General features: G+C 41.2%; 4 protein-coding genes across 8 annotated transcripts in view; 3 read left to right on the forward strand and 1 right to left on the reverse strand.

Moving 5' to 3' along the window:
• Nucleotides 1-4,896: 4,896 nt before the first annotated feature.
• Nucleotides 4,897-19,791, reverse strand: LOC127568595 (P-selectin-like). Of its 3 annotated transcripts, XM_052012545.1 has the most exons (15): nt 19,698-19,791; nt 17,797-17,888; nt 16,581-16,973; nt 16,074-16,181; nt 15,140-15,325; nt 14,801-14,986; nt 14,453-14,638; nt 14,111-14,296; nt 13,772-13,957; nt 12,190-12,375; nt 10,511-10,696; nt 9,749-9,865; nt 7,699-7,726; nt 7,088-7,154; nt 4,897-6,917 (listed from the first exon to the last, which is right to left on the reverse strand). In XM_052012545.1, exons 2-14 carry the CDS (start codon nt 17,867-17,869, stop codon nt 7,103-7,105), a joined length of 2,073 nt encoding a protein of 690 aa, XP_051868505.1. In that variant the 5' UTR covers nt 17,870-17,888; nt 19,698-19,791; the 3' UTR covers nt 4,897-6,917; nt 7,088-7,102. The 3 variants fall into 3 exon arrangements, with proteins under 3 accessions (XP_051868505.1, XP_051868506.1, XP_051868507.1); XM_052012546.1 differs by lacking the exon at nt 15,140-15,325; XM_052012547.1 differs by lacking the exons at nt 14,111-14,296; nt 14,453-14,638.
• A 25,007-nt stretch (nt 19,792-44,798) lies between these two features.
• Nucleotides 44,799-79,980, forward strand: LOC127568496 (L-selectin-like). Of its 3 annotated transcripts, none has more exons than XM_052012320.1 (11): nt 44,799-44,918; nt 45,024-45,242; nt 52,396-52,474; nt 54,154-54,537; nt 57,036-57,143; nt 62,815-63,000; nt 66,957-67,142; nt 72,332-72,517; nt 73,585-73,698; nt 78,318-78,382; nt 79,132-79,980. In XM_052012320.1, the coding sequence occupies exons 2-10, from the start codon at nt 45,240-45,242 to the stop codon at nt 78,341-78,343; spliced, it is 1,272 nt and encodes a 423-aa protein (XP_051868280.1). In that variant the 5' UTR covers nt 44,799-44,918; nt 45,024-45,239; the 3' UTR covers nt 78,344-78,382; nt 79,132-79,980. The 3 variants fall into 3 exon arrangements, with proteins under 3 accessions (XP_051868280.1, XP_051868279.1, XP_051868281.1); XM_052012319.1 differs by having other exon boundaries at nt 78,318-78,344; XM_052012321.1 differs by lacking the exon at nt 66,957-67,142 and having other exon boundaries at nt 78,318-78,344.
• Nucleotides 79,981-92,367: 12,387 nt separating this feature from the next.
• On the forward strand, nt 92,368-108,527 carry si:dkey-51e6.1 (uncharacterized protein LOC558617 homolog). The gene is made up of 3 exons (XM_052012067.1): nt 92,368-92,688; nt 106,015-106,139; nt 108,229-108,527. Exons 1-3 carry the CDS (start codon nt 92,457-92,459, stop codon nt 108,319-108,321), a joined length of 450 nt encoding a protein of 149 aa, XP_051868027.1. The 5' UTR covers nt 92,368-92,456; the 3' UTR covers nt 108,322-108,527.
• Nucleotides 108,528-135,433: 26,906 nt separating this feature from the next.
• LOC127568611 (KN motif and ankyrin repeat domain-containing protein 4-like) overlaps nt 135,434-144,179 on the forward strand; it is a 115,317-nt gene continuing 106,571 nt past the window's right edge. Inside the window, exon 1 of the mRNA XM_052012570.1 lies at nt 135,434-135,654. The gene's annotated coding sequence lies outside the window, so the exon portion shown is untranslated. The remainder of the gene's footprint in view (nt 135,655-144,179) is intronic.

Consider the following 144,179-nt stretch of genomic DNA (forward strand, 5'->3'; position numbering starts at 1 on the left):
ACAGCCTCGAGGTGCACCTGTGTTGATTGTCAGTGAGGAGATGCTGTTACCGATCTGTACTGATTGAGGTCTGTCAATGAGAAAGTCAAGGATTTAGTTGCAACGGGATGTACAGAGGCCCACCCAGGTCTTGGAAGTTGGTGTTTGGAGGGGATGATAGTGTTCAACACTGAGCTGAAGATGATGAACAGCAGTCTTGATGGATGCATTACTGTTGTCCAGATGGTCCAGAACTGAGTGGAGAGCCAGTGAAATAGCATCTCCTATTGACCTGTTGCGGCGAGAAGCAAGTTGAAAGGGATCCAAGTCATTTCTGAGGCTGGAAATACTGGGTCTGGTGAGCATGAGTTATAAGGAGAGACTGGATAGGCTGGGGCTTTTTTTTTCCTGGAGCCTAGGAGGCTGAATGTTGACCTTATAGAGGTATATAAAATCATAAGGGGCACAGATAAGGTGCATGGTCACAGTCTTTTTCCTAGGGTAGGTGAGTCTAAAACTAGAGGACATAGATTTAAGGTGAGGGGAGACATTTAAAGGAGACCTGAGGGGCAACTTTTTCACACAGAGGGTGGTGGGTATGTGAAATGAACTGCTAGCGGAAGTGGTAGAAGTGAGTACAATTGCAATGTTTAAAAGACATTTGGACAGGTACATGGAAAGGAAGAACTTAGGAAAAAAAAGGAAAAAGGAAAAAATATGAACCAAATGCAGGCAAATGGGACTAGCTCAGGAAAGCAACTTGAGATTCATAGAGTTGTAGAGCACAGAAAAGGGCTTTATGCCCATCTACACATGATCCCATTTGCTTGCCTTGCTTTTCAAGTGCCTGTCTAAATATCCCTTAACCATAGTGATTGTATCTGATTCTGCCACTTCCTCTGGCAGCAGGATCCAGATATCAACTACTCTATGTGTATATAAAAAAAATCTTTCCTGATAAATCTCCCTTAAAACTCCTTCCTCTAAACTTAAACCCATAAACTCTTGTTTTTGATGCCCTACCATGGGGAAAAGTTTCTGTCTATCCTATTTCTGCCTCTTTTTATTTCCCTCTATCAGGTCACCTCTTTGCTTTTTTTGCTCCAGGGGAAACAAGCCCATTCTATTCAATCTTTCCTCATAACTAAATTCCTCCATTCCAGGCACCATCCAAGTGAATCTCCTCTGCACTCTACCAGTTCAGGCGACTGCATCCTTCCCATTGTATGCTGACCAGAACTGCACACAATGCTCTAAATGCAGCCTAACCAGTGTTTTGTAAAGCTGCAACATAACATCCCAATTCTTATATTCCAGATGAAGGGTCTTGACCCAAAACATTGACTGTCCATTTCTCTCCACAGATGTTGTCTGACCTGCTGAGTTCCTCCAGCATCTTGTTTATTGCTCCAGATTTCAGCATCAGCAGTCTCTTGTGGCTCTTATATTCTGTGCCCTGACCTATGAAGGCAAGATGCCATACCCTTCTTCACCACCCTTTCAGTCTGTGTTGCCACTTTCAACATTCCTTAGCACCATGCCATTTACTGAACATGCCTTATCCTTCCCAAAATGCATCACTTCTTAATTGTCAGGATTTTAAATTCCACCTGCCAACTGGTTAATCATGCCTCCTATGCACACATACACACACATATATATATCACAAACAACAAGAGTCCTAGCATCAATCCCTGTGGTATACCAGTTACAATCAGAAAATATCCTTCCACAACTTCCCCCTGCCTCCTATCACCAAGCCAGTTTTGGATCCAATTAGACAGCTCACCTTGGATCTCATGAGCCTTAACCTTTTGAACCAGCCTACCATCTGAGACCTTGTCAAATGCTGAACTTAAGTCCATATAGACAACATCTACCACCCTGCCTTCATCAATCTTCTTCATTACCTCCGCAAAAAAAAATCCAATTAGTGAGATAGGATTTCCCCAACACAAAGCCATGCTTACCATCCCTGATCAGCCCCTGACTTTCCAAATGTACATAAATCCTATCCTTTAGTATTTTCTCCAATAATTTTCCTACCATTGACACTGGGCTCAACAGCTTGCAGTTACTTGGCTTATCCATGCACTTCATTTCTGGAGTTAAGTTCTTTTTCAAATATTTATAACAAGAGTGCAATGAGGCCTGGCATCAAACTATAGTGTAAGAACTAATGCTAAACTATTCTGTTATTAAACAGCACTATTCAGTGACCCCTTCCATCACTTGATTGTTGATTGATCACATTGATAATTGAAAGTAAATTGAAAAATATTTCAAAGTGAAATATTTTTGCTGTTTATAAAACAATGACTATTTAATGGTAAGTCTAATAAGACTCTTTAACGAAGGCTCCAGTGCATGTGCAGCCTCAGGTATATTGTATTTGTGATGACAGCAAAACTGACAGTGTTGCCCCTACTGCACCATGGAGTTGACAGCAATTTTTAAAGTGCACACATAGGCAATTTAATGCAGAAATCCAGAAGCTGCTGTAACTGAATCCCTGGACAACAAAGGGGCTGCTATTTTGCAATCTTTTCCTGCTTAATTTTCAAATTAAGGATCAGAAAAGAACTTCAGAAGCTTGCGGAGAATTTTCACTGTAAAAATATCTTGAAGGTATATTTGTTGCACGTTTTCAATGAGGCACAAAGCCATGATTACTGCTTAAAATATTCTATGGCCATGAAAGAATATGTGGATTAGAATATTTTAAAAATTAATAGATGTTAAAATAATAGATTTTTTATAAGCATCAGTTTGTAACTTTGTCTTGTGTAAATCTCATTCCTTACTCTGTGCTGTGAATGAGAATAAGGCAATATAAGCTAGAAGGCACAACTCAAAAGAGGAAACGAGAACAGAGGTACGTGGATATATGTGCAGAGTGGTAGGACAGTTTGAGAAAGTGATTAAAAAAAAAGCATAGAAGATTCTGGGCTTTATAAAAAGAGGCGTGAAGTCACCATAATAAAAACTTCATTTAGAGGCAAAGTATTGCATCCAGTTGTGTGTGCCACACTTTAGGAATTTATCTAAAAAAAAATTAGGGAAGATGCAGAAGCAATTTACTAAAATAATTACAAGGATGAAGAATTTTAGTTATTTGGACAGACTGGAGAGGTTTGTTTTGTCCTCCTTGGAACAGAGACATTTGGGAAGGGATCTAATCAAGATCTTTAAAATCATGAAGGGTATAGATAGCATAGAGCAGTGGTGCTAGAACGGGAACATAGGACAAGGGCGGTTGGCAAAGGAATCAAAAGTTGAGGAAAACCTCTTTTGTACAGCAACTGGTTGGAGTCTGGAATGGACTTCTAGGGGTGGTGTGGAGATAGATCCAATTGCAATATTCATAAGTGAGCAAGATAAGTATCTGAAAGGAAAGAATTTTCAGGATTGTGGGGAGAGACCGAGGAGGTGGCACTCTCTGCATTGTTTTTACATGCAGCTGGTACAGATTTGAAATATTTATTGGCTACTTATCCTCTATCTTTCAGGTACATATCCTGCTCCCTTATGAATATTACAGTTACATCTATCTCCACATCACCTCTAGCAGTCCATTCCAGACCCCAACCATTTGCTGTAAAAAAATGATTTTTGTCCAACCAAATGGTCTCCTCCAAGCTGTAATCATTCTGTCATTCCCATTTTAGCATAGTTATGATCTTTTCCCTCTTAAATACAAATGACATAAAATGAAATAAAATGTTTAAAACAGTAACACAGCTAATTACAGAAGGTGATTACTTAAACTGGTGTCAAGCTTGAGAATCAACAATGGATTGACATTCACATAAAGACTACAATGGTGTGGATGAGTTTACCCTGTTCATGGCTTTCAGACAGTGGAACCTTGTATGTTTGGGCCACAGATGAACTTGACAGTGCCATAGAACCCAAACATGTCATGGCAGTCAGTATGTTTCTGAGCCTCCTGTGCTTTCTCTAGCCACCATCTGTTCATCAGGTAAAGTTCTTTTTGCTGGAACAATCTCTTTCATATTTTCCATGTTTGCTTACAACACAGGCCAGTCGAGTTTTGGCTCACAGGACTATCCCATTTTCTCACCAATTTTCCCTGTTGCCTATACTCCCTCCAATCCCACCAATTCTCCCAATTTTACCACTCACCAACACATTAAGGACACTAAGAGTGGCCAGTTAACCTAACAGCCCGCGCTTCTTTGGGATGTAGGAGGAAACAAGCACCCGGAGGAAACCCATGTGGTCACAGGGAGAATGTGCAAACTCCACACAGACAGCACCGACAGTCAGGATTGAACCTGTATTGTTGGAACTATGAGATTGAAGCATTCCTGCCCGAGCTGAATCTTTTCCCTTAAAGTATGGTGGAGCTTCCGACTGACTACAGAAGCATCTCCCTGCTGTCTGTCACAGGAAAATCATCATTGGAATTCTTCTCAGTTCCTCCTGCCGGTTGCCTAAGAGCTGCCTCCCAGATCACAGTGTGGATTTTGTCAAGTGAACATAATCTTCACTGTATGACAACTCCAAGGAAAATGAAGGGAGCAGCACCAGTACAATCTTTGGTCAATTGAGGGAAAGGTTATCTGAAAATCAAGATCTAAGACCTGCAGAAAACTCTTGATCAACCAGAGATCCCTGGCCTTGCATATGCTTTGAGATCTGGACTAACTACAGCAGGCATCTCAAGCACTGTAAAGATACCACCAATTCTGTTTCCACAAAATCGTCCAAACTCACAGGAAGGAAAAGCAAACCAATGTCAGTGCCTTCCCCCAGGCCAACTCCCCCAGCACTGAGGCCCTAGTTACACTCATCTGGATGGCGCCAGCTCACAAGACACTCTGTTCTGAGCTCTGTTACGGGAACTGGGATCTAAGAAGACAATTGACAACACAACTAGTTTATGCCCAGCATACATATTTTATTGATATTATATTTACAAATTATGTGTCAGAAAACATATGAACTGGTCACTGATAGATATACAAATAACTTACTTAATATTTTTGTACAGTCATATAAATTTGTATATAACACTTAAAAAATACTTTAAATGGCAGTAGCTTTTCATTCTTGCATAAGAAAATTCATGAACAATATTTAAATTTACACACCAAAAATATCTAATTTTGTTTTTCCTTATTACAGTGAGGGATATCACTGCTGCGAGTGGAGTCCATTCCAGGATCCTTAAAGCATAAATAATATATTAACTTAGTAACATTTTTTTGTTCTGTATCAGACTCCCAAACTGGCTTGTTTATTAATTCAGTTGTCAAGTTATCAAACTGCATGGGAAATGAAGTGTCAAAAGATAAAATAAATTTTGTTTTCATTCAAGTAATTCAATAAGAATAATGTTGAAGCAAAAGGTGATCATGTACTGTGTTTCTTCACGTCAAATTATTTGTGCCTAATTTTTACACTTACTTCATGATTTCATATTAGATTAAAGGGAAGGATCGGGAACGTGTGAGACAAATCCTACCACTTCATAAAAAGTGTGTCTGAGCCCATAAGTTTGGAGATGAGAAATGGCTGCAAGTTAACAAAACAACATCATATCATAACACAGGTATGGAGTCATATGGACAACAAAAGGTGACAATGTGATTCACACCGTTGGTGCAGTAAGCCTGATTAGACAATTAGATAAACCTAACAATCATATTTCAGGTAATAGTTAAACACATCCCATAGGGAAGAATTAAATAAATCAGTAATAAATATTAATTGTGCATACATTCATAGATTCAATTTGTACAGAGATAGCAAGCAAATAAAAACCACCGAATATTGCAATACATTCAGCTGTCATGTGCAGTTTTAGAGTTTCCTGAGAGGACTCAACAGAAGTATTTCTGTTAATTCTGTTGACATTAAGGAATTTTAAATAACTTGCCATTTAGCTTGCTGATCTGTACTTTGCCATCTTCATTACTCATAAATCTTTACATCAACTGGGGTTGTACACAATTAATGGGAACATAATTGATGATATTTAGACTCTGTTGAAGGCAAGATATCATGAACTTACCATCTGATGCCGTGGCTTTATATATTGATGATTGTGCCATTGGAATTCTCAGCATTAATTCACTCACAGCTTTAAAATGTTGAGAGTACGAAGAGAGAAAAAAAGTGGATAAGAGTTTGGAGTGAGGGAAAAGTAAGTGAAGACCTTATCCTAGGTTGGATATCAAGGCTTAGGAAGAGGCCTAGATACAGGCTGCCGCCTTACAGCAGCAGAAAATGGTGCATGACATAGGGGAAACTAAACAAGAAGGCAAAAGAAATTCTAACTTTACGGGGGTTTTGATTTTTAATATTAAACAATTTTGCCCAAATCCATTATCACAAGTAATACTTCGGTGGCTTTGTATTTAACATGCCATCCATTGAGACCAAAAAAAAAGTAAACATTATATATCATAAACACTGTAGCTATATGTATCTACACAGCGCATAATGCAAGGCTGGACCAAATCAAATTTGGCAGCATATTCAGTGATCTGACGAATAGTTTGGGATCAATCACAGAGTTACTTGTGCCTTCTTTTTGTGGAGGTGTTGCATTTTCAGAATGCCCAATGCTCATCTCACTTCTGGCTAATTTTTCTTTGTTAAAGCAACAGCAGTAAAAATTGCCCTAGGACTTAATTCCATGAAGCCAAACATGTAACACAAGTCTATGTATGATGGGTTGTATGGTAAGCTTTGGTATTTTGCCAGTGTCATTTGTCATTCAGAAAGATGGAAGGTTAATTTGAATGAAGTTAAAGGTGGTGTCTTGAGCTCTCTGGTAAAGGAGATCTGCCCATTCCTAGTATTGTACCAACTTGATAGAATGGTTGAATATGCAAATCCAGTGATATTGGCATATATTTTCTCATCCTTTCATTTCTGGTCATTCTTTGAATGAAAATTTGAAAAGCCTGTAATAAGATATTAATAAGAGATGTTAGAGGTGCCCTATACTCCTCTAACCTTAGAGTCAATATTAAGCTTTATCAGAAACTGTACAATGGTGGCAATGTGAATATCTTGCTGTTCACGAAAAGACTAATAATGTGTAACTGTGGTGAATTAAATACAGGTCTCTTACCTGAGTGTGCTGTCACTATACTTCTTCATTCACTTTGTAAGTACCTGATGCTTTATGTGCTTCATTGCTGTAAACAAAAAGGAAATAAAGACCTCATTAGTATTAAAATAGAATTCTTAAATTTACTGAGGTATAATTGATTTAAGCTAACGATATATTTCCCTTTTTCTAATAGTGCTGGCCTATAGCTGAGCACCACTGAATAGTTATCCCCAGCAAGTTTTACATTCTGAGCCATACAGAACTTCTCAGCCACCCTGCAGATCCCATGAGCGGGCATGGACCAACAGTACTGGAATTCTATCTCCTTTCCCCAGCTTTGCCCAGCTACTGCTAATAATTCCAGATGAAACAGCCCAGGTAAAGTGACTAAGGCCAGAAGCTCATTAGTCTAGAAGCCTCAGTTCCGTACTGAATGCTGCTTTTAGCAACTGGTATATCAGGAAATGATTTTTACTTTCATGTGAAAACCTTGCATAGTCTGCTTCAGTAACTACAATCTTAACACCATGTGTTCTGAGGTTATAAAAAGCTGCAAATGATACTGACGAAAATAATATATGAAAATAGTCTTATGACAAGCCAATTTCTAAAAATATTTGCATCCTTACCTCAAAAGTGAGAACTTTTTTCCCAGTGCTAAAAGAGAAAAAGAGAAAGAAAATTACTATTTTGCTCTCATTGACAGTGAAGCAAACCCCAAGCAACACATTAGGTCAAATGAGTTTTATTAGATTAAATGGTTTGCTACAAAGCATGATTGCTCAAGTGTTGCTCAGAACCAACACTTTCTCTGCTTCCAGGTCTTCTTTGAAAAGGATGGTACATAGATATCAAATTGTATATTCAGTAAGTGTAAGAATTTGTAGGACTTGCCACTCAGTGCCAGATCACTTGCACCAGTTAACAAAAACAGCAGTACAGAGATAATCCAAAATTTTGTTCTCCCCTTGGTGAAGATAATAATAACTAACTGTCAACTAATAATATATTGATTTGTCAGATGCACCAGATTACATTGCAACCAGGGTTCATGCCTGATAATACTAGAATCTTTTCTTGATATGATTGTCCCCTAGGGAGATTTTTCTGTGCAGTTGATATTCTTACGATGAATGGGGTAAGTTCAAATTGGATTCTGCAAAGAAAGGCAGTTTTCACAATAGTGTTGGATTCGGACTCCAATCCTAGTGAGGAAGATGTGCTTTTCTCTACCCATTCCTCCCTCCACCTCTGTAGTGTTTTTTTTCTTTCAATTTTATTTATGATCAACAGGGCGTTTTATTCTTCATAGATTTTTATCTGAGTGCAGCACTCCACCCTTACAGCAGGAAATACTCATTATTTATCAGCTCAACAACCTGAGCAAGAGATGTTTGCGTGCACGTACGATGTTTCACTATTTAACCTCATTGCTAGTTGGTATCATAGTAAATGGACATAAGTAACATCATCAAATTTGTAGGAAATTTCTCCTAATGGTATGAGAGTAACAGGTAAGTTTAATAGCTTGTTCATAAAACAAGCAAAAGAATTTGGAAGAAATGGAATAGATTGGCCATCAGTGTTACAGAGTACGATTTCAATCTCTACAGTTCTTACTGCATTACACTTATTTAATTTATTGTATTTTATCAAGATTTTCCCATTTGATTCCCATATCCATTCGTCATTATTATATTTACTTTTATCAGTCCAAATGTCAGGGCTGTTTCAGAAGCAATAAGGCTGTATTAATGTGGTGCTTTTCGTGTAGTGAAATGACTCAAGGTGCTCAGAGGAACAACAATAATGTGATACAAGGACAACTGATTAAAAATCCTTGTTATTAAATGGGTTTTAAGGTGTCTGAAAGTTCTGTTTTCTTCACAGACGGAGTCTGAACTACTGCATATTTCCAGCATTTTCTGTTTAAATTTTGATTTTAAGGAATACCATTAGAATGAAATAGACTTTACAGAAAAATTCTAGAGCTTCAGGGTTATGGCAGTTGAAGGAATGGCTGCTAGTGATGACATGTTTAAATTCAGAGATGATCAAGAGGGCAGAAATTTTCAATATCTTGGGGAATTGTAAGATGGGAGATGGGGTGGGGACAGAATCATGGAGGAATCTGAAAACAAGGCTGAGTCTTCAGTTATAACCTGGAGACAATTTAGTTTAGTGTCTATAATGTAAGAGTAATGAATAAATAGGAGTTAGTGCTAGTTAGGACAAACAAATGAGTTTTGGATGACCTCAGCTTTATGTGGAGTAGAATGAGGCTGGCAAGGAGTGAGTGGGGATACCAAGTCTAGTATGGTGGTTAGGAAACAGAATTTATGCCAATGACAATCATTTGGGTCTCACCAATACTTGAGAAAATTTCTCTTCGTTAAAAATGCTAGTTGTTGGACATGCAATTGACATTTTAGAAATGGTGGAGATGAAAGGCTGACTTGGAATTGATTTTAGTGATCTAATAGCAATGATAAACCATTAAGTATGTGTCTGAGAAGGAACTGTAGCACCCTAATCATCTTGAAGGAGCATGTCATTGAAGTTACAGGAAAAAAAGCTGTTAAAAGCTTTTCATTCAAGTAGAAATAGCTTTGAATGATAATCAAAAAAGAATACAGAAAGCCATAAAAATATAATTTTAATATGTGAAACATTATTTACCTTTCTTTCTGAGTTGACTCACTATCCAGATCATCACTGTCAGCGCAGAGATGCCAGATGCCACACCAGCTGCTGTTAATATCGGTGTGTAATTTTCAGGGAATTGTTTTGGTGTATCTGAGAACGTCAGAAACCCAACAGTAAAATTGTTATAGGGCATTTCAACAAACATTATTATTTAATTTTAAAAATTGCATCCAACATACTCCACATAATTCTTCCTAGTTTTAAGTTATGTCATTAAGCTGTTTTTAAAATGAAACGTGATGTTTCAACATACTTTCACAAGTTGGTATTGGCAATGACCATTGTCCAGAGCTATTGCACTGCAGACTCACTGATCCATTGCATGAGAAGCCCTCCATATAACCAAAGTCACAAACTGAGAGGTAACTGAAGTTTTCCATTGGATGGGAACAACTAATGTTCCCATTTTCAGAAATCTTCAGTACATCACATTTCACAGCTGGAATGAAAGGGCAATAACTGAGTACAAATGATGAACAAATCACTGACTGTAAAATTACATCTATGAGTTAGGTTTTTTTTAACCCTATTCTCATAAATGCATCTGATGGAAGAGGAGCTTATGTCAAACCATGCTAAGTATGAAATATATTTTTTAATTGTGTACATACTTTCAAATAATGTGATATTAATAAAACATTTTGCCCAAGGATTGTGAATAATACATTATCTAACGAGGGCTAGTAATTGAAAGCTGATTGCACTTGTGAAAGCAGACACGAATAGCTTGTTTACCTTTGCAAGTTGGAGGGTGTGCTGTCCATTGCCCAGTAGCCTCACACTCCAGCTTCTCTGATCCTTCTAATATGAATCCTTCAGTACAGTTAAAGAAGCAGGTCGAATTGTAGGTGAATTCATCAATAGGGTGGGTACACCACATGTTGGCTTGTTCTGGAGCCTTCAGAATGTCACATGATACAGCTGCAATAAAACAATGCAAATTTATTTGCTTATTCAATCTATTTCAGTATCTGGGTGTCACTGGCAAGCTCAGCATTTACTGGAATAGTCTGGTTAGAAGCACAGCTATTTCTGGGATATAGTTGTGAGTAATACAGCTGGAATGTTGTCTGGTCCCACAGCCTCTGCCATAGCCAGTGCTCTTAGCCATTTCTTGATAACACTTTGTTGGCGGAATTTGTGTGTCAAACCTGTACCCTGAATCTGGCTTTCACGTGGATCCCAGTTGCCCTCTTAATTACGGATCAGATTGGGACAGCACACAAAGAAAATCTCTCATACAGCATGGTGAGTTTCTCAAGCAAGTTGGTTGTTGTGATACTCCAATGATCCAAAACGCTTCCAGCAAGTTACAGTATTCGCATTACAATAGTTACATACGGATTTCACAATTTCATCAATAACCAACTTTTCTTTGTAGTATTTGATCTTTGTTTTATTTCCGCAGGGGTTGCCTCTTACTGTCTGACAGATGGGACTTTGTCTTCCTTTACCAGACAGTAGTTTCCCCCATTCTCTCTGCAATTGGGTGCTCTAATTTATGGTTTTATCCTCCTGTCATGACTCAGCTTATCTCATGATCAGTTGTCCTGCATTTAAGCTATATTCCACCTCCATTAGTTTATCTCTGCTCCAGCTAGCTATGCCTTGTAATCTCAACACTCCCCTGCTCTTAGTAGTAGCCTGTTTCTTCTAGGTGCCCTTTAAGCCTCCTCCACTATTGGCCTATTTTCCCATGGTCCCTTTCTAATTTGTGTGACAATTTACTACTACAAACTTTCCTTGTTTTCTTATAATTCCTGGAGATTCCTTCATCATAAATGAAGTGAATTAAATTGGAAGAATAGTATACGGGATTGAGGAGGATCTCAGGAGGAAGTTAAATGGATAAATGGCTGAACATGGTTGTGACTGCTTTAGCCTTTAGCACTCACATTGAAAAAGACAAGTTAGGTGCTTTAATTAGGTCCATATGACTCCTTGTGAACTATCTTAAAGAAGATAACTGTACAATTCAGAAGGCCTTTGATATGTGGATAGTTAAACAAACACAGTGCTACACCATGCAGTGCTATAGCCGTTGTCTTTACTACCACACCCAAAATACTGGGCACGCTTAGAATATTACACAGTCTAAAGCGGAAATAAACAAGGTGGTCCCAAAAAGGAATCATGTTAACAATAACAATTCTGCAATAATAATAACGGAGATTATTTTTATAATCAGTCGGTCTCTGGGATAGGACTGTAAATATTTCATGATTATATCGAAGTCTAATGACAGAAGTTAGAAGACAGAAGACAATGACAGAGTCATCAATGGGTTAGTGTATCCTGGGTACATTCCTTTTGATTAGCAAATTGATTATATTCATATTTCTAAATAGATCATCAATGTAAGAAATCGCAGGAGCTTTATTTTTAATACTAGTGACACTAGAATCAGGAATCACCTCGGCAGGTTGGCATTGGTGCTGTCCACTGTCCAGTAACTGCACACTCGATTCTGCTTGATCCACTCAGTGCAAATCCATCTGGGCAGCTGAAGTCACACGTTGAGTTATAACTGAATGGTCCAATTGGTTCTGAGCAGGTCATAACCACCTGGTCTTGCTTCTCCAGATTTTCACATTGTATAGCTGTAAGAAACAAGGGAGACTTAGTTGAGTTGTAATCCACAAAGCTAGGTATCTCAGACTGTGTACACAATGTTGATTCAGAATGTTTTAATCTAAATTATACTTATTTCCGTTCTTTAAGAACATAAAAAATAAGAGCAGGTGTAGGCCATTCAGCTCCTGGAGCCTGCTCCACCATTCAATGAGAGCATAGCTGATCTTTCACCTCAGATCATTACTTTTCTGCTCTATCCCTATATCTATTGATTCTTCATTTACCCAAGAATCTATCAAGCTCAGTTCTTGGAATGAGGTCAATGACTAAGCCTTCTCTGCGGTAGAGAATTCCAAAGATTGACTCTCCTCAACTCCTTGCCTCAGTCCTAAAAGATCTACTCCTTACTTGGAGTGTGATCTCTAATTCTAAAAGATCTACTCCTTAATTCTAGGCTCCCTAGTCAGGGCAAATATGCTCTCCACATCTATCCTGTTGATCACTCTAAGGATGTTGTACACTTCAATAAGGTCATCACTCATTCTATTTTTTTTAAATAATAGAAACCTAGCCTACTCAATGGAAGACTTGCAATCCTGGTGACTTTTGATGAACTCCCTCTGCAGCAAATATAAACTTTTTGAGCAAAGGAGACCAAAATAGTACATAAAACTAGGTCTGGTCTCATGAACACAATATAATTGTGGTAAGGTGTCTTTACACTTGTACTCAAACCTTCTGTAGATAGAGATAGACATATCACTTCACTTCCTAATGCCTGCTGCACCTGTTAGCTTTCCATGGCTTGTGTGCAATGACACCCTGGTCCCTTTGAACAGTAGTTTGCAATATCTCACCAATTTAAAAAAATCTCAGTATTCCTATTCTTTCTGTTGAAGTGTGTAACCTCACAGTTTCTACATCTGCCTTGTGGTTGCCCATAACCCCTTGACATTTCTTTGTATCCTCATCACTACTCCCATTCCCACTGTGTCATCAGCAAACTTGGTAATGTAACATGTGGTCCCCTGGCTGGTGTAAATTGTGAATAGTTGGGTCCCAAGCACTGATCCCTAGAGTGTCCTACTTGTCACAACCTGCCAACCCAAGAATGACACATTTATTCCTGGTCTTTGTTTTATCTGTTAAGCAATTCACAATCTACACTATCACTGTGCTCCAACTTTGTACAGCAATCTCCTGTGTGGGATCTTATGGAAAGCTTTATGATAATACACCATATCCACTGGTTCTCCCTCATCTACTCTGCTGGATACAACCTCCCATAGATTAAAGATTATAGATTTGTAAAATATGAAATTAATGGCAAGTCTGTGACTCTGCAATTAATTTTGGGGATCTACGATTTGGGCATTTTTCCCCATTAGAGTTCATTAATCATGTAGTAAAATTTGTCTGTACCTTCACAGTGTGGGATTGGCGCTGACCACTCTCCAGATGCTCCACAATCCAGCCTTTCTGAACCTCTGAGTTCAAATCCCTCAGCACAGCTGAAGGTGCACATTGAGATGTAACTGAATGGTGCAAATGGTTCTGAGCAGGTCATAATCAACTGTTCTTGCTCCTCCAGGTTTGCACATTGTACAGCTGCAAGAAGCAAGGGAGAATTCATTAAGTTTTAAAACCAATTCAAGATATGTCAAACATATCTACTTCATAATTTCAAGGCAAGATTTTGAATGAACACAGTGATGTAAATGTTCAGAGATTTTTTTCACTAGTTCATTAATCTTCAGGTACCTTCACAGTGTGGGATTGGAGCTGACCACTCTCCAGATGCTCCACAATCCAGCCTTTCTGACCCTCTGAGTTCAAACCCCTCAGCACAGCTGAAGGTACACGTTGAGTTGTAACTGAATGGTCCAAATAGTTCCAAGCAGGTCATAATCACCTGTTCTTGCTCCTCCACGTTTGCACATAGTACAGCTGCAAGAAGCAAGGGAGAATTCGTTAAGTTTTAAAACCAATTCAAAATACGTCAAACTTGTCTATTTCATACTTTCAAGGCAAGATGCTGAGTAAACATTATGACGTAAGTGTTCGATGGTTTTCTTTCACAAGAGATTTTAAATGTTCAGGTACCTTCACAGTGAGGGATTGGCGCTGACCACTCTCCAGATACTCCACAATCCAGCCTTTCGGAACCTTGGAGTTCAAACCCCTCAGCACAGCTGAAGGTACACGTTGAGTTGTAACTGAATGGTGCAAATGGTTGCAAGCAGGTCATAATCAGCTGTTCTTTCTCCTCCAGATTAGCACATTGTACAGCTGCAAGAAGCAAGGGAGAAGTGATTAAGTTTTAAAACCAATTCAAAATACGTCGAACTTGTCTATTTCACACTTTCAAGGCAAGATGCTGAGTAAACATTATGATGTAAATGTTCTGAGATGTTTTTTTTCTCTTGCAAGAGATCATATATGTACAGGTACCTTCACAGTGAGGGGTTAGCGCTGACCACTCTCCAGATGCTCCACAATTCAGCCTTTCTGAACCTCTGAGTTCAAACCCCTCAGCACAGCTGAAGGTGCACGTTGAGTTGTAACTGAATGGTGCAAATGGTTCTGAGCAAGTCATAATCAACTGTTCTTGCTCCTCCAGATTTGCACATTGTACAGCTGCAAGAAGCAAGGGAGAATTCATTAAGTTTTAAAACCAATTCAAGATATGTCAAACGTATCTACTTCATAATTTCAAGGCAAGATTTTGAATGAACACATTGATGTAAATGTTCAGAGATTTTTTTCACTAGTTTATTGATCTTCAGGTACCTTCACAGTGAGGCGTTAGCGCTGACCACTCTCCAGATGCTCCACAATCCAGTCTTTCTGACCCTCTAAGTTCAAACCCCTCAGCACAGCTGAAGGTACACGTTGAGTTGTAACTGAATGGTCCAAATGGTTCTGAGCAGGTCATAATCACCTGTTCTTTCTCCTCCAGATTTGCACATTGTACAGCTGCAAGAAGCAAGGGAGAATTGGTTAAATTTTAAAACCAATTCAAAATACATCAGACTTATCTAATTCACAATTTCAAGGCAATATTTTGAATGAACATTCAGTGATTTCTTTTCACCAAAGCCCAATAATCTTCTGATTAATGCAAGGTCTCAATCCAAAATGTTGACAATTCTTCCCCTCCCCACCCCTCACAGATGCTGCTCAACCCACTGAATCCCTCTAGCAGATTGATTTTGCATGTAATCTTTACAGTTTGATGAATTATTAAATACTGAATAATTTCCATATACTCTTGCATTTTTTTCATTCATTTTTCATATAAAGGAAGGGCTTCCTTCAGGTGTGAAGTGTCAATTGACTGAAACTAAGGCAGCAGTAGATACCCAAACATTGGGCCCTGGTGTACGTAATGGGGCTGAGGGGGAATGAGTTGAACCAGATTGTCTTTGTTCCTGCTCCCTGCTAGAAAATGACATGGACCAAAGCATGAACTCACCCTCAGGGCTTTGGGACAACAAATGAAGAACGACCAGTTGTAGGAAGTGAAAGAGGTATGGCAACAGCCACGTGATCATAGCCAGTAATAGTGTCACCACTAACACAAGCAAGGGGTAAAATGCAAAACCAAAATAAGCCTAACAACTCTTGCGATTGAAAATAATGATTTTGGACAGACCACATACCTCACATAATAAATCATGTTATTTTATACAAGTCAAATCATACTGTCTGTAAAGACACTTACCATGTTCACACGCTAGTCCATAGAATCCATCATTGCAGACACAACTGTAATTTCCAATGTTCTCTATACATTCTCCATTACCACTGCATGACATGGGACTGCATGAAGCTTAAACAAATAACATAAATCAATGTCTATTAACAACCCAGAAGGACATGTTTAAATTCCTATCAAAAGAGATAGTGAACTATAGTGATACCGTAACAAGGAAAATTGTATATTTACATGGTTCCATTTTATCATATTTACAGTGTAAGTAACAAGTATTTTTCCATGTCCAAATTGCAAATTGGGTTATTTTAATTGCTACTTTTCTGTTTTGTTGTTCATAAGTTCATGCTTTTTTTCTTTAAAAAGGACACAATTGATGAAGTAATGTTGGATTAAGAAAGGGTGCAAAGAATTATTTTTGCAAAGGTTTAGGATTTATATAAAACCTTTAGTTTTGATGTAACTCTGAATTTAAAGGTGATTTTGATGATAATATAGACTACTTGTTATTCTTACCTGTGTAACACAAAGGTGCTTTCTTTTTGCCACAATCAATATCATTCCACATCCCTGTATCAATGTTCCTCTTTATGTACATTTCTACACAATCTTCCTTCCCAGTTTTTCCATCATTATTTGGTTCACCTTTAGCCCAGTTTTCTGCTTCTTTGCTGAGTGGCTTCTCAGTGCCAACCCAGGTCCAAACGTCATCAATTTTCCTGAGTCCAATCCAGTAGTAAGATTGTAAAGCAGGTAAGAAATCATTCAAAAACTCAATTTCTTGTGCATTCTGTATTGCAACCATATCAGTATATCTTTGTCGACAAAAGTCTCTTGCTTTTTCCCAAGGCATTTTTTCGGTAATATGATGGTAGGTCCAGCCATGGATTTCTCCCAGAAGCAATAGTTCTGTGAAGAAAAGTAGAATTTTAATGAATCACACCCACTGTTTAGCTCAAGTTGTTTCCTTATTTCATGTTTCATTTTGTATCAGGTGAGTTTATTGTCAAAATCAAAAAAAAAATTTCAGATGCTGGAAACAGAAAATGAGGGAAATACTCAGCAAGTCAGGTTGCATCTATGGGAAGAGAAACAGAGCTAACATTTCAAGTTGAAAACTCTTCTTTGATCTGCAACATTAGCTGTTTCTCTTGTTACAGATGTGACCTGACTTGCTGAGTATTTACAGCATGTTCTGTTCTTATTTTAGGCTATTGCCATCTTTTAGAAAATGGAACTCTTCTATTTCTGGCACCCAATGGCTGCACCAAGCTATCCAGGATCTGTTTACAAGGTAGGGTAAGCTCTTTCTACTCTGTCCCAGTTGCAGCAATTAATTGCCTTCCATTACTGTGTGACATTTTTCCATTTTTTACACAAGGCTTTCTATGGCATTTTGGAGTGAGACTCCAAACTGAAGTGCAGAATTAATATTGGATTGGATGCATAAAGAATCAGATTGAGACTGGATAAGCTCAATTCAGTAGGGCCTTAACAGCCATCTGTTTGATTTGGGAGGATTTTGAACCCTCACCATAGATGTGGCCCTGCATCTGACTTGCTGATATACCCACCCTAAATCCTTTCCTTCTTTGCCATTTGTGACCATATCTTGTTAGTATCACATCAGTAATGGCTTGACTTGCATATAAGAGAATGGGACACAACAGATGCCACCCTCATGTTAAAAAGCAGTACAGTGTCCTTATATTTTACATCACTAACATCTTACCAAGAATAACAATAGTGACGAACTGCATTCGACTTCCACCTTTAAGAATTCGTGGGGTTTGTTGGTTTACCATCTTTGTTATTCTGTTGTATCTATAGATAATAAGATGGGATTATTAATTATTATCAAATAGAGTAAACAAAACCATCTTAAATATTTACCACTCAAGTTTTACTCAACAGCAGTTCATTCTAAGAAAACTATAACATGCTGTTTATGGGGCTCATTCTTCATCTATGTTAAAAAATAAAATAGTGGCATGTGATGTTCACATTTCAAAGTCTAACAGCTCTTTTAATTCTATACAAACATGTTAATATTGTGATTTCAAAATCATGATTTTCAACATGACATAGCTATGACTCATTTCCTTCAACTCATGGTGAAATCATGCTTTGGGATGGAACAGCCATATCATTGAAGGGCCTTTATTGCTATTTCCCCAAGAAAGACTATTATTGAACAGAAGCATGCTTGCTCTGCCCTTAGAAAGGTACAACCAATACAAAGCAAATTTTAAACTTCATAACTTTTTTTTAAATTATAGAAGCAAACTAATTTCCCCCTAAATGCTAATGCTAAAATTCAGTTCTTACCTAACTACTGGGTACGTGAACCTTGCAAAGTCTTCAGTTTCCCTGGTTCTAACAAGATATATATCTGGCAGCATTACCTGAGACTGCTAGGTCTGTATTGCTCCAAGGAGGTACCAATCTGCTCTAAAGCTGGTACTTCTGTCCTAAGAGACTGAGGTCCATCCTAGATTTATATTCATATATCTTTATAGTTGGTTCTGGATTGCCAAACTATTAATTTTATTGTTCACCAATGTAAATAAGTCACAACTCATAAAAATCAATCCCAAGCATAAGTATTAAGTTGGGAGCTACTCATTATTTTAGAAGAAAATAACAATGGTGAAAAGATTTATCAAAGCTATTTTCAGAGTAGAAACTTTATATTGAAAAGTAGCTAAAAAGAAATTGAATTTACTATCAGAATTTATGACTTTGCTGTTGGTTTCACAGGGTCCAGTTTTCCTAGTGTAATGCCTGCAGCTCAAGTAGTATCATTCTTATCTCTGAGTGAATAGGTTTCATGTTCAAGTCCCACTCTGGAGTCTTAAACACACAAATGTTGGCTGACACTTTGAGGCAATGTAATAGCACTATGCTATTAAATGTCCTGTTTTTTGGGTGAACTATTGGTCTGAATCCATTCCTGCTACCTGAAGTGTATATATAATATCCAATGTTTCTACTTCAAAGAAGAGTTAGGGAATTATCCCAAGTATCCTGCCCAATGAATACCCTTCAATCGCCATCCCAAAGACTAATCATCTTATTTTTATTGAATTGGGGAACTTGCTGTGTGCAATTTGACAAGTGCGCTTCATACAGTACACCAATAACCACACTTTAATCTGCACCTCATTGGCTGTAAAGCACCCTGGGATCTTGCCAAAGATGCTAGATAAAGATATTTCTTTAAGTCCTGATTGTTACAGATTGGGAGTCAGCTGATTTACACCAGCATGTACATGACAATGTAGTACCAGCACCCTCTCCCATCACCTCCATAAAGGTAGCAATATCTAACATGTCATCACTTTTACAGACAAATTTGATTTACTTGGTCTTTTTATGTGCTTTCCTTCTGAAGAAATAATTTTATTTTGAATAAATTTAAATAGTTTCTTTCTCTGGCTCTTGAATGTCCAATGAAGGCAGACTATGAAACTGTTGCTGCAATCTGAATGAAAGATAATTCTAAAGAACTATCAAATTTTCAGAAATTAGAATGATGCAGTGTCAGTATCACCATTCTTTTCCAAATAAATTGTGATTACATCAATAATTTTTCATGCAGAAAACACAGTAGCTTTTAAGATAGTATCTTACCTTATCCCGATCCAGATGACTGCAGTTGACTCTGGTGTTCTATAAGTGCTCACTTGAAGGTTGTATTAACAGAACCCAGTTCTGTCCGTTTAACTGCACTGGAAAGGAACACTGCAGTTGTATTGTAGCAGACAGCTTTATATCATTCACAGCTTCCTGGCTGTTTCCGGAAAATTTCCCTGTGACATTAACTGATTAGAATAAAATAGACGGAACTGCGTTTTCAATGGCCAAGTGCTTATGAACAGACATCAAAGATTTTATCTGTCGTCTACCTTGAAATAAGTATTCCAGTCAGTTCTTGCACCTTTGATCCAAGATTTGCCCAACTTTGCAATTTTTCAACTATTTAAATTGACAATGGAATTGTTTTCCAAAAATGTTAGCTGTGGTATTGAGACAGGGTGCCACAATTGCCCAAGTCCTTGTACTCCACGTTCAGCCTCACTAAAATTACAAAGTGGCCATTGCGCACTAACCTTCCTTTTTCTCATGCTGTCTGCAGCCTGTAACATTGTTGGTTGTGCCATTCTCCTTCAACACCTTTTCCATGTTATCCAGCTGAGCTTAGAAGTCTCAGTTGTTTCCACTGCATATACATTTGGTCATAACAAGAAAATGGCCTGAAATGGTTTGCCTCTCCACTGCTTCACCAGGGAGCAATCCTCAACTCCTTCCTATTTCTCATGTTCATTCCGTTCCTTGATCTGAAGATGTGTCAGGTGCCATGTGTGATTCCTGTTTCTACTATACCTCACCATATTCACTGCCTCAATGATGTTAAGCTATTTGAATGACATCCAGCATTAGTTGAGCTGAAACTTCTGCCAGTTAGATATTGGGAAGTCATTGTCTTTGGCTCCTGTGTTCTCTGGCCACCAATTCCATTCCCCTTTCATGCCAGTGTCTCAGTCTGAACCAGGTAGTTCTAAACATTAATGCCCAATTTTAAACTGAAACAAGCTTCCAATCCAATAATATTGCCCTCTCAGATCTGCCTCAATCCATCTACTACAATTACGTGAGCTTGCTGGGGTTCCCCAAAGCTGGATCTTGGGCATCCTCACATCCTACATCTCACCACTGATGGCCATTTAAGCATTTAACTACAAAATTCCTTAAGGAACCTCCCTTTCTCTCAATTTCTCTTCAATGAATTCCATAAATTCAGCTCTTTGGCTAACCTATTGATCGGCTATCTTAAATCTTGAGATAAGGATACATTTTTATTTATGATAACACACCTGTGAAGAATCTTGGAATATCTTATCATGTTCAAAACTCCATATAAGGGTAGAATGTGGCTGTTGTTGTTGGCAATGCTTTATGGAAAGCTTTATGAATCGAACAATCACAGGCAATTACCACCAATTTATTGTACAGCACCATTGCCATAATATATTATAAAGTTACTGACAGTTACTGCCTGACCTGCTGAGTGTTTCCAGCATTTTATGATTTTATCACTAAAATACATTATCATTATTTTACTTCTGTTTGTGGGAGCTCCCTGTGCATAAATTGGCTGCCGTGTTTCCTCATTCCAACAGTGTCGACACCTTTTTGGGTGTAAAGAGTTTTGGGAGATCCTGAAAGGGGTATGGATAGTGCTTTATAATGTAAGTGGCAGTGTTCACAATGCAAGGCCAAATACTGTCAGCAAGTAGTCATCACATGGGTCGCATCACCATATCCTGACTCAACAAGCAGGAGACAGTGCAATGGCAAAATTTGAACACTTGCCGGATTTCTTCTCCCTGAGGTGTGAAGTTTCTGTCGCCATCCTGGCTAAGATGCTTAGTCAAGACTGTAATACACCCAGATCTCAAACTGGATGATGCATTTTCCATTGTGACATTGAAGGAGCTGCCTTTTAACTGCTTTCACACTTAAACATGTTTAAAAAAAACACGTTTTAACAGAAGACATTTCCTCTGTTTATAATAATTTCCAGACGCAGCCAAAAGGGCAGCTCATGACGATAACTGAAGCTTTTCCGATAAGGAAGGGAAATATTGTGTATTCTGTCCAAATAAATGCTTCTATACCCACTTCCTGTCAGACATCCTAACATTGGATGCAACTAGACATGAGTGTGGGACCGAGCTGGCAACTGATCACTTAATCCCTTTTGGTTAGCGCAAGGTTCACATAAATATTTTTGTTGGTATTGTATGCAGCAGGTGAGAACTAAAAATGCATCTGTATGTATGATACTCTGCATGTGTGTCTCTATCAACTTCACTGTTTTTAGTTCTCCAAAGTAAGCTGAATTTATCTGATGCTGTGCATTTTATAGAGAGCTCTCTGCCAGCTCTGTGAATATAGTACTCACAGGTGGTGTCAACTTATCTGATGCTGTTATCTAATCTACCAGAAGATGTACATGTCCTGTATAAAGCAGTTTTGATGCATTTAAAGGGAAGCTAAATCGGTTCATGAGGAAAAAGAACAGAAGGATGTGCTGACGGAAGTCTGTGTGGCATCCAGATCCCCATGTGGACAGGTTAGGTGGATGACCTGTTTCTGTGCTGTGCATTCATCTGGGATTACATTAGCTTCAGAGAGGCTGGTCACCTGCCACATGGAATAACCAGCTGGGTATCAAACACAACATGTTCGGTTCACAAACCTTTCTGCTTTATCCACATTCTTGGCCTCATTGTGGGTGCATAATTCCAGAAGTGTAGATTTCTGAATTTACCCTTACATCTCACCCATGTCCTTGCACCTTCAATGCATGCAACGTAAGAATATCTTACCCACCCCTGATACATCATGTGAGTCTTTTTCATCCCACTGTCATCTCCAGTAGCTATAAAGGTGAATTTTGAAATTGGATACTCAAAGAGAAATGGACATTAGATACATATATGAAAAGGAAAAGTGTGTAGGCTGATGTGGAAAGGTCAAGAGTGTGGGACTAGGTGGATAGTCCTTTCAAAGGGCCCACACTGAATTGCTGGACTAGAAGGTTTTTTTTCTGTTTGGTGCTTCTAACACAATGGTGAAAATTCTATAACACACTCTCCTCTTAAGCACAGTTCTCCTCCCATGTGGAATTGGTAATTTTAACCTATACAGTATACTTTGGGCTCCCAGAGGTTCATTGGAAACAGGAAGGCCCCAGAATACATGAACAACAGTAGGAGACAATGAGTGGGACCCCTCAAGGTTGGAAATTTTGTGCCTTAAAAAGAAACTGATCTTTAAAAAATTATTCAAATCAATACAGGACCAAAAAACAAAGAGGTGTGATCTGAGACAGGTCCCCAACACAGGACTCACACTGGGCCAGACAGAGGAAACTACAAGCTATGAAGCAGAGAGGCAGTAACAGAGAGCAGGTGAAGGCAATGCCTTAAGATGCCGTGCTCTATACGCAATGAGACACTGCTGAATCCGTGCCCTCACAGGTCCTGATGCAGGGTCTTGACCCAAAACATCAACAATTAATTTCCCCCACAGATGCTGCTCAACCTGCTGAGTTACAAAAGCAGTTTGTTTTTGGCTCTCACAAGCTGCCTTGTCTATTTTAGATACCAATGTACTCCCAGTTTTAACCATCTTATTTCACATTGCTAGCATCTCTGAGTTTATTTCTCCTTATCTGTGCCCAACAAAGTAGAAATGACGCAGAAGAACCATACAGGATATAAATTGCTATCGGAAGACATATTTTGATCAAAGATTATGAGAAATTCCCTTATTTAGATGACTTTTTTTAATCATTTGAAACCTTTTTCAAAATGTTCTAAGTAGAACATGGTATGGTATGTGACATCATGAGATAAATAATTGCATGTCTAATGCTTTACCATATTAGTAACTGTATCTCTCACGAGTTTCCCAGTCCATCACACGCATGAAACTATTCATCGGATGTTGAGGATGTAATGCATCCGCCACAGAACAGCGGCTCTGGAACCATACCTCACAATGAGTCATCACCCTCATAGCAGGGAAAGGAGAACAGTTCCCAAATAAACAAATTCACATTCAGAAGAATATTTGTGCATAATTTAAAATTTTTCTTTTTCATTTATTATTGCATATGATTCCTTTACTGGATGTTCACTTAGGGATTCAAGGAGGCACTTTTTTTTCCTCATTTTCTCCGTCTTCTGAAAGTAGGATTGAATTTCACAAACATAAGTGTACAAAAGTGTACAATCTGGCTACCCAGAATGTAGGTGAATAAATTCACAAGTGAAACTCTCCAGAAAACTGATCAGTGATAAGAGATGACCTCCTGAGTGAATTATTTATCATGACTAATGATGTTTTCTATCTACTGTATGTACTTCCATCAAAATGGCAGGCTCCTGCACCATACTTCTGGAAGTTGCTTTAAAACTCCTCTGTCTCTACCTCCTTCTTTGAAACCTTCATTAAAACAAGCTACTTTCGTCAAGCTTTTAATAGTTTCTTTGCTGTTTTCTTCTAAGGTGTTTGACTATACTTTTCTGAAAAGGAGGTGTTTCCATCTTCAACAAGAAATGGTTAAAAATACAGATTTATTTCTTTAGGAGCTTTGGTCGTAATTTCAGCTTGGGCCATTATTATGTCAGATCCTCTGATGGCCAGAGACACAGGTATACACACTCCATTTTTTGAACTGGCAATCTTTGGGATCAATAGAGATCTTGCCCTCAACATAGCCCACTGGATCTTCCAGGCATAATTGGACCTGGCATTTCCCTATTCCGCCCTAAATTTCACCCCTTCCAACACACATTTTCATGGATTTGTATCTCAATTTCTCACCCCAATAAATAGAAGATCCCTTTGTTCCTTAAATCCAATTAAAATTCAAGGACCAAGAGCAAACCAATCTCTCCACCACTTAAATGAATTAATTTGTTGAGGAAGCTTTTTCTTTCTTCTGCTTCTTCTTTCCTCAGGATTGAGAATGACTTCCATTCCAGTTTTGTGGGGTCTGAGGTGACTGATGATGCCCAGATGAAAAATATAGACTCTTCCATTTCACCATTTATACAGGACTTCTGTATGCTCCCAAGGCAGGGATATAATGTTGTAAATACTATTCTAAATGTTCCTTCTGTACTTTTGAGCTGTCAATGGCAAGGGCTTCCCTAGAGTCAGTAAGTATGTTGAATCTTCAAGAAGCCTTTTTGAGCACATCTGGAAATCCTTTTCTCTATCTTCCTGGTAATCCCTTCCTGTTTAGTAAGACAACAACTGCATCAGTGTGCTCTCCCAGAACCAGAATGTAATCAGTATGTACAGGAACTTGAGTGCGAATAGGCTTTCACAAGTGGGCTGGGATGTTGCAAGGTAAGCTTGACATACATGACTTAGTTTCAACTGCATTCTAACTTTGAATCTTTGCCTCATCTGACTAGCTCATAGATTTCTGTTTCATAACCCCATCCATCCCTATCTTTTCCTTCATTTTGTTTCACTTTCTTTTCAGCTAGGAAGAGAGCAAAGACTTTCCAACACAATGGGCTTGAAATATTTATTGAAGAACAAAGTCAAGCTAATTTACTCCCCACAATCTTAGGGGAAATAACATCCAAGCTTGTTTATTAGAATTTAATTATTCATTGTCTAAGATTTTTTTCATTCTATCTATATGAATTAACCATGTACAAACATTCATTTAAAAAGGTATTTTTCCCTGCGAAAAGTCCCAGAACTATATATAAAGCTAGAACTGAGTAATTCTGATGTGGGTCTCACATGCAGAATTAACTCAGTCACAGTGTCATACAGCACAGAAACAGGTCCTTTGGGCCACTGACTCCTTGACAGCTCATCAAACATTCCTCATTCCCATTTTATTCTCCCACATTCGCATCAGTTCCCCCAGATTCTACCAGTCAGCTATGGAGCTATGAGGCAGCAGCTTTACCACCTACTGTTTTGCCCTAACTTGTACACTACTAATCCCAAATATCGCTTATTTTGTTTATACAAAGCAGTTTTTGTCATATATTCTTGCACACCAAATCAGAAAATCACTTCGTGGACCTTGCTAAACCCAAGCAAGAAAAAAATTTGTAGATAATATGAGTGATACACTTTAGGCAATAAAGTGCCTTTCTGAAGCATTTTTACTGTCAAGAAGCTGCAAAGAAAAGAAGAGATATTGCCCAGGATTCAGGGCACTGAGATTGTGATCTGACTTTTCATTGTAGTGCTTTAGTGGTTTTCCTCTGTTTCGTCTTGTGTACCCACCAAAACGAAAGTGCACCAAAAAAGTAAAGCTACATTCAAGTTGGAGGACAGTTTCTAGAAAAGCAATGAGTTTCAGTAGTTGCAATCTAACTGAGATTGGCATACCTCATTAACCCACAAATGCCACTTCCTTAGATTGGTAATGCCCAGTTACACTAACAGAAAGATACATACAACCTGAGCTCAACTGTGTATCTTATCAGGTTCCAGTCTACAGATATGATGAAGCGCTATTCAACTCCAAACATCTCTTCGCTCTCCTTCATTTCCATGTTGATTTGTTGCCATCACCTTCTCCAAATTCTGATTAGTTTTAAAGGAGCAGAAAATCAAACACAGCTCCATGTGTGAAAATTTGATTCTAAACCTATGGAACTTATACTTAATGATACAATAAAGAAGAAGCAGGGTATATGAGGGAATTAATGGGGTAAAACCTTTCGAACTATTCTCAGATTCGGTCACCACCATAAGCCCAAAACTTGGTGTCTTCAGTAACTCTGGTACATCATTCCAGCCTCACTGAAGAGAAAATCAATCTAAGAGAAAGCTCTGTCTTGACAAAAGGTTCCAGCAAGGAAAAAGACTGATGTGAGCTGTGTTGAGATAATAAGGCCTGAAACATTAACTCTTGTGTCACTTCCATAAATACTGCTTGACCTGCTGAGTGTTCCCAGTATTTTGTGTCTTTATTAAAGGAAAATCAAATTGTTTTTTCTGACTTCTTTTAATGCAGCAATATACTCAGTACATTCTATAGTAATGAGGGAGGAAAGCTGGAAATGATGGAATTTTTGAGGAAAGTGCTAGTGAGTCTAGGAATAGAAAGATAGGCCAGATGAATGCATGGCTGAAGAGCTGGTGCGGGCGGCAGAGATTCAGGTTCTTGTATCATTGGGATCTCTTCTGGGGTAGAGGCAACCTGTACTAGAGGGACGGGTTGCACTTGAACTAGAGGGGGACCAATAGCCAAGCAGGGAAATTTGCTTATGCCACCAGGGAGGATTTACACTAGATTGGCAAGGAAGTGGGACTTGAGAGAGCGAAATCAGTGGGAAGACAGGGGTGGGTACATGCAGCAATCAGGATAGCTATGTTTCCAGTAAAAGGGCAGATAGGACCATTGCTTTAAATTGCATCTATTTCAATGCATGTAGCTTAATGGGTAAGGCGGACAAACTGAGGGGATGGATTGCCTCTAGGGACTGGGATATTATGGCCATAACAGAAACGTGGCTGAGAGAAGGGCAGGACTGGCAACTCAATGTCCTGAGATACCAGTGCTTCAGGTGTGACAGAGGAACAGGTAAGAGTGGAGGGGGTGTTGCCTTTTTGATAAGGGAGGACATAACAGCAGTGCTTAGGATATTCTTGAGGGATCATCTAACGAGGCCATTCAGGTAGAACTTAGAAATAAGAAGGGGATGGTCACCTTGGTAGGGCAATATTATAGGACCCCTCCCCCCAAAATAGTCAGCGGGAACTTGAGGAGCAGATGTGTCAAGAAATTGCACGTAGTTGTGAGATGGTAGGGTATCGCTAGTGGGAAATTTCAATTTTCCTGGTATCAGCTGAGCCACCCAGAGTGCAAAGGGCCTGGATGGGGTGGAATTTGTGCAGTGCATCCAAAATAGTTTCCTCATGCAATATATGGAGGAACCTACTCGAGAAGAAGCAATACTGGACCTTATCTTAGGGAATGAGGTGAGCCAAGTGACTAAAATGGCAGTTTAGGAGCATTTTCGGTCCAGTGACCACAATTCTATTATTTTTTAAATAGTTATGGAAAAAGGTAGAACAGGTCCATGGGTTAAAGTCCTGAACTGGAGCCGGGCCAACTTTGAGGGCATTAGGTAGGATCTAGCTGGGGTCGACTGGGTGACTCTATTTAAAGGCAAAGGAACAGTTGGCAAGTGGGAGACTTTTAGAAGGGTCATGTCAGGAGTCCAGGGGCAGCATGTTCCTGTTAGGCTGAAGGATAGATATACCAAGTTCAGGGAACCCTGGCTGATAAGAGATATTGAGGCTTGGTCAGGAAAAAGAAGGAAGTGTACATCGCATTTAAGCAGCTAGGTACAAATGAATCCCTCAATGAATATAAGAAGTTTAAGACCAGGCTTAAGAGGGAAATCACGAGGGCAAAAAGAGGGTATGAGATGGATTTGGCAGGCAGGGTTAAAGATAATCCTCAGAGGTTCTTCAGTTATATGAACAGTAAAAGGGTGATAAGCAAGAGACTAGGTCCTCATAAAGACCATCAGGGCTGCCTATGTGTGGAGCTGCAGGAGATGGCCAAGGTTTTTGTCCATTTGTCCTTGGTGTTTAGCAAAGAGAATATTATGGATCCCAGAGAAATGAGGGTAATAAGTAGTGAGGTCTTGGATCACACGCATATTACGAGGAAGGAGGTATTTGCAGTCTTGAAGTGCATTAAGGTGGGCAAATCCCCAGGGCCTGACCAAGTGCACCCCCGGACCTTATGGGAGGCCAGGGAAGAAATCGTGGAGGTCCTTGTAGAGATGTTTGTTTCATTGTTAGCCACTGGCGAAGTTCCAGAAGACGGTAGGGTGGCTAATGTTGTTCTATTGTTCAAGAAGGGTAGCAAGGACAGGCCAGGGAACTACAGGCCAGTGAGCCTGACTTCAGTTGAGGGGAAGTTACTGGAGAGAATTCTGAGGGACAAGATCTACCATCACTTGAATAGTCAAGACCTGATCAGGAATATTCAGCATGGTTTTGTGTGTGGGAGGTCATGTCTGACGAATCTTTTGGAGTTTTTTGAAGAGGTAAAGAGGATAGATGAAGGTAGGGCAGTGGATGTTGTCGATATGGACTTCAGTAAAGCCTTTGACAGTCTCAAATGACAGGCTGATCTGGAAGGTTAGGTCGCATGGGATTCAGGGGGAGCTAGCGAGGTGGATTCAGAATTGGCTCGATTATAGGAAACAGAGGGTGATTGTTGAAGGTTAGTTCTCTGACTGGAAGCCTGTGACTAGTGGGTTGCACCAGGGGTCAGTGTTGGGACCTCTGTTATTCATTATTTATGTAAATGATTTGCATATGAATGTCCATAGCATGGTTAGCAAGTTTGCTTCTGATAGTAAATTAGGGGGTCTTGTTGATAGTGAAGCAGGTTACAATAAAGTGCAAAGACATCTTGATCAATTAGGGAGATGGGCTGAGGAATGACAAATGGTTTTCAACTTGGATGAGTGTGAGGTGATGCATTTTGGACATTCAAACCAGGATAGGACTTATACAGTGAATGGCAGGGCACTGATGAGTGTTGTGGAACAGAGGGACCTGGGAGTACAAGTGTACAGTTCGCTGAAAGTGGCTGTGCAAGTAGACAGGGTAGTGAAAAAGGAGTTTAGCATACTGGCCTTCATCAGTCAGGGCATCGAGTTTAGGAGTAGGGACCTTATGTTGCAGTTATATAAGCCGTTGGTGAGGCCACACTTGGAGTATTGTCTACTGTTTTGGTCACCCTGTTATAGGAAAGACATTGTCAAGCTGGAGAAGGTGCAGAAGAAATTTATGAGGATGCTGCCTGGACTGGAGGGCCTGAGTTATAAGAAGAAGTTGGCCACGCTGGATCTTTATTCCTTGGAGCATAGGAGAATGAGGGGTGACCTCATAGAAGTTCATAAAATCATGAGGGATTTGGATAAGGTGAATGGTCATAGTCGTTTACCCAAGGCAGATACAATTGCAACATTTAAGAGGCATTTGGATAGGTACATGGAGGGGAGGGGCTTGGAGGGTTACGGGCCAAATGCAGGTAACTGGGACTAGCAGGGAGGATGCTGTGGTCGGCATGGACCAGTTGGGCCGAAGGGCCTGTTTCTGTGCTATATTACTTTATGACTCTATGATTCTATCCATTCAGGACTAACCTTGGTTTGTGGTTACCTTTAAACCCCACGGTATCTTCCTGTTATTTTGAATAATGATGAGTTCTGGCAGCATATCACATCCTATTTACCTGTGGTTTCACTGTTTTGCTGATATACTGTACCACAAGAAATACACACAAAAACACAAGAAAATAGGAGTAGAAGACTACAAGACCCCTCAAGTCTCCCCTGCCATTCAATATGATCATGACTTGTCTATGTTGCCCTCGATTTTTCCATGCCAATTCCCCACAGAACTTAATTCCTCAATTTTTCAATTATTTATTGATCTCCATCTTAAATATATCTGATGATCTGGCCTCCACCATCCCCATGGACAGAGAATTCCAGAGGTTCACTATCCTCTGAGAGAAGAAATTTCTGCATGTCTGTTTTAACTGACTGGCCCCTTACATTGTTACATGTCCCCTTGTATGTGACTCTCCCACTAATGAAAGCATCTCAGCGTTTGCACTGTCAAAGCCCTTTAGGATCTTATATGTTTGAATAAGGTCACCCCTCATTCTTCTAAACTCCAAGGATTAGTGTTGAGCCTCTCTTAACAGGACAACCCTCTCACCCCAGGGATTAGCCTGAAGAATCTCATTTGGACTGCCTCCAATGCTACTATATCCTTTTTCATGTAAGGGGACTAAAACTGCACAGTATTCCAGGTGTGGCCTTACCAACACTTTTTGCAACTGTAACAAAATTTTCCTATTCTTAAACTCCATTCCCTTTGCAATAAAGGCCAGCATCCCATTTGCCTTCTTAACTCTTAAAGGACCTGCCTGACAACTTTTTTGTGATTCATGCACCAGAGTACCTAGATCCCTCTGAACTTCACTCATTTGCAGTCTCTCCATTTAGATGATAACCTGCTTTTTGATTCCTCTGACAGAATTGTATGACTTCACACTTCACCATGTTAAACTCCATTTGCCAGGTTTTTGCCCAGTCACTCATTCTATCTGTTACAGAATCACTACGTCCTTCCATCTATTTTCCTGTTATTGGCATACTTGGAAACCTTATATTTCATTTCCTCCACTGGTCATTAGTAAGTGGTAAACGTGCTCCAAAAGTTGTCTTTCCAGCCTGAAACTTGATAGACATTTTAAAATGATGATTTCGTAAGAATCACAGTCATAAATGTAGGTGAATAGTTCACTGGTCTTAACACATTGGTTTGTTTCAACTCAGCAGTTCAAATTACTCAAATAGTACATGAGCAGGTTAGATTGGAAACTTCAAAATTAGTCAACCTTTGTCTGTTTGCTCTGGTTTGTGGTTAAACAAAGTAATTGGATTAACAACTGAAATAAACAAGTGGGACATAAAGATCTTACACAATTGTTAGAATGATGTTGTTAATATGATATCCTTCTCCCCATAGCAGAAACTACTTATGATTACATTGTCATATTTTCTCACACCATGAAAGGAAGTTATTCAGCCCATTGAGTCTGTGGCAACTCTTAGGTCAATCCTTCATTCCCGTTTCCCCCGTTATTCTCTGTAATCTGTTTTCTCATACATGCCATCATTTACCCCTTAACCATCCAAATACCCATCTACATTAGGGGATAAAGGATGTGCTGGTGGGTTGAAGTGGCCAATTAATCTACCAGCACATGTTTGAAATGGGGGAGAAAACTGGAGCACCCAGAAGGAACCCACAGACTTTCATGGAGAATGTACAAACTCCACACAAACAGCACCCAAGATCAGGATTAGACCTGGGTCACTGAAGCTGTCCTTTATACTTTCCGCTTTTGTTTTTCCTAAGTAAATTGTTCATCATGAATTTTCTATTTTCTGCTTGGCATCGCCTAACCAACATTTCATTATTTAGCTCAGTTTTCTCTCCCATCATGAGACAGAGTATAGGACATGGTGCAGTTATTTGCATACCTAATGTGCCAAAATGTTGACCTGACCTGAAAATCTCATACATAGAGTGGATAATTGCCTTCAAAATCTGCAATTTTGAATTCATTTGTAGACTTTCACATTTCTCCCGCCACTTGTGTTTTATACCACTTTTGGTTTTGATTACCATTGGAACCACCTTTGCAGTTCTGACCTGAGGAAGCTCAACTTGCTTCTCTTGTCTTCCCAGCCACAATCTTAAAGCATCAGGTGGATCTCGTGCCCCCGGGAAAATCTCCCCCAGATATGAAATCTGTTTGTCAACTCTCCCTATCTGCCATGGCTGAGATTAGGAACTATTGATGTAAAGCACCTCAGGGACATAAAATATAGAAGACCAAACTTCCTTTGGCATTTTGAACAAATGCTGTCTGAGTTGGCTGATGCTTTTCTCACAAGTTGTTTCAGTGGGGAGAGAGAAAACCATCCAGGGAACACCAGAAGAAGAAAATAAGAAAGGGAAAGGCTTGACGGATCTACTAACATGTCTGTGTGTTTGGAAATAGAGGAAATTTTTCACTGGATGCCTGCTGATTTACCACACATGCACTGAAAGGCATTATTTCACTTTCCTTTCCCGAAGCCTCTAATAGTGACAGGTGCTCATTATCAATCTGCGCAACTGGTAGAATCAGACAGTGGAGGAGACCTTGGGCTTAAATTGTTGCTCACTCTTTTCTAATCATGGGCATGGAGGCTACTGGGTGTGCACATGGAAGCTGCTGGTTGTACACAGTAATGTCAAACAGTGTGCCACATTCATTAATGTCACTTGGCAAAGTTCTATCAGGCCTGTACGTGGCACAATCCTTGAATAGTGAAGCAGGCTTAAATAGAGGACTGAGGCCCCTCTGGTATTAGCTGAAGGGCCTGACTTTATTGAACCCCTGCCAGAGAATCTGGAGAGCATAATTCTGTGGCTCAATGTCTTCTTTTAAATTTTGCCTCTCAGACACTCCTTTCCACCCACCACCTCACTTCTGGTAAACACTTCCTCAATATTAGACTGGGAATTTCCACAAAAGGGAGAAAGCTAATTTTACACTTCTGATCCAAGGTTACGGTAAAGTTAGAGTTTTGGCTACATATTGCAGAATGAGACACTAAACCTGCACATGACTTCTGATAATAAACTGGCAGCTAAGCAGTAACATTTCCTGTAGGGATTTTTCAGGAGGAAGCTTAGCTTTTATTGCTTTTAATGTGAGAGCCCAAATAATTGACCGCTTGGTTCTTGTCATGAAATGAATGATGCACACAAACATTCCTGAACTGTTATCGGAAATTTTGCACTATTTATTTATTTGTGTAACTTATTGTAATTTTTATGTCTTTATATCTTGCACTGTACTGCTGCCACAAAACAACATATGTCAGTGATAATAAACCTGATTCTGAGTCTGAATATTGGGGATGGCTTTTGTTGAGGTATGGTACAAAAGTAAAAGAGCAGATTTTAGTTTTGGAGCAATGCAGACTTCATGCCAGACTCATAGCAAAATAAACTTTTTAAATGCACTTGTGTCCTTGGTGTTTGTGGAGTACACTATACAAATTCTGATCAGGGAAAGAAACTTCATTCAATATTTGACTTAAATAACACTGCTAATGAAACTCCTTCTTAATTGTTGATGATGCATAATGGACCACTAAAACAAGGCCAACAGCCTTCTGTCAGTGAGACTCACATGACTGCACTTCTTAAACTGATTCAATTGCCTTTTGTATTTTTAGTTCATGCAGAATCTTAAAACTAAATCAAAGCAGCTTTAAAGCAGAAGCTGAACTTTCCATTTCTGACAAAGGATCTTCAACCTGAAACATTAACTCCGTTTTGCTTTCCACAGGTGCTGCCTGCCTGCTGAGTGTTTACAGTAATTTCTGTTTTTATTTCTAACCTCCAGCATCTGCAGTTTTTTGAATTCACTTAAAGCAGAAGCCAAATGGTGTTTTCACATTAATTCAGTCAATATTCTGTAAGAGCAGCTTTGGATGGGTTGAGAGTGTTTTAAGAGATAGTGCTAAGTTTCCTCTGGTAGGAGCACTTCTGTGGTCTTGTAGAAGTGCCTGCAGCCTTTCCTTTGCTGGAGAGTATCACAGATCACGGATGTCTCATTCCTGCATTCCTGTTTTCACTCCTGCAAGATTTATGCTGAAACAAAAGCCAGTGCCAATGAAATCTCGTGGGAGGTGAACAATACATAAAGTTATTTTTATTCACGTGCAGGCTCCTTTTGCAAATGTTCGACCTTAGGTTCCATTCACATGACTTGCAGGTATGATTAGCAACTTTGGGGATGACACAGAAGTTCATAGTGTTGTGGATAGTGAGGAAGGGGCACAGCAGGATATGGATCAGATGAAACGCTGGGCAAAGCATTGGCCGATGGAACTTAATCCCAACAAGCGTAAAGTGACGCATTCTAGGGGTCAAAGAGGGGTAGGACATATACAGTAAATGGCAGGGCACCAAGGAAAACAGAGAGACCTCGGGGGTTCAATCCATAGTTCCCTGAAACTGGCAACACAGGTAGATAGGGTGCTGATGAAGGTATGTGACAGGTTTGCTGTCATAGGTCGGGGCAGAGAATATAAGAGTTGAGATGTTATAGATTCAAAAAGTTATGTTGCAAATTTATAAAACGCCAGTCAGGCTTTATTTGGAAGGATGTGATTGGGTTGCAGAAAGTGCCGATGAGATTCACCAGGATGTTTCCTGAATTGGAGGACTTCTGTTATGAGAAGAGATTTGTTTGTTTTTCCTGGGAGCAAAGGAGGCTGAGGGGTAACCTGATCAAGGTAGATTAAATTATGAGGGACATAGATAGGGTAGATAGTCAGGATCTTTCTCCCCATGGCAGGGGTATTAAAAACAAGAGGCCAGGGGTTAAAGGTGAGAGGAAGGGATTTTAAAGGGGATACGAGGGGAAAAGCTTTTTTCTTACAGGGAGTGGTTGACATCTGGAACTTGCTGCCAGAGGAGGTGGTAGAATCAGGGGCATTCACAATGTTTAAGTGACATTTTGACAGGCACTTGAATAGGCAAGGCGTAGAGGGGTACAGGCCTAATGCAGGCAAATTGGATTAGTGCAGATGGGCAGAGGGCTCAGCATGGATGTAGTGGGCCAAAAGGCCTGTTTTTATGTTCTCTTACTCTATGATTCTATGACTTTTGTATTTAACTGTAACAATCCAATCAGTTAATTGAAACTGAATTGTAAGGGATTTGAGGTTAGTTCCAGGACTATTTCTGACGCACTTAATAAAACTAGAATTCAACTATGCCTGGCCCCTCATTTCCCTATGACCCCCTATGAATGTGCAGTGTAAACTGGGGCGAGATATATTGGTGACCCACATGTTCAAAACTGTGAGGTGACAACAACAACGGGCCAATGAGACTTTGTACCATACTGACTTTTGTTCAGATTGGTTTATTATTTTCACAGCTAAATCTCCATTATTGAAGTGAATGCTTTAGAATTGAGTATCAAAGGAATGTTGCCTCGGCATTCCATCCAGTGCATTCCATCCTGTCATTCGTCATTCTCTTATGCATACTTCCATGTAGACCTCAGGAGTACCCAGCTGTTTTCCTTAATATCCAGATGTGTTAAAACAGAATATGGCCCAGCCACAATGGACCTAATTAAGATGGTCTAACTTAGCACAAGATAGGGATGGAAATTTGACTTGGCCTGGTTTACATTTCAGTTACTTGTAGGATAAGCTCATTGAACCATGGAAGGATGGAGGGAATTGGCAAATGTATGTGCAACAGACAGCCATGTATCCTACTCACTCACATGCGCACACACACACACACCCACCACTCTACCTACCTTCATATCTACCCCTATATTAACTCCTGAATGTAAGAAGAGATGATAGCAGTGAACAGCATTCCAGTTGGATTATTTTGTAATTTTGATATAATTAGATAGAATCCTTTAAAGCAAAACACTGCTTTATTTACAGTCATCAGTAAATTGTCATAATGTTATGTCATCTGTGATACTGCTTCTCAGGAAAATGGGAATTCCAATATTACACAACAGTTTTGAAAGCTGTTTGTTTAATTACTTGTACTTTCCCGCACACAGCGACAAGTGCGATAAGATCTAGCTCACATTATTCCTACTTAGACTGTGAACTACACATGAGTAATACAGGAAATTTAGGCTCGTTATTTTAGTTAATGTTGCACTGAGGAAAAGGTTTGGAAATTCCAAGGCGAGTTAGGTAAAAACATTGATAAACAAAGGGGAAGCCAGTAAATAATCTATAAATTAATCTATTCTCTTCCTAAAATAAGACTTAAATGCAAATAGAGTAAAATTAGAGCCATGGTTGGTATTCAGAAATATTTGACCAGCCACTTCTCATTGGCTTGCTAAAAACACAATGGAAAAGACTTAATTACTTTCAAAGGAATCATCACGATGGAAAATAGATCATCGTCTCATTTTTGCAGCACACGTCCTACACCTAGAGACTAAGACACTTTCATTTTTAATCCTTTACTTTGGGAGAATTGGGACAGAGAATTTCCTTCAGTTTGTGAGGGTCACCTGGCCATGCAGAATCTAATACTGCTTTTGTACAATGCAACTGTGACTTAGAGTCATAAAGAGATACAGTGCAGAACAGAACCTTCTCCTACTGAGTCCGTGTTAACCATCAACACCCATTTTTATACTAATCCTACCCTAACCCATTTTGTTTTCCTATCAGCTTCTCCAGATTCTACCACTTACCTTTGAACGTGTTTCATTGGCTGTGAAGTACCTTAGGAAAAGTTCCAGCAGCCAACTTTCCACATTTTGTTAGGCTCCCAATGGTGTTTCTGCTTAAAGAAGGAATATCTTCATAATGACAGGGGAATGGGAGAAGAATCGGAAAGCTACACCTGCTGCATCATCCTGACATTTGAAGACATTACCTGTGCAGGTGGATTTAAATAGGTATTATTTCCCAGATTTTTAAGTCAGAATTACTTTAAGTTTTAGCTTGTGGCTTCTGAGCCAGAAGATTCTGCATTAAGCCTTAATCTTAAATATCTGGACTGTTCTCTACAGTACTGAGGGATTCCCACATTCTCAGAGGTACATCTTTTCAGGTGAGACACTAAACCAAAGCCCCATCTGCACTTGCAGCAGACATAATAGGTTCCATGCCAATGCAGTGAAGAAGTGCAGTGGACAGACCAACATTATTAGTATATTGCCATTTCTGCTGCATTCCCATTTTACAACAGTGACAAGATTGCAAACGTATTTCCCAGATTTCAAAGCACTCAGTACTTACTGACAACTTGAAAGGTACTGCAGAAATGAATGTCTTTTTTACTTTTGTTTTTTTAATATCTGGACATAATATGATTAAACAATGTACACTAAAGATTAATATTTGACTTGAAAACCTTGGTCTCTACCTTGAAAATGAAGTAGCAATGTATTACATGAGCTTGAGATGCAGTTAACACTTTATGTATCATGGTGGAGTTAGTTTTTCCACTGTCTCTTTAAATGAGGTGCATCATCATCAACACTGAATCGGATCCTGATGCACACACATGAACATCTAGTACAGATTGCTGAAGAAGAATCAGGAGCTGGAACTCTGGATGATCTAAAGTCATTTAACCTAGCACTTGTGTACTACCTATGCAGTGTTATGGATGAAGCATTAAACCATGGTCCTGTCTACGCTGTGAGATGAACACAAAAGATCGCATGGCACTATTCAGGGAGGGGTTTCCTAATGCCTTGACCAATATATTTCTTTTTCATGACTCTTAAATAGATGATTCCATTCATTATTTCATTGCTGTTTGTGGAACCTTGCTCTGTGCAAAAGAACCACCATGTATTCCACAGTACAGGAGTAATTATGTTCCCAGCTTCATTGCTCTACATTTCTGTTAGTGAAGGATGAAAAATCAAATATTCCATATTTCAGATTAGCAAAAGAATGATAAAGGGGTGTGTTGGCTTTGTTAGTGACAGATGAAAACCAAGCAATAGAGAGAAAGGATATTGCCTCAGAAAATCAAGATGTCGAATTAGTCTGGGTGGAGCTAAGCTGCACTGCAGGGTGGAAAATATTGATGGGAAGTGCCTATAGGCCTCCCAACAGCAGCAGTAATGTAGGGGTGGCATCAAATAGAAAACAAAAGATGCATATAATAAGGGCATACTATAACTTGAGTGACTTTTATATACAAATAGGCTGGTCAAAACATATTAGCAATTAAATTGTGAGGAATGAATTCCTGGAGTGTGTATGGGATTATTTTAGACCAATACATTGAGGAGCCAACAGGCTGTCCTTGGTTGGGTAATAAGCAATGAACAGGAGTTAGTTAACAATCTTTTTGTGCATGATCCTTTAGGGAAGAGTGACCATAACACAATAGAATTCTTCATTAAGGTGGAAAGTGAAGTCCATATCAAAGGCCTCCAATCTAAACAAAGGAAACAGTGAACATCAAAAAAACTGCAGATGCTGAACATCTAAAATAAAAACAGAAAATGCTGGAAATGTTCAGCACGTCAGGCTGCATTTGTGGGAAAAGAAACATTTCAGGTTGAAGATGCTTTGTCAAAGTTGGCTATGCTGGCCTGGGGAGTTTCAGTGAAAAACATGACAGTGGATAGGAAATGGCCAATATTAAAGGAATAATTGCAAGAACTGTAACGATTAAACATTCCTTTTCTGATGCAAAAACACAAAACACAAAGCAACCTAACCTTGCCTGATGAAAGAAGTCATGTATTGTTTTAGATGCAAAGAGGAGGCATGCAAAGTTGCAAGAAAAAGTAATAGACCTGAGGATTGGGAGTAGTTTAGAATTCAGCAAAAAAAATAACCAAAATTAACAGAGAAAAAAATGAAGTTTTGAGAGTAAGTTTCCAAGGAAAATAAGAGTGGTCTGTAAAATCTTCCACAAGTGTGTAAAAAGCAAAAAAAAGTAGTGAAGCCAAATGTAAGTCCCCAACAGTCAAAAACGGGAGAATTTAGAATGGGAAACAAAAAAATGACAGAACAATAAACAAACACTTTGGTTCTGTCTTCACAGAACAGGTTATAAATAACTTCCCTGAAATGACAGGGAACCAAGTAGCTAATGGAAATGACATATTAAAGGAAATTGATATTAGTAGATATTAATGGACTGAAGGGTGATAAATCACCAGCGTCTGATGATCTGGATCCCGCAGTATTAAAAGTGGTAGCCATTGGAAATAATAGATTCTATTGCATTGATTCTATTGATTATGGAATGGTTTCTGCAGATTTAGTTCAAAGAGAGTAACAAATGCAGTTCCATTAGTTAAAAAATGAGGGACAGAGAAAACAGGGAACAATGGAGTGATAAGCCTAGTGCCAGTAGTTGGGAAAATACCAGACTATGTGATATCAAAACACTTAGAAAATATCAGTGGGATTAGACAAAGTCAATGTGGATTTTAAAAAGAAAATCATATTGACAAATTTACTGGAGTTTTTTGAGAATGTAACTGAATAAGTAAATGAGAGAGAACCAGTGGATATGGTGTATTTGGATTTGCAGAAGATATTTAATAAAATCCCATGTAAAAGGTTGATGTGTAATATTAAAGCACGTGGAAATGGGGCAATATACTGGCATGGATTAAAAATTGATTATCAGCCAGAAATAAATGGGTCTCTTTTTGGGTGGCACGTGGCGACTTGCGGGGTACCAAAGGGATCAGTGTTTGGTCTGCAACTATTCACAACATATGTCATTGATTTAGATGAAGGAACGAAATGCAATTTTTCTGAGTTTGGTGTTGATATAAAATTGGGTGGAATTGTGAGTTATGAGGAGGACGCAAAGAAGCTTCTAGGCAATCTAGACCAGTTGAGTGAGTGGGCAAATACATTATGGATGAGGTATAATATGGAAATAACCATGGTAGGAATATCAGGCAGAAAGAGTATATTACTAAAATTGGGTTAGATTGGTAAGCATTGACATGCAAGGGACTTGGGTATACTTGTACACTAGTCACTGAAAGCAAACATGCAGATACAGCAAACATTTAAGAAAGCAAGTAGGATGTTTGTCTTCATTGTAAAAGATTTTGAGTACAGGAGGAAGTATGGGTTGTCTCATTTATACAGGTCCTGGGTGAGACCATACCTGAAGTACTGTGTGCAGTTTTGATCTCCTTACCCAAGAAAGGATATACTTGTTACAGAGTGAGGGCAACAAAACTTCACTGCTCCAATTCATGGGATGGAATGATTGTTGTATGAAGAGAGATTGGGCCAACTAAGCCAGTATTCACCAAAGTTAAGAAGAATGAGAAGGAATCTACTCGAAACATACAAATTTCTGACAGGTCTTTTCAGGCTGAATACAAGGAGGACGTTTCCCTGATTGGTGCGGAAAACTAGGAGCCACAGTCTCAGGGTACAGGGTAAATCATTTAGGACTGAGATGAGGAGAAAGTTCTTCACTCAGAGAGTGGTGAACCTGTGGAATTCTCTATTCAGAAGCTGGTGGAAAACAAGTCGCTCAATATTTTTAAGAAGTGGATAGATAGATTTCTAGATACAAAAGGCATTAAGGGTATAGGGAGAGAGTGGGAATATGGTAATGAGATACAGGATCTACCATGATCAAACTGAATACAGGAGCGGACTCAAAGGAATGAATGGCCTATCCCTGCTCCTATTTTCTATGTTCCTGTATTTCCACCAACACCGAAGACATGGAGATTGAGCCTTGGACCTTCCTGGTTCAACTACTCGTTCTGAAAATTGTCAGATTGCCTTTCAGTTGGATATATGTTAACCCTCAGAGAATGATTACTGAGAATAACAGGATTGCCTGCTGAGAGGACTGAACCTGAAAGTGCCATCCTCCTGTTTCATTCTGTCAGTCTGACATTGAAGAATTCTAAGGGCAGTCTGCCACACTTTCTAATAATTGTTTTTAATAAAGTGAAAACCAGTTTAATTCTTACTTGGTGGGTAATAGCAGCTTTAATTCTCAAAAGGTATTTTCAATCTTTAAAATTCCTTCTAGCATTTTGGCAGCCAGTATTTATGGCTCATCCTTAGCCACTCTTTCCACAGAAGTTGACTGACCTGTTTATTTTATATTACCACCATCTACAGTTCTATTAATTTTAATTTTTAATTTTAATTTATTAAGTTCAGATTCTCCAGATTTGAACTCACAACCCCAGATCATTATTCAGGCTTCTAGATAACCTGACCAGTAATATAACATACAGGGGATCAATTAGCAAGTTCTGTACTCAGATAATTCCTATGGAAACCAACTAGTTAAATACTGTTACCTAAGACTGTAGCATGAGTTTGTGTACAATGTAATGGCCTTTATTTTCACTGTCAAACTTCAAGTATTCTTGTCTTGCTTACTTTATTAGTTTAGAAAGAATGAAGTTTTCTTCACATAACTGCTTCTTAAGTAGAGTTGATAAGTAAATTCAGGTCCATCTTTCAATTAATGATTCACTGAAAATATAGCTATTATATGTTTCCCATTCTCTAAGCTCCTTCAGTTAATATGCAGAGATAAATAACAGATGAACAATTAAACTCTAGTACCAGGAAGCTATTTGGCGTCTTGGAGACAGATCCAGTGACTTTATGATCTTTCCTCAGATTTGTCATATACGGTAAGCAGATGTTATTTCTTGCTGCCTCTTGTATTTTGTTTAGTAATCAAGTCATTGTTCAGCAGTGCTGCCCTGTTTCCTTCATTCTTGGATTTGTCAGATTCTTTTCACAACTCTGTCTCTTATGAATCTCAGGGGCAAAATAAAGGAAACAACACATGCACAAAGCTGAAGTCTTGAACTGACTACTGCCGCTTAAAATACAAGACACAGTTATCTATCAGCAGAAGGGGAAGTCGCTTAAAGACTTCTCTCTTCCTCTTAGCATTTTCAGAGAAAACATACATAAGTTAAAAGAAACTTTCCCTGATTTCCAGTACAGCTTTCAGCTGTAATTCTCCATTGTATTCTCAAAAACGAATTAAATCCTGTTACTTTAAGTCATCTATTTAAATTTAATTCAATTCTCCCAGCACCTCAAGAACAAAATAGCCCAGATATTCTGAAATGCATAGATTAATAAATTCAACCAAAATCCATTCTCTTCCACGCAGTGTCTGAAACAATAACAGGACAGATGATGTTCTAGTTTTGCGAGTAGTGCTGGTTTCAGATTGTAGACACAGAATTAATTATGTATGATAGTACATAGGTTAGTACTCTAATTGAATACATTGCTTTCTGGAACAATCAGTATACATTGTCATGATATTCTGTTTTAAATGTTTATTGCCCAGAATTAGAAAATGTTCTTCTTTGGAAAACCATAAAAGAATCAGATCTGTTCCATTCATTCCGCATCTAAAGCAATACGCAGAATAATGTTTGACCAAGTCTGAATTTTGACTCTGAACAGAGATTGAGTAAATTGTGGGTAAAAGAGGAGAGAACTGGAGTGGATCAGTTGGACCCTTGGAGCCTGATCTACCATGAGATGATGGTTGATCTATGACTTAACTCCAGACCTTTGGTTAACACAGATCAATAAATCTCAGATTGAGAATTAACATCAATGAGTATTTGCAGCAGAGAGTTCCTGATATCTACCAGCCTTTGTGTGTGGAAGTAATTCCTAATTTCATTCCTGAAAGCCTTGAATGTAATTTATAGTCCATGCCCTTCAGTTGTAGACTTTTAACCAGCAGAACTTGTTTCTTTTATCCATGATATTACTATCCCCATACCTTAACTGACTCTTTAAACCTTCTAAATTCCAGAGAATAGAATCCTAGTATGTGTAATTTTTCATCGTCATTTAACTGTTGGAGCTGAGGTATCATTGTGTTAAATCAATACCACAGTTCCTAGACCAGAAGTGCTTATAGCCTCCAGCTATGGTGTAATTAGGGCTTTCTTTAGCTGTACCATTTCTTATTTTCAGTCCTCTAGGTATGAAGGCTAATATTCCATTTGGCTATTTTATATGTTTTGTACCTGTCCATGAATCTTTCATCATCTATTCTGTCAAAAGATCCATAAGTCTTTTCAGACCTCCACTGCATGCAGCTTTTCATCATTGAAAAAGTATTCTGTTCTATCCTGTATAGGTCCAAAGGGAATGCCCTCCCAATGAAATCCATTTAGCATATCTTCATCCATTTACTTAATCTATTAATCCTCCTCAGTAATTTGATGTTAATGTCTCAATTGTTTACAAGACCTTCCACCTTTCTCTTATTGGCAAATATGGATCTGTTAATCTCCATCTAATTTTTTTTGGTAATATGGCAAGTAGTAGTTGCTGTTATAGATCCTTGTGGAATATTACTAGCAACATACTGCCTATTTGAATATTTGCCCTTCAGCAGGACTTTTTGTGTCCTGTTATTTGGTCATGTCTACAAATTGTCTTCAATTCTATGAGTTTTCACTTTAGCTCACAGTTTTTTATGAAGTACTTTATCAAATGACTCTGAGAAGTTAGGTAACTAACATCCATAGGCATTCTTTACCACTACATTAAACACTTCTTCAGAATATTCAAAATTACTCACCAGGAATGATCCACCCTTTACAAATCCATCCTGCTGTCACTTTCAAAGTGTTCAAAAATCAACAAAACCTTTAAATCATTCACCAGTCTTGCAAGTAATCCAACTACAACTTGGCCTTTAAGCACAACCTTCAGACTTAAATGAAAATAATTAGTTGATAGTTCTGCTATTTCAGTCTGTTAAAGCACCAGCAGTGGGATAGTTTTACAGCTCAATGTGCGGGAGGACTCCACATTGTTGGTGGTTGCTTTGAAAGGTTATGTAGGCAGAGGTAAAACATTGTGCAGGTCAATTGAAATCGGCAAGATTTGGAGCACTTACTGTGAATGAAGGAAGTTACGGGGAGAGAAAACAATGTGGAAAGATTTGAACTATATCATTCTTTTGGCACCTGTTTACAACTGTTCTAAAATAGAGAATGCAGAAAATATTAAAATCTTCCTCCTGTTTATGGTTTGGCTAAAATTAACAATAGCCAAATAAAATCTTCTTTCTGGAAGCCAATTCAATGTTCAGCATTTCTGCATATGTCTATGATTTGATGGATTGATTACTCAAGGCTTTAAATGACTGTGTGTCATGAGCAAAGCAATCAAAAGCACTCAAGTCATGTCCCTGCCCCACTTTGGGAAAAATTAACAACTGGAGATATCACCCCAAAATCTCTCAGGATCTTCCCCACAGATTATGATGGAAGATCAGTGGGACATTCACAGAAGTAATTGATGTGGTAAGTCTAATTAATGGAAGTCTGGGCTAGGAGTAGCCAATCAGGAGGTGTGGGGGTGAGGGGAAATTGTCAAGAATGTGATGACCTTGAGGGTAATCTGATGTGCGTTGTGTTTAATGTGGATGGGCACACCTCACTTCCCGCCTCCCTTTTTGGGTAAGTTTCTTTGTTTTACTTTTTGATATTAGCCTGCAGTTGTCTTTTCTGCAGAGTCTATTTCCCTGAAATAATGACAGATGAAGAGCAGAGCAGGCAATACCTGTGGTGAGGGAAAGGGAATTGAAGGTTCAGATTGGTGACCTTGGATTCGAACGTGGAAAAGATCAATGGGTTTTAAGATGTGGAGAAAGTAGAGGGAGAGGACAACAGCAAAGGTCTGTTAATGGCAAAATGTAGACAAAATGAAAAAAATACATGATGGTGCTAAACAAGAGGGTGCAAATTAAATAGGTAAGGAAACAAAGGTCTGATGAGGTGCTATTGGAGAATCAGAATCATTGTCTGAAATTGTCAGATACAAATCCTTAACCCAGCTTTCATGCCACTATCAACATAACAAGTGTATAATGATGTTGCTCTGCCCCAGTGTTTGAACAGAAATAATTCTGTCAGTATCTTCAGAATTTAGGGACAAATAAATGTTCTAAAATATTACTCCTCCCCTCAAGGTCCTGACCTCAGCCGTCAGAAATTAGTTCAGGATATTATTACAAGTAATCTTCCTTCTGAGTTCTACTTTCTTCTTTTAAATTCTTTCTTAAAGAAAATAATTCAGAGTGTGGGCTCCAGTCTCCCTTTACGTAGCTGCAGTTAAAAGTATCACAGCATATTTCTATGAATTCATTGTGGGTGTTGTCAACAAACTTTGCTTGGTTTAAAGTTCGTTTTTAGATATAAAAGATTTGTTAATTGATTGAAATTGGTGTTCAGCAGCCACTTTTGTATTGCAGAAAAATCTTCTTTCATCAAGCTTGCAGGAAGTTTGCTCATCAAAGAATCTGATGTCAGGGAGGTTTCATTCGTGGCCAGAGACATTGGGCTTATAAACAGACACGGTGCTGCACTGAACTTCTGTGCAGGCAAAAGAACATGAAGCTCTTATAACTATCAAAACATCAGCAAAGAGAAAAACTAAGAAGAAAGCAAAGGCACAGCATTTTCCTAAAATGGTAGGTTCCATTATGTTTTTTCTACTCATTTTCTGTCTTAGAAGGTTTTTATTTAAATAGATGATTGTCATTTATATGATTGCTGCTGAGACTGAATCAGTTTCCATGTGTGGGGTTTAGGAAAGACCTCAGGGCAAGCTGCTGCCCACTTTCTGTCTGACTGTTGGCAAGGTAGTGCAATGATTTCTATTGCTCATTCTGTTTCTTATGTAGTGGAGTGCCAAGCTCATGCATCATGGGCCATTTCTCATAGGTCATCAAGTGCAGACAGGCTTGATGCAGTGCTTGTGGTGGGTTTGGGACAGCCAACATTCCTACCACCTTTTCCAAATTTACCACACACCGACTGCCAACTGTTGTTCCTTTGTAACTTGCAGCCGACCCAGGTCGATTGCCTCCTTGGACACTTTAAGCTCCTTCCTTTTGGCCGTAGTGTTTTTGTAGATGACCAAAGGCTGACTTTAAACAAATTGGAGGTTCTTTGGAAAGACTGGTAACGCCAGTTACAGTGCTGTTGTAGCTGCCATCCACTAGGAGATGGAGGTAGGGGCCCCTATCAGGAGGTGATTGGTACAGAACTTTGGTTTTCTTTACGTTATTACATCAAGGGATCCAATGTGGGCAAAGGAGTTCAGTAAATGCTGCAGATCATTCTCAGAAAGGGTAACAGGCACTGATTAATGGGTGCCCAGTAGATCCTTTACATCACTTTGGGATTTGCTTTAAGCGTTTGAATGATCTTGTAAGGGTGACATCTGTAGCAGTAGCATTGACAGCAATTAACATGGGATGACAAAGGCACACAAATAGGCCATTCAACCACACACAGGTGTTCAGGCTCCACTCATGCCTCTTCCCATCTTTCTTCATTTAAATCCACTGTAATCAGCCTCTCCTCCCTTCTCCAATGTGAGTGTTCATCCTCCTTTAAATGCATCTATATTATTCAGTTCAACTATGTCATGTGCTAGTGAGTTTCACACTTTCACCACCCTTTGGATAAAGCCATTCCTCCTGAATTTCCTATTGGATTGTTTGGTGACCAATCTAAAGTTGAACGCCTTTAGTTATGCTTTTCCCCACATTATCTCAGCCTCCCTCTCTAAAAATGTTTCATCATTTTAAAGACTTATTAGATTTTCCTCAGTCTTCTTCTCTCTACACTCATGACTGTGTGGCTAGGCACAGCTTAGTCCTTGTAAACATTTCCTTTTAAATCTCTCTCACATTCCCTCATATCTTTTACAAAGTATAGTGACCAGAACTGCACACAGTGCTCTAACCAAGGTTTGACACAACTTTTGCAAAACTTTCCAACTTTTCAGTTCTATCTACCTGCAAATAGAACATAGTGCTTAGTTTGTTTTTTCATTGCCATGCTAATCTGTGACACAACTTTCAGTGTACTTAGGGTACACTTATATTCAAAGATCTCTTTGCCCTCAATCCCATCTGGACCCACACCTCCCAAGTAATAAGTGATCTTCCTGTTCTTCTTATCAAAATGTATTACCTCATATTTATCTGTGTTGAACCATATTTGTCAATTATTTGCCCATTCTGCAAGTTTGTTGATATCCTCCTGTAATTTGCTGCAGTCATTCCTCCCATCCTAGTTTGGTTTAAACTACATATTTAGAAATTATGTTTTTGATTCCAAACCATTAAATGTTGAACAAAAGTAGTCCCAGCACTGATTCTAGTAGAACGCCAGCACCCGCCTTCTTCCACTCCAGATAGCTACTTTTAATTTCTGTGCATTGCCTTCTGTCTTGAAGCCAGATGTTTTGTGTCCTCTAACCCCACATTGTCTGATTTTAGGATCAGAATCAGGTTTATGATCATTGACATATGTCATGAAATTTGTTGATTTGCAGCAGCAGTGCAGTGCAAGACATAAAGACATAAAAATGACTATAAGTTACACAAATAAATAAATAGTGCAAAAGAGGAATAACAAGGTAGTGTTTATGGACCGTTCAGAAATCTGATGGCAGAGGGGAAGAAGCTGTTCCTGAAACATTGAGTGTGGGTCCTCAGGCTCCTGTACCTCTTCCCCAATGCTAGTAACATGAAGAGGGCATGTCCCTGGTGGTTCGGGTCCTTAATGATGGATGCCACCTTCTTGAGGCACCTTTTCTTGAAGATGTCCTCAATGGCAGTGAGTGTTGTGCCTGTGATGGAGCTGGCTGAGTCTATAACCTTCTGCAGCCTCTTTCGATCCTCCACATTGGAGCCTCCATACCAGGCAGTGATGCAACCAGTCAGAATGCTCTCCACTGTACATCTGTAGAAATTTGCAAGAGTCTTTGGTGATATACCAAACATCCTCAAACTCCTAATGAAGTAGAGCCACTGGCATGCCTCCTTCGTGATTGCATCAATGTGTTTGGCCGAAGGCAGATCCTCAAAGATATTGATACCCAGGAACTTGAAGCTGCTCACCCTTTCCACCACTGACCACTCAGTGAGGACTGGTGTGTGTTCTCCCGCTTCCCCTTCCTGAAGTCCACAATTAATTCCTTAGTCTTGCTGACATTGAGTGCGAGGTTATTGTTGTGACACCAGTCAACCAGCCAATCTATCTCACTCATGTGTGCCTCCTCATCGCCATCTGAGATTCTGCTAACAACAGTGGTGTCATAGGCGAATTTATGGATGGTGTTTGAGCTGTGCCTAGCCACACAGTCATGAGTGTAGAGAGAGTAGAGTAGTGGGCTAAGCACGCATCCTTGAGGTGCACCTGTGTTGATTGTCAGTGATGAGGAGATATTATTACTGATCCACACTGACTGTGGTCTCCTGATAAGGAAGTCGAGGATCCAGTTGCAGGGGGATGTACGGAGGCCCAGGTTTTGAAGCTTGTTGCTTAGTATTGAGGGGATGATGGTGTTGAATGCGGAGCTGTAATCGATAAACAGCAGCCTGACATGTGATTTGCTGTTGTCGAAGTGCTCCAAAGCCGAGTGGAGAGTCAGTAAGATTGCATCTGCAGTAGACCTGTTGTGGTGGTAGGCAAATTACAGCAGGTCCAGGTCCTTGCTCAGGGAAGAGTTAATTCAAGCCATGACAATCTCTCAAAGCACTTCATCATTGTAGATATGAGTGCTATCAGGTGATCGTCATTGAGGCAGCTCAACCTGGTTTTTTTGGGCACCGGTATGATTGATGCCCTTTTGAAGCAGGTGGGAGCCTCTGACTGCAGCAGTGTGAGGTTGAAGACTCCAGCCAGTTGGTTGGCACAGATTTTCAGTACCCTGTCAGGTACACCGTTGGGGTCTGACGCCTTGCAAGGGTTCACCCTCTTGAAGGATGTTCTGATATCGGCCTCCAAGACAGAGATCACAGGGTCACCAGATGCTGTGGGGATTCACACTGGTGTAGTATTGTTCTCCATTTCAAAGCTTGCATAAAAGGCGTTGAGCTCATCAGGGAGTGAAGCATCACTGCCATTTCAGCTGTTAGGTTTTGCCTTATAGGAAGTAATTGTTTCCAACACTGCCACAGCTGTCGTGCGTCCGATTGTGTCTCTAACTTCACACAGAATTGCCTTTTCACTCTCACAATGGCCTTCCGTAGGTCATACCTGGACTTCTTGTAGGGTTCTGGATCGCCGGTATCGAATGCCACAGATCTAGCGCTCAGCAGACTGCGAATCTCCTGGTTCATCCATAGCTTCTGGTTTGGTAAAACTCGGTATATTCTCAAAGGCACACACTCATCCATGCAGGTCCTGTTGAAGTCAGTGACAGCCGTGGCGTATTCATTCAGACCCGAAGATGAATCCCTGAATATGTTCCAGTCCACCAATTCAAAGCAATCCTGTAAATGCTCCTCTGCCTCCCTTGACCATACCTTTGCAGTCCTCACCACTGGTGCAGTGGTCTTCAGTCTCTGCCCATACTTCGGGAGTAGAAGCACTGCAAAGGTATGATCAAGGGAGGTGGAGGAGCGTTTCCAAGACTGCTTTGAATCGGTGGACTGGAATGTATTCAAGGATTCATCTTCAGATCTGAATGAATATGCCACGGATGTCACCGACTTCAACAAGACCTGCATGGATGAGTGTGTGCCTTTGAGAACATAAGGGCAGGTCGTGTCTCACAAGCCTGATAGTGTTTTTTGAAGAGGTGACCAGACAGATTGATGAGGGTGGTGCTGTAGATGTGGTCTACATGGATTTTAGTAAGGCATTTGACAAAGTTCCACATTGTAGGCTTCTTTAGAAGGTCAGGGGGCATGGGATCCAGGGAAGCTTGGCCAGGTGGATTCAGAATTGGCTTGCCTGTAGAAAGCAGAGGGTTGTGGTGGAGGGAGTGCATTCAGATTGGAGGGCTGTGACTAGTGTTGTCCCACAAGGATCGGTTCTGAGACCTCTGCTTTTCATGATTTTTATTAACGACTTGGATGAGGGGGTAGAAGGGTGGGTTGGCAAGTTTGCAGATGACACAAAGGTTGGTGGTGTTGTGGATAGTGTAGAGGATTGTCGAAGATTGCAGAGGGACATTGATGGGATGCCGAGCTGGGCTGAGAAGTGGCAGATGGAGTTCAATCCGGAGAAGTGTGAGGTGGTACACTTTGGAAGGACAAACTCCAAGGCGGAGTACAAAGTTAATGGCAGGATTCTGGGTAGTGTGGAGGAGCAGAAGGATCTGGGGGTCCATATCCACAGATCCCTGAAAGTTGCCTCACAGGTGGATAAGGTAGTTAAGAAAGCTTATGGGATGTTAGCTTTCATAAGTCGAGGGATCGAGTTTAAGAGCCATGAGGTAATGATGCAGCTCTATAAAACTCTGGTTGGACCACACTTAGAGTACCAGTTCTGGTCGCCTCACTATAGGAAGGATATGGAGGTGTTGGAAAGGGTGCAGAGGAGATTTACCAGGATGCTGCCTGGTTTAGAGAGTATGCATTATGAGGAGAGACTAAGGGAGCTAGGACTTTACTCTTTGGAGAGAAGGAGGATGAGAGGAGACATGATAGAGGTGTACAAAATATTAAGAGGAATAGATAGAGTGGACAGACAGCGCCTCTTTCCCAGGGCACCAATGCTCAATACAAGAGGGCATGGCTTTAAAGTAATGGGTGGGTAGTTCAAGGGAGATATCAGAGGAAGGTTTTTTTTTACCCAGAGAGTGATTGGGGCATGGAATGCGCTGCCTGGGGCAGTGGTGGAGGCAGGTACATTGGTCAAATTCAAGAGATTACTAGATAAGCATATGGAGGAATTTAAATAGAGGGATATGTGGGAGGAAGGGGTTAGATAGTCTTAGGCGAGGTTTAAAGGTCGGCACAACATTTCCCAAACCAGATGATCGGGCTTGCCAAATTCAGTATTCAGTAGACAGTTTTGTAGCACCTTCTTGAAAGCTGGTATGTTGGAGTGATTATATTGTCTGTGCAGCCAAATTTTGCAAGGCAGCAGGTCTGCTTCCCAATTGCCACAGCTCCCTGATGGCCTGAGGCATCGCTCTGTTCCCGTGGAACAGCATCCTGCTGACACTACAGATTGACTAGCTGCTGGATCACGAGAACTCTACAAGTATGGTCTGAGACTCAATGGTGGCATGAAGACTTTGAATGAGCTCACCTGTCCCTTCGTGAAAGCAGAAATCTAATCCATCAGGCACTGTATAACCTTAACTGTATAAATAATACTCTTCGAGCTCCAGGTGATCTCCTGTGAGACGTGAGAGATTGACTCCTCCATGCTCTGATCAATCACCTCATGCATTTGGGTGTAATAGCTGCCTCCCACTGTCCAACACTACCAATGGAATGTGTCCTCTCCTTTTTCCACTGAGGTAGGGCTAGTGTGTGGAGTCACCCTTCAGTGAACCAACCCAATAGATTTCCTTCAGCTCCCGACTACAGCCTTCTAGCACCCAGGTGACTCACCCCTTGAAATGTTCTTCTCTAACCTGCATTCATCTCTTATACAGTCTGTATCTGAGCTGGTGCCTAGAGGGGATAGATGCAAAAGCACAAAATACCCTTCAGCAGCCATCTCATCCTTATCCTTCCTCCCTGCCTCCTCTGGGGTGGCCAGGTTTTTTTCTGCCTGTTGAGCCTGGATTGATATAGCAATGGTAGCATGGTCATACAGTGTGCACAGAAACCTGGTGAAAAGTGTCCTGGACAGGCTTAGACTGAGCGGTCATTTCAATATGGGAGGAAGTTGTGTGGAAGGATCATAAGATATGTGCCTACCACAGAGATACCAAAATGCTCTGCTGACCCTAGGACACGGGGACAGTCCGCTAGGAAGGCTCTGTCCCAGGATCAGTCATTCTCTGACCCAGAGGGAACCCTGCTTCTGCCCAGAGTGATAGGAGGCAAATTTGAAGTGAGACAAAGAGGCAACAGAGGGGTGAGCTGATGGGACAGTTAATTTACAATGACTACATGCAACACTGTGGCTCCAAGCAAGTGTTTGGAGGGGCATCACTGTCCGTCAGTGAGTGCGGGGAGAGGTTGACACTCTCGGTGAGTGCAGGGAGGGGTGTGGTGACACTCCCAGTAAGTGCAGGGAGGGTGTGGTGACACTCTCAGTGAGTGTGGGGAGGGGTGTGTTGACACTCGCGGTGAGTGCAGGGAGGGTTGTGATGACACTCAGTGAGTGCGGAGAGGATATTGGTATTGGTATTGGTTTATTATTGTCACTTGTATCGAGGTTCGGTGAAAAACTTGTCTTGCATACCGATCGTACAGGTCAATTCATTACACAGTGCAGTTAAGTTGGGTTTGTACAGAAGGAGGGGTGTAGTGTCACTCTCAGTGAGTGCAGCAAGAGGTGTGGCGACACTCCTGGTGAGTGCGGGAGGGTGTCTCTTTCAGTGAGTGCATGGAGGAGATGTCACAGAAACTCTGAAATCCTATCCCAAGTGTGCAGGACACAGAGATATAATCAGCAGGAAGACATTAGTGGACCGGAAATTATGATGAAAAGTATAATTGGAACAGTACAATAAAAGGTTGAATATGTCAGTGCAAAATTTGTTTAATATATTGAGATGAAAATGTATATGTATATACTGATAGGCTAAAAGGCCTAATTCTGCTCCTATGTCTTATGGTCTTATGTGTACATTTTGTTCATTTATTATTTACATGGAGAAATCTAATGTAATTTTTTTTTGTTTTCTTGCAAAAGGCCTTTCGTGTCAAAATCTGTGAAAAGCATTGGGTTCAGAAGGGTGTTTCTCACGCTTGGCTTTTAGTTGTGATATACGGTATGTGATGACTCTTCTATTTTTCTGTAAATATTGTAACTTTGGCATAGATTCTATTTTTTGGAACAGGGATAGGAAGCTAACATCAGCGCATTTTTCCTTCTTCACATGTGTTTAGCTTCAAGTCCCATTTAGAAATTTGAGCATAAGATCTGGGCTGAATCTCCAGCATAGTACCAAGGGTATACAACATATTTGCATGTGCCTTCTGTCAGATGTCATGTTAAATCAAGACTGTGTCTTCTCTCTCAGATGAATATAAAGACTTCAAAGCACAACTTTAAAGAAGAAAATGGGAATTATCCCCGTATCCTGATCAATTTTTAACTCCCATAACAGCAAAGAAATATGAGCAGTAGTAGGTCATTTGGCCCCTCAAACCTGCTCCATCGTTCAATAAGATCATGGCAGATCTGATCCTGGCCTCAACTCAGTTTTCTTGTCCAATCCCCATAACCCTTAATTCCCCTAAAGTCCAATAATCTATTTAAGATAAGATAAGATCTTTATTAGTCACACGTACATCGAAACACACAGTGAAATACATCTTTTGCGTAGTGATTTTTGGGGGGCAGCCCACAAGTGTCGCCACACTTCCGGCGCCAACATAGCATGCCCATAATTTCCTAACATGTACGTCTTTGGAATGTGGGAGGAAACCGGAGCACCCGGAGGAAACCCACACGGACACGGGGAGAACGTACAAACTCCTTACAGACAGTGGCCAGCTATGAGTGTAGATTCTTGGAGTCATATATGTGGAAACAGGCTCTTTGGCCCACCAAGTCCATGCTGGCCATCAATTATCTATCTATTTATTTGAAAACTCATCATTCAAAGACTAACAACCCTCCTCTCAATCTGGCATGATTGACTGCTTATCCTGAGACCATAACCACTCGTTCAAGAGACCCTGACCAGGGGAAATATCCTCACAGCATTTATACTGTCAAACCTCCTCCAAATGTTCAATGTTTCAATTAACATAATAGGTTATCTGGCCTTTATCATATCAATGGTTTGTGGAAGCTTACTATTTGTGAGTTGGCTGCTGTGTGGTCTATACTTCAACAATGACCTCAATCCATTAAGTCCATTGGCTGCAGATTGCTTTGATATGTTCTGAGGTAGTGGAAGGTGCTTTAGAAATACAATTATTTCATTATTCCCTTTTTGATAGATTAGCTCGATCATACCAACTTTGTCACCTCAACAGATTCTGCAACCACCTCTCTTGTTGCATGCATCTAATTGTTTTTGTTGTCATTTGTCCTCCTTACTGATTTAGGCTTGTTCCCATGTTTAAGTCCCTTGCTCTTATAATACTTTGCCAAGTGAATAATCAGCTTTCCCTTCAAGTCAGGCAATTCTTCCTCATTGTTCAAAACGTCAGTTGGAAATGTTGTTAGACACCAGAAAGTTTACTCTTTAGACTGATTGGCTGTTTGGATAGCTTGATGTCATCTCAATTGTGAGGAATCCCTTCAAATTAATTCTCAACAGCAGATGATGTTGAAAAAGGGAAGGCCACAGGTCACTGGGACTGCTTCAAGGGCAGCACTGCTATTGATGCAAAATGTAAGACAGAACTTAACTTTTCACTTTACAGGTGCTGGTGAATCTCTTAGGGTCTATTACCAGAATTTTCAATTTTTATTGCAAATTTATTGTTTTCACAGAACTTGTAAGTTGGGAAGGAGTCCAGACGTGGAATTATGAATACTCACCAACAAATATGACATGGCCAGATGCCAGAGAGTACTGCCAAAAGTCCTTCACTGACCTGGTTGCAATTCAAAACCAAGAGGAAAATGATCATTTGAATAGGATATTACCAAAAAATCCAACTTACTACTGGATTGGAATAAGGAAGATTGATGGTGTTTGGACCTGGGTTGGAACAAATAAATCATTGGATAAAGAAGCAGAAAACTGGGCGGTAGGCGAACCAACTCCTGGGGCAGAAGATTGTGTAGAAATTTATATAAAGAGAGAAATAGACGCAGGAAAATGGAACAATGATCCCTGTACAGAAAGAGAGAAACGAGCTTTATGCTACTTAGGTAAGGTTCTGTTGGCCTATTCCTTTTAAATGTATTTGGAGTTAGAAGTTAGTTACCAAAAAAATTGGGCATGCAGTGCTGATTTGATGCCAGGACTGCCAATTGGATTTTAATGCTCCAGCTTTCTTAACCTTGGTCAGCTAAATATACAATAAGCAGCAGCAAGTAAATCACCATGCCATTAATGAAGGTTAGTTACTGATTAGTTTTCATTTAACGCTGTGAAGAATCTACAAATATAGATGTTTTCCAGAGATGTGTAATGTTGCTAAAATCCACAGAAGGTGGTGTGGTAAGTGATGAAGGACCTTAGCTCAGAAGTTGTTTCTGATTTACATATTAGATCATGATTACTTTGTACATATCTCCCAAGGGCAACTTGCTGCATAAAGTCTGTTTCTACCTCACAGCAAGGCCCTGTGCTGTGGCAGCAGGATCTTATGCAAGCCAGGATATTCAGGAACCTTAGTTGTGTGTACTTTAGTAAGAACATCCGAGATGAAGCTTGCCACTTGATCCAGCCACTACTGTAACTACTGAGGCTCACCACAAACTTTTATGCATTGAAGTAATTCTAAGCTGGAGTTGGAGATATTTGCAACATTTTGCAATTTGTTATCTATTGTTGCTTCAGTAGTTTTTCACAAGGTCTGTTTTCAATTAATTTCATCAAGAAAATACTGCATATTTTAAATAACTATATTCATTGGAATTGGTTTATTATTGTCACTTGTACTGAGGTGCAGTGAAGAACTTGTCTTACATACCATTCATACAGATCAATTCATTACACAGTGCACTGAGGTAGTGCAAAGTAAAACAATACAGAATGAAGAATGAAGTGCAATGCAGGCAGACAATAAGGTGCAAGGTCATAACGAGGTAGATTGTGAGGTCAAGAGTCCCTCTTATCGAACGAGGGAACTGTTCAATAATATTATAACAGCAGGATAGAAGCTGTCCTTGAGCCTGGTGGCATGTGCTTTCAGGCTTTTGTATCTTCGTATCTTCATATTTTACTGATACCCATTTTCAATTTATCTTTGGAGTATAGCTTACCTGCGTATGTTTTTCAAAGCCCAATAAAGATTAAAAAAATGTACTTATATGAAAAAGTGTATGACTGGGTTCTGTGCTAAACTAGAGTACAAAATGGGATGAGAAGAGGGCAACAGAAAAAAATCAACCAATCACATTACTGATGAAATATATTATTAGATTGTATTATTCTTTTTTTCTCTTTTACTCTGTTTTCAATACAGTTTTAATGTTTGGAAAATAAACTATGAAAAAATATTTATTAATCACCCAATGCTAACTGACCCTTCAAATACAGGTCATCCCCTGGTTACCAACACCCCCTACATACATTTGAGCTGCCATAATATTATTAAATTCAGAAGTATGATATAGGAACATACATTTGTTCCTACGATCTGCAGAACTAGTTTCCTTTCTCTCTCCACTTTTAGTAATTGTTCTTTCTCATCAGTCCGATGTGCTTTTGATGCCATTCATTACAATACACTGGAGGTATGGTTACCATATCAAGTGATTTTTGTGTGTTTTCTGACTTCTGCACAAAATCAACTTATGACGTTTGTAAAAAAGGAACCCACTTGTTACACAGGTCAGTCTGTAATGTCCACAGATACATTTCCTGAAGGCTTCACTGAGTAAATGACAAGGAGTAGAAATGCAACACCTTGAGGTTTTGATATCATTTGTAATTTTACTACCATTTTCATGATGGACATTCAAGTTCAAGTTTATTGTTCTACATGGTATAAATGCCATAAAAATTAGCTTTTTGCAGCAGCAGCAGCACAGTACATTCATTACAAGATGAGGAAAAAAGTGTGTTAACATAAAATTAAATTAACATAAATTATAAATAACATACATGTATTAAAAATAAAAACAAAATAAACATAATGACACTTAGCTATTAAAGAAAGACTGGGAATTGAAGTTGCGACCTACAGGGTCTAATTCTATCCTAATCCAATCACACAATGAATTCTTAAAAAATATTGTGCTCATCTTGTTTATTCCCCAGTAGGATGCTTACAAATGTACTTCTTTACTTCAAGGATGTTAAATGGTAGGATTAATCTTTTAGGATAAGTAAATGAAATTGACCAACTGTTATTGAGTGCATACAGAGAGATAAGGAGGTAGGCTTTAGGATTAGGAAATGCAAGTCAGGATCAGTACCCCAATCAACAGAAAATAAACATTGGCCAGATCTGGATGTCAATTTGTACTAGCACATTCTTTACTCATAAAGGGGTTCTTCCACTCTGGGAGTACACATCAGAAATCTGGGTCTGCACTGCCAATGACTTCTCAAGGTGTAGGTTTGGAAACTTGGGCAGCAGATACCTGAATTTGGCAAAATTTTTTCTCATTATGGTTAAGAGCAGGGATGTGTAAAGTGTCCCCCTTTAGGATCACAGTTTCTGCATATATGTATTTATCTTGTTTTCTTTTGACAGCTTCATGCAAACCTACTTCGTGCAGTGGTAACGGAGAATGTGTGGAAACTATAGGAAGTTATACGTGCCGGTGCAGTGAAGGGTTCTATGGGTCAGGGTGTGAAAATGGTAAGCACGGTAACTCTGTTAGGACATTTCAGAGACCAGTTAAACAGAGAACCATATTAGTGGGTTCAGCCTGGGCAATGACAGCAGATTCAAGAATGGTTCTCATCATATCTGATATTTCAGTCACAATTCAGTGGCAGATATAATTTTACATTTATGGTTTGCAATTAATTTTATAATTTGGAATAAACCTGATTTGCGTGGTAACAATGAAAGTAAAAGTGTTGCTGTTTGCCCTTATCACTCCAATAGTAACATTTTGAGCATGTAAAGCTGAACACAAAAATTCACCGCTGTCAATAATCTGAAGCTCCTTCACAGGCTGTGTTGCTTTCAAATTTCCCCACTGCAATCAAACAGAAACCACTTGTGCTGAGTCATAGAGTCATACAGCATGGAAACAGGCCCTTCAGCCTAACTCATCCATTCTGACTGTGTTGCCCAGTGAGCTGGTCCCATCTGCCCGCATTTGGCCCTTAGCCCTCTAAACCTCTCCTATCCATGTACTTATCTAGATGGCTTTTAAAGGTTGCTAATGTGCCCACCTCAACCACTATTCCTGGCAGATTCGCACCACCCTTTGCATGAAGAAGCTGCCCCTGATGCCCCTTTTAAATCTCTCGTCTCTGATCTTAAACCTATGCCGTCTTGCTTTTAGCACCCCCTCCCAGGGAAAGACTATATCCCTCATGATCTTATATACCTCTAACAGGTCACCCCTCAATCTCCTACATTCCAGAGAATAAAGTCCAAGTCTACGCAACCTCTCCTTGTAACTCAGACCCCCAAGTCCAGGCAACATCCTGGTAAATCTTTTCTGCACTTTTTCCAGTTTAATGATATCTTTCCTACTGATGTGAGTGTAGGCTCTTCACAAGCCATTTCCAGTGTAAAGAGCCTTGCATATCTAATGCTTGGTTACAAGAGGTCTGAGTGAGTTTTTATATGGTGTGCTAATCCATAATTATTGCTTAGCCAAGATCCTGGCCAAAAATATAATTTTATGTGTATTGTAAATCACTTATATGAATATTTTAGAAATTGTGTTGAGAAAAAAATTGAGCTTTAAATGCTCTGCAATCAATTTTATTGTTTTTGAGAGTAATTAGTGAAAATGTAGCCATTCTACAAATATTGTGCAGTTCAGGAGATTCCACTTGACATTTGAGGTTATGATAAGTTATTGAGAAGCTCAGACATTTTGTATGTGGGCTGCACAGCATGCAATTTCCCTATTGTGCAATGCTTGCATAGAGAATTAGGAACTGATTTCCTAATATAGAAAAATACTTGACAGCTCACAGAAAATAACCTTCATACTGCTCCAGTCATTGGAACTGTGCAATGTAAAGGACTATTCACCCACCAGACATTTACCCGCAGTCTGCTGCAGACATCCCTGGAGGCAGGTTGGGATGTCAAGAGACAGCTGTCTATTTCTGCAGTGATACTGGCAGTGATGTGCAGGCATGGTAGTATAGTGGTTAGCATAACACTATTACAGCGCCAATGACCTGGGTTCAATTCCAGCCACTGTCTGTAAGGAGTTTGTATGTTCTCCCCGTGTCTGAGTGGGTTTCCTCCGGGTGCTCCGGTTTCCTCCCACATTCCAAAGATGTACGGGTTAGGAAGTTGTGGGCATGCTATGTTGGTGCAGGAAATGTGACACTTGCAGGCTGCCCCCAGAACACTCTATGCAAAAGATGTATTTTACTGTGTTTTGCAATGAACATGTGACTAATAAAGATAACGTATCAAAAAAAATATTGGATGAAGTGCATTTCCGCTTCTGCACTACTGACCTCTGCTGTGTTTCTGGAGTGCTCGCATAGGGCTCAAGTCTGCAAACCCTATCACCCCAAGAGGTTTCAGAGAGCCATGCTCCAGTTCTCCAAGTAACCCATCCCAACTAAGTTTTCCTATATCTATGGTAACAGAGATCTGGTACCTTCTGCAGACAGAGCTACATTCATGTATGTGTGTCTGACAGCCCCAACAATTAGACATCAAGATGGCAGTCACTCTAAGTTTACTAGACTCCAAATCATTCCAGTGGTGGAGGCTGATCCATGATGCCCATCTTTTTGTTCCCTTTTTCCTGAGCAGAGGTTTTCAGGCTGAGTGGCACACAAATTTCCAAAAGTAACATCAAGCAAAAAACAACAATTCCTTGGAGCTTTGGGTTTCCCTTCAGAACCCAGACCTCCAGGTGAATAATAAAGACTATCACTCCCTGAACACAAGCTCTCGGTTGACCATGACAAACTACTGCTCATGGTCAGTGCCATATAGGCAGGGTCTTCACACAATTCTTTAACCATCATGTTAATCATCATTCCTCAGACTGTATCTTGGCTTCTGATTCCTGTCTATGCTCCAACAGATACAGCTGAATGCCATTATAATAGTCACTGGGCTACCTCCCCCCCACAAACCCACACCACCTCCCCCCCACAACCTGAGGGTCTCAAGGAGAATGCTATAGGACTCCACAAAATGAGACTCTGGTCCACCCCTGTAGGGGTGCCTGAAGTACTCTCTAGAGAGAGTTGGGACGTTCATTGCTCACTGCTCTACAACTTCATCATCCAAATCACAGATTTGTTGCAGTATGGTCAGAGGCTGTTTAGTGCATTGAGATTGTGCCATCTCTGTGCAAGAGCAATTCATCCAGTGCTACTTCCCCGCCCTTTCCCCACAGCCCTGCAAATACGTTCCTTTCAAGTAGGTGGATTAAACCTTCATCAGTACAAGGAGTGGACACATTGAAGATTGTGAACCAATGCAATCCACTTTCTAAATGCATTGTAGGGAGAAGAAAATGATGGTGCCTGCATAACTATATATTAAAGTCTGAAGATGGGACCAATAAAGAAGGCTGCCTTTTCCGTTGAAGCATTTCACTCCCTATTCAGGGAATCACTTGCAGTGATTTCATTTGTGTTTCCAAGATGGAGAAAAGTGTACTCAGTATAATGCAAGAGAAGATACTACCCGATCCATCCAAAAGCTTTGACTCACTATATCGTTATGGCTGCTTACTTAGTCATCAGAATGCCTTCATCTATTGAACTCCATTTTATTTTCATCTCCATGAAAGTTTACAAAACAATCCCACCAATAGGTCAGGTCCAAGGAAAGACCTCACAGCGTGTGCTTCCTTTGATTCTGCACAGGACTATGCCCTTGAAAGAATAAAGTACAAGAAGAAATCAGCATGTATCACAACATGACACTGTATGAGTAAATGGCAGAGAGCTTGGAACAGTTCCTGCCTGTGCTGAAAGGAAGGCTAAGGGTATCTCCTGAAACTGTTTATTTCTAACCAATTGATGGCTACTTCAAACACAACGAATAAATCAATGAATAAAAACTCACTGCAGCACCCACTGCCTCATCTTTCCAAAGCATCTCTGGATATTCTACCTGCACATATAATTTGTTTGGCTAAGTTGATACAAACAAAACATTTGAATGAACATAGATCTTAGAGCATTAACAATAAAGGATATTTACAATTTGTTTTCATTTAAGATAGCCTTTTAACTGAGCTTTTGGCCTACTGCTTCTATGTAACAGAGCAATAATCTTGGCATATTTTGTAAGATCGCAGCATTTCGTTCTGCATTGTTTCTAAGCACATGGTGAATCACTCCAGGAACTTATTCTGCAACCACTTCCTGGCATCTTATTGCCCTTCTGTGTCTCACCAGGATGTTAAGATCAAAATCAGGAAAAAAATGAACGTGCTTCCTCCCCTGCACAGCCTCTTTTGCAGCCATTTCAAAAGAAATCAACAGCACTTACACTTACATCAATGTTGTGGTTTAGTAGACAATACCATTGAGAGCTGGAGCCCTGACAGCAATAAGCGCTGCACTGGGGTGGGATGCCAGGTGTGTAGTATTAACTTGCCAATAATTACAATCTGTACATTGACAAGAAAACAGCAGCAGGATCACAATGGAATAATATCTCTTTTGCTGTGGCATGAATAAATATAGGCCTACAGTTCCCTTTTAGAAGTTTCCTTATTCCCTTAGGATGTCGAAGGAAGCCACTCGGTCTATTCCACAACTCATTTTCCCTGTACCGTATTCTCCCCAAATTCCCATCAACCCACCAACACAGGGATAGTTTTACATTTTACAATTTTACAATCTATCAATCAGCACATCATTGGGATGTGGGAGGAAACCAGAGGAAACCCATACCGTTACAGGGAGTGCATGCCCATGTGGTGCAAACTTAGCACAGACAGCACTAGAGGTCAGAATTGAACCTGGGTCACCGGAGCTGTGAGGCAGCAATTCTCACAGCCACTGTGTTGCTCAAATATGACCTAATTTCTGTAGCTTTCTTAACACTAAATGGTTAATAATGCCATTTCACTTTCAGATGCAATTCATTTTTTCTCCAATATTTTGTAAAATATTTTAAAAGTTTAATTAAAAATGTTCCTGTCTGTGAAATGAAACTTTTTTCCAAGCCAGGGGTGAGCCATTACATTTTCACTGGCCATAAATTCTTGGCCTCATATATTCTGAGGTAGAACTGTTTATTATTCATCATATTTTTTCTAAAAGAGACCTAATAATGAATCAAGACTTGGATTTGAGTGAATGGGGCACATTTACAAACTTTGCAGATGGCACATATTTGGAAATATAGCAAGAGGTGAGTACAGTTACAGACTTCAAGAGGCCAGAGAATGGTTGGTGAAAGAGACAGAAACATATCAAATGAAATTTTACATGGAAGAATGAAGAAAAGCAAAGGTTACAATTCTAAGGTGGGTGCAGGAACAGAAAGCTCTGGGGATACACATGCACAAGTCTTTGAAAGTGCCAGAACGTCTTGAGAAAGAGATTAAAAATCATGTAGCATCCTATGCTTCATAAATAAAGACATGGAATGAAAGTAATTATATTTAATAATTTTGCAGGATTTGAGTGCTGCTAGTAAGGCTCCACATACCCAATTGTCCTTGATAAGGTGACGTTGAACCGCCATCTTGAACCACTGCTGTCCTTCCCACAGAGTTATTGGGTAGGGAATTCCATGTGGCATGCCACTTACAGGGAACTATGTACTTGTACCCCTTGGTCTCTCTGGACTGCAACCCTCCCCATTTTATGGAGACGCAAGAGACTCCAGATGCTGGATTCTTGAGCAAAAAACAAACTGTTGCAGGAAATCAGATGGTCAGGCAGCATCTGTGGAGGGAAATGGATAGTCAGCGTTTTGGGTCAAGACCCTTAATCTGGACCAAAAGAAAGAGGGGTGATAGCCAGTATACAGAGCTGAGGGGAAGGGGTGGAGCAAGAGCTGACAAGTGATAGGTGAATCCAGGTGAGGAGAGATGATAGGCAGATGAGAAAGAAAGGATGGAAATAACTACAGAGGCTGGGAGGTGATAGCTGGAGGCAACAAAGGGATGCAGATGATGGGCTGATCATCCAGGTAGGAGCAGATGCTAAAATACCCGAGGCAATGAAGTGTAGAGTGTCCTCCAGTTACCCTCTTGGTTGTGAGATGTGCAAATACAATATGCTGCAGGTTTGCCCACATAATGCATGTCACTGCACCAGGTGAGGTTCTTTGAGAATTTCTAATTTAACATATTTTGCATAAGTGCAATTATTACTCAATTCTTCACTTTCTGTTTCAGCTGTGAAGTGTGATGTTCCAAAGCTTCCTGCGAATGGCTATCAGAACTGTTCCCATTCAGGTGGAAACTTCACTTTCCGCTCAGTTTGTGATTACAGCTGTGCAGAAGGCTTCTCATTGAATGGGTCGGAGAGTCTGCAGTGTAACAGCTCTGGAACGTGGTCGTCACCCATACCAACTTGTGAAGGTAGCCTTTGTTTAATATGTGTTTCCATAATTTTGTCCCTTTCCATGAGGAGTGTTGTGTCATGAGGAATGCAGAAAAGTACTGATTTTAAGCATGTATTTTCAGAAATAGTGTAAAAAACACAGAAGGCAAATTTATATTTGAGGTACAAAAGACTGCAGATGCTGGAATCTGGAGTAACAGACAATCTGCTGGAAGAACACAGTGGGTTGAGCAGCATCTGTGTGGAGAAAGGAATTGTCTGTCCTGATACAGGGTCTCGACCCTAAACGTTGGCAAATCCTTTCCCTCCACAGATGTTACTTGACCTAAGTTCCTCCAGCAGATTGTTTGTTGCTTTAAATCTATCTTCACTGTTTCTTGATGTTACTAATCAAGTGTTTCAAATAATTGCATGATATGATGTTGATGAGTGAGAAACTCTGATGTTGGTCCCTTTAAATAATATCATCATTGTCTATTATCAGTACTTGGCTGATAAGATATCCTCTTCTCTCTGCTTTAGGACTGCACTGCAATTACCTTTCTTTTTTCTGAGAGCAATCAGGCTCTTATGTCTAATAATTTATGCTGCAGGAACAACTATTTACTTTTACTTGAATTTTTCTTGACTCAGCGAACTCCAATCAGAAGTGGGACTTTTTTGCTCTGTCGACACAGCCCCACATCAGTTTTAAGTGGATTTTCAAATGATCAGGAACAATCTAGAGAGACTTTACCACTCCACGGTTTAGAAAGTAGTCAGATTACCAAAATAATCCTTAAATAAACATAGACAAGAATGAAAGAGAACAGGTTGCCTCCTCTGACAACAGGACAAGTGTAAATTCCTCCCATTGTTTGCCCTCGATCTGGACTGGTGTGGTGCTAATCAATCACCTGATCACCTAACAACCTGGGTCTTGCTCTCTTTACTGACTGGTTGTCCACACCATGTTTCTTTATTGTTACCCCATCACATGGGATAGTCTGTTAGGCTGTGATGTGAACAGTGTTAATCAGCTATCGTAAGGTTTACTAATGCAGTGCTGCCTTGTGAATTGTAAGCTGCCTTTCAATTGTCAGGGGTCACCACTTCACCTGTGTGTTTTTCATCTTAGGCGCCCTCTTGGGGTCAAGAATAACTGATTTTCACTCTATTTTTCTGGGTTCTGAAGTGGTTGATAAGCCCAGTATAGGATCTGCAGACTCTGCCACAAGTGAGGCAGGAGATACTTGATGGAATGGATGGGGTGGATAGTTTGCGAGGTGGTCCACTCATTTAGCCATTTATATTGGGCCTCTGTGTTCTGCCAGCAAATAGACTTGAAATCCTTAGCGCTTCCCCAGCAGCCCCTTTCTCATTTTGGTCATGTGCCAGGGATTCACATCGGCCGATGGAAATGTTACACTTTTCCAAGCGAGCCTTGAAAACATCTTTGAAATTATTCCTCAGTACATCCAGTAACCTCTTACTGTTACAGTGCTTTGTGTAGAATGACCATTTTGGGAGTCTGCTTTTAGGCGATCATTGGTATCTCTTCAGTGCTTTGTGGTGCCTGTGTATGTTGTCTTGTTCTCGGATGCATACAAGAGGAGAAGGATCACTGCTGGACAGTAAACCATGAACTTTGTGCCAAGTTTGAGGCATTGATCTCCAAACACTTTTTTACTCAGAAAGCTGCCTCTGCTGAGAGATGTCTCCTGAGATACGGCAAGTAGTCCATCTTTTCCAGAATCTCGTCATGAAAACTTAATTACAGGGGACAATGTTGTCTGTAGGGGTGAGTAGCAGAGGACCTTTGCTTTGTAGATGCTAAGTACAAGGCCCATTCTCTCATATGCCACAGGGAACAAGGCAACAATGACTTGGAGCTTGGCCTTGGACCATGTGCATACACAAGTGTTATCTTCATACTGCAACACAATGCCTGAGGTTGGGGTAACCTTGGTTCTGGAGTGGAGGTGACATAGGTTGAACAGTTTTCCATTGTTCTGTAGATTAGTTCAACTTGAATTGGAAGCTTGTTAGAGGTGAATCACAGTATTGCAGTGAGAAAAGTTGAGGAAAGTCATGATGGACATGGTGGGCTAAAGGGCCTGTTTCTGTGCTATATCAGCTATGACTTTAAAGTATCGGGCTGATGACACAGCCCTGCATGACATCAATCTGCATGGACATTGAGTCTGTTGTGAATCTTTGATTAAGATCACAGCCTGGATGCTATCATGTGGCAGACATTGGATGGAAATTAATTTCTGCAGGTGGCCAAACTTTTGACAGCTGCACCATCATCACTCTCAGTTGATCGAGTGAGATAAAGGAAGGCATGCATAAGAATTGATGTTATCTCTGTATTTATCTTGTGGTGAAGGTTGTGTCCATTGTGCCAGTAGATGGAGGTAATCCACACTGTGCAGCTATTAAGCCACTGAGAAGTGGTGGTTGAGGAGGACCCTGGCAATAACATTCTCTGTGGCAGACAGCAGGGAGACCTTTCTGTAATCACCACAGCTGGATTTCTCTCCTTCCTTCAAGCTGATCATGATTAAACTGCCTCTAAGGTCCCCTGGCATGTTGTCACCTTCACAGATGCAGGAGATGAGAATTTGTGTTGATATATTCAGGGCAAGCAATCTAACGGTCCTGACAAGGAATGGTCAAGCTATTTTTGTTTATTTTGAAAGTTTTTCTGTTTGGTTATTTGGGGATCAGGAGAAATACCTTAACTGTTTTTCTATTTATTAAACATGTCTCTAAGTACATTAAGTTCGGCTTGTCACCGAACACTCTAACAAACTTCTACAGATGTACTGTTTAAAGTATCCTGACTGGTTGCATCATGGTCCGGTATGGCAATTTGAATGCACAGAAACATAAGAAGCTGCAAAGAGTAGTGGCCTCTCCTCAACATATTACAGGCACATCCCTCCCCACCATTGGTAGTATCTACACGAGGCACTGCCTCAAGAAGGCAACATCTATCATCAAAGATCCCCACCATGCCATCTTTTTGCAGCAACCATTGGCAGGTGATACAGAAGCCTGAAGTCCCACACCACCAGGATCAAGAACAGATACTTCCCTTCAACCATTCAGTTCTTGAACCAACCGGCAAAACTGTAATCACGACAGTTTAGCAACACTATTACCATTTTCATCACTTTTCACTAAAATGGACTTTATTATTTTTTGTTCAAAGTGTGTTCTTTCTTGTAAAAATTGTGTATAATTTATGTTTAATTTATGTTCTCCTTGTGAATGCTGCTTAAATGATGCAATGTGCCTGTGATGTTGCTGCAAGTAAGTTTTTCATTGCATCTGCGCATACATGGACTTGGGCATGTGACAATAAACTCAACTTTGACTTTGACATTAATACATTTCTACTTTTTTAATTATTTAAGTCTAGCTTGACTGTTTTTAAATGTCCCTAAGTATCAGACAAAAATTACAAAGCATTAAAATGCCTTTTACAGTAGTGAGATATCAAAGTTAAAATGTTCCTCTTATTTACATGGTTTAAGAAAACCCCATCTTCAATAAAATATTGTGTGGGAGACCTAATTTTATGCAAAGTACTGTTTATGTTGTGATGAGTGACACCACTTTTCATTTAGAACTTCTGGACGATCGTAACTTACTGACATTACAACATGTCTGCATGTATGGACAGAATGATTCTCCAATGCAGTCGTGAAGGTCGGGTACAATGTCAAGAGCATTGTGAATGAGGTGTTAAGTTATGGTGTGCCTTGCATCTGCCCACGTTGGAGCAGATGCTAAAATACCCGAGGCAATGAAGTGCAGAGTGTCCTCCAGTTACCCTTTGGTTGTGAGATGTGCAAATACAATATGCTGCAAGTTCGCCCACATAATGAATGTCACTGCACCGTGTGAGGTGCTTTGAGAATTTCTAATTTAACACATTTTGCATTAGTGCAATTATTACTCAATTCTTCACTTTCTGTTTCAGCTGTGAAGTGTGATGTTCCAAAGCTTCCTGCAAATGGCTATCAGAACTGTTCGCATACAGGTGGAAACTTCACTTTCCGCTCAGTTTGTGATTACAGCTGTGCAGAAGGCTTCTCATTGAATGGGTCAGAGAGTCTGCAGTGTAACAGCTCTGGAAGGTGGTCGTCACCCATACCAATTTGTGAAGGTAGCCTTTGTTTAATATGTGTTTCCACAATTCTGCCTCGTTCCACTAGTCATACTGGAATGCAAAAAAGTACTAATTTTGTGTATGTTTTCAGGAATAGTGAGAAAAACACAAAAAAGGCTTCAATTTGTCTTTGAGACATAAAAGACTGCAGATGCTGAAATCTGGAGCAACAATCTACTGGAGGAACTCAGCGGGTTGAGCAGCATCTGTTGGGAGAAAGGAATTGTTGACATTTCAGGTCAAGACCCTGCATCAGGAATTATCTGTCCTGATGCAGGGTCCTGACTGAAACATTGGCAATTCCTTTCCCCCGACAGCTGTTGCTTGACCCGCTGAGTTCCTCCAGCAGGTTGTTTGTTGCTTTCAATTTATCTTCCCTATATTTTGATGTTATTAAGTAAGTGTTTCAAATAACTGCATGATATGATGTTGATGAGTGAGAATCTGTGATGCCAGTCCCTCTGAATAGAGACCAATTAAACAGAGGAACAACATTAGTGGGTTCAGCCTGGGCAACAACAGTAGATTCAAGAATGGTTCTCATCATGTCTGATATTTCAGTTACAATTTATTGGCAGATATACTTTTACATTTATGCTTTGTAATTAATTTTATAATTTGGAGTAGACCAGATTTGTGTGGTAACAATGGAAGTAAAAGTGTTGTTGTTTGCCCTCAACACTCCAATAGTAACATTTTGAGCATGTAAAGCTGAACACAAAAATTCACCGCTGTCAATAATCCAAAGCTCCTTCACAGGCTGTGTTGCTTTCAAATTTCCCCACTGCAATCAAACAGAGACCACTTGTATTGATGTGAATGTAGGCTTTTCACAAGCCATTTCCAATGTAAAGAGCCTTGCAAGTCTAATGCTTAGATACAAAGACTCTGAGTGAGTTTTTAAATGGTGTGCTCATCCATAATGATTGCTTAACCAAGTTTCTGGCCAAAAAAAGGTAATTTTATGTGTATTGTAAATCACTTATATGAATATTTTAGAAAATAATTTATTGAGTTTTAAGTGCTTTGCATTGATTTTACTGTGCTGCAGAGTAAATAGTGAAAATGCAGCCATTCTCTAAATATTGTGCAGTTCAGGAAATTCCATCTGGTACTTGAGGTTATGATAGGTAATTAAGAAGCTAAGACATTTTGTATGTAGACTGCTCAGCGTGCAATTTTCCCCATTGTGCAATGCTTGCATGGAGCATGAGGAACAGATTTCCTAATTTAGAAAATTGCTTGACAACTCAGAAAATCTCATTTTCATACCGCTCCAGTCATTGGAACTGTGACATGTAAAGGACTATTCGCCCACCAGACATTTGCCTGCAGTCTGCTGCAGACATCCCTGGAGGCAGGCTGGGGTGTCAAGAGGCAGCTGCCTATTTCTGCAGTGATACTGGATGAAATGCATTGGCATTTCTCTGCTACTGATTTCTTTGTTGTGAGTGTTTCTGAATTGTTGGTGTTTTTTGTCAAGACCCTGCAAATCGTTTCCCCCCCCCCCCCCCCCCACAGATGTTTCTTGACTAGCTAAGTTCCTCTAGCAGATTGTTGCTTTAAATGCACCTTCAATGTTGCATGATGTTATTATTCAAGTGTTTAAAGTAACTGCAAGATATGACATTGATGAGTGAGAATCTCTGACGTCAGTCCCTTTAAATAATTTAATATAGAATATAAATTCTATATATAAAAGCAATTCTAGAATATAAAAGCAAGGATGTAATGCTGACACTTTATAAGGCATTGGTCAGACCACATGTGGAGTAATGTGAACAGTTTTGGGCCCCCTGTCTAAGGAAGGATGTGCTGGTGTTGTAGAGGGTCCAGAGCAGATTTATGAGAATGATCCCGGAGATGAAAGGATTAACGTATGAGGAGCGTTTGATAGTTCTGGGCCTGTACTCGCTGGAGTTTAGAAGGATGACAGGGGGATCTCATTGAAACCTACCGAATATTGAAAGGCCTGGATAGAGTGGACATGGAGAGGATGTTTCCAATAGTGGGAGAGTCTAGGACCAGAGGACACAGCCTCTGAATAGAAGGATATCCATTTAGAACAGAGATGAGGTGGTAGCCAGAAGGTGGTGAATCTCTGGAATTCATTGCCACAGACGATTGTGGAGGCCAAGTCATTGGGTATATTTAAAGCAGAGGTTGATAGGTTCTTAATTAGTAAGGATGTCAAAGGTTACAGGGAGAAGGCAGGAGAATGGGGTTGAGAGGGAAAAATAAATCAGCCATGAACGAATGGCGGAGCGGACTCAATGAGCTGAATGGCCTAATTCTGCTCCTATGTCTTATGGTTTTATGGTCTTAAATATTGTCATTATTGTCTATCATTAGTAATTGGCAGATAAAATATCCTCTTCTCTCTGCTTTGAAATGGCACTACAATTACCTTATTTTTTTTCTGAGAGCAATCAGGCCCTTATTTCTAATAATTTATGCTGCAGGAACAACCATTTACTTTTACTTGAATTTTTCTTGACTCAGCTAACTCCACTCAGAAGTGGGACTTTTCTGTTCTCAGTGCACAGCCCCACATCACAGCTTTCAGTGGATTTTCAAAAGATCGGGAACAGTATGGTGACGGCTTGCCAATTCATGGCATAGAAAGTATTCAGGTTACCAAAATAATCCTAAAATAAACATAGACAAGGACACAAACTTTTCCAAGTGAAAGAGAATAGGTTGCCTCCTCTGACAACAGGACCAGTGTACATTCCTCCCATTGTTTAGGTGGAGGACTCCTTTTGCATTTATATTGGGCCTCTGTGTTCTGCCAACAAATGGACTTGAAATTCTTAGCGCCTCCCCAACAGTCCCTTTTTCATTTTGGTCATGTGTCAGGGATTCACATGGGCCGATGGGAATGTTACATTTTTCCAAGTGAGCCTTGGAAACATCTTTGAAATACTTCCCTTGTACATCCAGTAATCTCTTACTGTTACAGTGCTCGGTGTAGAGTGCCCATTTTGGGGATCGGCTGTTAGGCAATCAAAAATATGACCCACCCACTAGAGGTAACTGAGTGCAACTAGAGCTTTGAGGGTGAACTTCTTGCCCTGGGAGAGGTCAAAAATGTTTGTTCCCTTCTCCTGCCAGTGCATTTAGTGGATTTTGCAGAGGGAGGGTTAGTAGTATTTCTCCGGGGCTTTGTGCTGCCTGTGTATGTCATCTCATTCTCAGATGTATACAAGAGCACAAGGATCACTGCTGCCTGGTAAACCATGAGCTTTGTACCAGGTTTGGGGACTTGATCTTCAAGCGTTCTTTTCCTCAGACAGCTACCTTTCCTGAAAGATGACTCTTGAGATATGGCAGGTGGCCCATCTTTTCCAGAATCTCATCGTGAAAACTTAATTACTGGGGTTGTCTCCAGGGGTGAGTAGTAGAGGACATGGCAAAAATGATTTGGAGCTTGGCTTCAGACCATGTGCATACACAGGTTTTGTCTTCATACTGCAACACGGTGCCTGAGGTTGGGGTAACCTTGGTTCTGGAGTGGAGGTGACATAGGTTGAACAGTTTTCCATTGTTCTGTAGATTAGTTCAACTTGAATTGGAAGCTTGTTAGAGGTGAATCACAGTATTGCAGTGAGAAAAGTTGAGGAAAGTCATGATGGACGTGGTGGGCTAAAGGGCCTGTTTCTGTGCTATATCAGCTATGACTTTAAAGTATCGGGCTGATGACACAGCCCTGCATGACATCAATCTGCATTGACATTGAGTTCTGTTGTGAATCTTTGATTATGACCACAGCCTGGATGCTATCATGTGGCAGACATTGGATGGAAATTAATTTCTGCAGGTGGCCAAACTTTTGACAGCTGCACCATCATCACTCTCAGTTGATCGAGTGAGATAAAGAAAGACATGCCTAAGAATTGATGTTATCTCTGTATTTGTCTTGTGGTGAAGGTTGTGTCCATTGTGCCACTGGATGGAGGTAATCCACACTGTGTAGCTCTTAAGCCACTGAGAAGTGGTGGTTGAGGAGGACCCTGGCAATGACATTCTCTGTGGCAGACAGCAGGGAGACCTTTCTGTAATCACCACAGCTGGATTTGAACTTTTTTTATTAATTTTATTTACAGAGTGGTAACAAGCCCTTCCGGCCCAACGAGTCCCTGCCGCCCATTTTAAACCCATATTAACCTACCCGTACGTCTTTGGAATGTGGGAGGAAACCGGAGCACCCGGAGCAAACCCGCGCAGACATGGGAGAACGTACAAACTCCTTACAGACAGCGATGGGAGTCGAACCCTGATCGCTGGTGCTGTAATAGCGTCGCACTAACCGCTATGCTACCGTGCCGCCCTTCAAGTTGATCATGATTACACTGCCTCTAGGGTCCCCTGGCATGTTGTCACCTTCACAGATGTGGGAGATGAAAATATGTGTTGATATAACTCAGGGAGAAACAATCTGAGGTTCCTGACCAGGAGTGTCCCAGCTATTTTTGTTTATTTTGATAGATTTTCTCTTTGGCTATTTGGGGATCAGGAGAATCATCAGTCTTACTGGGTTTTTTTATTCATTAAACATGTCATTAAGTGCGTTCATACATTTCTACTTTTTTAATTATTTAAGTCTCGTTTGACTGTTTTTAAATGTCCCTGAGTGTCATTACAAAGTGTGAAAAACGGTAATTACAAGGCATTAAAACAGCCTATGACAGCAGTGAGTTGTCAAACTTAAGATGTTCCTCATTAACATAGTTTAAGAAAACCCCATCTTCTACAAAATATTGTGTTAATATATGGGAAACCTAATTTTATGCAAACTAGTGTTTAAGTTATGATGAGTGATACCACTTTTCATTGCAGAGCTTGGGGATGATGGTATCTCACTGACACCACAGCATGAATGCATGCATGGACCAGAATGATTCTCCAATGCAGTCATGAAGATCGGGTACATGTCAAGAATGAGATGTTAGGTTATGGTTTGCCTTGCATCTGCCCATGTTGGAGCAGATGCTAAAATATCCGAGGCAATGATGTGCAGAGTGTCCTCCAGTTACCCTTTGGTTGTGAGATGTGCAAATACAATATGCTGCAGGTTCGCCCACATAATGAGTGTCACTGCACCGTGTGCGGTGCTTTGAGAATTTCTAATTTAACACATTTTTCATTAGTGCAATCATTATTCAATTCTTCACTTTCTGTTTCAGCTGTGAAGTGTGATGTTCCAAAGCTTCCTGCAAATGGCTATCAGAACTGTTCGCATACAGGTGGAAACTTCACTTTCCGCTCAGTTTGTGATTACAGCTGTGCAGAAGGCTTCTCATTGAATGGGTCAGAGAGTCTGCAGTGTAACAGCTCTGGAAGGTGGTCGTCACCCATACCAACTTGTGAAGGTAGCCTTTGTTTAATATGTGTTTCCACAATTCTGCCTCGTTCCACTAGGAGTGTTGAGTCATACTGGAATGCAGAAAAGTACTGATTTTGAGCACATATTTTCAGGAATAGTGTGAAAAACAAGAGACTGCAGATGCTGAAAGCTGAAGCGACAGACAGTCTATTGCAGTAACTCAGAGGGTTGAGCAACACCTGTTTGGAGAAAGACATTGTCGACGTTTTTGTACAAGACCCTGCATCAGGAATTATCTGTCCTGACGCAGGGTCCCGAACCGGAACATCGGCAAATGCTTTCCCTCAGCAGCTGTTGCTTGACCCGCTGAGTTCCTCCAGCAGATTGTTTGTTACCTTCAATTTGCCTTCACTGTTTCTTGATGTTATTAAGCAAGTGTTTCAAATAACTGCACAATATGACATTGATGAGTGAGAATCTGTGATGCCAGTCCCTTTAAATATTATCATTATTGTGTATTATTAGTAATTGACAGAAAATATGTCCTCCTCCTTCTGCTTTGGAACTGCACTGTAGAACATAGAACAGTATAGGACAGGAACAGGCCCTTCAGCCCACAATGTCTGCTCCAAACAAGGTGCTGAATTAAACTAATTCTCTACTATCTGTACATGATCCATGTTGCTCCGTTCCCTGCGTATTCATGTGATATCTGATAGCTTCTTAAACGCCTCTATCATATCTGCCTCCACCCACCACCCCTGGCAGTGCAATCCAGGTACCCATCACTCTCTGTGCAAAAAAAAAACTTGCTCCACACATCTCCTTTAAACTATCCCCCTCTCAACTTAAATGCATGTCCTCTTGTACTTGCCACTTCTACCCTGGGAGAAAGGTTCTGACTGTCTACCCAAATTATCTATTACCTTTTTTGTCTGACTGTAATCAGGCCTTTATTTCGAATAATTTATGCTGCAGGAGCAACCATTTAACTTAACTTGAATTTTTCTTGACTCAGCTGACTCCAGTCATAAGTGAGACTTTCTGCTCTGTCTGCACAGCTCCACTTCACAGCTTTCAGCATCACATTTATATCTCTTTATCTTGTTTTAGGTCCCCAGCAAACTCAATATGAAACCAAGGTGGCCATCGGCACTGGTAGTGCTTCAGCATTTTTATTTTTGCTGCCTTTTGTTGGGTATTTGATCAGACAGTATCGAAAGAAAGGTAAGGCTCCTAAATTGTCACTTTTCTGCTCTTTATTGAGCTAACAACATATGGCATCTTCAGTTTGTTCTGAGGATATTAATCTAACTAGGAGAGTACAAATAACTATCTATTTTCAGGAGCAAACTGGGCCATGTTTCAGTGCTTTATAACTGGTGTAACCCAGTCAAACAGCTGTTTTGCTGTTAGAACCTGCTGTTTATTAGACTCCCATGTGCCTTAGAGGGGATTTGTAGAGTAAGTTGTTGCCAGCAGGTCCAAATACACCAGTACCCTGTGCAGGGCACCTGGGACCTATGTGAACATGTCATGCAACTGTGTAACTATTGAACTGAAGAATCTGTACTGGGATGCACAGAGTCAGACCCAGGCGACACAATACTAAGTTCAATGTCAAATCAGGTACAGGAAACAAAAGTAATAGGGGAAAGAAAGTTTTGAATGAGAGAGAGGGAGATGTTAAACACAAAACAGTTTAAAGACAAAATGTATTGAATTATTGCATTTGCCTTCAATCTCCAACAATATTTGGCTGAAGTATTGAGATCCGTCTTGTAAGAGTTTATTTTAGGTTCAGACAGGTTGTTTGCAATTTTTTAAAAATTAGAACATGTTAAATATCTTCTTAGTTTGGAATGGCCAACCCATCTCAGTTATAAACTTAGACCATATCCACTGTGTTAGGACAGTAACTTCAAGTGGTCTATCAAATCTAAAGGAGAAACCAGGAAACCAGGCATCATTTATGAAAAGCTTATGAAATAACTGTGCTTCTTGGGCAGCAACTTCTGGAGTTTTTCTTTAAACTGCCTAATTCCACTCACCAGAAGTTACTGTCCAAATTGAACTTAGACAACAATGAGCCATTCTTTTTGGAACTGTTAGGTGAGGATTTCAGGGAGAAAACAAATAAAACATGCAGGAATCTGAAATAAAAACAGAAAATGCTGAAAGAACTCAGCCAGTCAAGCAGCATCTGTGGAAAGAGAAATCAGTTAACGTTTCACGTCAGGGACCCTTCCTTGGAACTGGGGGAAGAATGGACAGGTGTCAGTTTTCAAAGCAGAACTGGGGAGAGGAGTTAGGTATAAGACAAAAGACCATAAGGAAATTGGCAGGAGCACTGACCGTCAGGGAGTCACTTTATAGAAATGAGGTGAGAAATGGACATAAGAGGAACAATGGGAAATAACAAGAGAGCAGTTTACCTGAAATTGGAAAATTCACTGTTCATTCCAGAAGGCTACAAAGTGTCCAGACAGAAGATAAGATACTGTTCCTCTACTTTATGTTGGGTCTGACTATGGCTGTGGAGGAGGCCACAGACAGACAGGTCAGGTTAGGAGTGAGATGGAGAATTAAAGTGGGATGCAACAGGAAGCTCAGGATCAGCCCTGTGGACTGAGCACCCTGTGGTCCCGAGGATTTTATGCATGGCACCTCTGGTAAAATTGCACTCTCCAGTACATGTAAATGTTCATCCAAGTTAATTAGACCAAGTATTAGCACCCAAACTCATTTCTTATCTTAGCATTGGTTTGCTCTTTTTCTTCTGTAACTATGGTGGCTAGTTCCTGTGCAAAATTGATGTTATTCAAATTTATTTCAGTTAACTTACTTTTATGAGTGGAATCCTGGAGATATTTTCTTTATTTATTCAATTATGCACTGAAGATTTCACTGGCAAGGCCAGCATTTATTACCGATCTCTAATGGTCCTTGAGAAGGTGATGGCGAGCCACTTTCTTGAATGGCTGCAGTCATTCTGATGAAGATATTTCCACAGTGCTGTTGGATAGGAAGTTGTCAAGATTTAAACCCAATGACAAGTCAGACTTAGGGGAAATATTCCCATGTACCTGCTGTTCTTGTTCTTCTTGGTGCAAGAGGTCATAAAACTGAGTGGTGTTGTTGCAGTAGCCATGATCAGTAATTGCAGTATATCTTCTAATGGTGCAGCCTGCGGCTCTGTTGGGTGGAGTAAATGCTTAGTGTGGTGTAATGTGTGCTAATCAAATGGGTAGTTTTGTCCTGGATGGTATCCAGCTTCTGGAGTGTTGATGGAGTTGTGCTAATCCAGACAAAGGGAGAGTGTTTCATCACACTCCTGATATGACTTTTATAGTCAGTGGAAAGATTTCAGGGTGCCATGATACTGAGCCTCTGTATTCTTGCAGAAACAATATTTATGTGATTGGTCTATTTCGGTGTCTGGTCAGTAGTGAACCCCAGGATGTTGATAGTGGAATCCAGAAGATATTAATGTTAATGACTGTTAAGGGTAGGTGGTTAGAGTTTCTCTTACTGAAAATGATTATTGTTTGGTACTTGTGCAATGCAAATATGGCTTACAAATTTTTCAGCCCATATCTGAATGTTGTCCAGGTTTTGCTGCATGCAGGCAAGGGCTGTTTCATTTGCTGGGAAGTTGAAAATTGGATTGAACATTGTACAATGATAGGTGAACATCCTCACTTCTGAACTTAGTGCATGGTATAAAAACAGACAGTGGAGAGTTTTCCTCTTAAATCCCATTGACTTAAATTTTGCCAGGGTTCCTTGAGTCACACTAGACCAGATGTGCCATGATGTCAAGGACAGTAACTCTTTTCTCACCTCTGGAATTCAGCTCTTTTGTTATGTTTGGACCAAGGTTGCAATGAGGTCTGGGAGTGAGCGGGCCTGGCAAAGCCTAAACTGAGCAACAGTGAACAATTATTGCTGATTAGGAATCTATAAGCATCAATATTTATGATTAAAACTGTATTTATACAGCACTGTAACAGGCCCTTCTGGCCCAACGAGCCCGCACTGCCCAATTACACCCATGTTAATCTACTAACCCGTATGTCTTTGGCATGTGGGAGGAAACCCACACAGTCATGGGGAGAACGTACAAACTTCCTACAGACAGTGGCAGGAATTGAACACCGATCGCTGGTGCTGTAATAGTGTTACGCTAACCACTATGTTACCATGCTGCCAGTCTATTGGATGTCCAGTCTAGAACGGAGCTTGATAGTTAAAAAGATAATGATGAATTAATGAATATAGTGAGTTCAATCCTGACCCTTAATATCACGTTGATCTCATGTTCTAGAATGCAACAAGTAAAATAGAAATAATTTCATGGACAGGTTCCTTGATCTTTATTTATTTTGTAAAAATTAAAGGAGAAGCATGGCATAACCTTTCTTTAGGACTTTAACTACTTGAAAGGCAAGATACTGTGAAGTATACAGATAAGGTCCAAGCTTCACCTGCCCAATGTCCGTTTTTGCAATTGCTTATTTGTTTATAATGGAACCAGGATTATCTACCATAATAAATGAGTTCCCAACTGACCCACAGTGAAAATGAGAAATTGATAGGAAGTCCCTAAACTTTGGTTCTCATAACCTTAAATGTTAATTGTTATTTTGCTCTCCACTTGTTAACCTACTGAGTATTACCAACATTTTCTGTTTTAATCCCTGAATTTTAGTCTTGGATTTATAGTAATGGCCTTGGTTGTGCAAGTACAAATAAAAGTCTTACAAATAACAGGAATTGAAATAAATTTTATACAAGCTTCAGCTAAATGTCAACAGATGGGGTTTAGCCAGATGTGCAGTGTCTTGTGCAGGACTTTTTATAGTGAAAACTCTGGCAAATATTGGGATTCAAACTGGAAGTTCAACTGTAAATGAATTGTTACACCCTTTGACTAATAAATTCTAACATCTAAAATTAAAAATCAAATAATGCAATAGAAGCAGTATTGAAAATTGACTGACTGTAGTCTGTCAATCTGATGATCTGAGTTGATAACAGTCATTTATATGATACTTTACTGGTCACAAACAGTAGTTGATAGTTTTAAACATTGTTCATTTTACATACGGCATGCTGCAACAAAACAACTGATGGCACGATTAGTTCTCATGAGCAAGGCTGCAATGTTTTATGATGATGACTGTGCTGATATCTGTGTTTTTAATTGGATCCTAACTTCCCTTATCACAATACTGCAGAGATATATTTAACTAAGCATCAGATACCTGATGTGAAGGATCTCACAACAATATTGATTGAAGCCTGTGCAAAAGATTCAGATCTATCAGAGTGAGCAATTTGAAATGTATTTCCCAAACTCAGCAATTCAGTTATCATTCTGCTGAGATGTAATTGGTTTATTATTGTCACATGTACCGAGATACAGTGAAAAACTTTGTTTTGCATGCCATCCAAACAGATCATTTCAAAACATAAGTACATTGAGGTAGAATGCAGAATATAGTGTTACAGTTACAGAGGAAGTACAGTGCAGGTAAACAATAAGGTGCAAAGGCCATGATGAGGTAGATTGTGAGGTCAAGAGTTCATCTTTATCATACAAGAGGTCTGTTGAAGAGTCTCATAACAGCGGGATAGAAGCTGTGGTTGAACCTGGTGGTTTCAAGCTTTTGTATGGAATAGAAGTGGGGAGAAGAGAGAATGACTGGGGGTGAGAGGGTTTTTTGATTACATTGGCTGTTTTCCCGAGGCAGTGAGAAGTGTAGACAAAGTCAATGGAGGGAGGCTGTTTTTGTGGTGTTTATAAATAATAATACACATTTATTTCTGCTTTTGCTTTCTAGCAATGAATGAACGTTTGTCACTGTAAGGTAATGAATCGTCTGTATATCTCCACTTAAAAAGCCTGGTGAATAACTGTTTGCATTTTATTTATATTGCCATCCCCCTACTTACTTACACTTTGTATTATTATCTTGACCCTTAACTCTGTTAAAAGAAAGAAACGTTTGGGCCAATCACATTCAGCAGTTTTATGGTATTTTTGCTACACTTAATGTTTCCCTATACTGGCTTGAGAACTGGTTTCTTTATACCCTGTGTGATTGGTTGGCATTGCCATTTAGTCATACTGTACTGTTGTACCATGGCACCAAAAGAAAGCTGGGAAATTCACACCTGCCTTGGCTGGCTATGGTTCGTGGCATTCAACACACCACTTCTTTAGATCAATATCTAAGAACTTCTTCAAAGCAGAAACCCTTTTTTAAGGCCAAAATGATTAACCCTGGAGACACCGCCCTGGAAAGACATGCTCTCCTCTGAACCCGTAGCACTTTGTTACATTATTAACTTTGTTAAAGAATTCTTAATTTTAACATCAAACACAGTGGAACACTATAAAAGGAAAGGACTCTTCTGTGATCGGTTGAGAAATATATCTTGGAAAGAGTACAATTTGATTTTCTTATTAATGCAATTTTTCTTAAAATTTTACAATGGAGAACCATAAATAATTATAGATATAGCAAAGCAACAACTAACTGACACCCTTGTTAGATGACAGTTACTGAGGTCTACTCCACAAATTTAAGTATTATGTTTAAAGTGCTTTGGTGAAATAATAACAATTTATCAAATTTGCTTCCTTAATTGCAGATCACAAAGAAAGCAGACAAGGCTCAACCAGACAAAAAGTGGAAAGCTTGAGATGTTTCTTCTTCACAAACAGTCTGAGGCTTCTTGCTACAATGATTGCCTGAATAAAACAAATGGATTAAGTATTAAAATACCAAATAATGTTATCATTTAAAGCTATGAACAAAGATTATGTTTAAGTCTGAAGTTGCAACATTCAAAGTTTCCAATGGTAGTTGGAAGGAGACACCAATGTTTATATCTCCTGCTCTTAATTATTAAGAATCAGTCTTGTAGATGCTATTTTAAATGCATAAAATATTGGTACAATTAATTTCCTTGTTTTATTAATTTGCTTTCTTGGTTGATGTGTAAAAATGAAACTGCGTTTGTACACCTAAAATATTAACTTCCATTTATATAATGCCTCAAATGTAGTAAATCTTTGAATCTGGTGAGAAAAAGATGACATAAAGAAAAAATTGTTCTTTTTCCAAGATGTATGTCTCAACAGACCACAGCAAAACTCATTCATTTCAAAGAGTTTCTCTGTGATTAATGTTAAAATTAAGAATTCTTTAATAATGTTATTAATGTGACTGAATGCTCAAAGATTGCAGTTTAAATACACATACAGCTGAGCAGAGAGAACAAGCTTCAATTCCTATTCTGTAATGGGATTACTAATCTCTGCTGAGGTATGATGCTGAAAGGTACCTGAACACCAGTATGCAGGAGAGAAGAAATAAGCAAATATCACCTCCAATGTAATATCTAGTGATCTCTGGTGAGAAGTGTTTGTGACAGGATTGGGAGAACACTGACAAGGAAAAAAGGGTAGAAAAAAGAGAGATAGGCTAGGAAAGGGAAGAAAAGAAAAGGCATTGTGGGGGGGAGGGGTGTGTGGAGGGGGCGGTTTGAGGGGATTACTTATGTACTTCATGTTGAAACACTTTATGTAATCCCCTCAACCTCCCCCCAATACCTCCCAACCATGCCTCTTCTTTACTTCCTAGCCTCCCTCTCTTTTTTACTACCTTTTTTACCTCCTTACCTTTGACCCATCCTCCGATGGATCTGCTCTCCCCTCATCCCCCGCACCTGCCTATCGCTATCTCTTACCTGCATCCACCTATCACCACCCTCTGCCCACCCTGCCTCCCCTCTTTTGTCCACCTATCACTGCTCTGCTTTTCCCTCATATATATTGGGCTTCCCCTTTACCTACCTTCAGTTCTGAAGAAGGGTCCTGACCCAAAACATTGACCTCCTATGTTACAGACTCAGTGAAAGTCCCTTTAAGATAGAGAGTGTGTGTGTATGTGTGTGTGGGGCGTGCTTACGTCAATAGAAGATAAAGGACGTAATGACGTTGTTGAAGAAGTTAGAAGAAGAAGAAAGAAGGAGAGAGAGAGAGAGAAGGGAGAGAGACACCAGCCTGCTTGTTTTCTCTATTGATGGATGAGAAACAATAACTGTGTTTGCTACTGAAATCCATGTATAGAAGTTGGAAGTAATCCAGTGGAGTTCACTTTGTTGCTGACCTGTAGAAGGAAACAGGTATTTGTGTGTTGACGACCACGACTCGGATGCTTTTCGGGGTGAGGAAGTCACTACCGAGTAAACACTGGAGTGTCGTTTGGGTTCCATCGTGGAACATTCGGATTTCGTATGTACTCTCTCTATGTTTTTCTACATCTACGTCTTATCTTCTGACAATGGTGGTTGTTGAAGAAGCCCTTGCTCATGTTTCACTTATGGCTTGCGGAACTGAACTTTAAGAACCATTCCGGATCTTGGAGTCTGGGACTTTGTCACACACACACACAAAGAGTTTAGTTTTGGGGTTAACGTTCAAGGTTTAACATTTTTGAATTCTAACATACTAACATTTTTACTTTTATTTTATGTATTATCATAAGTAGTGATTAATAAAACAGTTGTTAACTGAATCATGACTCAGTGTGTTTCTTTTGTTGCTGGTTCATGACAAAATTGGGGGCTAGTCCGGGATAGTTCCCAAGGTTAACGAGATTCGTCCGGGATCCAATCCAAAGATTAACGAGTGTCGTCTGGGATAGTTCCCCAGATTGACGAGATTTGTTCGGGATTCAATCCAAAGATTTTTGAGGGAAGTCTGATAAATTCTTTTTAATTGGCTTGTGTGTGTGGAAACCAGCAGCAATGGATATTAAGGCATTTTTGGAGTCACCAACCCAAAAGGGATTGGAGGTGGCGAAAAAGGATGATCTGATAAAGATTGCTACAAAGTTAAACCTTACAGAAGTAAAGCAGTCTATGAGAAAGGCAGATATTCAGAGACTGATAGCTGGCCATTATGTGGAAAAGAAGGTGTTTGAGAAGGAAGTGTTAAAACAGTTTCCTGGCAGTGAAATAGCAATTTCTGAGGCACAGGTGCAGCTGGCAAAGATAGAGGCTGAACGAGAACAAAGGAAATTAGAAGCTGAACGAGAGCAAACCCAGTTAAAGATAGAGACTGAACGAGAACAAAGGAAATTAGAAGTTGAACGAGAGCAAACCCAGTTAAAGATAGAGGCTGAACGAGAACAAAATAAATTAGAGGCCGAACAAAAGCTAACTCAGATGAAGTTAGAGGCTGAACGGGAACGGGAACTAATTCGGTTAAAGTTTGAGGCAGAGGAGAAGGAAAAACAGAGGCAGCATGAGTTACAAATGAAGCGTAGGAGTTCGGAATCTGATTCTGATGATGGTTTTTCAGCCAGCAGGGAGGTTCGATTAGTCCCTCCTTTTGAGGAAGATCAGGTTGATCAGTATTTCCAACATTTTGAAAAGGTTGCTGTGAGTTCAAACTGGCCAAGGAAAGGATGGGCTCTTATGGTACAGAGTGTGATTAAAGGTAAAGCTCAAAAAGCTTATTCTGCTTTGTCTGCTGAGGATGCAGCTGATTATACCAAGGTAAAACAAGCTATATTGAAGGCCTATGAATTGGTACCTGAAGCTTATAGACAAAAATTTAGAGACTTGAGGAAATCTGCAGATCAGACTTATATGGAATTTGCCAATGGAAAGAGAATATGTTTTGAACGATGGTACATGGCTAAAAATGTAGATGGGGATTTTGATAAATTGAAAGAATTGATATTAGTGGAAGACTTTAAAAGATGTGTTCCAGCTGAATTAACAACATATTTAAATGAAAAGGCAGTGGAAACTTTACAACTGCTAGGTTGGCAGATGTTTATGCTTTAACCCATAAATCCAAATGGGGACAACCTAAAACCTTTCAAAAGAGTTACAAAGACAATCCAGGTAAACCGGAGATTCAATTGGGAGGTAATCAAAAAGGGAAAGATGAAAAGAAGCCAGGGCTGGAGAAACCTGTTGAGCGTACTTGTTATTACTGTAGGAAACCTGGCCATGCGATATCTAAATGTGCCCTTTTGATGAAAAGGAAGGAAGCTGTGCCCAATGCTTGCTTTCAGGCAATTAAAAATCAAAAAGCTTTAGGGGATGCTGTTAAAGATCAGTCCTTGCAAGAGGGAAAAGCGGAAAAGTTGGAGGAGGTGAGAAAGGAATTCCGTTCTTATGTATCAGAGGGTTTTGTTTCACTGAATGATGAGTCACCCCAGGTGCCAGTGAAAATTCTTAGAGATACTGGGGCTAGTCAATCTCTCTTGCTGGACAGTGTTTTAAATTTTAGTGAAGAAAGTGACACTGGTGAGGTAAATCTAGTGCAAGGCGTTACAGATGACACCATGTCTGTCCCTTTACACAGGGTGATATTAAAGTCAAAGTTCGTAGAAGGACCAGTCGAGATAGGGATAAGACCTAGGTTGCCAGTGGAAGGAGTTTCTTTGTTATTGGGAAATGACCTTGCAGATGGAGAAATTGTTCCTGTGGTACGGTTAACGACCAAACCAAGGATTGATGAGTCTGAGAATGATCCAGATGTTTACCCATCATGTGCGGTGACTCGAGCTAGAGCTAGAGAATTAGCCAAGACAAACAGTCCGGTGCAGTCTGATGTGGTTCCTTGTGACAGTCCTAAACAGGAAGAAAATTATGATGCCTTATCTGAGACTTTTCTGTCTTCACTGGAGGATCAACATCCTTATAGTGAGCCTGAATTTAAAGATTTGTCTTTGTCGAGGAAGGATTTTATGGTGGAACAGACAAAGGACCCTGAGTTGACAGAATTGAAAGAAAAAGCACTCTCATGTGAGGAGATTGAGAAAGTGCCAAGTGGATACTATGTCAAAAATGGAGTGTTAATGAGGAAATGGAGATCTCCCCATGTCCAAAAATTTAAAACTCGGTTGAAGAGAGTCTGCCAGCTAGCGAGAGAAAATTTGAAAACCAGCCAGATAAGAATGAAGACATATTTTGATAGATGTGCTCGGCCTAGGACATTTGCAGTGGGGCAAAAGGTGTTGGTATTTTTCCCTAGCCAAAATAATCCCTTACATTCTCGTTTTTCTGGACCCTATGTTATTGAATCTCGAGTGACTGATCTAACATATATAATCAAAACACCAGATAGACGCAAGAAAACACAACTCTGTCATGTAAACATGCTAAAACCTTATTATGAGAGGGATTCAGTTGTGGCCTTGGTGGATGATGTAAAGGTTGTTTCTAGAATGCCTGATGTTGATGTTGAGGAAGGCCAATTTAGACCAAATATTGTTCCATCGAAACTAAAAAACCAAAATATCATGGAGAACCTTGAAACGAAGTTGGACCATTTACAAGTTTCACAAAAACAACAGATGAGAGAATTAATTTTAAAATTTAAAAATCTGTTCCCAGACGTTCCAAACAGAACATCAATAATTACCCATGATGTTGATGTTGGGGATGCAAAACCAATCAAACAACACCCATATCGAATGAATGTGGAAAAAAGTAAACTTGTTGATCAGGAGATAAAATACATGATATTATTAGACATTCTACTTCAAATTGGAGTTTGCCCTGTGTTATTGTACCTAAACCTGATGGAACTGTTAGATTTTGCACAGATTACAGGAAAGTGAATGCTGTAACAAAGTCAGATGCTTACCCTATTCCTAGGGTGGATGATTGCATAGATAGAGTGGGAAAGGCAAAATTTCTTACAAAGATTGACCTATTAAAAGGGTACTGGTGTGTTCCATTAACAGATAGAGGAAGGGAGATTTCAGCCTTTGTAACCCCTTCTGGATTGTATGAATACAATGTTTTGCCATTTGGAATGAAAAATGCTCCGGCAACATTTCAAAGAATGATTAATTCAGTGATTCATGGGTTAAAACATACAGATGCCTACATTGACGACTTAGTGACTGGGAATGATGCTTGGGAAGATCACATCTCTGCGTTAGAAAGGTTGTTTGAAAGACTTTCCAAGGCTAACCTTACAGTTAACTTGGCTAAAAGTGAATTTGGCCATGCCACTGTGACGTATCTTGGTTATGTTGTAGGTCAAGGCAAGCAAGCTCCTGTTCAGGCAAAAGTTCAAGCAATATCTGAGTTCCCTATTCCCACAGGTACGAGGACTGTTAGAAGATTTTTGGGAATGGTTGGATATTACCGAAAATTTTGTAAAAATTTTGCTGATATTGCTCTTCCCCTAACTAATCTTCTGAAGAAGGGAGTAAAGTTTGTTTGGACAGATTCTTGTCAAGAAGCATTTGAGAAGCTGAAAGCCATTTTATGCTACCATCCTGTGCTCAAAACACCTGACTTTGAAAAGCCATTTTCATTAGCAGTAGATGCCAGTGATGAAGCTGCAGGAGCTGTGTTGTTGCAGAAGGGTGACCTTGATGATATTGACCATCCTGTAGCTTACTTTTCAAAGAAATTTAATGAGCATCAAAAGAATTATTCCACCATAGAGAAAGAATTACTGTCGCTTGTTTTAGCCTTGCAACATTTCAGTGTATATGTTTGCACCGCTCAGAAACCATTGACTGTATATACAGATCATAACCCATTGGTGTTTCTGAGCCGAGTCAAAAACAAGAACAGAAGGCTGTTAAACTGGAGTTTAATTTTGCAAGAGTTTGATCTCATGATAACTCAGATTAAAGGCAAAGATAATGTGATTGCTGATTGTCTTTCCCGATGTTAAATGTATGTTCCCGATGTATCTGTACTAATCTGATAGTCTGTAGTTGTGTAGCATGATAATTATTAACATTACTAACTGTATGCGCGGTTAAATTTTTCTTGGGGAAAATTTTTTTTTAGGTGGGAGGTGTTACAGACTCAGTGAAAGTCCCTTTAAGATAGAGAGTGTGTGTGTATGTGTGTGTGGGGCGTGCTTACGTCAATAGAAGATAAAGGACGTAATGACGTTGTTGAAGAAGTTAGAAGAAGAAAAAAGGAGAGAGAGAGAAGGGAGAGAGACACCAGCTTGCTTGTTTTCTCTATTGATGGATGAGAAACAATAACTGTGTTTGCTACTGAAATCCATGTATAGAAGTTGGAAGTAATCCAGTGGAGTTCACTTTGTTGCTGACCTGTAGAAGGAAACAGGTATTTGTGTGTGGACGACCACGACTCGGATGCTTTTCGGGGTGAGGAAGTCACTACCGAGTAAACACTGGAGTGTCGTTTGGGTTCCATCGTGGAACATTTGGATTTCGTATGTACTCTCTCTATGTTTTTCTACATCTACGTCTTATCTTCTGACAACGGTGGTTGTTGAAGAAGCCCTTGCTCATGTTTCACCTTATGGCTTGTGGAACTGAACTTTAAGAACCATTCCGGATCTTGGAGTTTGGGACTTTGTCACACACACACACGACGAGTTTAGTTTTGGGGTTAACGTACGAGGTTTAACATTAACATACTAACATTTTTACTTTTATTTTACGTATTATCATAAGTAGTGATTAATAAAATAGTTGTTAACACTGAATCATGACTCAGTGTGTTTCTTTTGTTGCTGGTTCGTGACACCTGCTTTTCTCCACAGATGCTGCCTGGCCTGCTGAGTTCCTCCAGCATCATCATGTTTTTCGTTTTACTGGGCAATAGTGTTCTGTAACATTATTTTTCAGCTTCATGATGGTGGTCATTCTTATTAACACGTGATTATCTTTGCATCACTCTCATATAATTAAGGTTCTGGCTGTCTTTGTACTTATAAACACCCTGTGAATTTGTAATGTATCTGGAAATAATTAAATTGTTTAAATTGATAATCCTCACTCTGCTTCGGGTTTAATGTGCCAGGGTACAGTTTAGCTATGTGTGCTGTTTAGCTTCAACTAACAGTGCAGGATCAGTGATTCGTGCCTGTCAACCTACTTTTGCTATCACATTGTGAACAACTTAGCCAAAATAGTCTTGATGTAATTAGATGAGATCATAAAAAAAGGATGATTAATTGCATTCTTTTGGTAAATGGATTGACCATCTGGAAGTCTATAGAAGTTCATTCTTGTTCACAATATTGCATTTCATGTTGAAACCCAAGAGCACATGCATGTCTAGAGGCCTCCAAAGACCTTTAGTTTTCCCACTGAATTTGTAGCATATAATCAATGATGATAAGCTCTGGCCAGTCCAAAAACGGGTTACATTGTTTATTTCTCTGTACCTCCACTGCTTGAAGACATTAGATGCAGCAGACTTCATTGAGCTGAAGGTTTCAGCCACAAATTATGTTTTAATTTCAGATTTTACTTGTCTTACACAACAGAACAAAATGCATGCATCTTTCAAATTCAAGTTTATTGCTTCATGCATACATACACAGGGTATCAATGTAATGAAAATTAGTTTTTTGCGGCAGCAGGACAGTGCATGACAGACGTGACAAACATAAGTTAACATAAACTTAAATTAACATACATTATACATATATGACAAAAATAAACATAATAACACCAGTGCAAATTGAGAGGGAGAAAAAGAAATCTTGTAGATAGTGTTTGGGTTTTTCAGGTCAGTTCAAGAACCTGATGGCAGTGAGCAAGAAGCTCATGTTGAACCTTGAGGTGTGGGTCCAGGCTCCTGTACTTCCTGCCTGATGGCAGCATCAAGAAGAGGGCATGACCCAGATGGTGGGGGTCCCTGATGATGGATGTCACCGTCCTGAGATGATGCCTCTTGTAGATTTCCTCGATGGTGGATAGAGTGTACCCATGATAGAAATGGCTGAGTCCACCACTCTCTGTAGCATCTTCTATTCCCATGTATTGGAGTTTCCATACCAGGCTGTGATGCAGCTAGTCAGAATGCTTTCCACTGTACATCTGTAGGAGTTTGCCAGAGTCTTAGATGACATGCCAAATCTCCTTAAACTCCCAAGAAAGTAGAGATGCTGGCATGTCTTCTTTATGGTTGCATCTATGTGCTGGGCCCAGGATAGGTCCTCTGAGGTGTTGATACCTAGGAACTTGAAGCAGCTCATCCTTTCCACCTCAGACCCTTCAATGAGGACTGGTGCATTTTCAACAGACTTCCCCTTGCTAAAAGGACTTGCATCTGCATTTGACATATTGAATACTGTCTCTATCACAATTAATTTAATGGCAGACACAATAACTTGGAACAATAAAGCTCTTGTACAACAAGGGCACAGGGTAAATAAAATATTTGTTGTAAATTTATCCAGTTGTTACACTAAATCACTGTGTGAAAATATTATCTTTGGTAAAACTTTTTATTGTTTAATCAATTAGTGTTTCCATTTTTTATTGCTAAGATCTGAGTTTCAGATGCTAAACAAAATATAGCAGTGAAATATTTTCTTTTGGAATAAATTACAATATGTGAACCCATTTCCAGTGAGATGAACTAAATCGTAAAGTCAGCAAAACAAAAACTGAAGAATGACATGCTATGATTGTATTCCAGTCAGATTACACTTCCAATCACTGACCAACAACAGAGATCAGTGGGGAATAAATATCCAGAATACCCAGAACCAGCTGTGATTTAAGTTTCCGATTCCACGAAAGATAATTATTTTCTTCCTCTAAGTTCTGATTATTGACTTATTTGAACTCAAATGTGAAATAACTTCAAACAATGATACAATTGTAAATTCAGAATAGGGAAGGAAAAAGTCACAGTGGTGAATGACCCAAACAGAGAGAGCAGCGGCTTGAAAAGAAAACATCCTCTGTACGGCTCAAGAGAAAGTCTTTTGAAGCCCTGATAAACATGGGAAAATAATTATCAGAAATCATATTCAAAGTATTTCACCCAGTGAACTTGGAATGATCTTATTAAAAGTGTGAATGCAATTAAATGCCTAACTGTGTAAGTTGAGCAGTAGTTGGTAGACAAAAACTACCGTTACTAGCAATGAATATTTGAAGATGTATTCCTCCATATCCAACCTATGCCACTATTTGAAAACATTGAACTAATCCCCAAACCTTGCATCCTGCCTTGAGACACAATCTTTACGATGAGCTATATCCTTGTAAGTCCACAGAAAGTGCAGGATGAGGAGCCAAAAAGACATTTAAAACAACATCCAGGTAATTTTTACTCTGAAACATGTCCTCAGTCAGGAACTGATCGGCTCACTTTGAGATGAGGGGGGGCGTTTTGCAATGAGAGCCTGAGCAGATTAGCCCTGTACTGACTGGAATTTAGAAGAACGTAAGTGAACTTTAAAACATAAGCTTCTAAGTGATTGACAAGATAGATGCCGAGAAGATGTTTTCCTTCATGGAGGAATCTTCAACTAGGGAGCTATCTTCAGAATAAGGGGACACCCATATTAAGATGGAGATGAGGAGGAATTTCATTTTGGAATTCACTACGCCAAGGAGACATGAAGGCTGAATCAGGGCGGAGGTAGATTATTACTCTATAAAGGAAGGCAGGAAAATGGAGCTGTGGTGAAAATCAGATTAGCCATAATCTTACACAATGGTGGGGTAACCATAGGACAAAATAGTCTGCTCCTCTTCCTATTCCCTAATATCCATCTGGATCAGGATGAGACTGCATGGAAGTAGAAAGTTGTGTGGATTCTATCAGTGCCTGCACAGTGGCTAGCACTGGAACCTATAGGGGCTGTGCGATGGGATTGCCATCATCCCAGCAAAGAAATGGGCACGTTGTCCTGACTCCACACAACCTCCAGGAGCAGAGACTGAATAGGCCACCCCCTGACACCATTGTATATCATGAGCTAAAGACTGTTCAGGCGGGACTGAGAGTTGACTCCATGGAAATGAGTGAAGATGGGGAACCAGCCACTTCAGCTCCATGTCTGGAGTGGCCTGAGTGCTAGCAGACTGTTGCCCTCCTCTAAGAGATTGCCTCTCCTGCAGGTTCAGGACATTAATATCTTCCCTCACAAGGGATTCAAGTGACTGCCCACTGTGACCTCCCAAGCAGCATGCTCACCCGTGCCCCACAGCCAGCCATCCCAGGCAGCTTCTTCCATCCTACCCTGGGTAGCTGTCTGAAGCTGGCCCCATCTAGGACAAGTAAGGATTCTCTGCACATTCAAAGGCAGCAGCCAGAGACAAGCCACAATGGGGACACTGACTCAGCACATTAACTTCGCACCAGGATGTCAAAACCCACATATAGGGTACTGAAATGGGAACTCTACTACAATTCAGGTTAAAGCCCAATTATTATGGTTATTGATTTTTGTATTTTTTTTGCTGCAAATTATTCTGAACACACTGGCAATGTTCAAATGTTTTCTCACCCTTCATTGTGCAGAGATAAGTGACACTGACAGGCAGATTCCGCCATTCTTCATCCATAAAGCATTGCTAATAGACTGCTGCCAGTAATGTCATCACTGGGAGACCTATTAAATGAAGATGTCAGCAGCTAAGAGCTTGGAGTTATCACCTTCTGTTAATATTAACACACTTTGTGAACTGTGGATAGTCTTTGATCAATCTGCAGTGAACTTCACTGCCACGTCAGCTATCCTGGTGTTAACAGTGTCCCTTCAAACAACAATAAAATGAAGGATTTCTCTATACTCCTAGTTGTGAAAATCAAAAGAAAACTTCAGATGCTAGAGATATGAAGAAAAAGAATTATGTAAACAGCCAGACAGCCAGATAGCATGCATGGAAAGGGAAATAGAGCCAATATTTCAGGTCCGAGCCCCTTCATCAGAACAGGAAAGGGAGAAACAAATTAGTTTTCAGTTGCAGAGAAGGTGGGAGAAGGATGTATAGGACAATGAGAATGTCCGACAGGATGAGATCAAATTGGTTAATGTTTCAGTTAAATTCAGATTGTGCTCCTTTGTATGTATTACGTGTTGCTAATAACAGGACATGCCCAGTTGATCAGGCTGTACCAATGGAGAGAGTAAAACTGAGCCAAAATTACAGATACATGATATACCACAGAAATCGTTAATTCTGATACAGATAGAAAGAAAGGGCGGGTCACCAACATCTTCTCAATGGCAACTAGGGATGGGTAATTAAATGCTGGTTCAACCTGCGAAACCCACATCCCTTGAATGAATAAATATATAAAATACCTAAAATTGGAGAGTTTAATATTGTCCAAAAGGCTGCCACTCTCCTAGACAGAAGATGAGATGTTGTTCCTGAAGCTTACATTGGGCCTTGTTGTAATAATGCACATGGCCACAGGCAGGTAGGTCAGAGTGGGATGGAGAATCAAAGTGGAGAATTAAAGCCATTTTAATTCCCTATCTGTCTACTTCTTTGAAGATCAATACTGTTCACAGTATGGTGAACTGATATGACCTCATAGAGATCCTATGCAACTAAAGCAAACCTTCCTTCTTTTGTATATGATTTCCCAAGCAATAAACAATAATGTTGTGTAAGCTTTCCCAACTATTTACTGTAACTGTATAGTAGCCTTATGTGAATCATGCACTAGGACACCCAGAGTACTCTGCCTCTCAGAGCTCTGCAGTTCCTCACTGTTGAGGTAATATGTTTACTTGGTTTTCCTGCTAATTTTAAGTTACAGTTGTGTATAATATGTCTTAGCCTGCAGCTTAATATAGATACTTTCCCTTCTACTAGTCAGGCTCTTTTTTTTTCTCTCACTCTTCACTTTTAAATCATGAGACAACATTTGCCATCCCCCACTCTGCAGGAACAGTTCCATAATCTACAGAATTTTGCAAGATGACAACAAGTGCATCCACTATTTTAGTACTGTGGGATGCAGATTATTAGAGGTGTATTGATTTTAAGTCTTATTTCTCCAGCATTATTGTTCCACTAATACTAATTTTCTTTAATTCCTCCTTTTCATGAACTTCTTGTTTCCCTCACAATTTGGGAAGTTATTTGGTTTCTCTTTCATGAAGACAGAAATTTGTTTAATTGTTTTTCCGTTTCTTTCTTCCCCATTATAAATTCTCCCTCTTCTGACTGTAAGGGATTTACATTCATTTTCACTAACCTCTTTCTTTTCACATGCTTGCACCTTTTCTAGTCCATTTTTATGTTCCTTTCAAATTTACTCTCACACTCTGTATTTCCTCTCTTAATCAAACTCTTGGTCTTTTTTTAGTTGAATTCTAAATAGCTTCAAATTCTCAAGCTGGCAACTATGTCTAATAAGTTTCTATGCTTCCTCTTTAGTTCTCATACAACCCTCAGCTTCTTTTGTATGCCAGCATTTTCCTTCTGTGTTTCTGCTTCAGAAGGAATGTATAGTTGTTCCAGTATCTGCATTTGTTTCTTAAATGTTAGCTTCTGTCCTGCTTTTTAACGAGGGTCCCCAATCCATCACAGTGAACTCACTTCTGGTACATGCAACTGTATTTGGAATTCGTTTATTCTTGTCACATGTACTGAGATACAGTGAAAAACATTTACATTGATTATGCTATACATAATTACATTGAGGTAGTAAAAATAAAACAAAATGCAGAACATAATATAGCAGCTACAGAGAGAGTGCAGTGCAGGTAAACAAATAAAGTGCAAGGGTCAAGATGAGGTAGATTGGGAGATCAAGAATTTATCGTTTGTATACAAGAGGTCCGTTCAAGAGTCTGATAACACTGGGATAGAAGCTGCCCTTGACTCTGGTGGTGTCAGTACCTTCCTTCTGTATCTTCTGCCCAACGGAAGGGGAGAGATTGACCTGGGTGGGTGGAGTCCTTGATTATGTTGGCTGCTTTCCCAAGGCAGCTGGAAATCGGAAATAAAAACATTAAAAAGCTGAAAGAAAAGGTTTTATACAATTGGGAACATCATCCAGATAGAATGTTCTAATTTTAACTCGAGGGGTTCTCTTGAGGTGGGATTCCCGACTGGTCCCAATTGCACCACGTCCAGTTTTTCTGCCAGCTGAGCAGCGGGCAGTGACCGCACCTCCGGTTGGCGGAACATCCTGGCGGCCACCACCCGGTCCCAGCGGCGCCTGCTCCCCGCGCAATGTTCGCGCTGGCGTCAGTCTGGCGCATCGCCCGCCCGACATTCCACCGCCTGGCAGTCCCTCCACCGGTGCCGCTGCAGCAGTGCTGGGACATGGCCGGTTTAGCTAGTGTCGCGGACGTGGAGATCGACCCCGACGGGGTGTTCAAATACATCCTGGTGAGGCTGAGCCGCAAGGGTGGCCCGGAGCACAAGGACATCGTGCGGGGCACCAAAAGCGCAGAATATCACAGTAAGTGGGCCCGGGAACTGGGCGGGGGCCATTGCCCCCCCCCCCCCCCCCCGGTGTTGAGGCCTGCAGCAGTCCGGGTCAGCAACAGTCAGCGCTTGCGGCTCCTCGGCTGAATGGTTGCAATAGTTCTGTTTGAGTTTTACACCGCAGCAAAGGGCCCCTGTTTGTTTTGTGCCATTGCTTTTGAATGTTTAATATTGTGCGGAGTGCAAGGAGGACCCGTCCTCGAGTTATGAAGTGACCAAATACAGAATTGCATGAGGACTGGAAGGTCCCTGTGTGTCAGGGTTAGGATTTCAACCTGGCAGGAGATCTAATCCATCTGCTACATGGCTTAAGCAGGAGCCTAAAAGTCAAAATAAGGAACAAGCTACAACTATAATCTAGCTGGTTTTACAAGCCTAGAGCATAGGCTTAACTGTAGAAACATTAAACACGGGGGAGACCGAGGTAAATCGGGAAATCGTATTTTGTTGATGCTAAAGTAGTTTCGTTTGCAAAAAGCAGACAGAAGAGGTTCTGCAGTTTGGGGGCCTGGAGAAACATTGAGTTCACTGAGTAAAAACAGAAAATACTGGAAACACTCATCAGGTCAGACAGTATCTATGAAAAGACAATGGAGGGTGCAATAGTTCGATCTAAAACCAGTGTATTATGCCTAAACCAGGGAGACTACAACGTGATGAGGGAGGAATTGGCCAGTGTTCCCTGGAAACACAGGCTATATGATGGCACAGTGGAGGAACAGTGGAAGACTTTGAAAGAGACTTTTCACGGTGCTCAACAAAAGTATATTCCAGTTAAAAACAAAGACAGTAAGGGTGGGGAGAGCCAGCCTTGGATAATTAAGGAAATAAAAGAAGGCATCAAGTTCAAAGCTCATGCATGCAAAGTCGCCAAGAGTAGTGGGAAATTGGAAGATTGGGAAAACTTTAAAAAGCAACAAAGAACCTCTAAGCAAGCAATAAGGGAAGGTAGATTATGAAAGTAAACTACCACAAAATATAAAACAGATAGTAAAAGTCTTTATAATTATATAAAGTGGAAAAGGGTAGCTAAAGTGAACATAGGTCCCTTGGAAGATGAGAAGGGGGAGTTAATCTTGGGTAATGTGGAAATGGCCGAGGCTTCACGGTGGAGGACATGTCTAATGTGCCAAAGAGAGATGTTATGGATGCGACGGGAGGTGAGAACCTTGATGCAATTGCTGTTACTAAAGAGGTAGTGATGAGCAAACTAGTGGGCCTAAAGGTAGACATTTCCATGGTCCTGATGGGATGCATCTCAGGGTATTGAAAGAGATGGCAGGAGTCATAGTAGAGATGTTTGTGATAATTTACCAAAATTCTCTGGACTCTGGACAAGTCTCGGCAGATTGGAAGACAGCAAATGTTACGCCACTCTTTAAAAAAGGATGTAGGCAAAAGGCAGGTAACTATAGGCCAGTTAGCTTTACATCCGTAGTTGGGAAAATGCTTCAATCTATCATTAAGAAAGAAATAGTGAGATATCTGGATAGAAGTGGTTCCATCAGGCAGACACAGCATGAAGGGCAGGTCCTGTTTGACAAACTTACTGAAATTCTTTGAGGATATAATGAGCGCAGTGGGTAGAGGGGAACAGGTGGATGTTGTATACTTGGATTTCCAGAAGGCGTTCAATAAGGTGCCACATAAAAGACTTATGTATAAGATAAGGGTGCATGGAGTTGGGGGTAATGTATTAGCATGGATAGAGGATTGGTTAACCAATAGAAGGCAGAGAGTTGGGATAAATGGGTGTTTCTCTGGTTGGGAATCAGTGGTGAGCAGAGTGCCGCACGGGTCGGTGCTGGGCCCTTAACTGTTCATGATATACATTAACAATTTGAAAGAGGGGACCAAGTGTAGTGTACCTAAGTTTGCTGATGACACTAAATTGATTGGAAAAGCAAATTGTGCAGAGGATGTGGAGAGTCTGCAAGGCAATATAGATGGGTTAAGTGAGTGGGTAAGGGTTTGGCAGGTGGAGTACAATGTTGGTAAATGTGAGGTCATCCACTTTGGAAGGAAAAATAGAAGATCAGATTATTATTCAAGTGGTGAAAGACTGCAGCATGCTGTTGTGCAGAGGGACTTGGGAGTACTTGTGCATGAATCGCAAAAGGTTGGTTTGCAAGTGCAATGGGTTATCAAGAAGGCAAATGGAATGTTGGCCTTCATTGCTAGAGGGATTGAATTTTAAGAGCAGGGAGGTTGTGCTGCAACTGTACAGGGTACTGGTGAAGCCGCACCTGGACTACTATGTGCAGTTCTGGTCTCCTTACTTGAGGAAAGATATACTGGCTTTGGAGGTTTTGGAGGTGGTGCAGAGGAGGTTCACCAGGTTGATTCCGGAGATGAGGGGTTTAGCCTATGAGGAGAGATTGAATTGCCTGGCACTATACTCGCTGGAATTCAGAAGAATGAGAGGGGATATTGTAGAAACAAAATTATGAAAGGGATAGATAACATAGAGGCAGGAAAGTTATTTCCACTAGTAGGTGAGACTAGAACTAGGGGACATGACCTCAAGATTCAGGGGAGTAGATTTAGGATGGAGTTGAGGAGAAACTGCTTTTCCCAGAGAGTAGTGAATCTGTGGAATTCTCTGCCCAGGGAAGCAGTAGAGGCTCCCTCATTAAATATATTTAAGACACAGTTTTTTGCATATTAGGGTAATTAAGGGTATGGGGGAAAAGGCAGGTAGTTGGAGCTGAGTCCATGGCTAGATCAACCATGATCTTATTGAATGGCAGAGCAGGCTCGACAGGCCAGATGGCCTACTCCTGCTCCCATTTCTTATGTTCTAAACAGTTAATGTTTCAGGTCGAAGACTCTTCATCAGAAGTGGAAAAGCGAAAAACAAGTTGGTCTGATGTTGCAGTTTAGTTGAGGGAGAGGTGGATAGGACAAAAGGAATATTTCTGGTAGGTTGAGAGTAAGGTTACCATTAGTTCAGTGTGTTGATTTCAATTTTTGCTCTGTGTTGACTGAGACTTCACATAAGCATCTGCAAAATCAGAAGAGCACATGTGGAGCAGAGACCTTTCACCTCTAATACCTGGAATTTGCTTCAAGATCTCCAGAGACTCAGTAAAGTACAGCTTCAGAGATTCTTGGTCAATTCAGACAGTTCTTAGTGGCTGAGGAAGATGGAAGTTTATGCACCTTGGGTTAGTTTTGGCCTGGCCAATATTAATGCCTATGTCAACATCATTAAAACAAATAATTTGTTCTCTATCATTTGTGGGAGTTTGCTATGAACCACTTCCCACCACATTCCCTCCATTACAACTGAGTTAATTTTAGAACTCCAACTGGCTGAAGAATGCTTTGGAATGTCTGAAGGTCATGAAAAGGGTTGCAGAAAGGCAGGTCATTCAGTGAAATGCCAGCTTTTGGCATAAATGACAGGGATCTTAGGAACTTTGGTGTACAGGGGGACCTTGGGGTTCAAGTCCATAGCTCACTGAAAGCATTGACACAGGTGGATAGGGTTGTGAAGAATGCATTTGATATGCTTGCATTCACAAGCTGAGGTGCTGAGTATAAGAGTTGGAACATCATGTTGAGGCTGTACAAAACTTCATTTAGACCGCATTTGGAGTATTGTGTACAATTCTGGTTTGTACTACAGGAAGGATGTGGTATCAATAGAGAGTGCAGAGGATATTCACCAGCATGTTGCCTGGAATGTAGTTATAAGGAGAGACTGGACAGGCTGGGCTTATTCTCACTGGAATGTAGGAAGCTGAGGGGTGACCTTATCGAGGTTTATAAAATTGTGAGGGGCATAGATAGGATAGATAGAGTCTTTTTCTCAGAGCAGAACTACAGGACACAGGTTTAAGCTGAGCAGGGAGAAATTTAAGGGAGATCTGAGGGGTAAATTTTTCACACAGAGGATGGTTTATCTGGAATGAGCTGCCAGGGGAGGTACTAGAGGCAGATGAGATCACAATGTTTAAAAGACATTTGGACAGTTACTTGGATAGGAAAGGCACAGAGGGAAACAGGTCTAATGCAGGCAAGTAATGTGGATAAGCATCACAGTCAGCATGGCTAAGGTGGGCCCAGAGGGCCTGTTTCTGTGCTGTATGATTCTATGATAAGTGGAGGATTTAATCAACCAGCACGATAGAAACTAAGTTTTATATTATTGTGTCACAGAAGTGATCATGGCATTAGGGTATAAGCACTCGATATGGAAATTAGTCAAGATACAGATGAGATTGCGCAGTTAGGCTTCTTCATCACATGCCTTTGAGCTAAACACGAATACAACTTTACCCTCCAGGGATTGGCTCTTCCCATTCCCTCGGACCCAGCTGTAATTCACGTGTCTGGTCACTCAGCACTTGGAGGATCCAAACTGAAGCTATTCTCAACAGCAGCAGCATCAGTATCTGAGATGGTGGCAGCCAGTGATGGGCTGCGGCCTGGTCTCCTGCCTTCCGGTTGTCTACCGTGTTCTTGGTGATCTGAGAAAAGGAAGGTAAAAGTCTGTTGACGAGAGAATGGGAAGCTAGAGGTGCATGCTCACACCAGCCACATTGTGTAAATCACACATGAGGGGGATTATATGTAAACATACCATTATCTTCTGTGCATTGTTGCTGTGCACCTCTGTGGCAGCTGATCAGTACTGGCCAGCATGCTCTTCTCCAGACTGCTGAGCAGAAAGACAGTATACTGCTGCTGTTGTTGATTATATGTAACCTTGCACTGAAAGAGAGAGACAAATGCATTGGGTGTTCTCTCTGCCGTGAGTTAGAGAGTCATAGAGTCATATAGCACAGAAAAAGGCCCTTGAGCCCAACTGGTCCATACTGACAAAGATTCCCATCTGAGCTCATCCCATTTGCCTGTGTGTGGCCCATATCCCTCTAAACCTTTCCTATCCATGTACCTGTCCAAGTACCTTTTAAATGTTGTTAATGTACCTGCCTCAACCATTTCCTCTGCCAGTTCATTCCATATAGTGACCACCCTCTGGGTGAAAAAGTTGCCCCTCAGGTTCCTATGTAATCTCTGCTGTCACCTTAAACCTATGCCCTCTAGTTCTTGATTCCCCAACCCTGGGAAAAAGACTGTGCATTGACCCTGTCTATGCCCCTCATGATTTTATACACCACTATAAGATCACCTCTTATTCTCCTATGCTTCAGTGAAAAAATACACAATCTGTTCAACCTCTCTCCATAATTCAGTCCCTCAAATCCCAGCAACATCCTCGTAAATCTCCTCTGCACCATTTCCAGCTTAATGGCATCTTTCCTACAGCAGGGTGACGAAAATGGAACACAGTATTCCAAATGCATCCTCACCAACGTCTTGTACAACTGCAACATAACATCCCAACTTCTATACTCCATGCCCTGACTGACAAAGGCCAGAGTGCCAAAAGCCACCTCCTCCACCCTGTCTACCTGTGACGCCACTTTTGGGGAACCATGTACTTGTACTCCTAGGTCCCTCTGTTCTACAACACTCCCCAGGGCCCTGGCATTCACTGTGAAAGTCCTACCCTCATTTGTTTTCCCAAAATGCAATACCTCACACTTATCCGAATTAAAGTCCATTTGCCATTCCTCGGCCCAATTACCCAGCTGATCAAGATCCCTCTGTAAATCCTGATAACCATCTTCGCTGTCTACGACACCACCTACTTTAGTGTCATCTGCAAACTTATTAACCATACCTTGTACATTCTCATCCAAATCATTGATATAGATGACAAATAGCAATGTGCCCAGCACCGACCCCTGGGGAACACCACTAGTCACGGGCCTCCAGTCCGAAAAACAATCTTCCACCATCACCCTCCGCTTCCTACCATCAAGCCAATTGTGTATCCAATTAGCCAGCTCTCCCTGGATCCCATGCGATATAAGTTTCCATAGCAGTCTACCCTGTGGAACCTTATCGAAGGCCTTACTGAAGTCCATGTCGACTACGTCTACCACCCTGCCCTCATCAACCTTCATCATGTAATCAAAAAAACTCAAGTTTGTAAGACATGCAAAGCTGTGCTGATTACTCTTCATCAACCACTGTCTTTCCAGATGATTGTCCCTCAGAATTCCCCCAGCAACTTGCTTACCACAGATGTTAGGCTTACTGGTCTATAGTTCCCAGATTTTTCTTTGCAGCCCTTCTTAAATGAAGGCACAACATTAGCTACCCTCCAATCTTCCACCACTTCACCCTTCATTAACAATGATGCATCTATCTCAACGAGGGCTCCCGCAGTTTCTTCTCTAGCTTCCCATAGTGTTCTTAGATATACCTGATTAGGCCGTGGAGATTTATTTATCTTCAAACTTTTTAACATATCTAGTACCTCTTCTGCTGTAGTGCAGACTAACCCCAGGACAACTCCATTAACTGTCTTAAGGTACGAAGTCTTCATGTCCTTCTCCACAATAAAAACACAAGAGAAAATATTCACTGAGGACCTCGCCCATCTCTTGTGGCTCCACACAAAGATATCCACTTTGGTCTCTGAGGGGCCCTATTTTCTCTCCAGTAATATACTTACAAAATTTATTTTCTATTCTCCTTCATCTTCTCTGCCAAAGCTATCTCATGCCCCTCTTCTGCCCTTCTGATTTCCCTTTTGATTATGCTCCTGCATCCCTTATACTTCTTTAGGGATTCACTTGATCCCAGCTGCCTGTACCTGACCCATGCTTCCTTCTTTTTCCTGACCAGTGGCTCAATAACACTCATCATCCATGGTTCCCTACACCTTCCAGCCGTGCCCTTCACTCGAACAGGAACATGCAGACCTTGAACTCTTGATACCTCACTTGTAAAAGCCTCCCATTTGCCAGACGTACCTTTGCCTGCAAGCAATCTACTCAAATCAACTTTTGCAAGTTCCTGTCTAATATTGTCAAAATTTGCCCAGTCCCGATTTAGAACTTTAACGTGGACCAGATCTGTCCCTTTCCATTGTTGTGAATAACTCAAGCACACCGACTGTTAACAGTGAAATTCTTTTACTATCTTGCTAGCAAGGGAGCAGTCAAGGGAAAGCACCATGCTCTCCACCAAAACTGATTCCACCCCCTTTCTTACAATTCCTTGTTGTTTCTTCTTGTTCAGTCACTTTCCGTGACCTGTGGTAGGTCACATAGAGGTCAGATCTCTGTGATCGGTTTGACCTGTATGATCGGTTTGTAAGACAAGCTTTTCACTGTATCTCAGTACAAGTGACAATAATAAACCAATACCAATACCGAGATGCAGGCAGATAAAGACAAAAAAAGAGTCAACCCTAACTACAGAAGGTTCAATTCATTCAAGCGGCCATACTTGATAGATTTGGCGGTGCTGTAGCAAGGATGTGCAGTTAATCATTAACCCTTTTGCAACCATGTTGTTCATATTTTTCCACACCATAACTATTTTAAAACTAATAGAACTATGGTCCAAGGTGTTCCACCACTGACCCCTCAGTCACTTGTCCTGGCCTATCTCCCAGAGTAGGTTAAGCTTTGCCCTCTCCCTAGTAGGGCCTTCTCTATATTGCCTGAGGAAATTTTCCTGAACACACTTAACAAATTCCACCCTGTCTAAGACCTCAGCACTATGGCAGTCCCAGTCTATATTAGGAAAGTTAAAATCCCCTACTGAACCATCCTATTATTCTTGCAACTTTCTGCAATCCCGCTGCATATTTGTTCCTCTAATTCCAGTTGACTATTAGTTGACCTATATTACAATCCCAATAAGGTGATCATCCCTTCCTTGTTTCTCAGCTCCACCCATAAAGCCTAACTGGATGATCCCTCAGTAATTTTATCTCGGACTACTGCCGTGACGTTCTGAGTCAGAAGCGCAACTCTCCCTCCTCTCTTTCCTCCACCTCTGTCCTGCTTAGAGCTCCTGTAGCCTGAACATTTAGCTGCCAGTCTTGTACCTCCTTTGGCCATGTTTCTGTAATAGCTATAATATCCCAGTCCTATGTAGCTATCCAAGCCCTATGTTCACCTGCCTTACCTGTCAGGCCTCTTGCATTGAAATAAATGGAATTTAATCCAACAGTCTTTCCTCTGACCCTGCCGTGCTGCTGCCTGCCTTGTGTACTGATCTTACTGTCATTCAATTCTGTCTCAAGACCAGAATTTCCAGTCTCACACCAGCAAATCTGTCCGCCAGGATATCGGTTCCCCTCCCATTTAGGTGCAACACGTCCCCCTTGTACAGGTCACCTCTGTCCCAGAAGAGATCCTAATGATCCAGAAAGCTGAATCCCTGCCCCCTTCAGCCACGCATTCATCTGCAATATCCTCCTATTCTTGCCCCCATTAGCATGTGGCACTGGGAGTAATCCAGAGACAACTATCTTTGAGGTCCTGCTTTTTAATCTCTTTCCTAACTCCCTATATTCACTCTGCAGGACCTCATCCCTTTTCCTACCAATGCCATTTGTGCCAATGTGCACACTGACTTCTGGCTGCTCACCCTCCCTCTTGAGAATGTTCTCCAGCTGCTCAGAGACATCCTCGACCCTGGCACCAGGCAGCACACCATCCTAGAGTCCTTTTTGCAGCCATAGAATCTCCTGTCTGCCTCCCTAGTGATCGATTCTCCTATCACTATATAGTCCTTTCTGTCTAGAGCCTTCCCTACCAAGCCTCAGAGCCAGTCCAGATGTCACAGATCTGGCTGCTGCTGCTTTCTCCCGAATGGTCATCCCCCCAAATGGTATACTTGTCTTTCAGGGGAATGGCCACAGGAGAATCCTGGACTGTCTGCCTACCCCCCTCTACCTTTCCTAGTGGTCACCCAACTGCCTTCAGCCTGCAACTTAGGTGTGACCACCTCACTGAAACTGTTATCTTTGATGTTCTCAGCATCCCGGGTGATCTTAAGTGTGTCCAACTCCAACTCCTTAACGCAGTCAGTCAGGAGCTGCAGCTGGACACACTGCCCACAAGGTGTAGTAGTCAGGGACACTGGAAGTCTCCCTGATCTCCCACATCCTGCAGGACGAGCATACCACTGCCCTAACTACCATCTTGATGCATCAAGTGTGAAGATTAAAGTTGAAAGACCTTATCAGTGCTTACCTTGATTCTTATTTCTGCTCAGCCTCTTCACTCAGTTGTAACTGAAAGAGTGCATGAAATGTGAGTGTGAATGTTCGAATCTTGGTAAGTGAGCATATTAGTGGTAGGTCGGAGGCCTGATTAATAGGACGCTGCTCAGCACTAATATATCCCACTTTGATGGTGGGACTGCTTTGGGTAGAACTGTGTGTGAGGCTGGTTGTGCTATTGTTGCGAAAGGGGATTTGCTGATGTCTTTGCTGACTTTGGCCACACAGATGAGATCAATAATTTTTACTGGTGGCACCATCCATATCCTGGATGCCTCATTCCTGGGACTGACTTCATCAAGAATTTACTCCCACTGCCTGAAAATGCTGGAAATATTCAGCAGGTTAGACAGCATCTGTAAAAGGAACAATTATGTCGATATTTCTGGATGAAAACCCTTCATTGATGAAGGGTCCTGGGCCTGAACTGTTAACTCTGTTTCTTTTACCACACAGGCTGTCTGACCTGCTGAATGGCCTGTGGGTGGACCGTGTGTGTAGTGGGTGGATGGAACCGAGGGGGAGGGGGAATGAACATGGGTATTGGGGAGTGGGTGTGGGAAAGGGAACAAAAATGGGAGGACCGGAGGAGGATTGGGAGGGGTAGGGGTAAAGGGGGTAACAGCACTGGAGGGGAGTGTTACCTAAAATTGGAAAACTCAATGTTCATGCCATTGGGTTGTAGATGACCCAGACAGAATACGAGGTGTTGTTCCTCTAGTTTGCGTTGGGCTTCACTCTGCCACTGGAGAAGGCTGAGGATGAGCAGGTCAATGTGGGAATGGGAAGGGGAATTGAAATAGCATGCAACTGGGAGCTTGGAATGACCATTGCGGACAGAGTGTAGGTGCTCTGCAAAACAGTTGCCCAGTCTGCACTTGGTCTTGCTGATGTAGAAGAGGCCACATCGGGAGCACCGAATGCATTAGACCAGATGAGGAGGTGCACATGAATCTTTGCCTGAACTGGAAGGGCTGTTTCAGTCACTGAATGGTGGTGAGGGAGGGAGGAAGTGTAAGGACAAATGTTACACCTCCTGTGATTGCATGGGAAAGTTCCAGGAGACAGAGAGGAGTGGGGAGGGAGGATGAGTAGACCAGGGAGTCATGGAGGGAGTGGTCCCTGCAGGAGGCAGAAAGAGGTAAGGTGGACAAGATGTGGCTGGTGGTGGGATCACGTTGCAGTTGGCAGAAATGACGAAGGATGATGTTCTGAATGTGGAGGCTCATAGGGTGAAAGATCAGGACTCGGGGAACTCTATGTCTGTTCTGTCTGGGGGAAGGTGGGGTTAGACTGGAACTATGAGAAACAGAGGAGATGCAAAAGCAGGCTACATCGACCACAGCAAAAGGGAAGCAATGCTTCCTGAAAAAGGAGGATATTTCAGATGTCCTGGGATGGAAGACCTCATCTTAAGAGCAGATGCGATGGAGGTGGAGAAACTGGGATGGTATGCTTACGAGAGACAGGGTGGAAAGAGGTGTAGTCTGAGTAGCTAAGGGAGTCAGTGGGGTTTATAGTAAATATCAGTGGATAGTCTGTCTCCTGAGATGGAGACGATGAGATCTAGAAAATGGAGAGAACTGTCCACATGAATTTGAGAGCAGGGTGGAAGTTGGTGACAAAGGCGATAAAATTGATTAGTTCCACACGATGCAAGAAGCAGCACCAATGCAGTCCTCAATATAATGGAGAAAGAGTTGGGGAGTGGTACTGGAGAAAGTTTGGAACAGGGACTGTTCCATGTAGTCATTGAAAAGACAGGCATACCTCGGGCCTATGTGGGTGCCCATGGCTACACCCTTGTTTTGTAGGAAGTAAGAGGAGTCAAAAAAAGAATTTGTTCAAGGTAAGAACATGTTCAGCCAGGTGGATGAGAGTGTTGGTGGAGGGGAACTGGTTGGATCTTTGTTGCAGAAAGAAGCGGATGGCTTTAAGATGCTCTTGATGGGGGATCATCCATAGTGAAGATGAGGCGGTGGGGGCCGGGGAATCGGAAGTTGTCAAAATGATGGAGGGCATGTGAGGTGTCCCATATGTAAGTGGGAAGGGACTGGACAAGGGGACACAGGATAGGGTCAAGGTATGAGGAGATATGTGGGGTAAGAGCAGGCAGAAACAGTGGGTCTACCAGGACAGGCATGGCTGTGGATCTTGGGTAAGAGATAGATAGAAGCGGGAAGTGCAGAATTGGGACACTATCAGGTTGGAGGCTGTGGAAGGGAGATCTCCTGATGTGATAAAATCTGTGACAGTCCTGGAGATGGTGACCTGGTATTCAGTGGTGGGGTCATGGTTGGTATGGGGAGGTGTCCAAGAGTTGTTGCCTGACCTCTGCAAGGTAGAGGTCAGTCTGCCAGACTACAATAGCACTGCCCTTCTCTGTGGGTTTTACAGATTGATGTTACCAAACTGGATAAGGCTCATGGGAACAAGAAATAGGAGCAGGATACACCATTCCACCCCTTCAGCCTGCTCCCTTATTCAAGATGATGGCTGATCTTCTACCTCAAACTTAATTTTCTCGCTCTACACCCATCGTCTTTGATTCCTTTAATATCCAGAAATCTAGCAGGTGGTGAAGGAAATAAGAGATTTAAACAAATTGATCATTACACAGATTACATGATTTAAGAATAACTGCATCTAAACTCTCAGTGAAAGGCCAGGATGCATATTGGAAATTGCACAGCTGGATTTAAAAAAATGAAAAACTGTGAACCGGTTGTACAAAATCTTGTGATGTACATTTTTGGATGTTTGCTGGGAGTGACATTTCAATCCCTCAATGATCATGAATCTCACAAGGACATTAAGAAAAGAGGTTCAAGTCTCATTATCATTACTCCTGTAAGAGATTGAGGGGTGACCTGATAGAGGTACAGGAAGTCCCCGGGTTACGAACGCCCGTACTTACGAATGCCTGACTTACGAACGGCGGGAAGAAGGCACGGAATTGGGCGCAGAATGGTTTGCCTGTCAGTGTTGACTTTTTCCAAGTGATGGAGGTGGCGAACGGCTGGATCGTGGATTTCATGTGTTACAGTCTGTACCGCTATTTTGGGGCAGGGAGGTTTGAGGAGTTCTGAATGATGAGGGATGCCATGAATGGTCACCGGCCCCCTCTCCCGCTGCCCCCACCCACCATATCTATCTCTCTATCTATCTCTATCTCTCTCTCTCTATCTCTATCAACCTCTCTATCTATCTATCTATCTATGCAGCACTCGGTCTCCCCTGACAGGTCGTCCCCAGGTAATGACCGAGGTCCGTTTCTACAGATGTCCTTAAATTGATTTTGTCTGTCAGTCGGAAAATACGCAAAATTCACTTGATGTGGTAACTTTACCTCCACAGTACTGTACTGTAATGAATGACACCAAATGCACATAAGATGATCACAGTCTTCATATGTCCCGGCGATAACAAGTTATGCTGTATTTTAGATTGCTTCACATTATGTGTGGAATTATAATGAAACTGGAATCAAAATTCCATTTGGATCTTAATATATAGCAATAAATAACTGAAGCTTGTAGTGATTTAGGATTAATTGACGCTAGATGTGAACTGTACATAACTGTTCCGACTTACATACAAATTCACCTTACGAACAGACTCAAAAACGGAACTTGTTCGTAATCCAGGGACTTCCTGTATATAAGATCATGAGGGTCATAGACAGGGTGAAAACACATAGTCTTTTTCCCAGGGACAGGGTGCTAAAAACAAGAGAGCGTAGGTTTAAGGTCAGAGGTGGGAGATTTAAAAGGGACATCGGGGCAGCTTCTTCGTGTAAAGGGTGGTGTGTATTTGGAATGAGCTGCCAGAAATAGTGGTTGAGACAGGCACATTAGTAATATTTATAAGCTATCTAGATAATACATGGATAAGAGAGGTTTAGAGGTCTATGGGCCAGATGTGGGCATATGGGACTAACTTCAGCATGGACGAGTTGGGCCAAAGGGCCTGTTTCCATGCTGTATGACTCTATGACTCTCTATGACTCCTGCGTGCATTTTAGTTCCAGAAATATTTTGGTTTGGATTACTTATTTCTACAAAGCAGCAGGTTTACCTGATGATAGTGGTGGCATTGGATGGGTTATTAACTATATTCTGAAGCACTGTACTGCTGCCGCAAAACAACAAATTTCACGACGTATAAGTCAGTGATAATAATTCTGATTTCATGCAGATCACATCTTTGAAAAGCTGAATTCTGAAATGGAGAAACTGGAGCTGGAGTGCAAGTGTCTGGGAGGGGGAAAGATTGATCACAACAGCAAGCAGAAGAAAATCCGAGTATTTGGCCTTTCAACGGTGAGTACTATTGCAACTCCTGAAGTGGAATGCAGAGTCACTTAAGCCTTGAAAATAATATCCCATTACCAAGAATGGGCTTTGTGACACACTGGGATGTAAGGTTGGGAGTTCAAAGCCAAGAACAATACCTGCATGTTCATTGCATGCTATCTAATCGCTTTTTCTTGGAAATAGTGTGTGAATGTTAATATTGAAGAAACAGTCCAGACGAAGGGTCTCAAGCAAAATGTCGACTGTCCATTTCCTTCCATAGATGCTGCCTGACCTGCTGAGTTTCTCCAGCTTTTTGTGTGTTGCTCTGAATCTATTTACTGGCAGTATGATAGGTGGTTAATTAAAATGAGCAACCTGTTCCAAGGTCCCAGATCATGGTCTATCTGGTAGATTATTATTCAGCAGGGCCAATGGCTTCAGCCCTTTCACTGTTGAGTGACAGCGTTCTCAAACAGTAACACAGGTCCGCAGGTATTGGAGGAGCCCAGTCAGCTCATTAATTCCACATGTTTCTTTTACCTCCTGTAGACAATGTTGTGATCTGTATGAACTTTTAGGTTTTTGTTCCATTCATACAACTAGCTTGGAAAGAATGTAAAGCAGTTGGATGCCTGCATTCACAGGAACTTGCAAGGTGCACTTGCCTTTAGATAGACATTTACCTGAAGGGAGAAAATGAACGGCCGGCCCTCAGGAGACGAGGGCTTTTCGTTTGCCAATGCTGTTCCTGCCTTGAGTTAAACACAGAGGAAGTGGAGCTGCAGTGAGGATAAGACTGTTACTATCTCCTGGATTGTGCCATTGGAAAGTGATGCAGTGCTCTTTGTCAAAGGTTAACTGGTGGCTACATAACACTGATCCCAGGGACAAATACAAACAGCAGCAGCTGAATGTTCCAAACTGGTACATTTCTGGTGTCCAGGAGTATGTGCTGAGAGAACCCTGAAGCTTGATGTGGCTGCGACAAAGGCTCAGTTGAGAAAGGCCATAAGAGATAGGAGCGGAATTAGGCTATTTTGCCCATTGAGTCTGTTCTGCCATTCGATCATGGCTAATTTATTTTTCCCCCTCAACCCCCCTGCCTTCTCCCTGTAACCTTTACTAATCAAAAACCTATCAACCTCTGCTTTAAATATACCCAATGATTTGGCCTCCACAGCAGTCTGTGGCAATGAATTCCACAGATTCACCACCCTCTGGCTAAAGAAATTCCTCTTCGTCTCTGTTCAAAAGGGATGTCCTTTTATTTTGAGGCTGTGCCTTTTGGACCTAGGCTCTCCCACTATTGGAAACATCCTCTCCACGTCCACTCTATCCAGGCCTTTCAATATTGGGTAGGTTTCAATGAGGTTACCCCCCCCCCCCCCCCCACACCCCCAGTCCTTCTAAGCGAGTACAAGCCCAGAACCATCAAACGCTCCTCATATGTTTACACTTTCATCCCCAGGATCATTCTTGTAAACCTCCTCTGGACCGTCTCCAACGCCAGCACATCCTTCCTTAGATATGAGGCCCAAAACTACTCACAATACTCCAAATGTGGTCTGACCAATGCCTTATAAAGCCTCAGCATTATATCCTTGTTTTTATATTCTACAATATTAATAAAACAATTTATACTCCTGCATCAAATTGCATACTCCTGCCAATTTGAAGTGTCAATTGCTGTGAAATACCAAATCCAGATTACAAGTTTCAATTACACTTTTATGAACCACCTTTAATATACTCTTGCAAATATCCCATCTATTAACTGACTATCTGAGTTCACCTCTGAAATTCCTTGGGACATCTCCACATGTTAAACCTGATATATGAATGCCAGAGTAGAGTTCAAGAGATTTTAAATTTAGCTATTTTTTTTCTCCTTGCCCTCCTCTTCTGAAAGCAACACCTCCTGGGCTTGTGTTACCTGGTGGCCCTTCTGTTGCCTTTTCATGGAGGTTTCAGTGTCTCTGCCTAATCCTGAACTCGCACAACATCTGTATTTACTTGGCAGCTTGAGCAAGAACTCCAGCTGGATTTACCCTGTAGAAGCTGTCGTGCACAATGAAAGTAAATATAATTCATGTTCATGCCCCCTTTCTTTTAGGGTTTTGGGAAAGCAGATCACTCCATTTCTGTGGAAAAGTTGAAGACCGTGTACAAGGACTATGAAATTACTTGGTCAGATGATACCAAATAAAAACGAAGAATCTCTGGATTATTCTCCATCAAGAAGATTGATGTAAAACCTTGTTCAAGTAGTTTGTGTTTCTGGATGAGTTCATTTTATTTGTAGAATTTGGTTGAGTTGTGATGGTGCTAAGGGACTTTGCACACTTCAGCATTCAACAGAGATTGTATAAAATACACTTTGAGATTCTTTGCCAAATAAATAACATCTTGTGAGTTTGGCTCAAATATATTACATGGGAATGTCATTAGATGCAACTGGGCTATGAAGTAATTAATCATCAACTTCTTATAATGTTCTCTGGTTGAGGCAATGCTTTGTGCTGGTGTTTGTCACAGGTATGGATTCCTACTTGTGCTTTCCATATGTTTTTATTTAATTAGGTGAAATATTTGTGTCAAGGTGCTCCACTGAAGTTACATAGTCAGGGAATGGTTGAATAGTGGAGTAGCTGAGAAATTTAAACTCAGTTCATTAAACATATTTTGAATTAAAATGCTTTAATCATAATATGATGGTTATATATGGTACTCTAATCATTACCAGGTTATAATAAAGATTAATTTGGTTCACTAATGATCTTTAAAAAAAGAGTTACCCTTTCTGGTCTATGTATGATACCAGATCCACAATAATATGATTATCGAGCCACTGTCAATTGTACCAAATCGTTAAGACGGAGAAGATGATTGAAAATGGAATCATCACCCAAAGCCACAATTAATGGACACTCAGCTGAGTCAAATCTTCAAAATCCTCCTCTCTAACATCTGGGGCTATGCCAATACTATGGGAGCTATCCCACAGGGTAGTCAAGCAACTGTGTCACAATCTTGTTCATTTTTGGCTAATGTCCCAACTATCCCCAGAAACACCTTGTTCTACTAGCAGGACTGATACACCAGACATGGTGACACAATGGTTTATAGTCAGAAGAACGTTGCTAAAGTCCTCATTGTTAACTGGACTTCATGGCATCCAACACAGCCAAGGAACTGTACTACTGAATCAACCTGCAGTCCTCTGTCAGCCAATGAATCAGTATCTCTCTCTATATTGAACACCCCCAGAATCAGTGAGAATGGCAAGGGCAAGAATGTAATCTGATTGGGGGATTCAACATCCTTCACACAGAATGGCTCAGTGGCATGGTTACTGACTGAGCTGTGTGTATCCTGAGGAACACTGTTTTATTAGAGTAGGTCTGTTGCAGATTGTAGAGAAACAACATGAGCGATCTACTTTGTTCTGGCTGATCTGTTTCAGATGCACCTATCCAGTGACAGTAATAAATGGAATGACTACAGAATAATTCCAATAAAAATAAAATCTTCTCATTGAGAAAATCTTCCATTTTGTTGCAAGACACAACTACTACACTAGAAGAGATAGATATGGAACAGTCCAAAGTGGGCATCCATGAGGTCCTAAGAGACTCAGAATTGTCTCTACTAAAGTCAGTAAGCTCATTATCCAATATACTATTCACTCTGCTGTTACTATCACACCAGAGAGCAAGCCTGGAGCAACACACACAACATGCTGGAGGAACTCAGCAGGTCAGGCAGCATCCATGGAGGGAAATGAACAGTCAACGTTTTGAGCCGAGACCTTTCATCAGGACTGGAAAGGGAAGGGCAGAAGCCAGAATAAAAGGGTGGGGGGAGGGGGAGGAGCATGAGCTGGCAGGTGATAGGTGAGTCCACTGTGAGAGGGGGACCAGTGACCAAGTGGGTTTTCTCTGATTTCCTTCCACGTCCCAAGAATGTGCTGGTTGGTCAGTTAATTGGCCACTCTAAATTGCCTGTAGTGTTTAGATGAGTGATAGAATCTAGAAAGAATTCATGGGGATGTGGGGAGAATAAAATCGATTAGGGTTGGATTAGTGTAAACATGGGTGCTTGATGGTTGGCACGGATTTGATGGGCTGTAGGACCTGTTTCTGTGCTGTGTATCTCAATGACAATGAGGACATGCTGGGAGTAGTACCAGGTGTAATAAGAACGATGGTGCCAGCATAAAGAAGCTACAACTCAAGGATGGATGAATGCATGCATGACTTTAGAGGCAGTATGATGTAGACAGCTAAGCAATTTCATAACCAATGGATCAGAACAAAGGTATGCAGTCCTACATCCACTTGTAAATTCTGGTGAACACTTAAACAACTGACAGAAGGAGGAGGCATCCAAATTCACATCATAAGAGTAAGGACAGCAGATCTCCAAGAACACCTTGGTTTAGTCTCCCTCCATATACCACGCTGACCTGCAAAAAAATCAGAGTTGCTGGATTAAAATTCTTGAACCACACTGCTGGAGCACCTTCACCAAGTGGACCACCAGCTTCTTAAGAGTAATTAGGGACAGGAATTAAGTGCAGGCTTTGCCAGTGTTGTGCACATACTGAGAACAAAAATATACTTTCACACAATTTGATGGAGGCTTTGTAGATTGAAGAACCACTAGCACAGTTGTTAAATGTTTAAAATCAAATGTTAAAAACATCACAGCAACTTGAATAACAACAAAAGGTGACAACCATTCTAATGGGGTGAGTGCAGCTGAAGTGATAACAGTAAGATGTGCAATATATTTTTCTCTTTGTGATCAACATTTAGGCCGCAGTTTTTGGAAGGCAAAACAGCTTGAAAGAGAAACCCAATGCCTCGAACACGTAGTGAGGTTAAACTGCTGCTTGAATTCAGTTTGAATATGGTTTTGTTTGACCTCAGAAGCTCTGTCTGTTAAAACCTTAACTGTTGTGAAAACTAACACCTGTCTTCAACAAAACGGTCAAGACATTGCAGTATTCATACTGTTACAGCTGGTGGAAATGTTTTCTTCTCTTCAATTAGATAATTTGCAACAGCCTTTTGATAGAATCTGCTAATGCAGCAGGAAAAATTACTTCTTCTCATCAGGAAACTGATAGGGAAACTTTATTCTAAAAGTATTTTTACAGATGGCAGTTTCCAGGCGTTTGTATGGTTAATCAGTTGGGCAGATGTTTTTCTATCAACTCCTCCCATATTGTACTGCAGTATTTGATTGAATACCTGCTGCTGGGCTGCCTCTGAATGCCCCCTTGTGAATAATGATGGAAGTTTAAGTGCATGTTTAAGAATTGTCAGACCTACTCTTTAGGGAAGGGGCCAATCTTCAAGGGAAAAAGCAAATAAGGGGAGCCAGGTCATCAGAGTGTATTGGGCAGCAGGCTAAGGATGGGGAAGATTGTGCAGGTGGGAGGAGAACCAGGGGGTGGGGTGCAGAGAAATGGGGCAAGCAGGGGGTATGATCGGTGAAAGGGGGAGGAAACAGTGGGTGAAGATGTGAGGAGATCATCAGAGGTGGAGCTGGTGATGATCTGTGGAAAGGGGAGGTCTGAGGAGATAAATACTGATGGAATTGCAGAGGAGGATCTGTGAGGGGAGGAGGGGATGGGAAGGTGATCAGTTGCGGAGGTTGGAGAGGTGGTGGAGAGGGAGGTGAGGTAGTTGGTGAGAGGGGGTGTTCTGAGGGTTTTGTGTTTGGGAGGTGATGGGGAGAGTAGGTAGATCGATCGCATTGGTACTTGGTTTATTATTGTCACATGAATTGACAATATCATTGTCATACAGTGAAAGGCTTTTGTTTGCGTGACATCCAGACAGATCATTTCAATGCACCAATTGATGCACCACAGAAAGCATCCTATCTGGATGCATCACGGCTTGGTATGGCAACTGCTCTGCCCAGGACTGCAAGAAACTGCAGACAGTTGTGGACGCAGCTCAGCGCGTCACGGAAACCAGCCTCCCCTCCTTTACCTCTCGCTGCCTTGGCGAAGCAGCCAGCATAATCAAAGACCCCACCCACCCGGGTCATTCTGTCTTCCATCGGGTAGAAGATACAGGAGCCTGAGGGCACATACCACCAGGCTTAAGGACAGTTTCTACCCCACTGTGATAATACTATTGAACGGTTCCCTTATATGATGAGATGGACTCTGACCTCACGATCTACCTTGTTGTGCCCTTGCACCTTATTGCACTGCACTTTCTCTGTAGCTGTGACACTTTACTGTTACTGTTTTTACCTGTACTACATCAATGCACTCTGTACGAACTCAACGTAACTGCACTGTGTCATGAACTGACCCGCACAATTGGTATGCAAGACAAGTGTTTCACTGCACCTCGGTACAAGTGACAATAATAAACTAATACCAATACCAAATGGAAGTACATCAAGATAATAAAAAGGATGGGTGTGGGATGCTGGGAAAATGATCAAGATCAGGGGACACAGGTGCTAAGGATGTCGGCAGGAGCAGGTGGTGGATAAGGTTTCCCTTTGCCAATCTGTCCCTCGGTAATTTGGTACCACTTCAGGTCGGGGAAGTGGAGTTACCGCCACTGATTTCTTCTCACACCAGGTGGCCATTGCACACCAACTAATTCATGGGCTTGAAAGAGTCTTGGTCCAGTGGCAATTAACTACTCACAGCAGCACTCTGACCGTGAACACATTCACAAACAGATACAGACACTCAGCCCCCACCCCATTCTGTGAACCCATTCCTCCCTCTGTCTGTGCTCACTATAACTAACACCCTCCTTACTTCAGAGAGTCATTCCCTGTGTAACCACACAGCCGTACATACAGGAGAAACAAGGACTGCAGATGCTGAAATCCAGATGAAAAACATGATGATGCTGGAGGAACTCAGCAGGCCAGGCAGCATCCCTGGAGAAAAGCAGGCGGTCAACGCTTCCGGTCAAGACGCTTCCTCAGGACTGAAGATAGGAAATGGGGAAGCCCAATATGTAGGAAAAGCAGAGCAGTGATAGGTGGACAAAAGAGGGGAGGCGGGGTGGGCACAGGGTGGTGATAGGTAGATGCAGCTAAGAGATAGTGATAGGCAGGTGCGGGGGATCTGCATCTACCCATTGCCAGTCACTTCAACTCCCCCTCCCACACTATTACTGATATGTCAGTCCTCGGCCTCCTCCACTGGCAGGAGAATTCCAAGTGCAAACTGGAGGAACAGCACCTCATTTTCCATTGTGGAACCTTAAAGCCTAATGGCAAGAACATTGAATTCTCCCACTTTAAGTAATCCCCACCCCCCTTCCACACAACACTACTCCCCCCCCCCAACCATGCTTCTTCTCTTCTTCCCATTCCTAGCCTCTTTTTTTCTACTCTTTTTTTCCTTTCTCTCCTTACCTTAACCCTTCCCCCAGTGGATCTGCCCTCCCCTCCTCCCCTGCACCTGCCTATCACTATCTCTTAACTGCATCTACCTATCGCCACCTGTGACCACCCTGCTTCTCTCTTTTGTCCACCTATCACTGCTCTGCTTTTCCCTCCTATATATTGGGCTTTCCCTTTTCCTATCTTCAGTCCTGAGGAAGGGTCCTGACCTGAAGCATTGACCACCTGTTTTTCTCCACGGATGCTGCATGGCCTGTTGAGTTCCTCCAGCATCATGAGATTTTTCAGCCGTACATATAGTGACTCTGTATAGTCTGTGCAGTTACGATTGAAGGTAAGTCACAATGCAGCCCAGAGGCGAGAGTTGTTAGTCCACCAATGGCAGCAAATTGTGATCCCATGTGTTTCAGAGCTGAGTAGATTAATGTCAGCTTACATTGTCTGGAAAATTATAAAGGAAGTTTGAAGGGAAAAAACAGGCCAACACTTGAAATGAACTTTTGGTGCCTAAGTTTTGTTAAAATAACATGCTATTTGGTTGAAAAGATAGCTAATATTGCCTCCTCTAAGAACATGTTTGGCAATGTAAACACCCAATCAAGGCAGCTGGCACTTGAGTCATGATTTCCTAATCAGTTCAAGTTTGGGTTATTTGGTTTCCTGATATTTTTGCATATATATGTCCAATTACTGCTCATATCAACTTCAACAGTTTCACACTATCTACAGTGGATTGATTATGTAACAATGGTTATACAATTGACTCTTCAGTTTCTGATGCCCAAATTTGCTCTCACCCTCAAAGCTTCTCAAAAACAGGAAATGGGAGTTAATTGTTTTAAAGGTGATGAAAATGTATTTCCTAATGTAGGTCTGCATTTTGAGCCATGCCTCATTCATTCTGAGTGCTGAAACTGTAGTTCCTTATTGTTCATGGCGTGTTCACTTAATTTAAATAAGATGTGAAAGATATTTCCCTTTGTCACGTTACTTTTGGAAAGATCCCTTTCATGTAATCCATTTTAACAAATTTGTTTTCACTTGAGAACCATTTTCAGTTTTGTAGTTGTTGAAATGATTACATTGAAAATGGACATTGTAGGAACCATAAAAGTGAGCAAACATGGGTCATTTATAGAGAGACTTTTCTTGGTCTTAACAGCCATATCAGCAAGGCAGCTAATGCTGTAGTACTGAGGAGTTAGAAGAAAGCTTCACAGAACATCACCAAAGTTTCAGGAATGGCAACTTCCTACTCGTCAGTCCCCTCTGGAGCATCCAGCTGCCACAATATGGTGGGCGGACAGTGTGAATGATGGGGGACAGTGTGAGTGGTGGGGGGGACAGTGTATGAGGTGTGGTGGGGGGATCAGAGTGGTGGGGGGATCAGAGTGAGTGCTGGGGGATCAGTGTGAGAGGTGTGGTGGGGGGACAGTGTGAGTGCTGGGGGATCAGTGTGAGAGGTGTGGTGGGGGGACAATGTGAGTGCTGGGGGATCAGTGTGAGAGGTGTGGTGAGGTTTTAAAATAAAATTCTTGAGTGTGGTGCTGGCACACTAAGTGCAGGCTTTTGGTATTGGTCATTGGTTCATTATTGTCACATGTACTGAAATGCAGTGAAAAACAGTTTTGAAAGCCATCCATACAGATAATTTCAAAACATAAGTACATTAAGGTAGCTACAAAGAAAAAAGCAATAACAGAATGCAGAATAAAGTGTAACAGCTACCGAGAAAGTGCAGTGCAGGCAGACAATAAAGGAGCAAGGCCATAACAAGGTAGATTGTGAGGTCAAGAGTCCATCTTATCGTACTAGGGGACCATTCAATAGTCCTATAACAGTGGGATAGAAGCTGTCCTTGAGCCTGGCGGTACATGCTTTCAAACTTTTTTATCTTCTGCCCGATGGGAGGGGGGGAGGAAAGAGAATGTCTGGGGTAGGTGGGGTCTTTGATTAGAGAAATAAAGGACTGCAGATGCTGGAATCTAGATGAAAAAACAACAAGATGCTAGAGGAACTCAGCAGGTCAGGCAGCATCCGTGGACAAAAACAGTCAACATTTTGGGTCAGGACCCTTCTTCAGGACTGAAGATAGGAAAAGGGGAAGCCCCCAATATATAGGGGGGAAAAACAGAGCAGTGAGAGGCGGACAAAAGAGGGGAGGTGGGGTGGGTAGAAGGTGGCAATAGGTAGATGCAGGTAAGAGATAGTGAAAGGCGGGTGCGGGGGAGGAGGGGAGAGCAGATCCACCAGGATGTGGGTCAAAGGTAAGGAGGCGGGCAGCATGGGGGAGGGGAGGAGAGGAAAAGGAAAGAGAGAATAAAAAGGTGAGGAGAAAAAAGAGATAGGCTAGGAAAGGGAAGAAAAGAAGAGGCAAGGTTGGGGGGGGGGGGTTTGGTTTACTTAAAGTGGGAGGTCTTTGATTATGTTGGCAGAGAGAAGTGTAGACAGGGTCCATAGAGGGGAGGTTGGTTTCTATGATGTGTTGAGCTGTATCCACAACTGTCTGCAGTTTCTTGTGGTCACAGAGCAATTGCCATACCAAGCCGTGATGCATTCGGATGGGATACTTCCTATGGTGCATCAATAAAAATTGGTGAGGGTCAAAGTGGACATGCCAAATTTCTTTAGCCTCTTAAGGAAGGAGAGGCACTGGTGAGCTTTCTTGGCCATGGTGACTACGTGGTTGGACCAGGACAGGTTATTGGTGATGTTGACTCCTAGGAACTTGAAGCTTTCGACCCTTTCAGTCTCCACCATTGATGTAAGCAGGAGCATGTGCACTGTCTGCCTTCTTGAAGTGAATGACCAGCTCTTTTGTTTTGCTGACATTGAAGGAAATGTTGTCATGACACCATGCCACTAGGGTCACTTTCCTTCCTGTCCTCTGATTCATCATTATTTGAGATCTGGCCCACTACAGTAGGGTCATCTGCAAACTTGTAGATGAAGTTAGAACAGAATCTGGCCATGCAGTCTTGAGTGTTTAGGGAGTAGAGTAGGGGGCTGAGGACACAGCCTTGTGGGGCACCAGTGTTGAGGATAATCATAGCGGAGGTGTTGCTGCCCATCCTTACTGATTATGGTCTGTTGGTCAGGATGTCGAGGATACAGTTGCAAAGGGAAGTGTTGAATCCCAGGTCTAGGAATTTGGAGATGAGTTTGTTCGGAGTTATAGTATTGAAGGCAGAGCTGTAGTCAATAAACAATAGCCTAGCATAGGTTTCGTTACTGTCCAGATGCTCCAGAGATGAGTGTAGGGCCAAGGAGATGGTGTCCCCCATGGATTTTTTTTGGCGGTAGGCGAATTGCAGTGGGTCGAGGTTGCCTGGGAGGCTGGAGATGATGTGTGCCATAACCACCCTCACGAAGCACTTCATGATGGTGGATGTCAGAGCCACCAGGTGGCAGTCATTAAGGCACGTTACCTTGTTCTTCTTAGGTTCCAGGATGATAGTGGTCTTCTTAAAGCAAGTAGGGAGGGGTTAAATATTTCTGCAAATACCTCCACCAGCTGATCTGCGCAGGATCTAAGGACACGACCGGGGACCATCTGGGCCAGAGGCATGGTAGTGTAGCGGTTAGTGTAACGCTTTACAGCGCCAGTGACCCGGGTTCAATTCCTGCCGCTGTCTGTAAGGAGTTTGTACATTCTCCCTGTGTTTGCGTGGGTTTCCTCCGGGTGCTCTGGTTTCCTCCCATATTTCAAAAGACGTACGGGTTAGGAAGTTGTGGGCATGCTACGTTGGCGCCAAAAGTGTGGTGACACTTGTGGGCTGCCCCCAGAACACTCTACGCAAAAAGATTCATTTCACTGTGTGTTTTGATGTACATGTGACTAATAAAGATATCTTATCCATGGGTTCACTGTCTGGAGGACTGACCTGACGTCTGCAACGGTGACTCTTGGTTCAGGTGCATTGGAGGCTGTTGGGTGGGTGGTAGAACTTCCTGGCCACGGTGTTTTGTCGTCTCTATTGAATGTTTGATAGATTAATTTGTCAAAGGAATTTCAGTTCTCATGTATGTTTAATACTGACATGCTGAAGGCAACATTTTAATGATATTTTCATTTTTAATAATATTAATATAACTAAAATTGATGTTACACATTTTCATAATATTGGAATAATTAATATTACAACTTTAATATATAGTTAAAATTGATATTTTTAAATTGCTATTTGGAATCAAAAAATACATTTTAAACTGTAAACAGCACTGGCGTCTCTGGGATTGGTGTGGCAGGTGAAATGTTCCATTCTCAGAATTTAGTCTTGTCACAAGTGAGCAGTTACTGAGGTTCTGGTGATTCCATTGTCACTACCATTTCTGACAAAAAGGCTGAAATAGCTAGAAGCAATTTACTGGTGCCTCTGAATTACTGGAAGGAGATAGATTTTAATTAAGAGATCTCGATGCCAAAACATACACATGTGCGTTAAGTATTCTCATGTCAAAAAGTCAATCAGGACAAATGCACAACAACAAAAAGAACTTACATTTTGTAGCATTTACTTTTTTGTATCATGATCCAAGGCATTTCACAGAAGTATAATTTGATAATAAATGGTGTTCATATCAGGAATATGTCATAAGTTCTGTACCTTCTCCCTATTTACCCAATTCTGACTCCCACATCTGTTGTTTGACAGATTTTACACTTTGCACCAATGTCTCAGGTGTTCATAAGGATCAAGATAACATAGGAGCAAAGGTTCTAAATTGAAGCATGGTCACTTTTATGAGGCAGAGAAATGATTCAGCAAAAGTGGTTGGATACAGATACACAGCTCCAGGGACGCAGGTTCAGTCCTGACACCAAGAGCTGACTGGGTAGAGTTTGTATATTCTCTCTGCTTTCCTCTGGGTTTTCCCGTTCCTTTTCACAATCTGATGGCACGTAACAATGCTGTGATGTCGGTTAATGGCAAGAAAGAATCAAAGGGGAGTTGATGGGCATATCTGACAGAGAATAAGTGCAGGGGTAGAGGGAAGTAAGGAGGGGATAATGAGGCTAATGGGATTAGTCCCCTGAGTCCCATTATGGACCCAATGGACTGAATAGTGTTCTCCTGTTTCATTAAGATAAGATATCTTTATTAGTCACATGTACATCGAGACACACAGTGAAATGCATCTTTTGCGTAGAGTGTTCTGGGGGCGGCCCGCAAGTGTCGCCACGCTTCTGGCACCAACATAGCATGCCCACAACTTCCTAACACTTACATCTTTGGAATGTGGGAGGAAACCGGAGCACCCAGAGGAAACCCACGCAGACAGGGAGAATGTACAAACTCCTTACAGACAGCGGCCAGAATTGAACTTGGGTAGCTGGCGCTGGAATAGTGTTACGCTAACCACTACACTACTGTGCTTGCTACATCAGTCTTGGAACAACGGGAGACATTGAAGAGCTTCAAGGGGAAATGTTCCCACAAGGAGAAAGGTGGGACTGCCAAATCCAGAGCCCCATGGATGACAGGGCACAGAGGGGGTAACTTATGGCAAAAAGGGAAGCTTTTGTCAGACACAGAGCTTAGTGCAGCAGAATATCTGGAAGAGTATGGAATGGAAATTAGAAGGGAAATTAGGAGAGCAAAGAGAGGGCATGAAAATATATTGACAAATATAGTCAAAGAATATCCAAATACATTTATTACGTAAAGTGTAAAGGATAACTAAGGAGAAGGGCCTTTTAGAGACCAAAAAAGGTAATTCACACGTAGAGACAAAGGATTTGCATGGGAAACTTAATGAATATTTTGAGACCTTCTTCTCAAAAGAGAGGCATGAGACCAATGGTGTAGTTAAAGGAGACAAGAATGAAGTATTGGATGGGATAAATATAGTTAAAAAGGAGGCTTATCATCTTTGGAAATGCATATATTGCCTGGAGTGGGTGAAATTTATCCCTGGCTCTTAAAAGAAGCAAGAGAGGAATCTGTGAAGCCTCTGATTACAATTTTTTTTCAATCTTCCCTGGCTACAGGAGTGGTAGCAGAATATTAGAAAGTCACTAATGTTTGTGGAAAGAGATTCCTCCAATTGTCTTCTGGAGAGAGTTGAATTACATATTGAATTTGCTTCAGTGTCTCTAGTTAAGTAGCTTTTAGCCATCGGCAGACAGCCCATTATATCTATTTTTTATTATTAAAGTTGGTTGAATCGTACCCATTTTTTCACTTTATACTTCCACTTTATTTTCTTAATATTCAGTACATTTATTTAGTCTATTCATAAAATGGTCATGTTGATTTGTGAAATCAAAATAAAATTTCACTTTCTCATTCCCTTTGCACTTTAAAGCACCGGCCAATTTCTTGTCAACTGCATCTTCAGCTAGAAAATTGAACACTCTGTTGCAATCATTTGCAACATCAAATGAACAGTCTTCATTTTAAACTATATTTTCCCGACAATTGTAGAAAATTTAACTATTGTTCATCAAATACAAGAACAGATTTTTTTTTAATGCAGTGAATGCTTTGAATGTTTCATTTAGAATAGAGTTTTGGATTGCTTCAATGGTCTAAAGGGTTCAATATAAAGAAAACCTGGATATTGCAACAGATTTTATTTTTGCCCCAGGATTAACCAGGTACTGACCTACTGGCATTTCTCTGAATGAGTGCCACCAAGTTCAGGATTCCCACATGGAACCAGAGTCTTAAACTTGCTGGTTCCTGTTGACTGTGGTTTTGCCAATTGCACTCCTCATGGAGTCCATCAATAGTGCGAACTTGCTTTATTTTACCAGATTTTTACTGAAGAGTAAGTTGATTCATTTCAATGGAGAAAAACTACTGCAATGGACAAGAGACAATTAAAATTAATCAACTGAGTTAAATGTTTGTAATTGTTTTTCAGTATTTTTATGTATTTTCATAGAATCATAGAGCAGTACAGCACAATACAGACCCTTTGGCCCACAATGTTGTGCTGACCTTTAAACCTCACCTAAGACTATCTAACCCCTTACTTCCACATATCCCTCTATTTTAAATTCCTCCATATGCTTATCTAGTAATCTCTTGAATCTGACCAATGTACCTGCATCCACCACCACTCCAGGCAGCACATTCCATGCCCCAACCACTCTCTGGGTAAACAACCTCCTTCTGATATCTCCTTTGAACTTCCCACCCATTACTTTAAAGCCATGCCCTCTTGAATTGAACATTGGTGCCCTGCAAAAGAGGTGCTGGCTGTCTACTCTATCTATTCCTCTCAATATTTTGTACTCCTCTATCATGTCTCCTCTCATCCTTCTTCTCTCCAAAGAGTAAAGCCCTAGCTCCCTTCGTCTCTCCTCATAATGCATACTCTCTAAACCAGGCAGCATCCTGGTAAATCTCCTCTGCACCTTTTCCAACGCTTCCACATCCTTCCTATAATAAGGTGACCAGAACTGGACACAGTACTCTAAGTGTGGTCTAACCAGAGTTTTGTAGAGCTGCATCATTACCTCATGACTCTTAAACTTTATCCCACGACTTATGAATGCTAACATCTCATAAGCTTTCTTAACTACCCTATCCACCTGTGAGGCAACTTTCAGGGATCTGTGGATATGAACCCCCAGATCCCTCTGCTCCTCCACACTAGCCAGAATCCTGCCATCAACTTTGTACTCCGCCTTGGAGTTTGTCCTTCCAAAGTGTACCACCTCACACTTCTCCGGATTGAACTCCATCCGCCACTTCTCAGCCCAGCTCTGCATCCTATCAATATCCCTCTGCAATCTTTGACAGTCCTCCACACTATCCACAACACCACCAACCTTTGTGTCATCTGCAAACTTGCCAACCCACCCTTCTACCCCCTCATCCAAGTCATTAATAAAAATCACAAAAAGCAGAGGTCCCAGAACCGATCCTTGTGGGACACCACTAGTAACAGCCCTCCAATCTGAATGCACTCCCTCCACCACAACCCTCTGCTTTCTACAGGCAAGCCAATTCTGAATCCACACAGCCAAGCCTCCCTGGATCCCATGCCCTCTGACCTTCTGAAGAAGCCTACCATGTGGAACCTTGTCAAATGCCTTACTAAAATCCATGTAGACCACATCTACTGCACTACCATCATCAATCTGCCTGGTCACCTCCTCAAAGAACCCTATCAGGGTTTTAATTTTGTATACCTTTTTAAAAACTGTTGCATTGATTTTCAGTATTTTTCTAAATGTTTTCAAATGTTGGGAGAAATGGTTTAATCAGCTGTCAAAGTTTTTCAGGTGTTTTTGTGGGAGGGGTTTGCACAGGCTCACCATGTGACTGCATTCCTTTGCTGTGCTGAACCTCACAATTTAAAATTGAAGCACCTTAGAGCTGCAAATTGACACCAGTGGATTTGTAAAAGGTAAGCTTAGTGGGTCAGTAGTGAGTCTAAGTGGCTTGCCTATGGCCCTGCAACCTCTGGTCTAACAACGGTTGTCCAAAAATCAAAAGCTTTCTATCATATTTGCATCAATTAAATGGATAGGTTTTGTGGCTATATCTGTTTGTTTTGCAAGTGTTATGCCATGTGTTAATTTAAACAAAAACTGTTGATTCCTTGCATGTTTCATTCTGCACACTTTGAGAGGTTGGTTCTAGCCAGTACCATAAAAGACCAGAATTATAGGATAACTCAATTTCTTTATAAAGTAGTTTCAACCACAGTGTTTGTAGAGTTAGTGTCTTGAGTGTTGTCAGTGATGGGGAATATTATGTGATGTGTAACATTGGTACCTGTCTGATTCCATAGATTTCCTGCCTTGTAAATTAGCCTGCAAAATGCCAGTAAGTAGAGTATGCGCTGATTATATAAATAACCACCAGAGTAATTAACTGGCTTCTTGGAGAGCAGAGTTTGATTTTAATCAGTAAATTGTGGAATACAATAAAGAAATAAAGTATGATTTCACCAGAACTATCTCCCAAAACTGACATTTAAATTATTCACAAATACTGAACCTGATGGGTAAAATATGATGGCAAGACCTTACAATATTGATCACCAACTTGATTATAACAGACTGACCTAATATTGTCTCTAATGTTTCATTAACATACAATTATATGTGGTGACAATGCTGTTAGGAAGTTTTGAATTTACATGACATAAAGACATGATAATTGAAGAAATTAGTCATGAAATCCTTAACTTGGATAACTAATGGACAATAAAATTGGAACTCTGATGCTGTTAAAAGGAAATCTGTGCTCTAATTCTCCAGGTATACCATTCGTTTACTTGTGTGATGTGTTTGTGTATCGTTGGTTACAGATGGATGGTGCTCCAGACCTCAATACAAAATAATTTTCTCCCTAATTGCATCGAGAGTCTGTTTTACTGGAACTTCCAATATCTGGAAACAACCATGCAGGAATTATTGTTCATCTTGTGAATTTCCTGGGAAACAAGGAGCAAAGGGGGGAGAAATGAAATTAAAATTATACATTTTTTTCTTATTATTTAGTGAAAATCACAATTTTTAGTCAAAATTCAATCTAGCAAATTCTTATTAAGTTCCTTGTTGTATCCTGTTTGCCTCCTGTGACTACAAACCAACCATTTGACACATCTCAGGAAAAGACTGGAGAATCTTTCCATACACCATTCAGCTAGATACTGTATTGAGAGTGGATTCAGAAAGTCTTGTAATACGCTGAGCTAATTTCATTTCAACACATTGATAAAATAAATTTCCAATTGCGTTTTAATGCCTTAAATATTTGGCTGTATTGCAAAATAACAGAGCCTAAAAATTCCTTAGTGCCTGAAAATTCCTTAGCACCTAAAAAGGTGTTCAAACTGGTGCGTGTGGGGGCTCCTCACCAGCCAAAGCTTCACCATTGTGGAGGAAATCGTGAAGGTTGTGGATTACAGGGGAGATGAGAAAGGTCAGACTTGGAGTCAGTAGTAGGTGAGGGAATTCAGGTAAGTAGAAGTGTTGGAAGGGACAGTGGGAGCCTCTTCCTCAATATTAGGAAACCAAGGAGCTGGATATTGACTTCGGGAAATGGGATGGAGTACATGACCATGTTTGTATCAGTAATGCTGAGTTGGAGAACATTGAGAGCTTCAAGTTCCTAGGTGTAAGTATCACCAACAATTTGTCCTGCTATCGCCAAGAAAGTACACCAATGCCTCTACTTCCTCAGAAGGCTAAAGAAATTTGGCATGTCCCTGTTGACTCTTACCAATTTTTACAGATGAACCATAGAAAGCATCCTATCCAGATGCATCACAGCTTGGTATGGCAACTCCTTTGCCCAAGACCTCAAGAAATTGCAGAGAGTTGTGAATGCAGTCAGGTTCATCACACAAACTCTCATCCCTTCCATTGACTCTGTCTACACTTTCCACTGCCTTGGGGAAACAGCCAACATAATCAAGGACCCTTCCCACCTTGGTCATTTTCCCTTCTCCCCTCTCGTGTTAGAAGATACAAAAGCTTGCAAGCGCATACCACTAGACTCAAGGACTGCTTCGTTCTCACTGTTATCAGACTCTTGAAGGAGCCTCTCGTATTTTGATGATCAATTCTTGATCTCCCAATCTACCTTGAGGTGACTCTTGCACTTACTTACCTGCACTGCACTGTCTCTGTAACTGTAACACTTTATTCAGCATTCTGTTTTCTTTTTACTACCTTGATGTACTTATGTATGGCATGATCTGCCTGGATGGTGGAAAAAAAACATTTTCACTTTCCCGGTACATGTGGCAATAATAAATCAATAGGGGTCAGATAATCAGGAAATGGGGAATTGAGGGTGAATATATAATTAGGCAAAGGTGGAGTTGGACACACAATCAAGCTGGAACCCAGAGCGGGTGTTTGAGCTAATAGGGAGGGTTCTGGGTCAGGAGCAGAGCAGGGTGGTGGTGAAGGGAAAGAGCAGAAGGGAAAACCTTTAATTCAGGACAAAGTGGTCCTGAACCCTCCATTTAAGGCTTGGCTTTCTTTGAGTGGCAGCCTCAAATGCAGAAATTAATGGCCGGTGGCTTCCATGTGGACAGATATCATAAACATGAATGACCCAGAACATGTCTTCAAAATTGCATGATTCGGTATGCAAAGGACATCATGCTTTTAGAAATTGGGTTTTAGATTAAACTCTTTTATATGGTGAATGTTACACATCACTTTCTAACTTCAGAACGTTTATCCTGTTTAGCACAATGGATGTTTTTCTGAGATAAAATCTCACCGTGAATTAACATTGTGGCTGTTTAATTGTTCTTAATCCCAGCTCTCTCTGTCTTTGCTGGGATAAATATTTGGCAATATACCAAAGGTAATGAAGAGTAGACATCCTCTTGTCTGTAAGAAAGGTTCTGAAGGAATTCTGCAGAGGATGTCTTCTTGGCTGTTGTGTTCAAATTATGGAGGAAAGGCACCTTAAGGAATGATGTACCAGAAATTTACATAAATTACAGAAAACTGATCAATTGCTTCTCCAAATGAAGGTGCAATATTGGACCTCTAATTTGTACTCCAATATCAGCACATGTATTGAAATTTACAGTCTGAGAGTAGATTACAGTGGGCAAATATAAAAGGAAGAAAGAAACCATCAAAGACTAAATCGATTTGGTCTAGCACAGAGACTTAGATAGTTGATCCCCTCAAACCTGATACTTGGGGCAAAGGTATGTTACTGTCATGTTTGACAATGATCTGGTAAATAAGACCAAATAAGTCAGTGACATCCTTTTGAATATTATTGTACCTTCATGCTTCCATCTGTTTTTGTAGTGAGTCTGTTCAATATGGTCACAATGCTCATGCTGAAGTAATGCTTCTGCAGCTAGTTTTGCATTTAACTATCCTCAGGTGTATATCAAAACTTCTTGTTCAAATATTCTTGGGTTCGGGATGGCAGGGGGAGGAGGGCTGAAAAAGCTTATCATGACCATTCAGAATCCTAAAGCTAGCTGTCCTGCTGACCATTTCTTTTGCTTCCCTGCTTGTATATTTGCTCCGTATTCCAGTCCCTCCATCCCCTGTTGTTCTGGTTGTGCTCTTCTGTAATATGTCAATGGCTACAATCTGCTTTTTATACTCAGCCGCCACTACTGTATTATGATTACAATTGTGGCAATGATTAACAAAGTGACATTGGCCAATTAATTCAGATTAGTTTATTGTCATATACACCAGGGTGCAATGAAATCCCTTACTCGCGTGAAGCTCACAGAGTAAACCGTATACATGGTAATAATAAATACAACAATAAGTGCACCAACTAATGCAAAACAGCAGAATGGTGCAAAGATTGTAGTGCAGTCTGAAGTAGTGCAAAAAGAAATGCTAATGTGACAATAACGGAATAACTCTGAGAGGTAGAATTAAATGTATGAAAATGTGGTAGCACAACTGGGAAAGGGATGTGAAAGAGCAATTGGTTCAGAAGTCTGATAGCAATGGAGAGAAAGCTGTTCTTAAGTCTGGATGTCCGGGCTTTCAAGCTCCTGTATCTTCTCCCAGAAGGTAGAAGAGAGAAAAGGGAATGGCCAGGGTGGCAGGCACCCTTGACAATAGTATTAGCCTTCCTGAGGCAGCGTAAGGTGCAGATGGACTGGATGGAAGGAAGTGACAAGCCTGTGATGGACTGGGCTGTGTTTATCCCTCTCTGCAGGTTTTGTCAATCTGGAGCAGAGCAGTTGCGATACCAGGCTGAGATTTAAGTTTTATTTACAGCGTGGTAACAGGCCCTTCCAGCTCAACGAGTCCGCGCCGCCCATTTCAAACCCAAATTAACCTACCCGTACGTGTTTGGAATGTGGGAGGAAACCGGAGCACCCGGAGGAAACCCACGCAGACACAGGAGAACGTACAATCTCCTTACAGACAGCGACGGGAATCGCACCCTGATTGCTGGTGCTGTAATAGCGTCGCGCTAACCACTATGCTATGCAAACTGTCAGGACACAACTTGCACTAATATAATACCTTTTAATATAATATCTCAGAAGTATCACAGGAATTAAATTAAGCAAAAATTGGCTGTACCATTTAAGGATTTACTTATTTAAGAGTGACATGGTGACCTCCAGTGTTGTGTGGAACTTGCATGTTCTCCCTGTGACTATTATTTTCCTCTGGGTGATCTAGTTTCCCCTCACATCTCAAAGACATGTGAGTTGGTAGGTTAATTGGCCACTGTACAATGTTCGAGTCTGTAGGTGTGTGGTAGAATCTAGGAGGAGCTGAAAGGAATGTGGGGAGAATTAAATGGGATTAATGTAAATGGCTGCTTGGTGGTGAGTGTGGACTCGTTGGGCTGAATGGCCTGTTTTGTGCAATGTGATTCTCAATCTACACATCTACACTTTTTATTTTTGTTACATCTTTAAGTAATTCCACCTTCCCAAATTTCGCATCCCCTTGTGAAATTTTTCTCAATTCCCCATGCTGCATTTCTTCTGTTTGTTCAACTTTCAGGTATATTCAGATCTTCCTGTATTGGTTTATTATTATCACTTGTACAGAGGTACAGTGGAAAAACTTGTCTTGCATACTGTTAGTACAGATCAATTCACTACACAGTGCATTGAGGTAGTACAGGGTAATAACAATACAGAGTAAAGTGTCACAGCTACAGGGAAGTGCATTGCAGGTAGACAATAAGGTGCAAGGTCATAACAAGGTAGATTGTGAGGTCAGAGTCCATCTCATCGTATAAGGGAACCATTCAATAGTCTTATCACAGTGGGATAGAAGCTGTCCTTGAGCCTGAGGGCACATACCACCAGGCTCCTGTATCTTCTGCCTGATGGGAGAGGGGAGAAGAGAGAATGATCTGGGTGGGTGGGGTCTTTGATTATGGTGGCTGCTTCACCAAGGCAACGAGAGGTGTAGACAGAGTCCATGGAGGGGGGCTGGTTTCCATGATATACTGGGCTGTGCCCACAACTCTCTGCAGTTTCTTGTGGTCCTGGTCAGAGCAGTTGCTATACCAAGCCATGATGCATCCAGATGGGATGCTTTCTACGGTGCATCGATAAAAGTTGGTGAGTGTCAAAGGGGACATGCCTAATTTCTTTAGCCTCCTGAGTAAGTAGAGGCGCTGGTGAGTTTTCTTGGCTGTGGCATCTACGTGGTTGGACCAGGACAGGCTATTGTTGATGTTCACTCCTTGGAACTTGAAGCTCTCAACCCTCTTGACCTCAGCACCATTGATATAGATGGGTGCATGTACACCACCCCCTTTCCTGAAGTCAATGACCAGCTCTTTTGTTTTGCTGACATTGAGGGAAAGGTTGTTGTTATAACACCATGTCACTAAACTCTTTATCTCCTTCCTGTACTCCGACTCATTGTTATTTGAGATATGGCACCCTACGGTGGTATCATCTGCAAACTTGTAGACAGAGTTAGAACGTCCTGTAACTTGGTGTATTCTGTTTTGCAATCTGCTTAACTATAACATGGCCTAAAAGAACTGTGTATTTTAACCATCGTAGAATGTGAGCAAAATTATAGAACCTTCTGATGTGTAATACATTCCAGCCAGTAAAGACTGTAGTTCAAAAGGTTTGCAGAAGAGAAAATTCATAAACTCTCTCAAAACCAACGCAAAAAAAAACAAGCCATAGGTTCCTGCCAAAGGGCAGATAAGATTACAGATTATCATTGAAAATAATCTTTCAGTGTTATTATATTTAGCTTTTCTAGTGAGGAAAGCCAAAACCAAAAGTGAAAGGGGTAAAATGGCCTTTGCTGAGGTTCATCCTGAGCAACTGTGTCACACAGGACTCTGCCCTATTCCCAGGGACGCATACTGAAACAAACATTGACTGCTGCTGGAGGATTATCAACTTGGTCAAAGGTGCCCTCTGGTCTGTGCAAAATCTACTGGTTTTCCAGTGCAAGGAGCAGTCCACAACCAAATACCACAGAGTGGGACATTCCAAGGTCCAGAACTACTAGTTAAGGAACATTCTAAAGCCACAAAGGCATATTCACTGATTGAAGCATAGAAAGAGGCAATTCAGTTCATCAGGTCCATACCAGATCTCAAGTGGTATTTATAATCGGACTTCTCATATTCTAAACCAGGAGATGAGGAAACAACGTTAAATAGAATAAAATTCTGTCACTAAAATTCAAGGAGTTTCCTGACATTAGATGTTGGAGATGGGGAGGGAGTGCTTTTGAATTCCGTTTTAAAAACATCTTGGGCTGGAAAGTCTCCAACCTGGCGGCATGAACATTGAATTCTTCAACTTCCCGTAACTACTCCCTCACTGGCCTTTTTTTCCTTTTCTCTCTCCTCATGATCCAACTCTCCCCTCTTTCCCCTGTCCCACCCCCTCCATCTGCCCATCACCCACACACTCCTCCCACTGCTTCCCCTCCCCACCTCCTTCACTTTGTTCCATGCTCTACCTCCGTCTCTTATCAGATTCTATCATCTTCAGCCCTTTTGTCACTTCCACACATCACCTCCCAGTTCCTGACATCATTCCCACTCTACCCCCCTCCCCCTCACCTGGATCCACCTATCACCTGCCAGCTCTTGCTCCACCCCTTCCCTCCACCATGTTATTGCTGACTATCTCCCCTCTTTCATTCAGTCCAGATGAAGGGTCTTGACCCAAAACGTCAAATGTCCATTTCCCTCCTTTGATGCTGCCTGACCCGCTAAGTTCCTCCTGCGCTTTGTGAGTTGCTTGGGCTGGAAATTGCAAAGTTCCTGTAAGTACTGCTAAAGCAGTGGACCATGTGTTACTTTTGTGCTCGGCTCCCTGGCAGCAAAGTGTGTCATGCAGAGTCTCAGGGCATTGTGCGCTACAGAACGGACCTTGTATGCTTTTTTGCAGTCAAATGTTCTTAACTGAAAGATAACTCCAAGGTGTAAAGAATCAACAAGTTTTGCTCTCAGTCTTGGCCTAGGGAACATCTCCCAATCCAGCGTCTGCTCCATGGAACAAGAAGAAAGACGTTTGCGCATCTTCTAAGAGACACATAGACAGAGCTCTGTGATCAACAGAGGATGGTTTGGTAACAACCTCACTGCTGGACATATTATAGATTTTGCAGGTTTTACCAAGGCCACAGACAGCATGCCTCCCAGAATTTCCTGTCTTTGAGATTTTAGATGGCAGCAAGTAGGGGAGCCTGGACCAGCTGTAGATTTTGAACAAGCTGACTAGATCTAGCTGGCCCGATGAGATGAATAAAACTGCTGGATGCAATAGCCAGCCTGCTAAGTTATATGCATCTCTGTGGACTGGATGTGCACAGACCTACTGGTGATGTACAGCACTACTCTTCCAGCTGGCAGAATGTAACAATCCAAGAGGAAGGGCAACATCACCCTCATCTTCAAGCAGGAGAGAAGAGATCAAAAATTGTTTAAATGTTGACTGACTGTACAGTCCAAGGCTCTTGCCAATCAAGTCAAGTCTGCCCTGGGGCTGGTGATTCACCCAGATCAGATCTTCACTGGAGCTGGCACAGTAACATTTTTGAATACACTTGGCTTTGTGTAGTATAGGGAGGAGGACACTTGCCTTGTCAGCTTAGACCAGGAGGAGGCTGATAACAGAATATTGCACCCATTGGGGTTTGGAGAGAGAATCCACAACTGTATACACTGCACTACACAGACAATATTTGTCTTGTTCCAATTGGCAAGTAGGAAATGAAAGTGCCCAATCAATTCTGGGGCTGCCCTCTTTCCTCTGCCCTGTTTCTATGTTGTATGGAGGCTTTTGCCAAATCCATCAAGAAAGAAGGGCATAAGAGGGGTGACTATTTCAGATAATGGAGGCCCTCAGATCGAAAGTTTCAAAAGTTGAGTTTATTGTCATGCATGCACAGGTGTAATGAAAACTCACTTGCAGCAGCATCACAGGCACATAGCATTATGTAAGCAGCATATGAGCAGCATTCACAAGAGAGTCTCCCTGTACAGAGATGATGTTGCCATCTACTGATTGGATTCTCTTTCAATCTGCAGTGATGAACATCTGTGCCAGTTTGAATTGGCCTCTGTGACCAAAGACAATCGCAGCGAAAGTGAAGCGAGGCTTTTGCCCCTTTTCCATCAGACACAATTACGCAAAGGTTTGGGGGAGGCAGGATATTCACCAAGAGCTGGATGAATCATAAAGCCAAGGTGAAAAAGAAAATAGGAGCAGTTCTCCCTATTGATTATGAAATCAGATGCACAGTGCTGTTGTACATGATGCAGGTATGGTCCTCGTCACCTCCATTTCATCTGGATATCATTGGATTGTGGCTGTAGCATAATGTACAAATCTCCAGAAAAAGGAGGTAAAAATATACGACCATTGTGTTCCCTGCCCCAGTGGCAACATTTGGGTGTAGCTGCATCAAACTGTATAGCCTGCAAACAGAATGCAAACAATTTATCACTGTGTGCTCTTTTTCCCTGTTGTGGAAAAGGATGGGTGTGGCCCATGTTGTTGCAGAATGTTCCATTCAGTTGGACAGTGCTGTACCACCAGTCTCTCATGGAGAGATCTGTGCAGAAAACAACCTTGACCACCAGTTGGACCAACATTCTACTCCTTCTCGAAGTTTGCATTTGCCAAGACAGTAGTGAAAGGGGTAAAATAGCCTTTGCTGAGGTTCATCCTGAGCAACTGCGTCACACAGGACTCTGCCTTATTCCCAGGGACACATACTGAAACAAACATTGACTGCTGCTGGAGGATTATCAACTTGGTCAAAGGTACCCTCTGGTCTGTGCAAAATCTACTGGTTTTCCAGTGCAAGGAGCAGTCCACAACCAAATACCACAGACTGGTACATTCCAAGGTCCAGGACTACTAGTTAAGGAACATTCTAAAGCCACAAAGGCTTATTCACTGATTGAAGCATAGAAAGAGGCAATTCAGTCCGTCAGGTCCATATCAGCTCCTGGGGAGCAATCCCCTCAGTCCCATTCCCCTCACCTCTGTAACTTATTCCCTCTTACATGCCCATCAACTCCCCTTTGTTTTTTTTTAACCACTTGTCTATATTAAACAGTAATTTATGGTTGCATATGGGGAAAAGGCCACAGTTTGGGGCCCTCCTGCTCTGGACACTGAGGGTCTGAGCCTTAAACCTATTGATGATGGATTGTTAATATAATGTAATTATTATTAGCTAATGTATTGATATGCCAGGCACAGTAAATGACAACAGATGAATGCCCTGTATTTTATAAAATGCAAATCTTAAGAATAATTTGTACTTTTGGGAAAAGAATTGCAAACCAAAAATTTTCATTTAATAAATATGAAACAGGTATATGACTAAAGCGTCAGATAAAACACTTCATTGCTTGGTTTTCTGGCAACATTTTAAGCAAGTCCACTATACCAGCTTCCTTTTTGCTAGAAAGACAAGTAAGTATTTGAACTGGCACTGGAAGGAGAAAACCCTGTTGTTACCATAGCCCTTGATACCTGAGCAAGTAACCAGTTGGTTAGCAAAGATGTACTGTGCCCATATTTTTCAGCAGTAGTCTCAAAGTGAATAATGGGAATGTTGAAAGGTTGTCCAGATCATTGCACAGTCTCTCCAATATAAAGGTTTTTCATATTGCAGAGGTATGGTGACTTATTCACAAACATGCCTCACAGAATAGCCTATGTATCTGGGTGCCTAAGGAAGAAGGGTGCCAGGCCTGGGCATTGATCTGGCAAAGAGGAGCAAGACCAAAGGGGAGAGGATGGATGGCAGGAAATAGCACTTAACGGGTCATTATGGATATTCTCTTGTGTTGAAGCAAAACTCATAGTTATATGCTGCAACTCAATATATTTCCCCTTGGCTCCATATACCAGCTCCACAATTCTGCATTCCATTCAGTTTCTTGAACCAAACGGCAAACCCTAATTACTACAATTTAGCAACACTATGACCACTTAGACCACTTTGCACTAAATTGACTTTTTTGTTCTAATTGTATTCTTTCTTGCAAAAATTGTGTATAATTTATGTTTTTCTTGTGAATGCTGCTTATATAATGCTCTGTGCCTGTGATGCTGCTGCAAGTAAGTTTTCATTGTGCCTGTGCATACAAGTACTTGTGCATATGACAATAAACTCGACTTTGACCTCTGCCTGCTCTCACTCAACTCCACTCTCCTGCATACCACAATATAGTGCCACCTTGTCCTGCACTCCATCCGTTGTCTTCGTATGATTGCCTCAGCTCCACACAGTCCCACCAGTCTCTGAAGCCAAGAACTTTACTTTTTCTGGTAGTAATCTATTCAATAATAATGCTTTATTGTGATTACAAAACACTGTGCTGCTGATGTGACCATTTCTCTCAGTAACCAGCAGATGGCATGATAGCACCATTACAATTTTTATTTTTTGTTCCAAATCGTCATGAAATGATAAAATTGATTGTCTTTTCCTCTGCACCTGTGGAAACTGTCTTTCACAAGGAGGATTGGAGGCAGAGGGCAAGCCTTAGCTTCACTGGGTCTTCCTGGTGTTCCCTGCAGTCACCTCCTTGACTTGTGCCTGTAACCAACATTTGATGAGTTACCTGCAGGAGCATATAGTTAGACCCCAAGCCCATTTCCCTGCTGACTGGAAGGCCGAAGATAGTGCACTGAGTCAATAGCTCTCACGCAAATCTGTTTTTTTATGGGTACAGGTTCTGAACGAGTTTAGATTTTCCTAGGGCCACTCAGATAGGGAAAAAAAATCAAGCAAAAGTGGATGGTTTCACTGTTCATCAGGCATCCTGAGGGACACTTCAGCTCATGGACTTTTGTTGGATTAGTCCATCATCATCAGCCACATTCTGCTTTCTCATCCAAGTAGTCAAGTCACGCATATGAGTTGGATTGTGGATATTTGCAAGATATTTGTCTGTGGAAGGAGCGAGATTACACGGTGATTACAGATGAGAAAGGTCATTTGACCTGCATTGACCATCCAGTTGCCTGTTAAATAATTCAAGGATTTTCATTGAGGTGGAAATTTTCATCTCCTAATTTCCAGGATGGTCTTGATCATGAGGTACTTAGAGTCATAGAGCAAGACAGCACAGAAACAGGCCCTTCGGCCCATCTTGTCCATGTCACCTGATCTTCTGCCTAGTCTCATCTACCTGCAGCTGGACCATATCACTCCCAACCCCTCCCATCCATGTACCTGTCCAAACTTCTTTTAAATGTTACAATTGAACCCACATCTACCACTTCTGCTGGCAGCTTCTTCCACACTTGCACCACCCTCTGAGTGAAGAAGTTTCCCCTCAGATTCCGCTTAAATATTTCATCTTTCACCCTAAACCTATGTCCTCTAGTTCTAGTCTCACCTGACCTTCGGGGAAAAAAGCCTGCATGCATTCACCCCATATATACCCCTCATAATTTTGTATACCTCTATAAGATGTCCCCTCATTCTCCAGCACTCCAGGGAATAAAGTCCTAACCTATTCAACCTTTCCCTATAACCCAGGTCCTCAAATCCTGGCAACATCCTTGTAAATATTTTCTCCACTCTTTCAAGCTTATTGATATCTTTCCTGTAGGTAGGTGACCAGAACTGCACACAATACTCTAAATTCAGCCTTGCCAATGTCTCGTACAACTTCAACAAAACATCCCAACTCCTGTACTCGATGCCCTGATTTATGAAGGCCAAGTGCCAAAAGCTCTCTTTACGACTCTACCTACCTGTGAGACCACTTTCAAGGAACTATGGACCTGTATTCCCAGGTCCCTTTGTTCTACCCCACACCTCAGTGCCCTGCCATTCACTGTGTAATTTGTACACTAGTTTGTCATCCCAAAGTGCAACACCTCACACTTGTTTGCATTAAATTCCATCTGCCATTTTTCAGCTCACTTACTTTGCTGGTCAGGATCATGCTGCAAGCTTTGATAGCCTTCCTCGCTGTCCACTATGCCTCCAATCTTGGTGTTATCTGCAAATTTGCTGATCCAGTTTACCACATTATCATCTAAGTCATTAATATAGATGATATTTGGCAGATAGGGCCTCAATAGGTGATTTGGGATTTGGTGTTGGAGACCTGTCCCAGAGCAATGTTTCAATCTTGGATTCAATGTAGATCTGGGTAGAGCTGCAGGCCCAGAGTGGAACCAGATTCCTCCTGTCTCAGTGCTGGGGAATTGGATCAAACTGCTGCTGCCCTGGCAGTGTCCAATGGGGAGTGGATGGTTATTCAGACCAGTTCCTAGGTTCCAGTCAAAGGAGCCCTGTCCTAGTATTTGATCCAGACTTCCCAACCTGGAGAGATTGGGCCTTAACTGCGTCTCCCCATCCCTCTCTATGCCTCTTTCTCCCAACCCTGTCGTATCTCTGTTAAAATTCATTTACCCAGATGTGAGTGGGTTGTAAATGTGAAGCCAAATACTCTCAAATTCCTGTGGTTTGTTTCAGTCATGAGAATTGAAATATCTGTTGCCTCTATCCAGATTTAATAAGAATTACAAAGTGGGGGACAGGGCGGTAGGGGCACAGCCCTCAGGATTGGGGAGGAGGTGGGGGCCAGGAGCCAAGTCAATGCTGAAGCCACCCCTTGCGGCTGGCAGTACGCGCCCCACGGAGAAATCAAATATCAGAAGCCTCCATCCCTCTCTACCCACCCCCCTTGGCCCTTCCCAACAACACACCGACACAACAAGCAGCAGGTAGAGCTGTGACATTTTAATTTTGTTTGTTTTAAAAATGTCACCAGCACAGTTAATGTAAAAGCTTTAACACTGATTAACCAACATCCCTATTATTTTAAAGAACATCAAAAACAATGATTTGTTATTATTGAAATAAATTAAATAAATCAAACATTTCAGGTGGTGCAGTTGAGTGAACACAATGGAATCGGTGGACTGCAGGACCCGCCGAGCTCCGGACCCGCACCACGTGACTGCTGCTAAATCCAAGATGGAGACATCGTGAGCGATGTGCTTTTTGTTATTTTAATTTAAAAACGTGTTTGGTGGGGCGGGGGCTCACGTCAATAAGCACAGTCAACGCGTGAAAATGAGCGCGTTAATTCCTCGCTCCCGATAACTGCAATTAAAGGAAAGGCTGGCGCAGTGTGTTCCTTCCCTGGGGGTTCCTGTCAGGGACCGAGCACATTCACCACCAGCCAGGTGGATGTGAAACTGTGATCACAGGGCACACTGAAAGGTAACTGCTGCACAGTTGGGCAACTAGATTTGCAGGCTGTGATTTTATCATTTAAGAAATAGTTTAACAAAACGTTTGCTATATCCTAGCGGACCCAATTTATTTAATGTGGCAGAGTAATTCTGTACCCTGCGCTACAAATTATATTGCAAAACCTTGGTCATTGGGGAGTGTTGAGGGTTGTGGGGAATAGGCAGGAAAATGGGGTCGTTACTTTATTGAATGCTGGAACAGGTTTAAGGAACTGAATGGCCTTCCTCGCCTCCTAATTCGTACCTTAAATTTGCCAATATAGTCCAACAACCCCTTAAGATATAGTTTTCCTAAGAGTGATGATTGTGCATCAGATTTATTTCTTATATCCATTCAAGCTCTCTGGTATAATTACATTTGCTTTAATAAAAAAACAGCATCTCTACTATTAACAGACTTTTACATATCAATTATCTTGAGATTGGGGAATCAGACATGACTCCATCCCACCTCCACATCTGCACCAATTTATAATGCATCACTTAAATAATTCTTACATCACAGTGCAAGAAACCCCACACGGATAACTGTCAAAGCAACTTTTATGGAGAAAATGAAAGCAGGATCAATCTTTTCCAAATCCATTCTGAACATCCCAAATTATTGACAGTTTGACCTGAGTGATTATATGTTGCTTCTTATCTAAAGGTTTCCAGCAATCTCCCTACTACTGAACTTAAAGTTATGGGTCTAAATTGTCCAGGGGGGCCAATTTTTCTTTTGTTTCTTACACACTGGGACAAAGTACATGGTTTTCCAATTCACAAGAGCTAAACTGGAACTTAATTGACTTTTGAACAGGTGAGCCAGTGGCTTACACAAGTTTCCTTGAGCGTTCTGAGGAAATTGCGTCTGATCCACCAGCACTCTAAGTGTGAAGTAATCCTGAAAAATATTTGAAGTTTCTTCAAATAAACCAACGTGAAGCACACACCCATCACCTAATATTGGAACCGTGGCCTCAATTTCAAGAATGAAAAGTGTTCTAAATATTCTATTTAGCTCTTCAGCTCTCTTTATCTTTGTTCATGATCTTTCTTGAGAAATCCACAGAGGACCAATGTGGGGCCTGACATAATTGTGCTTTCTCTTGCAATTGTTCATTGTTCTTCTCTCTAATTATATTTTTGGTACTGCTAATACCATCTCTATCTGATTTTCTGATAATTGTCTAGTTATTTTGATGGTAGTCTTTCTTATATTTCAGGATTTGTTTTTGACTGGGCATCCCTATTTAGCCATTCAGATTTCACTTTACCTTGAATTCTCCTTTCTTAGCCAGCAGTATGCAAGGATTCTTTGTCTTTCATCACTGATTGAAAAATATTCAATTTTTGTCTATCCCAGTGTAGTTTACCCAAGTCATCCCTCATTAATGTAAGTCTCTTGACATCCGACACTAACATTAATTTATAAGTTGTCTGAAATCCAATCCATTGCTTTCCTGGCTGACTTTAGCCAATTTGGCTTATTTAAAGGATTGAATCTGCCTTTTTTTATCGATCTTGTATTTTGGATGCATCTCTATTATTTAGGTTTCCTTTTACTAGAATTCCCAGTTTGCTTCATTTCACAGTGTTGTTTGAAGCAGAACAAAATAGGATATGTGTTCCAGTTTTGATATCGCTGCAGGAATGTTATTCCAGTTGTCAATTAGTGTACTTCAAATCTGAGCTCTTGGGATTTTTTTTTACCCAGTGCTATGTGTGACAATTTTCAAAGATAATTCATTACAGAAACAGTCTGCCCTCCTGGTTCAGAGAATATGAAATTGAACATTATGATTCAATTACTTTGTATGCCTCACCAGCTTTCAGCCCTCCTCTATCCATAATCTTCAGTTCATTACAAACTCCACTGCTCGTATCCTATTCCACATCAAGTTCCAGTCACTTGCCACTCTGTCTTTACTGACCTCTCTCTTTAATTTGAAAATATTACTGCTTAATCATCACGACGATCTCTTCCCTCAAAAGATTTTTGGATATTAAGGGAATAAAGGGCGTAGGGTAAATGTAGGAAAATGACTCTGAAGTAATAGGTTAGCCACAAACTTAACTGAATGGCTTAAGGGATCAAATGACCTTCTGTGCTTCTATTTCTTATGTTCTCAAATGGCCTGCTGCTTTAATACCCCCAATATTCCATTTTGGCTGCCAAGCCTCTATCTGGCCCATTGAAACTCATTGGAGTTTTCCGAACACTGCCGCCTTCTCCAGCTCCCTCTCCTCCTTTAGAATGTATTTCTTCACCAGATCTGAGCCTGAGGTGCAGTGACACATGAGATTGAAATGTTTGAAAGAGATATGCTTGTGGACCTCAATTATTTCTCCTTGGTGACAAATATTCTTACACTGGGGATGATAGTGGGCAGGCATGGTAGTGTAGCAGTTAGCATAACGTTATTACGGCACCAGCGACCCAGGTTCAATTCTGGCCGCTGTCTCTAAGGAGTTTGTACGTTCTCCCAGTGTCTGCGTGGGTTTCCTCCGGGTGTTCCGGTTTCCTCCCACGTTCCGAAAAGATGGATGGATTAGAAGTTGTGGGCATGCTATGGTGGCGCCGGAAGCGTAGCGACACTTGTGGGCTGTTCCCAGAACACTCTTACACAAAAGATGCATTTCACTGTGTGTTTTGACGTACATGTGACTAATAAAGCTATCTTACCTTATAATTGCCCCCCCCCCCCATGCTGTGATAGTGCAGATGGAATACACATACAGACAATTTAAAGTATGGTAGCCAATAGTGCAGGCCTGCCAACAGGAAGACATTGCACAGATGACAGATTTGCCCAAATATTGTTGGATTCTGCTCACAAGGAATTGTATCTGGCATGTTCATTACCACAGCAGGAATAAGTACATTCCAGTGCTTGTTATCTCGAAACAACCATTTCCTGTGGCTGTGTCTCCCACAGATGTCCTGTGATCTCTCTGAGGCTATTCAAGACTGAATCCATAAAAACCCTTTCAGTGATCCCATTCATTAGGTGTATATGTTGGTGGCAGAATGACAACAGCTACTGATAATATTTAAACACACACCAATTTCACCCAGCAGCTTAAAAGTAATATTGGATTGATTGTACTGAATTCAGGCTGTTGATGGAGTGTAAATTATATCACAGAATTATAGGGCATAGAAGAGAGCATCTCATTGTGCTTGCATCAGCTCCTTGGTAGAGTAATGTTAACTCAGTCCTCTGCTCTTTCTGCATAGCATTTGCATTTATATATTTATCTCCTTTTTTTGCACGTTAATGCTGTTTATGCTCTCACCATTCTCTGCTTGTTGTGCCACCTTGCAGGATTTAAAGAAAAGTGAAACCTCTGGGTCTTTTTATTCCTCTACCCTTCTTAAAATTGCCCCATGTTGTTTACATTGCTTCTTCTCATTCATCCTATGTAAAAGTATTGTTTTACACTTTGCATTAATTTTCACCTGCCCATGGTGCTGTTCTGCATACTGCTGATGTCTGCAGTTTGTTGTTTACTACACCTCTACCCCGGATGCCAGTATGTGTGCCCAGGCAGCTTTAATCAGGTTGTTTTTATTTAATCAGATGCACAAGCATTCCAAGAGCAAAGCCACTGATGTTGTGGGACTCATGATGTCCACCATTTACCTTTTGGAATGATTTTTCATTGAAATTGAATTGAACAAAATGCTGTGTCAGGTAAATAATTCCCAGACAAGACATTTTCAAAAAAAACAACTCCCACCAGTTGTCGATTTTACCTCCTCAGGTCAAACTGTGGGTTTAATATCCCAGATTGAGCAGATGATACCTTTTAATCAGGTTATTTTTATTTAAAGCTGAATGGTATTTTCATCAATGAGATTGTATTTTAATCTACAAAGTGCCTAGAAACTGGATTTCACGGTAAGTGTGCTACAGATGTGCTGCATCTGGTAGTTCTACCCTGTTGGATCCCACGATAAAAAAGCTTTGAAAATAGTGCTATGGTGTTCTGTCCTAAAATTGTGTACTAAAATGGGACCTGTGGGGTTCCTGATAGGAGCCACAAGAGAAGCTCCCCTTATACTGATCACTTGGAAGGATGTCAGGAAATCTCCAGATGCTGCAGAACAGCTGAATAAAGGACTGCTATGGAGGTGAGGGAGAACGTTAGGGAGGGACGATGTGGCAACCTCCCACGTGATGGTCTTTTCTGACTGAGTCCTGTGCAATCAGTGATGGAACAGCCAGTAATGAGGTTTTCAATATCCTGAGCAGTGAAAACTGAGGCTGGCAGATATGTGTAAGTCATCAAAGTAAGAATGGAAAACCTTTCATTGATGTCTCATTGGCATTTTCAGCATGATCTGCTCCCAGATTTTTGTGTGATTGTTCAAGGGCTCCAGTGTATGTAGGTGAGGGAGGGAATGTGCCATCTGCAACACATGACATGATTAGTTACATGACTGACATGAGGAAAATGTCAGATGCACTCGGGTGAATAATACACAGGAGTGCAGGGCAATTTTCTGAAGGGTGCAATTTCACCCTGCAAAGATTATTGGGATGAACTGACTGGATTAAATTACTTTGTGCAGGCTGTGTATGATAAATGTATGGTAATAGATGCAATCTGAAGGTTAAAGTGAAAATAAATGGCTGAATTGTGGATAATACCCCTTCTCTCATTTTTAGAATTCCCAATCCATTGGGAGCCCTCCCTCTGGCCTCTTGCACTCTCTAGATCTATTCATTGCTTTCTGCTGATAGAATATTGACTGTCATGATTTTTCCATTCCCCTTGCTCACTCTCACTTCAGAACTGGCAGGACTCCATTCACTCAGGAAAAAAATTCCCAATATCATCATCAATCCCACTGACAAACATCAAGCAAACTGATCTCTATGCTGCAGAAGCCAAACATCAGTCCTCAGGCATTTCCTCTACCTCCCCCCAGATTATGAACCCACCACTGAACATCAGGCCACTGTCTCCCAGACGGTTAAAAACTTAATTTTCTCAAGTGATGTTCCCTCTGTAGCTTCCAGCCATGTAGTCTCCCCACCCCACACAGCCCACCTCTACCTCTTGCCCAAGATCCACAGGCAGAGCCATTGTTTCAGCCTGCTCTTCCCCCACCAAGCATACCTCTATCTACCTTGACTCCATCCTTTCTTCCCTGGTCCAGTCTCTTCCCACTTAAAGCCAGGGTTCATTGGACTTGCTGTCCATACCTTCACTCTTATGGAACGTGTTGATTTTGAACTCTCATTATTTCACTTTTGAATGACTCCCACTTATTTGATGTCAACCTGCCTGCAAGTAACTTCTCCCAGTCTGTTTTTGCTGTCTTACAAAATTAGCCATTTCCCCAAATCAGGGCCTTGTCCTTTTCTGTAGCTACCTTGAAACTTATGAGTTATTGTCAGTATCTCCAACATGCCCTTCCACTGACATGTCAACCACTTTCCTGGCAATATTCCCCAAGATTAGGTCCAGTACTGCCTCTTCTCTAGTGCGGCTCTCTATTTATCTGCTCACTAAGTTCTCATGGGCACACTTCTTTTTAAAACAAAATTCCACCCCCTCCACTTCTTTTGCGGTAAAGCAAATCTAGTTAATTTTGGGGAAGTTGAAAACCTCTGCTGTAACCCTATTATGTCTCTCTGTGATATGTCTTCATTATCTGCTTCTCTTCATCTCCTACTGACTGTTAGGATGCCTGTCATATACCCCAAGTAAAGTGCTTACCCCCTTTTTTGTTCCTCAGCTCTATTGATATGAACTTACTTGAAGAGCCTCTAGGACATCCTTCCTCATTACCACAGTAATGGATTCCTTAATCAATATTGTAATGCCCCCTCTGCTTTTTACATCCCCCTATCCCCTGGACATGTCTGAAGATTCTGTAACCTGGAATGCTGGGTTGCCAGTTCTGTCCTTTGTGTTAGCAACAATACCATGTTTCCATGTGCTGATCAACACTCTTAAGTTCATCTGCCTTACTGGTCAGACTCCTTGCATTAAAATTGATGCAATTTAACTTTCTGTTCCTCCCATGTGCCTTATCATAGCCATATCTGCTCTGCCTACCAAACTGACTCAGTTTCTGTCTGTATTTGACTGTACCTCCCACCCCACCTCCCCTGCCTCAAATGTACACCTATTCATTTTGCTTCCAGATTAGTTTAAATCATCCCCAACGACACTGGAAAACCTCCCTGCAAGGGTTTTGGACCTATTTCAGTTCACGTGCAACCCATCCAACTTGTACAGGTCCCACTTTCCCCAGAAATGGCTCCAGTGATCAAGAAATCTGAAGCCCTCCTGCCTACACCATCCCTTTAGCCAAACATTCATCTGATCTACCTTCCTATCCCTATCCTCACTGACACATGGCACGTGAGGTAATCCAGCGATTACAATCTTAGAGGTCCTACTCAATCTGCAATTTAGCTCCCTAAATTAATGCAGGATTTCATCCCTCTATTTACCTATGTTATTAGTACCAATGTGGACCACGACCTCTGGCTGTTTACCTACCCCGCCCCCCCCCTCCCAGAATGCCCTGCAACCATTCTGTGACAACAATGACCCTGGAACCAGGGAGGCAACACTAATCCTGGATTTGTGTCTGCTGCCACAGAAACACTTAGCTGTCAAGTCTCCAGTCACTATTATTCTTGAACCCTTGCTGCTCCTCCCTGCAGTACTATGCTCTTAGCCTGAGGCCACCTTCCCTCCCCACCACCACTTCTTCCTTGATGGAGTTTAACCTGGATAAATGTGAGGTGTTACAGTGTTGAAGATCAGAGAGACTTTGGGGTGCAAGTCCATGGCTCATTGGAAGTGGCTACACAGGTAGATAGGGTGGTTAAGAAGGCTTATGGAATGCTTGCTTTCATTAATCAAGGTATAGAGTATTGGGGTCAAGAAGTTATGATGCATATCTATAGAACTCTGGTTAGGCCATATTTAGAGTATTGTGTGCAGTTCTGGTCACCTCATTATAGGAAGGAGGTTTGAGGCTTTAGAGAGGGTGCAGAGGAGGTTCACTAGGATGCTGCTTGGGCTCTTCTCTGGAGCAGCGGAGGCTGAGGGGTGATCTGTTGAAACTGTATAAAATTATGAGGGGCATAGGGTGGACGAGCAATATCTTTTTCCCATTATTGAGCGATCCAATACCAGAGGGCATGCATTTAAGGCGAGAGGGGGTAGGTCAGAACAGACGTATGTTTTTTACTGAGAGAGTGGTGGATGCCTGGAATGCGTTGCTTGAAAGGGTGGTGGAGGCAAATTCATTGGGGGCTTTTAAGAGGGGCTTGGATGGGCACATGAATGAAAGGAGAATAGAGGGACATGGACATTCTGTAGGTAGGAGGGATTAGCCATGTCGGCACAACATTGTGGGCCGAAGGGCCTGTTCTCTACTGTTCTATGTTCTGTTTACAGATACCCAACCAATTCCTCACCACCAACATGTTCATTCACCTGGTTGAACCCATTCTTATGCTGAGTATCTCCTTCATTCCAAACACTTTCTCCAAATCAAAGGTATAGTTATGAGCACTCTCATGGGCCCAAGCTACACCTGTCATTTTGTGGGATACATTGAATAGTCTTCGTTTTCAGCCTACTCGGGTCCACTCTGTCGTATTGCTGCTGTTTCTTGCACTCAAGTCAAGTTGAGTTTTTTGTCACGTGCAAGTACAGTGAGGCACAGGAACAAGGAAAGACTTGCGTGCAACAGCATCACAGTGATGTAGGTTCAGACAACACAAAGGATGTAAATTATACATAAATTATTCAAAACTGAAGAGAAGAAAGGCTGTGCAAAAAAGACATTTGTGCAAAAAGAAAGCACAATCAGAGACAAGTCAATGGTTGTGCAAGAGGTGGTCTGTAGTATTCGGTTGCTGAGGTACAATCAGGGTTGTGCAGGTTGGTCCAAGAACCTGATGGTTGTAGGAAAGTAGCTGTTCTGGGACTTCATTCTCTGTACCTCACTGTCAATTTCCACCCTGTTTTCACCATCACATGGTTCATCTCTGACTCTTTCCTTCCCTTTCTGGATCTCTCGGCCCCCATCTCTGGGGACATATTAGTGACAATAATCTGTTACGTGCTGCAGATTCCTACACCTATCTCGACGATACTTCTCCCACTTGCCTCATAAAAACTCCATTCCATTTTCCCAGTTCCTCTTGTCTCTGCTGTATCTGTTCTGATGACGAGATTTTCCACTCATCTCTGAGATGCTTTCATTTTTCCTGAACAATGACTTCCCTTCTATTGTTGTTGACGGGGGCCCTAATCCCCATCTCATCTATTTCCTGCACCTCGGCTCTCGCCCCCTCTTTTGGACAAAGCAAGGATAGAGTTCCCCTAGTTTTCAACTTCCACTCCACCAGTCTGCAAATTCAATAGATCATCCTTCACAATTCCTGCCTCCTTCAACAAAATTCCAGTACCAGGCACATCTTTTTTCCCTCCTTTTTCAACACTCCAAAGGGACTGTTCGCTTTGCAA

This window comes from Pristis pectinata, chromosome 3 (assembly GCF_009764475.1).
Source record: "Pristis pectinata isolate sPriPec2 chromosome 3, sPriPec2.1.pri, whole genome shotgun sequence".
Classification (NCBI taxonomy): Eukaryota; Metazoa; Chordata; class Chondrichthyes; order Rhinopristiformes; family Pristidae; genus Pristis; species Pristis pectinata.

Excerpts from the sequence above, each read along its gene's own strand:
- LOC127568595 (XM_052012545.1), bottom strand. The coding sequence starts at position 17,869 with ATGGTAAACCAACAAACCCCACGAATTCTTAAAGGTGGAAGTCGAATG. Across the intron at positions 10,697-12,189 it reads ACCAATGCCAACCTGCCGAG|CTGTATCATGTGACATTCTG; the intron begins GTGATTCCTGAT and ends GTTTTATTGCAG. Across the intron at positions 9,866-10,510 it reads ACACCCTCCAACTTGCAAAG|ATACACCAAAACAATTCCCT; the intron begins GTAAACAAGCTA and ends TGACGTTCTCAG.
- LOC127568496 (XM_052012320.1), top strand. Across the intron at positions 52,475-54,153 it reads GCTTTTAGTTGTGATATACG|AACTTGTAAGTTGGGAAGGA; the intron begins GTATGTGATGAC and ends TTGTTTTCACAG. Across the intron at positions 57,144-62,814 it reads TGGGTCAGGGTGTGAAAATG|CTGTGAAGTGTGATGTTCCA; the intron begins GTAAGCACGGTA and ends TTTCTGTTTCAG.
- si:dkey-51e6.1 (XM_052012067.1), top strand. The coding sequence starts at position 92,457 with ATGTTCGCGCTGGCGTCAGTCTGGCGCATCGCCCGCCCGACATTCCAC. Across the intron at positions 92,689-106,014 it reads CAAAAGCGCAGAATATCACA|ATCACATCTTTGAAAAGCTG; the intron begins GTAAGTGGGCCC and ends GATTTCATGCAG. Across the intron at positions 106,140-108,228 it reads GAGTATTTGGCCTTTCAACG|GGTTTTGGGAAAGCAGATCA; the intron begins GTGAGTACTATT and ends CCTTTCTTTTAG.